Source organism: Sus scrofa, chromosome 1 (assembly GCF_000003025.6).
Source record: "Sus scrofa isolate TJ Tabasco breed Duroc chromosome 1, Sscrofa11.1, whole genome shotgun sequence".
NCBI lineage: Eukaryota > Metazoa > Chordata > Mammalia > Artiodactyla > Suidae > Sus > Sus scrofa.
In genome coordinates, this window is record NC_010443.5 from 168,335,956 (window position 1) to 168,480,134 (window position 144,179).

Here is a 144,179-nt window from a genome sequence, read left to right on the forward strand (position 1 = left end):
TGCTAAACTTCCTGCTGTGCACCATACAGAGCCAACAACAAATAATTATCTGTTCCAACATGTCAGTGGTACCAAGGCTATGAAACCCAATTCTAGGTGGACGACTGGTGAATGAACGGGGAATTACTGAGCATGCACTTTGTGCCCTGGGGATGCGCATATAACTGAGATGCAGTCTCTCCCTTTAAGAGCTCACACTGCAGTATAAGAGAGAGAGGCAGGTGGCTGTATTACAGAATGAAATGTGCTTTACTGAAGGGAATGTGAGAACAGAGATAAAAAAAAATCCCACCAATCCCTCTAAGCAAAGGTGCTGTGTGACCTGGGCTTTGAAAGATGAATGGAAGCTTGGTCAGGACATAAAGTGGGGATGAGTAGTGACCAGAGGCATTACATGTGCCTGGTGTGTTATGGACACCACAAGTCATCCAGTATGACTGCAGTGCAAGTCCTTAAGGAAGAACAGAGGACACTGGGTGGGAGGGACCATGGTGAGGCCCCTGACTCTGCCTTACAGGCATAGGATTAGGAAAGTAACTGTTAGGCAGATGGTAACATGGTCAGATCAATAAGATCAGTTAAGATAAGAATATATTCATTATCTTTTTGGTTTAAAAAAACTTTCTCTCATGTAAAGAATTACTATAACATTAATTTCATTCATAAAGCCACTAGAATGATCTCACCATAATCCCAGCAGAATACATAGGAACCTTTTAGAGGACACCAGATCCCTCTGCCCGTATCCACCCTCATCAATCCCTCCCTTTCTTTCAAGTGTACAATTCAATAGTTTTCAGTAAATTTACAAAGTTGTGTAACCATTATAACAATCCAGTTTTAAGATATTTCTGTCACCTCAGAGTCCCATGTGAGCATTTGTAATCAGTGCCTATTCCTGCTCACAGCCCCAGGCAATCACCAATCTGCTTAAGGTCTCTATACATTTGCCATTTCTAGATATTTCATATAAATGGACTCATACAATATGTGCAATCTTTTGCCTCTGGCTCCGTTAGCTCAGCACCATGTTTCAAGGTTCATCACATGGGGATATGAGTCAGAAGTCTGTTCCTTTTTATTGCTGAATGATACCCCAGTAAGATGTCTACTCCAAAGATGATGTGGTTCTAGAATGAAAAGTGGGTAGGAGGAGGAAGAAATAGAAGCCAGGGGACCATCTAGGAGACCATGGTGGTTGTTCAGGCTGCAAACAAAGGAGGGCTGAACTGGCGGATTGGCAATGGGCATGGAGAAAGGAAGGATGGAGGTTACAGGGCTGAAGACAGTTTGCTCACATGGGGCTAGCTGGGAAAGGTACGAAGCCTGGGAGGAACTGGATTCCCACAGGGCTAAGGAAGGGGCAGATGAGTTGACGGCATCTCTGGGAATATTCACACCTTGCTTATGGGGCAGAGCACTCACAGATCCAGCCAGTCCTGGGACCCTCCTGGTGGCCTGCGGAGAGGCTGGCTCCTTGGGCCATTGGGATGAAGACACTGTGCTGATGACACAAAGCTGTGAGGAACAGCAAATTTGGGATGACACAATTCAAAAAATCTTGGGCAGCTAAAATGATGGGCCGTGGGAGAATCTGCGCAGCTCTATGGTGGTTAGACCTAAAACTGCCAGTGGACTGTGGTTTTCTGGAGACATATTGTTCTTCCTGAGATGCTATGAGCTTTGTAAGAACAAAGACAGTGCCTGGGGGCAATGAGGATCATGTGAAAATGATCTCAGTGGCTGGCTCTGGGTTGTCAGGACCTCCTCTTCTAGATTCCTATGGGACCAGGAGCTCCTTTGCTCCAGCATGAGGGTCTGTCCCGCCTAGAACTCCTACGGGCCCCCAGGTCCCCACAGTGAAAGGCGAGTGCTTTCCTGGACAACTCCTCTAGGGTCCTTCCATGGGACAACGAGCCCAGCATGCCTCTCTATGGGATGCTGAAAAGATGGGGACCTCATATCTCTTCTTGCTGATCTTTAATTTGTGTGTTTCTCCCAATAAATTCTGTTCCTAATTGTGTGTTGTACAAGCATTTATGAGAGTATTATCATAGCAGCAACTAACAGCACAATAAGGGTCTCTTCACCTTTGTATTCATCCTTACCAGCAGAGTGCCTGGCCCATGCTAAGTGTTAGGTAAATAGCTGATGGACAAATGAAAGCACAAATCACTTGGATGATGGATGCCTGCCTTAAAAAGAATCGGTTCAGAAATCTAAGTATTAAGCCAGGATTCTATTGTTTTATTCCTTGTGCTCCAATTCTTGGAAACCGGAAACTCAGATAACTTTTACTATAATTTCTAATTATAAAAGAGACATATGCTCTCTGAGGCAGATTTGGAAACAAGCAGTGTTAACTTTTTGAGTGATTTCTTTCTCAATACAAAGGAAGGTTCAGAATATTCATTCATTCATACGTATACCTGGGGTACATACATATAATCCACAGATCTTTACTACATAATTGGGATCAGTAGGAGGATTTAAGTTTCAATCTAAAAACATCTTTCTGTCATTAAAACTCTTTGGAAACACCTTTTATAAATCAAGGCAGAATATTCCATCACATGGAGGTTACATGATTTATTTGCCCATGCCCCTCTTGATGCCTCTTTAGATTGTTTCTGGGTCTGAGGGCTGACACCTAAGTCTGTATGTTCCATGTGGGGTTCAGGAGTCCTTCCCCAGCCACCCAATTCTGCTCCCCACTCTGGCCCGTCTGTGCTCAGTATCTGCAAATTCTCCTAGTTACCTTGCTCCAGGTTAAATGCAACTTCACCCCTCTCCCTGTCCCTCACCCCAAGGACCAGATCTGCCCCAGTTGCCTGCTTTCCTTCTACCAGCTAGTGTCTAGAACTCCACATCTTCACAGTCCTGGAGGCCATGGTGGTAGTTCCTGGCTCTCTCCTGCCATCTCCTGTCCACTTGTAACATCTCAAGCTTCCTGGCCTAATGCTGGGCATAGTGGGAAAGGACAGGCCTAAACTGACATAACATTTAAAAGGTTTTTGTTTGTTGGTTGGTTTGCTTTTTAGGGCCGTACCAGTGGCATATGGAGATTCCCAGGCTAGGGGTCTAATTGGAGCTACAACTGCCAGCCTACACCACAGCCACAGCAACTTAGGATCCAAGCCATGTCTGCGACCTACACCACAGTCACAGAAATGCCAGATCCTTAACCCACTGAGAGAGGCCAGGGATAAAACCCACAACCTCATGGTTCCTAGTCAGATTTGTTTCTGTTGCACCATGATGGGAACTCCTTAATAGGTTTAATTGTAAAGCGCCATACTTATTTGTTCTCAGTTACCTGCACAGTGACACTATGAGAGACCTGATATAATTGCATCTGAAAACAGTCCTAGAGGCTTTTCTTGGTAATAAGCTCAATAAGAATCAGTAATAGAATGTGGGCTGTCAAAAAAAAAAAAAAAAAAAAAGGTAATGCCATTTCCAGTCACCTTTACTGGTTTTTGGCTCAGGACCAACAGAGGATGTCATAGGAATGCAGATTTCAGATTAAAATAAGGAAAAAGCTTTGTAACAGGAGTTGTCCTCCAATGAAATGGACTGGGGGACTGGTAATATTCAAGAAAAGATGGGATCCCTTATGCTTCCAAAATTTTTTGCTACCCACACAAGCTCATTACACACACTTCTTAAGTGACTGCAGAGAGATTGAACACCCACACCAGCTGTGGGAGGTGTGAGCACTGCGTTTACTTGTGAACCTTCATTATGCAGCTAGTTCCCTGGAGTCATCGAGAGGCCTTCAAATCCCAAGTGAGGTGCGGGGTAGCTCCCTGAGGCAGGTCCTAGCCAAACCTGAGGCTGGCTTTTCACTGCTGCCAGGCCTTGGCACAGTGAAGCAGCATCTGGTCTCATGAACCAGGACAATCCTTGAGGGGGTGAGGGCACAGTGGCGTCCACTGTCCCTGACCTGGGCAGGCAGAGCCCACAGGCCCCACCCCACCTTCCCATCGGCCCCATGATACTCTGTTGCTGTCACTGCACTGTCTGCACTCACATAAGCCACAGCAGCTTCAACACTTACTTGTTATTCATTCAACACACACTTCCTTCCTCCAGGCCAGTTGTAAGGTATGGTCTGCAGGGGTGGTCCACAATCACTTAAGGGAAAGGCTCCATTTTCCTTGGGGAAAAGAAGCAAGAGAGCATTCTTAAAAGGCCAAGACAGAGGACACGTGAAAGTTATGTGTCTGTCAGACAGGAAGAGCAAGTACAAAAGCACGGGAGGTGGCGGGGGTGGGGGTGATTGTGATGGGGGCTGGGGAAAAAAGCATATGCAATGTGGCACATAGCTTAGTCCAGCCAGAGCTGAGGTTCGTCAGAAAAGGGTGTGTGAGACATGAAGCTGGAGAGGTAGGTGGGGCTCCCAATACAAACAACTGTGCTAAGGAACTTGGATTTCAATCTGAAGGCCATGGGAGCCACTGTCAGAGAATAATATGAAAAGCCTAAGAATTCAAGGACTCTAAAGTGGGAGGTTCCTTCTAAAGGTGATGGATGACCAGCTGAAGGAAAGACTGAAAAGCTCTGGTCTCATGGACTTAACCTGCCAACAGGGACCGACCTGAGACTTCATACAGCACCCTAGGGAGAAGGCACCCTAGTGGGTCACATTTAGATCCACTTTCCATGCCCATTATGCCTCTGCCAGCAAAACCATCTGTGGACTCACCTTCTACATAGACTTGGTATCAAAGACAACCTTGCTTCTAAGGAACTCATTTTTCTGCAGAATTAGGAAATTGGTTGATGGACCACATTCAAAGTTTTTACCATGTATCAAACCACTCAGAGGTGGCTGGCCTTATAGAAGTGTGTAGTCACCTATGGAAAACTCAAGTTACAGTGCCATCAGAGAGACCATACCTTTGAGGTTAGGGTGTTGATCTATGTGATCTATGCCTTGAACCAGCAGCCCATGCCCAGGGCCAGGAACCAAGCAGTGGATGTGGAGGTGCTCACTTATCACTTTCAAACCTAATGACTCACAACATTTTTGCTTCCCATCCCTGTAACTCAGGGTTCTTTTTGTTTATAGGTTTCAGTCTTGTGAGAAGAATGCTTCCATCAGGATTGAAAACAATGGCTTCAAATACTTGACCATTTCAAAACCTTGGCCATTTTATTTCCTCATGCTACAGCGGTGTTGTAGCATCGCTACTGAACAGTTCAGGAAGAGAAGCACACAGATGGAACCTGGAAGATCCCCTGGGACTTCTCTTACACTGCAGTGATCAGTGGTAAAAATGAATAAAACTTTAAGTCAGTGACCCTGAATTATAGTCTTTGCCAATTTCCTGAAAGACTCCTACAGTGGCCAATTTCAAGCTATCAATATGACATTACTGAATTATGAAACTGCAGTTGGGATAAGATCAACAGTAGCAGACTGTAGCAGCAGTTTTTCTATCATACACATAAAAGAAACAAATAATCTCAAAAAGATGGATAATGGTAAAATAATTAGGAAGTGATAATTTTGGGGTATTTATTACATTTTAAAATATAATGCATTTAATTGTGAATATATATATATGCTTTTTAGGGCCACACCCACAGCATATGGAAGTTCCCAGCTAGGAGTCGAATCAGAGCTGCAGCTGCTGGCCTACACCACAGCCACGGCAACATGAGACCTGAGTTATATCTACACCAAAGCTCAGGGCAAAGCCAGATCCTTAACCCACTGAGCGAGGCTAGGGGTCGAACCCATGTCCTTATGGATACTACTTGGGTTCATTACCACTGAGCCACAGTGGGAACTCCCTGAGTTTACATAATTTTTAATAATGGCTGTTTTTAACAAATGTCCAAAACATTGTTGAAAGTGTATTAATCTACTCTCACAAGCCAGTACAAGATATATTCAGCACACCACTGAGAAGCATTCCACAGAAAAGGTGTCATCAAGTGTTCAGACCCCTCAGAAATGAAGATTTGGGTCATCCTCCCTGGTTAAATAATCCAGTTGAGGTTCCGGCTAAAGGTGAGGGGATTTTAAAGGTTGAAGGGGCAGGGCCCTTAAGTATTGGTAGGCTCTACCAATTCTGACCTTGGGTCCAGTTGCAAAACCTAAGACTCGAGCATCTACCCATATTTTCGTCTATTCCATTTATACATTTCTTGGTTTTAACTAATTTTTGTCTTTCTGGTTATTACCCCTCACTCTTGGGGTAATTAACTTTACAATATAGTTTCCTGGTTAGATCACAAAATTGTGAGAAAGAATGTGACAGAACTAGAAGACAAGGACATCCCCTGAGACCCTGGCCTTGGACTAAAAACTGATTTCAGTTCTCACGAGACATTGGGTCGACTCCTTATGAGAAATGGATGAGTGCATTTTTCATTATATGAGGATTAGCATGGAGGAAGTTGTATTTTGTTTTTGAAGCAAAAATATGAAAAATAAGGAATATTATTGATATGGTAAAATCCCGCCACAACACACTACCTCTTAATGCAGACTTGAATATAGCACCATCGGTAACTGTCTCAGTCTCTGTCCAACCTCTGTTCTCAGATTGGGGTGGGCTTAATTTATTATCTTCTACTTCTGTAGCAGGAAGGAGGAATATGAAAGGAGGATGAAGCTGCGCAGGAAAACAGCAAGCAATCCCATATGTAAAGTAGAGCAATAGAGGGTATATGGCTGCATCACTGTTTTTCTCTCCAGATCAGGACAATTAGATGGGAACCAACTAAATAGAAGAGTTTTAGAATCACTGTAACAGTTCTGGAACCCCTTTCAGCTGCAGAATCCAGAATCATTCCTTTGATACTTAAACTGGAGCTGACAGATGCCCCAAATGGCACCATATGGCAACTGGGACCTGGCCGCAATTGAATCAAGCACTGAGACTCTCAGAACTGCCATCCAGCTAGCTCTGCTGTCTCACCCAGTTATTTCATTTATTTCACAATAATTCACCCCATGTTTTACAAGACTTGAATTTGGGGGGGAAATTTCCTTATTATGTTGCAATAGGGTTTTAGAGTATCAGAAACCAGAGGGAAGTTGCTGGATATTCATTTGTATTTTGTTGGTTTGATTTTTGGCTTCCCAGAATTTGAAACCATTTCTATAACTGGGAAACTCCCACCGTAGGAGTCTTAGTATGAGGCAGTGCCCAACTCACTTTCCCGGCCTCCCTCACAATTAGCCCTGTTAGGGGCAGCCAGGCTGCAAACTTGCCTGGAATCTGGCACTGAGCAATAATCACAGTAGCACTGCCACTGAACCAATTCTACAACATGGTCTGTCTACACAGCCTTCAAATTTTGTCTTTCCATCTTTCCAGTGACTCCATGAGATTCCTAATTTTTTTAATAAATTACCTTTCTTCTTAAATTAGACAGCTGTTCTTGTAACTAAAACCCTTGGTTGACATTATATAAATAATTCCTAAGGGGAAGTAGCAGAGTCTCATTCTAACTTTTGGACTAATGACCCAGAAAGTAGGGCCATTCGCTAACAGAGTTCTGGGCACATGGTGGGCTGAAGTGAAAGGATTAGCCACTTTTAGCAATTCTGGACCCCTTTTTGAATGAGTCTGCTTCCAGCATCAATTTGTTACTTCCTTGGTGAACCCCTTGAGCTCTCTAACTTTAACCTCTCCTTCTTTCACATGGCTCATCTTCCAGCCACCATTGTAGACACCAGAGGGGAGCTCTTAAATCCACAGTGGCTTGATTTTTCCCTGCATTTTTTCCTCCCATTATTAATATACATAAGCAAGAACTGACTCCTTAACACCAGTGGTGAGGGATTTGTGGACATGCATGGAAGCACACATACATCTCAATTAAACCTAGCATTGAAAAAAGCAAAGCTAAAATTCGTAATTCAGAGAAAGAACATAATTGGTCCAACTGCCAAGACAAAGCAACAATCATGCTAGGAGTAGAACCTCATAAAACTTTTGTACCAAGAAGTGCTTTTGTAGTAATCAAAGCATCTCTCTTTCCATTCAGGTCTAGATATTAAAGTTATTTATATACTGATAATCAAGCACATATCCAGGAGCCAGAACAAAATCTTGCTTACATCTGTACATTTAACAAAATTTTCTAATTTCTCATCATTAATACATCCTGGTAGGGCCCATACATAATATCTAATGTGATTATACACACAAGCAGATTCCAGTAAGACAAAAAGACTTTCTATAGAAGATAAGTCCCAACTTCCAACTGAGCCCACTAATTTATAAAAAAAACACCCCTCATGTGATTTAAAGTTAATTTTTCCTCCCAAGATATTAACCTCTTCTGCTACACAGTGACGTTTTAGAAGAAGCTCAGCAGGCACTGCACTTGGAAAATTCTACCATGCTGGTTTTTCCATCATGGGCCCTGGCTTTTCCTGTTGACCATCATATCCAGGGCATAAATTGGGCAGATCAAGCTCTTGAATATACCCTGACCCAAATGCAGAATAGAAAAGACTGATATGAGCCACTGCTCAGTGTTTTCACTATAAGACAAAATAACAGAAAACTCTCTTTGATTCACTTAGGTTCTAAAGGTGCTATCCTCTGGATTAGAGAAATGGTTCAGGGGGAAAGGAGAAACTCTAACAGAGCCACATTTTTCTTTGGACTTTAGGAAGCTCAGAGTGAACTTTGTAGCTCAAGTTTAGTTATGATTATGAGCACATTACCCTCACCTTTTTCTTAACCCTCAATTTCCCAATATTACTTTTCCTTGCTTTATATATTTCTGTCACTCATTGCTTATTTTTCTGAGAAATGGGGTGACTAGTTTTAAATTTTAAGTAACTACAGAGTTACTGAAAGTTTTAATGACATGAGAGAGGTTCTGCTTCTCCTTTACCTAGTTTCCTCCAATGGTTACAATTCACATAAATATAGTAAAGTATCAAAACCAGGAACTTGGCATGGATACAATGCGTGTGTGTAGTTCTAGGTCATGTTATCACATTCCTGAAACTGTTAACCTCCACTGCAACTGAGATACAGAAGGATTCCATCACCACAAATCGCCTTTGTGCTATCCCTTATAGCCACGCCCACTCCCCTCCCTGGCAACCACTGATTTGTTCTCCAAAGCCATAATTTTGTCATTTTGAAAATATTATGTAAATGGGTTATGTAGTAAGCCAAGGTGAATTCTTGAAGTACATTTATTTGCTCATGCATCTCTTTTTCTCTAGATCATTTCAATTTGCTATTTTATTCATATATTCACTTATTCAAGTGGAAGAGTCTGGGCTGGGCCAGTCATTGTTGGAGAGACACAAAGATTTCTGAGCACCTCTACTGTCTAGCAGCTTATAATTTGGTTTAGGAGCTAAAAGCCAATAAAACTGATTTTGAACTTCTGGCTTCCAGAACTGAGAGTATGAATGTCTATTGTTTTAAGCCACTGCATTTATGGTAACTTGTTATGGCAGCCATAGGAAACTAATACACTCCCCAATAGCCAGGACATTGCCTTTCTGATACACGGCAAGTACTCAGGAAATGTTTTATGAACATCTTTGAGTTTAGAATAAAAGGAAAAACTCTTCTGAAAGGGAATCCCTGGATGTCTTCATGAAAGCAGGATATGAATTATTCCTTGAGAAATTAGGTGAATTACAATAAGAAGAAATGGAGTAAGAGATCATTTTAAGTGGTGGGAATAAGATGGACAAAGCAAGGAGACACGTAAGCCTAGACAGGAAGGCAATGATGTTGGCCAAGTTCAGCTGGCATAGAAGAGGGTCCTTATGCAGAAAAGCGGGGGAAGAATTGCAGTACAAATGCCCTGGTTCCCTCATTTATCAGCTCATGTGTGGGTTTTCATTGGCTCTCCTCCAACACAACCAATCTCACAATGTGGGGAACTTTTATAGATTAAGACCATGCACAAGCAGTGATATTCTGTGATGTGCTGTAAAAATCCAAGTGGGTTCTCTTGGATCCCCTGCCAGAAAGCTATTTGGAGCCTGGGAGGACAGAAAGAACATTTTCCCTCCCCTGGGAAATGGCTCTATGAATTACCAACTAACTCTTTACCACTGTCTTAGTTATCACTCCGCAATAGTTCTAACTCATGACATACCTTCACCAGCTTAGTGTGGATGTGGTAATTTACATAGCAAACTGATGGGCTTCTTGTCATGTCTCCAAGGACCCTAACACTCACTTCACTCCCAGTATTTCAAAAGCAAATATAGTCAACCCTGTTGTATTGCATATTCTCTCAGGCTCTGTTAATGAGCACATCAGCACATCTGGAGCATACTGATAATTAGTGTTTGTAGTGTTGCTGGTGATGCTGAGATACTATAAGGTCTTGACAGGCCCTGTGAGCTCTCAAAGGCAAAGTCAAATTACTTCAATACACTTGCTTCTTTACCAGAATTCTACATTATCCAGAGCTTTCCATTCCCCACCCACATTAAAGAACAGAGTTTTTCATAATGGCAATTTCCAATAATAGGTTCCCCCCAAATCCCTGCCTATTTATCTAACATTATCTTCAATTTTTTCAAGGGTAATTGCAGAAAGATTTGGAACTTAAGAGACTACATAGATTTTGAAGCAGAGTTAGGAGGTAGCTCAATGGAACAAAAGGAAGATTTTTTAAATGGCCCCAATAGGAATTTAATACATTTTTGAGTGGAAATAACAAAGCTTACTACATCGAAGAAAAATGATAATTGAATTAGACAAATTGGATAGTAATATGGATAATAATCAAACTGAATCTGTACCTCATGTGATGCCATAAAACAAATTCTAAATGGATTATTTGGTTACTATAAACAGCAATATCATTAAAGTACTAGATAAAATATAGATCCCTATGTTAGGAAAGAGTATTTGAGGCATGACATCAATGCCAGAAACTGCAAAATACTGACACATTTGAAGACAAAATTTAAACATGTGAATGAGATTTAAAAAAAAAAGTTAAAGGGTAAATAACAAAATAAGAGGGAAAAAATTACAACCTATATGGCAAAGAATTAACATCCTTTTGGAGGTGATTCTTAAATTTAATCTTAAATTAAAGGGGTTATAGTCCAATTCAACTAAGCACTCATAACCTCAGGCTCTGAAAACAAGGGTAGGGAGCCTATTTATTGGATTTTCTGGACAAAGAAGGAAGTAGCCCCCAAATCTTGTACTACTGCTCTTTTACAGGACAGTCTTCCTTGGAATGGATGCCCACACTAGTACTGACAAAGAAACAACAAAACATTAACCGTGGTTACATCCAGGTTTGGGGGGCTGGTGTGAATTATTTTTTTTCTTTTTCTTGTCTGTATTTTCTAAAAGTTTTCAAATTGAATATATCTTGTTTTGGAAATAAAGGAAAAAATTTTGTAACAGCCCTGGTTTTTAATTTCAAGCAATAAAAACAAATTCTGGCTGTTTAAAGAAAATGGGGCATTTACTCAGAATGCACTGGATAGCTCACTGAATTACAGAGAAGGTGGAAAACCAGGCTTGGGCTGGAGTGGACAGAAAAATCTTCCAAATCACATTCCAAAGTCTGTCTGGAGAGAAGTCATCAGTTATTCCATCAAGCATTAGAAGGTAATATTTAGGCCACTTCCATCTCTGCACCAGGAGCTTGATCTTGGAGCAAACCCAACTGTCCCTACAACCAGAGAGACCAGTGCTACCTCTGCCTCTTACTGTCACTAGTCAAAGTCAAGGGGCACAGTTGGCAAAATAATCAGGCCTGGGTTAGGTGCCCGCATCCAGGATGTCAGAGAAAATCAAACATTTGGCATTTTCAGCCTTTATAGTGGGCAGGTGTCTCTTCATCTCATTCAGACCCATAAAGCAGAGAATCCTCTAGACAGAAAAGTGGTTCATATGATAGCGGTCAAGAGAATAGTAAATGGCCACTACACAAAGTATTTTAGACATTTTAACAAAAATACAAAGGGAGGTAGGAATGTAAAAAGCAGCAGTAGTTTAGAGGAAACGGTGATGGGGTGAGCATAATTCAAGCAGGCATGATACCTCCACATGTTGCAAATTATCTTCCTCTCCCCTTAAAAAATCAGATTTTCCCCTTAATTTTATTATGTCTCTAAGATTCTCTGCTAATTAATATATTATTGGGGGTTAAACATACTTTTTAAAAGTGAAAATTCATTTGTAATAGTTGACATGTTAATAACTTACAAATGAATTAATTTGGTCATATTGCTTTTTAAATTCTAGCCTCAGAAAGCACCACCATTTCCTATCTTGGAATAGAGATGAGGAGAGGAAGGAATATTAAGAGCCCATGGTAGGCCCAGATAAGGGGGTACAAAAATGGAGGATTTAGGGTCAGGTGAGAATGTAAGAGGCCTGAAGAGACACAGGTAATGAATGCAAAAAAGGTGCAGAAAAGAAAGCAAAAAATACCAGAGACAGACATATACTTTAGAAATTTGCTTAAAAATCTGTCAACCAATAAGATGAAAGCCACCGTCAGAATGGTCATCATCAAAAAGTCTACAAATTACAAATGCTGGAGTTGGTGTGGTGAAAAGGGAACCATCGTACACAGTTGGTGGGAATGTAAATTGGTGTAGTCCCTATGGAAGACAGTACGGAGGTTCTGTAAAAAGCTAAAAATAGAATTACCATGTGACCCAGCAATCCTAATCTTAGGCATATATCCAGAAAAGATGAAAACTCTAATTCAAAAAGATATATGTACCACCCACCTTCATAATAGCACTATTTATAATAGCTATGATTTGGAAGCAGCTCAAGTGCCCATCAACAGATGACTAGATTAATGAGGTGTGTGTGTGTGTGTGTGATATGTGTTCTGGACTCCAAGCTGCTGCTTGTTTTTCACACACACACACACACACACTCACACACAGGAATATTACTCAGCCATAAAAAAGAATGAAATATCGCTATTTGCAGCAATGTGGATGGACATAGGGAATATTATGCTTAGTGAAATAGGTCAAACAGAGAAAGACAAATACTATATCACTTATGTGTGGCATAAAAAAAAACCACACATGAATCTACATACAAAACAGACTCCCATAGAAAAAAAACTTATGGCTACCAAGGGTCAGGGAGCAGGGGACAAATTAGGGGTATGGGACTAACAGATACAAACTACTATGTATAAAGTAGATAAGCTGCAAGGATGTACTATACAGCACAGGGAGTTATAACTGGTTCTAATCTATAATGGAATATAACCTGCAAAAATACTGACTCGCCATGCTGTACACCTGAAGCTAACACAATATTGTTAATCAACTATACCTCAATTTAAAAAGAAGTGAAGGAAAAAAAAATTCTTCATGGACCCAAAATGTGGACTATTATTGTTCTAATTAAGTCACTTCATAGGCTAATTATTCCAAAATTTAGAAGTTATTTTAACAATAGCTTAAGTTTCTTACCCATGAAGTCCAATAGAAGCACTTAGGTAGGAGCACCGTGTTTATCTCAGGGCATGTGCCCTGAAGGGAATGTTTATCCAGTTTGAAATGATGTGCTGGACACATGAGAGAAGGCTGGCCGGCTTCAGAACCAGGAATAAATGTGTTCTTCCTAAGGGATGCTGTGCCTCACATCTGTGATGTTCACTTCCTTGCACTGGCTGCTAGAAAATTGAGTCAAATTGAGGCCAGTTCCAGAAAAGGAAGCCAAATATTATATTATTTATGACATGTGTTCTGGATTCCAACCTGCTGCTTGTTTTTCCTATCCTTTTAGTATTTACCATCCCTCTTCCCTTCTCCCATATCAAGAAGAAAACTACAAACCACCTTAAAATATTTTTGTAATGAGGTAGGACAAAAACAATTAATATGGATATTGACATTTGCTTGGGAACCTAGAGTGTACATTCAAGGCACTAGCTCTTCATTCTGGTTAGACATCAGATCACAATCAAATCTTCCTCAAATTCTCTGTTGTCCTGGTAACTGCTCTCCATGGAGGGCAAGACTGCCCAAAAGGGTCTGAAAGAAGAGCAAGAGTGTATTAAGGAACTCCTTCTGCTGTTCATAACCACACAACAAGCTGTGCCAGAATGGTAGCACGGAGTTGTAGACAAGCCCTCCTTCAGGTTACTCGGGTAGCTGTGATGTATTCGGGCTTTGCTGCCATTAAGTGGCTATGTACATTATAATAACAAGATTGGCTATGGCACACCAAAAATATTGACAATGAATAGTACGTTGGATAATCACAGATTGCAAATCCTCTTAAATGCATTCGACTCTAACAGATATATTTAGACTTAGATGAACAGTAGCTGGGGGAATTTCTTAAAGTGTCAACTGGTGTGAATGAATAAAGATGGCTTTAAAGGAGCTATACTGCTTAGGGATTAAGGCCAACTGGAACAATTCACTTTTACAAAAACGCCTCCAAGCTCAAGAGAGCAGCCTTTCTTTATTTGATTGAGGCGTATACACTTCAATCCTTAGGACTTATGCTGGCAGCCCCGCAATGGTTCATCCCTCTTCGTTTGTACAAAGAAGAGTTTTTAATTGTGCATAAATGGGAGCGTGCAACTCCTATGAGACAATCTTTGTAGCAACAACAAAGAAGGAAAAAAATTTTAAGTAGCCGTCATTTTTATTTTGGCTTAACAGATTTTAGCAGGAAGACTCTGAATATGAATCGGCTTCAATTTTAAATCCTAAAGAGAATTTCTGAAGCAGCCCATAAGGTGCCACTTTAGTCAGAGGCAATTAAAAAAAGCCTAGAATAGCAAGAAAGAAAATCACAAAGTTTGTTTGGAGATTATAGGGGGAAAAAAAGTTACAAATTATATTTATTCCATTCCTACATCCCCCTTCAGTCTATGTGCTCTTAGACTCTTACGTAAAATTCCTCCTTAATTTTTGGAGGTGGGGATGGGACAGGAGGAGGTCGGGGAAGTTTGTATTATTTAAAATTCCTTGTCATGTTTTAACCATGACAATGTCAAGTATGTTACATGCACTTAATAAAAGGGATGGCACAGACTTCCAGATGGTGTAGAATTTTTCCTGTAGGCAAGTGATACTTCTCAGGAGTCAAATTCCAGTTCTTCTTTGATAATGTGGGCAACACTAGAAAAAAGTAGATACCTATTAGAAGTAACCTCTCTCTGGGTCTTTTTCAGAGTCCTTAAGGACCACTGGAGAATGTATTTTCAAACTTAAATTCTTACAACACAGAGCTAGCTGGAAACTATTACAAATGCAGTTCCTAGAAGTGAAATGTCAACAGAGGGTACCCAGCTACTTGGATTTCCTGCAGGTACGGCTTTTAAAGTGGCCTTTACCATATTCTTCCAGCCTGAAAGAAAGCTACTTAATGAACCATAAAACTAATTATTATAAAATAAGGCTGAATCTGTATGGTAGCTGTTTACAATGTGGAAAATCATACTTTTTCATGGCCTATTTTCTTTTAAAATGTATGCCCTTTTCCCATCTTTAATGTGTTCTGTATATGTAAAATAAATACCCTTCACAGCAGGACCCGGGCTCGGAGGCCTTAAAACCCAATAAAAGAGTCCTGTAGTTTAATGGTCCTTAAATGCTCGACATATTTTTCACTTAATGTAAAATCCATCTGATCTAATAGCCGTGACTGAATTATAGATATATAATTTTTTTCTATTAAATGTTAATCTTCTGACTTGGCAGAGCAATAGAAGCTCTAAATTATTAAGAAGGCAATAACGTCTCTAAACTCTTTCCTGAATTCAGAATATTCTCAGGACTGCTATCTTGAAAAAAAAAAAAATTGCAAACCTGTTAAAATATAAAATAAAATCGGGCCTATTAAGTACAATTTGATGCCAAATAATTATAAGGGGCATTGTTTTTATTGATGTCACTTTTATTATTTTACTTTATACATATTTATGTGTATGCATGTGTACACACACATAGATATCTAGAGAAGCAACCCTCACTAGTCTTGGCTCTTTTTCATTTACATATGACATTTTTGTAACCTTCCCTTTTTGGTTGAATTCATTCATCATCAATGTTTGTGCATGCAGGCATAAATAATGAAAATGCCCTCCAATGCATAAGTGATGCCATATGCCCAATTATGCTAAACACAAGTGCTCTCACTGCCCAGGGAGTCTTACTGGAAAGCCATTCTCTGCTGCAATTTTTTTTTTCTTTAAATCTCTACATTCATGACTCTCATGAGCCAAAGGTCCATATATGCAGTATGAAACAGAAGCCATAATAAGAAGCAAGTTAATATTTACCTGGAGAGGCTAGTCTACACAGTCTCGTTCGAAACAGCTAAGACCAAAACACAGGGAAGAAGAGAATTTCCAACAAAAAGTCTTAAAGTCTTAGATCCAGCTTAGTTGGGGACATCATTGAATGAAATGGGAGTTGAAATATCTATTTTCCATTTTGCACACCATATATTTTATGGTGCCACTTGTTTTTTTCTCTTTCTGAAAATTATTCGTAATTGTGTTTTCCTCTCTGAAATTTATTCACAACATTTAGCAGCCAGGAGTAAGGTCCAGGGTCTCCTTCCCCTGCCAGACATGTGCAATTATATTTTGCACAACCATCATAGGCAACCCTCTTTCAATCTTTATTTTGGTGCCAGAGGTACTGCCATTTACTTTGAAGCACAGAACCTGTAAGAAGAAAAAAGATCACCCCAAGGTTGCAGAATCCAGTGATAAGGAAAAAAGAGGCAGCAAGAAGTAGTTTTCCTCCACCATGGTGAAGCAAATACTAAAAGAAGCTTGTAATCACTACTATTTCCCACTTGGCATTAGTGTAAGCAGGGAAACAAATGTACTGAGAACATGAACCATTCAGGTAGGTAAGAAGCTCGTGTAGATAAGAAGCTTGTGCATGAGAACAATTTTTAGGTCCTCGTTAGAAGAAAGCTGGTAACACTAGGGCAAAAAGGTGCTCATGTTCTAAAGCTGCAAGATTTTTAAAGCAGCAATGATTCCATGCACTTAGAATAACAGAAAAAAATTTAAACAGCACAATGTTGGTTAGGGTTTAAACCAACCAAAAGAAAGCGTTTAAACAGAAAATAAGCTATAAGAAAGATTAAGCTAAATCTGTCTGGAATTTAGAACTGTGAAGGTGTAGCTAGTGACCACAGTTACCATATTATTAAATTTTAAGATGTTCATTGCATTAATATTTGATTTTATTTTAATAGTTCTTTATAACATTGACCTTCTTTCAAAAGGAATGAGCTTTTCTGATGAACCAGGAGTGATAAGAGAAAAACTAAGTGATGAATTGTAATAAAGCTTTCAACAAAGGACTTCAATAAGAATTCAGTGATTCTCTCAGAGAGCATTTACATCTTTGACAACAAATGATCTTCCTCTTGGCCTAAGTTCAGACTTCACAGTCTTTCTGAACACAGAACAGCAAAGAGACCAGCATCACCCATTGCCTATGTTCCACTTGTTAACTATCTAAAAAGCTTCCCGCCTTCAGTGTTATACATACAGTCTCTGCCTCTGACATCCAAAGGTGAGTGAATGAGAAAATAGATTAATTTGAGGAGGTTACTTGATACTGCCCTCTACATAGCTAACTGAAAATGAATGTCATCATCTGTACTTTGCACCTCATTGTTCTCTACCCCAAATTCTCCAAAAATAGCAAGTGAACTAGTTTACCTCGCAAATCTTTTACAAGGATATTCAAAACAATATTCCACTGAAAACATTTTATTGATGGTTGAAGACAAAAGGAAACACATATAAACATATATAGGGGTTCCTTTCCAACCCTAATGAGGAAAATATGCTGAAATGTGAATATTCAGTTAAGAATATTCTCCACTCCAGAGCTTCAATTGGTAACCTAAAACTCATGAATAAAACTCATGCTGAATGACAACATTAAATATAAAAATTAAATAATCCAGGAAGTTCCCATGTGGTACAGTGGCTTAAGGATCTGGTGTTGCCACAGTTGTAGCACAAGTTGCAGTTGCAGCATGGGTTTGATCCCTGGCCGAGGAATTTCCACTTGTTGCCGGTGTGGCCAAAAAAACAAAAATTAAAGGCACTGCTTATGTAAACTGCGTATACCTACCTAAAGAAAAATTAATCCAGTTCTGACTTTTCACTGTTGTTTCCATGCTGAAGAAACAAGATGGCTTATCATTTGGTGGGAGAAGCTATTCTGAAGGTCCTTTGTCCTTGTTATTTCACAAAAATGAGATAAAAAATCTGCTTCAGGATGCTCAAAGATTATTTCTAAGACACACTTTACAATTAAAAAAAACTTGGCTGAAATGGTTCACTTGTTTAGTTTATTTGCTAACAGTCAAATTAGTAATTTTCAATCTGAACCATAAACAAAATATTAATAACAAAACATATAAACTTTCCCTTAATGAGATATAGATATAGTTAATAAAAATGGTTGGTTACAATATTTACTATAAACAAGTCCACTTTTATTATTTTCTTGCTATCTATATTCCTATAGTTTACTATTTTATTGCACTTTTGTACCTTAAAGATCTGTCTTCTAAAATCAATTCTCTAATGCTAATTTTGCAAGAAAACTGCATTTCACATTATTAATCTCATTAGTGCAATTTTCCTATAAATAAGTACAAAACATTTGGAGGATGCATATATAATGAGTGCTTGGTTACTATAGTAGCAAATGTCAGAGTAATTACTAAAAAAAAGTCTAAAACTTTTGACACTTTGAGATATATCTCGTATACCATTTAGGCAAGAAAAGTTACCAGAAGAGAAAATCTGGATACTGTTGTAGAGATTATGAGGCAATTTTATTATAAATTCCTGATATGTTCTACCTTTGCCTGTTCTTAGCCTAAATGTAATTTAGCACTACAAACCATTTGTGAAAAGAAATTTATTTAAAAATGCATAAAAGTTACTAGTATAAAAAAAAAATCTGTACCTCCAAAAGAACTCAAAGGCATTCATTAAGTTACTTCAATAAAAATGCAACTTGGCCAGCCAAGTCACTATGCATTCCTTGAAACTGCATTAAGTCTCATGGATTGACTGAAGATCTGAAGGATCTTTTGATCCATTAATTGAGTTTTGATTCAACTCAGTTAATTTCTCTGAAAGAAACCTTTAAATAATTATTTCGGGGGAGTTCCCGTCATGGCGCAGTGGTTAACGAATCCGACTAGGAACCATGAGGTTGCGGGTTCGATCCCTGGCTTTGCTCAGTGGGTTAAGGATCCGGCATTGCCGTGAGCTGTGGTGTAGGTTGCAGACGCGGCTTGGATTCCGCGTTGCTGTGGCTCTGGCATAGGCTGGTGGCTACAGCTCCGATTCGACCCCTAGCCTGGGAACCTCCATATGCTGCGGGAGCGGCCCAAGAAATGTCAAAAAGACAAAAAAAATTAAAAATAAAAAAAAATAATTATTTCGGTCTAACCCCTCTTTACACGGATTCACTCAGATGGCTTCAGTTTTACTAGGGACACAACCATTTAAAATTAGGTAGCCAACCCAAGGCAAAATGTTACCCTGTTTGTCTAATTGTAAAATTAACATATATAGAATATAAGATTTGAACATATACTGAAAAACTCTGTAACATAACCACCTAATTAAAAAAACCTACTGATGGATCAAAATATACTTTATTTTAATTATACTCGCACAGTGAGGCCTGGAAAGGCCATGGAGTTGCACACAGAATGCTCAGCACCCACAGGGAGAGCTGGTCGGCTGGTGGGTGCTGACGCTAGCACACAAGCCCCTGCCGCATCTGTATGATCTGGAGTAAGGCCGCCTGCACATCTTCATCCATGTGACCCTTGGCAAAAGGAAGAAAGGAGAGAAATGTTTTATGTCATCCTCTTTTACATACAAATCCTAAAGGCAAAGCCTTTGTAATAGGGCCTCACTGGTTGTGATTCACCAAATACTAAATTCTCACCATGGCAGTGATATTCTAAAGAGTTTACTGGAAAACAGAGTAGAGCTCTACATAGAAGTAAAGTCAATTTAAAAACTGCACACCAGGGAGTTCCCGTAGCGGCGCAGCAGAAAGGAAGCAGACTAGTATCCATGAGGACATGGGTTCAATCCCTGGGCCCACTCAATGGGTTAAGGAGCCAGCATTTCCATGAGCTGTGGTGTAGATTGCAGATGTGGCTTAGATTTTGCATTGCTGTGGCTGTGGCTGTGGCTGATTCGACCCCTAGCCTAGGGATGTCCATATGCCACGGGTGAGGTACTAAGAAGGAAAAAAAAAAAAAATCGCACACCAGTTGCTCTTAACATTTATTATCAGAGAACAGAGGGACAAATTTCTCTTTCTCTTTTTACATAATGGTTTGATGATTGAGCAGTGTAAGTTATAGATGAGCAAAGTAAATTACAAGGAAATTTTTTTTTGCTTCAGCTGAGTTTTTTTCTTAATTACCAAAGTAATTATGAAAAATCCCCATATTTATATTTTTAACATAGATATGATCATATATATTATTTTGTAACTTGCCTTTTCACCTAATGTCATAGAAAATTTTCCAAGTTATTTCCTTAAGTATTTTAAATTACTGTATAATATTCCACTGTGTGGATGTGTCATAATTTCTTTATCCATTCTCCCAATGATGGGCATTTATAGTTTCCAATCTTTATGGGCAGACTCCTAGAGAAGAAGTTGCTATGTCAAAAAAACAGGCTCAATTTTTCATTTTGCTAAGTACTACAAAAATTCCCCTCTATAGAGCTATAATAACAATTTACCCTCCAACCAAAAGGATATAAATGTCCATTGTCCACAATGCCCTAGCGAGTGGCATAGACCTACCATCTCATTTAATATTTGCCAATCTCAGATGTGAAAAATGTTACCTCCTTGGTGATTTGCATTTCCCCCATAACTAGTTAGGCTGAGATCTTTTTAATGAATGTTATTCACTTACATTTAGAAAGAGACATTTATAACTTAAAAGATAGCAAGAGGTTGATTAAACGCAAGTCAACATGGTGGGCTTACAAGATCCCCCTTCCATTTTTCTTTGCTTGAGCACTTGAATAGGTTTCAGCATAACACTTCCTATTAATATAAAAAGTTTTGTTTCCAAAATCTGTTTCTATAAGAGCAGGATGTTTAAATTCCAAACATTATCCACAGTTGACTAAACTGAATCTCTTAGTTAACTTTATGATGCCAGAAGGCGAGACTATTTCAGATGCCAATTGCTTTTGTTATGTTTCATTAGGAGTTAGTAGAAAATAATTTGGAATTTCAGAAGCATACATGGTAAGTAGTTGAAAAGCTTGTTAGTTTGTGGTTTTTCAGCAAGAGTATGCTGTTCCTCCCTTGGCCATCATCAGACCCAAGTGAGTTCCTCACTCTCAGTAACAAAGATCTTCTACACTTTTCTACTATTTTCCTTCCCAAGAACTCCCCATCCTGCTGTCCATCAATAGTCTTCTCTAATAACTGCAGTAACAGTATACTTTCAAATCCCAGCTATCTTCTATCTACTCAAAAGAAAGTAGCCAGAGATACTATACCATACCATTCATTCTTTTCCATGGTTCCCCCTTCATCAACTATAGAAAAAGCAGGCTTTTTGATTTTAAGAATTCAGTATCATAAAATCTCTTCCTTTTCATTAATTTTACCTAGTTTTTTTTTTTTATATGACCTCATCTGAAGCTTTCTCTCAACACCTATTTTTTTTTTCCAATGTGGACACTTCAAATCCTAAATGATTTCTATTATATCTCACCTGCCATTCTAACATTGTTTCTACTGTCTTCCCAGAAAATCTATTCTGAGAATTCTGGAGATGCTGATCCATAGGGTATCCTTCATGAGTTAAACATTTTTCTTAGTGTGATTTTTTTTTAATGGCTTTTTCATTATACCTCAAAGAAGGCAACTCGTTGTCTTATGCTTCACGAAAGTTAAGGCTCAATAAATAAATAGTATTGATACTTTAACGGAACCAACATTGTTCTTAAATTATTACAATTCTGTCCACAGTTTACTTGTCATCTTTCGCAATTTTATGGTATTCTCTACATTTCAAAGAAATACTCCTGAGCTACGGAGAAATAATGAAGTCCTTCTACTCCTCTTTTAGCTGACAGCCATGTGTGGATGTCAAGGCATTACTTCCAGCTAGCAATACCATTAATGTGTGCTGCCATCACATGTTGCCAAACTGTCTATAAAATGAGTGACAAGCAGATGGAGACAACACTAAATTTAAGATGCTGTGTTGCCATACAGCTTTGTAAATTTCTCTGAGAGATATGCAAGCCATGATTATAAGAAACAATTATTTTAAAATAAGCATATGGGATACAACTACTTTAAACATCAATGACTTTCACATTTACTGGAAAATAAAAAATTATTTTCTCAGGGAGCCCCCATTGTGGCTCAGTGGGTTAACAACCCCACATAGTCTCCATGAGGCTACAAGTTTAATCTCTGGCCTCACTCAGTGGGTTAAGGATCCGGTGTTGCTGCAAGCTGTGGCACAGGTCACAGATGTGGCTCGGATCTGGTGTTGCCATGGCTGCAGTGTAGGTCTGCAGCTGTAGCTCTGATTTGACCCCTAGCCAAGGAACTTCCATATGTCACAGGTGAGACCCTAAAAAATTAAATAAATAAATAAATATTCTCTCTAAAATGTCATTCTTTTCAAAAGAGTGGTTCTTCTTTACCTGTGCAGCACTAAGAAGGTGTGTCCGATAAATTGCAATTACTTCTTGGTGCTGTCTGTCAGCATCCTAGAAATGTGGAGAGATGAACAGATCAGAATATTAGCATTCGCATTTTTAAACACATGGAGGCTTGTGACAATGCTGTCCTGAGGGTTGGGATGCTTTTTTCTTTTTTTTTTGTCTTTGTCTTTTCAGGGCTGCACCCACGGCATATGGAAGTTGCCAGGCTAGGGGTCAAATCAGAGCTGTAGCTGCCGGCCTACGCCACAGCCACAACAATGCCAGATCGGAGCCGCATCTGCGACATACACCACAGCTCACAGCAATGCCAGATCCTTAACCCACTGAGCAAGGCCAGGGATCAAACCCAAAACCCCATGTTCCTAGTTGGATTCGTTTCCACTGCACCACGATGGGAACTCCTGATTCTCTTAAACAGTAATATTATTACAGTGTTCCTGATACCTCTTACGACAAACCACCTTGGACCTACCGGACAAATAATTCTATAGTGTTAACAACAGCATAAATTTTTCTAATGAATATCTGAGAACATTCACAATGCAAGCAACACCACTTATCTTAGGTAACATGAAATTACTGCCTCAGTTCATATCTAATGCCATGAACTTATCCAGACACTTGTAAACTTATGTTTTGGATTATTGCAAAAACTTCTCATTTCACGTCAATGCCTCTAGATTGTATTCTCTTTCATGCTTCTAGGACTAAAGTAGCTCATTCCTCATATCACTTTTGACTAAAAGACCGTAGATGATATCTCATTAGATGTAAGAGAGAATTCCATTCATCAGTTTGATTCTCCATGGCCTCCACTACAGAGCCTCACATACAGCTCCCATGACTGAGCTGAGAGGCCTTTTACTGCCCCTGGAGATTGCTCGACACTTGATTCTGCCTCCAAGCCTTGCTTCACACTGTTTCCTTTTCCTGGGAGAGTCTCTATTTCCTTCCACCTTCCAGAGAACCATCCATCTATAAGTTCAGGCCAGATACTCTCTTCCTCTTTGAAACTAGCTCCCACCACACCAATCATCTTTCCTTCCTGGGAATTAAATCACTTAGAATCTGAGACTGTATTCTCAATTCTATATTTGATATTTTTTTGTCTTGTTATTTTACTTTCCATGGACCTAGTTTTTGCCTCTCTAACTAGCCAGAATTCCTTGGGGACTGGATTGTATACTCTCATTACCCCTGGTAGTTCTTAGTACAATGTCATGAACATAATAACAAACATTTCCAATTACCAAAGAGACTTCCATATCCTTTAGATAAGATCCAAATCAGCAATACGTCATCACTAATCTCTATCCCAACAACATTATAAAATGAACAATTAAAAAAATTAATTTTCTGGAGTTTCCCTGTGGCACAGCATGTTAAGGATCAGGCACTGTTACTGCAACAGCACGGGTCACTGTTGTGAAGGTTCGATCCCTAGCCTGTGAACTTCCTCATGTGGGTGCAGTCAAAAATAAATTTATAAAATTTAAAGTAACTTTCGGAGTTCCCGTTGTGGCACAGCAGAAATGAATCTGACTAGGAACCCTGAGGTTTCAGGTTCAATCCCTGGCCTCGATCAGTGGGTTAAGGACCCTGCATTGCCATGAGCTGTGGTGTAGGTCATAGATGTGGCTCGGATCTGGCATTGCTGTGGCTGTGGTGTAGTAGGCCAGGAGCTATAGCTCCCCTGGGAACCTCCATATTCCATGGGTGTGGCCCAAAAAGACAAAAAAAAAAAAAAAAGTAACTTTCTTCTATTCAAAAACAACTCATAACAAGTTCCTATACAATAGAAAAATACTATCCTGACAATTTACATTTGGTTGGGCTACATTTTACTTAGTATTTCCAAATATTATATATTAGTTTATTCAACTAAAAAGGCAAATAAAAAACAAACAAGGAATCAGTTCTTATTATCCTATTTTATGGACAATGAAGACAAGAGTTAAGGGAAATGTTCCATGTCACCTACTTTCAAGCGGCAAGGCTTAGAACTGAGCTTCCCACTTCAGCTTCTAACTCCACATGCTTTCTTTTTATATATAAAAGAGATATATATCCATATAGGTATCTACCTATCTATAAATCCAAATGTCTTCCTTTAATATATAAGGATAAAATGTATAAAACCATAGGAATGCTTACCTTTATTCACAAGGATAAAAGATAATAAAAAATTTCCTTTAGTTTAGTAGACTAATATTTTAGGGAATGTGCTACAGTTGGAAAGATAGCAGATTTGGAGTCAGCAAGCCCCAGGATTAAATCTGGGACCAACTATAATTGAAAAAATAAAAATCATTATTAAAAAATTTAAAAAAAAAAGGGAAATACTAAAAAAAAAAAAAAAACCTAGCTGTTTGACCCCAGGTATATTTTCATCTTTGTTTCCCTAAGAATTAAATAGAGGAGATAAAACCTTGATAAAGTTTAAAGATGAAGCACGTAAAATGTTTAGAGTAGTACCTGGTATACAATAAGCACCAAAAAAAATGACCTTATAAATAGGATAAGTAACTGTAGCAAAAGTTATTACATTTCTCAGACCTGAACACAGCCACAAATCAATTTGTTTTTTTAAAGAAGCTTTTACAAACAAACAAACATGATCCTGCACATAGCAGGTCCCAGGTACTCACAGCCAGCTGCTGTTGCAGGGACTTGACCTGGTGCTGCAGACTCTCAATCAGCTGACTCTGCCTCTTGCTGGGACTCCCGCTCGAGTAGGTGAGCTGGGAAAGGCCATTGAGCGCCTGTTTCAGTCTTTCCACATCGTTAAGCAGTTCAGTTATCTTATAAAAAAAAACAGTTGTGGAAGAAACATATATTAGTCACTTATTCATTTATAATGAGCATCTTTACACAAAACTCATTTCTTGAGACACAAAACTTATCTTTATAGACCAGAAAGTTGAGGAATGAATACTGTCAAGATTGTTTTCAATAAATATGTACAATATACAATTTCCCCTCAGTAAGTTTCTTACAAAACATCACCAAATTAAGAACAGAGATGCCATATATCCTAAGATATGAGTGTGACTTCAGTCCTATTTTTTAGAAATATCTGAGTACCTATAAAGGTATGTAGGCTATCTGCTGGGTACTGTGAAACACAGGAAGTTAGAGGGGATTCTCTCCAAAAAGGTTTGAAAAAGTAAACAGTATGGCTCATTTAAGTCTAGAGTTAACCTAGATGCCTTATTCCTTTCAAGAATGCATAATTTTAGGCTACTTTGTATAAAGAGAAAAAAAAAGGGAGGCTGTTTAGAGTAATGGAAAGAACATTGGCTTCCAGGTCAGACAGATCTGATGTTTATTAGCTGTGTAAGCTGAGCTAAACTTCCTTTATTTTTCTGAGCATTAGTCCCCTATTGGTGCAAGGGAATAATCAAATAAAATTATATGTCTGATATGCATATACATATAAAATAAATGGCAACAATTAAGTAGATATTAAATAACTTGCTATTATAATTATATATTATTATTATATTCATAACTAACTTCCAAACAAGCTGAGAGCACTCCTGTTCTGGGTCACATGAGCAGATGTGTCAGAAGTTTAGTACTTGTACCTTTCCACTGAGGAGGGCTGGGGCTGTGTCTGCTCTTACTTGCTGTATCCCCAGCACTGGACACATAGCACCTAGCATGTAGAAGACATTTAATAATAATTTGCTGAATGGGTAAAACTGCACTCAATCTCCCTGATTTCTCATCTTCATAGTACATACTCTATTCAACTACTAGTTTCACAAATATTGTTGATTTATTTATACTATAAATTGTACCATGAGAATGAACAATAGGAAGGAAAGATAAGTTATGAACTTACTCCTAGAAACTGGTTGGAAAGACCAACCACATCATTCTGACATGTGTAAATGGATGGAAAATCAAAACATGACATGCATTTTGGAAGAGGAAGGTTTACTGTAGGCTAGATTGGCCAATGAAGGCTTTAGAAAGGAGGGTGAGTGCTGAAGTGAGCATTAAGGAATGTAGAGGATTTAACTAGGTAGAAAGGAGGGGCAAGACATTCGGTGAGGAGGCAAATCTGTAGGAAGATAGAGGGAAAGAATGTACAGTGAGCTGGAGAGCTTGGTTCACTGGTGTGGGTACGAGTGCCCAGATCAAGTCTGGGAGGCTCCGCAGTGTCCCTACTTTTTTGCAGCCCAGAAACATAGTTTTTCCTCCTCCCCATTTAAGTACCCCAAAACCTGCTGGGTTCTGACCACTAATTTTTGAGGCAAGTGACCCTTGAGTCTCCCCATCTTTCCTCAATTCTTGGCTGTACCAGCTGAGGAAAGAGAAAACTGCCTTTGATTTTTGTTTGTGTTACTTTACTTTTTCAGCTCTAATTTTCTTTGCACACTGGTAAAGTCAAAAGGCGATGTTATAATGGTTGCTTTGTTAAAGCTTTTATACACCCGTCTTGTGGGGTGCGACGATAGAGTCCTAGTCTACTCTAGCAGTTCTGCTCTAGGCTTTCCAATGCTGAGACATGCTTACGCTGTGGCTCTGGCATAGGGGGGTGGCTACAGGTCTGACTGGACCCCTAGCCTGGGAACCTCCATATGCCGCAGGTGCGGCCCTAAAAAGACAAGAGACAAAAAAATTAAAAAAAAAAAAAAACACCTAAGGTGTTATCATTACCTTATTATCTTTCGCTTCAATTTGTTTGGCGGATTCCTGTATTCTTCTCTGTAACTCTGTGATTGTTGTTAAGGACTTATCGCATCGTTCTTGCTGATCCTTGATTTCTTGTTCAATGCTGAAATGGAGCAATTCCTTCTCATCTTTTGCAGACAGCTCCTTCTTTTTGGCATGCAAAACCTCCTCACATACTTCCTCATACTTCCTATTCAGATTGGCCAATTTTTCATTTAAGTTGGAAATCTGTGTCTCCAAATCACTTTTTGTTGCTTTATATTTAGACAGATCAACCACCTCCCTAGTCTCTAGTTTTTTTAATGTTTGCTTAGTATTCTGAATCTCAGACTGGAGTCTGGAGACCTCTTCGGTTTTGTTTTGGCTTTCTTCTTCCTTTTCTCTCAAGCTAGCTTTTATGATTCCAACTTCTTTCTCAAATGCTTCCTTAATTTGCAAATGCTCTGCCAGGGGCACAGACGAGTTCTTCTGATTCTCCAGCATCTGGCGCAGCTGGGTCACTGTCTGCTGCTCTTTCTCATAACACCTTTGCTTAGTCTTCAGTTCTTCCTTGAGCGTCTCAATTGTGCTATTAAGAGACTTTTTCAGGGCCTCAACCTGTTCCAGCGGCATGTGCTGTTTCTGCAAAAGAGTCTGCGCTGCAAGGATCTCAGAAGATTGCTTGGCATTTTCCTCCGCTAGCTTCTCTTTCTCACCCTTTACCTCTGTGTACTTCTGCAGTAGGTCTTTTAACTGTCTGTTCAGCTCTTCTGTTTTTCTGCTGAATGCTCTTTCCATTTCATGAGAATTCTCAACCAGAACATTCTTGTCCTTTAAGTCCTTCTGAAGAGTGAAGATCTCCTTCTTTAACTTGTCATTCTCTTGCTTGCATTTCTTGACCTCTTCTTCAGTGACATTGCACTTTTGTGTCTGCTCAGATAACTGTTCTTTTAATTCTTTCTCGGTGGCTTTAAATTTTCTCTCACACTCTTCAAAGCTGATAATCGGAGCATATTTTAGCTTGATGCATTCTTGTATTGTGTCGAGTTCCCTTTTCTGGGCTTCGATCTCAGCATGCAGAGTCACGATCTCCTCCTGGCCTTTTTTGTAGTTAGCTAATACTTCAGCACTGCTGTCCTGGACCTTCTTCATGCTCTTCCTCACAGCACTCATCTTTTCCTCGTGCTCTCTTAGACTGATGTACTCAGCTTTCACTTGGTTCTGAGTATTCTCCAGGCTTCTCTTTAATGTCTCATTCTCATCTTTCATTTTCACAAATTCCTGATTTATGTTTTCACACTTCTTCTTCACATCTACTAATTCTCTGTTGGCTTTATCCAACGTGCTACTCAATGCAGTTTTAATCTCCTCGTGGGTCTTCACTGGCACATACTGATTACTCATCGCCTTTTTCAAGTTAGTGTTCTCAGACACAAGCGAATATATTTTCTCTTGATCTTCATCACATTTTTTATTAAGTTCAGCTAGCTGTTTCTTAAGTTCAGCAATACTGGATTTCAGAGCCATTATCTCTTTTTCGTGTTTCTCAGGAGGTACAAACACAGTTTCCAGGCGGCTAACATTCTTACTTAAACTGGCATTTTCCATCACCAATTTCTCCATTTCCAACTTCTTTTCTGTATATTTGTGTGTCACATCTGAAAGCTTTTTATTCAAATCATTAACAACTACATCATGTGACTTTTTCATTTCTTCACTTACTTTTAAAGGAACATAATGATTTTTCATTTCGGTTGTTAAGTTATGTACTTGTTGATTGAGGAGTTTATTATCCAGATGGACCTTTTCAATTTCCTTTTGTAACATCTGATTTTTCGATGTTAACTCAGTGATTTTCTTCCCAAGTTCTCCTGATTTTTGCTCTAATCTGCTCTTGAGCTGCTCATGTTCCTCTGGTTTGACATGCTGAGCCAGTTTGGCCTTCGAATTCTCAAGTTCTCTCTTTAATGACCTAATCTCGCTAAGTGATCTCTCATACTCTCCTTCCATCTCTGCTAATTTTCTAGCCTTCTCATTTACTTCACTGGATAACAAGCTCTTCATGCTTTCAAACTTCTCTGCTGAGATGGAAAGGGCCAGCTTGGCTGACAAGTCCTTTAACTGGCCTTCCATCTCAGTGACCTTCCTTACTCTCTGCTCTCGCTCCACATCACACATGCCCAACTCCTTCTGCAGTTGCTTCTTCTCTTCCATCAGCTTGCCCTCATCCCTCTTAAACTCTTCGACTAACATCTCATTTTGTTTGATTTGGTTTCTTAATTTCCCCACTTCCGCAGATGCACCTTCATACTTCACTTTCATGTCTCTGAGCTGATCCTTCAGCTCCTCCATCAGTCTGTGGTTCCCGGTAGATGCTTCGCTTGTTAGGTGTTCTTTCAGGGCAAGAAAGTGTGTCTGCATTTGCTTTACTTTACCTTCTGACTCATACATTCTCTTCTGCACATCTTTCAAGGCGTCTTCCAGTTGCTTTATCTGCTCATCTGAGTCTTCCTTAACCCTTTCACATTCCAATGCTAATGCTTTACACTCAGCTACCTTGTGCGCCAGCTCATTTTGGAGCTTGAGCCTGTCTTGTTTTGCTGACTCACAGAAAGTTCTCATTGCTTCTAACTCTTTTTTCAAAATCTCATTTTCCGAATATGAGGTTTGATTGGGTAAGGATAGCTCCAGGGGTCTTAACATAGATCTGCTCTGCATATGGGCTGGCATGCCTAAGGAAGTACACTGCAAAAATAATTAAAAAAATAATAAAATATCAATCCCAAAAGCCTAAAGAAGACACTTAATATCAAACTTATAAAGTTTCCACATCATCAGTAGTCAAAGGGTTTTCAGATGAGTAGATTAGAAAAATACAGTACTGACTTTTGAAGGAAAACAGTTCTGGGTATGATTTCTTTAATATGCTCTCAAGCAGTGACATTTTGAAAGCCTGTTCACTCAAGGTGTATTTCCCGCAGAAAAAAGAAGGAAAATAGTTGTGGCCTCCAGGGACTATTTTCTCTTTCCTTCCCCATTCACAATACCTACCCACACATCAATATCAACTTTATCAAAAGACACTTACTATTTCTATGTTTTACCACACATAATGTGCTTAGAACTTCAAATTCTGAATAAAGTCATTAGAACCCTTGAGTAAACAGAGTTTTACAATTTTAAATCTGTAAATAATTTCATAGAATTATATATTATTTTCTAATAACATATATTAACTTCTGGGTATCCTCACTGTTAACTACAGTGTACTGTTTAAATTTTTAAAAAATCACCAAAATAAACCTACCTAGTATAAGAATCAAGAGAATAATGTTAATTAACTCACAAAACAGAAACACATTTTCTTCTCTTAAACAGAAAGATAAATTAGAATTTAGCTTGTAATCTTACTACCAAATTTGATTGACACCTTGTTTCCTCTACTAAATGCTGACAAAAAGAAGTATACTTTAACTTCTCATTGAAATACTCCTAGGTGTCAGAATATATAACTATGAAAGATTAAATTTAACTATTTCTATTTTCCCCCATATACCCTATTATAATAGTGGTTCATTAAAAACACTAATTTGTTGATAAAAGCCATGTGCTATGAATATATATCCCACTATTTTAATAGGAAGGTTTTATTGTTGTTCGGTTAAATCTATACTGCCTTGTCCATGGATCAAGAGGAAAATAAGCAACATGGAATAACTTCTCAGCCTCAATCTGCTTCTAATTATCTTTCAACTTACCAATTATCTTTAGACTAAGACTACTATAATTTGCCAGCAAGTTACTTACACAGCTTCACAATTTCCATACATGTTTTATTACAGTCGAATATTTATCTAATCTTCTTAAATATTATTCAGTTGTTTCCCTCAACTTAAAATCTTAGAAGTTTCCAGCTTAGAATAATCTTAGACATAATGTAGACTAATTCACCCTGCCTGCAGATGAAGGTGTGTAAAAAAGCCTTTAGCCCAAATATTTAAAAGTTCTACAGTTCACAGAAGGTACTAGAAATGCAAACCTTATATCTATTGGAAAAAAAAGTGAGGGGCATTAAACAAGTAAGAAAATCAGCCAACACTCCCTATTGGAAGCTTTCTTTATTTTTTGAGGTGAATTTCCAAAATATATAATACATATGTGAATGTAAAGAATAATATATTTCAAAGTCAAAACAAACGCCTTTTGATTTATTCATACCTGTCTTCCCCTTTAAGTGGGCAAACACTGAGCTGACCAATTGCTGTTAAAGAATAGAGGTCTGCTATCAAAGGCAAAAAAATTGTAATTTAAATCTCTTTTTAAAGTCACCGTCACGAAAAATACTCTAGAGGGCACTATACACAGCAACATCTGCTTTTATTAAATAAATTCAAGACCATGAGACTAACATTTCTTTGATAATAAAACATTACTCAATGTATAAATATACAATGATAAATATACAATACCATTTTCCTCTTTTTAAAGAGGCACAGGGAATTCCCGTCCTGGCTCAGCAGAAACAAAACTGACTAGCGTCTATGAGGACATAGGTTCGATCCCTGGCCTTGCTCAGTGGTTTAAGGATCCAGCATTGCCGTGAGCTGTGATGTGGGTCACAGTGCGGCTTGGATTTCGTGTTGCTGTGGCTATGGTGTAGGCTGGCAGCTGCAGCTCCCGATTCAATCCATAGCCTGGCAACTTCCATATGCGGCAGGTGTGGCCCTAAAAAGACTGAAAAATTTTTAAAAATTAAAAAAAAAAAGAGGCTTAAATATTTTTTAAATTAATAAAATATTACCTGTGAGTCTGTCATGTACATCTGACCTTGTGTAAGAAGCATATCTTCTTTTCCTAAATAAACACAAATAAATGATATCTTAAATATCCATACCAAAGGCAGCCAAGTATTAATTTGGTGTTATTATCTCCTTTATTATTCAAATAAAAAAGAAGCATGAGCTACAACACAAAATTATCCTTGTTCTAAAATATACACATTTTTCCTTATTATTTTTATATACATAAGGAAATTATCTACATTCTTTTTTTTTTATTATTTTTATTTTTAGGGCCACATCTATCATATGAAAGTTCCTAGGCTAGGGGTCGAATCAGAGCAGCATCTGCCTGCCTATGCCACAGGCACAGCAACACCAGATCCGAGTTGCATCTGCTACCTAAGACGCAGCTTACAGCAACACCAGATCCTTAACCCACTGAACAAGGCCGGAGATTGAACTTGCATCCTCAGGGACATTGTGTCAAGTTCTCAACCCACTGAGCCACAGTGAGAACTCCTCTATATTCTTTTGAATAGCTAAGTTGACTTTTAGAATTATGTAAAGTTGTTAGACTAAATAAGCTAAATGATTACTATGAAATATATATTATAGTCAAAATAAAAGTGGTATTCTTTGCAACTTATAAGATTAATATTATGATTGTACTTAGCTAGTGGATAATTTAATATTCAATGGGAAGCAAAAAATTAGATTTCCTAGGGAAACGGTTTAAAATTGGAGAATAATCACTTCTTGGCCTTCTGGCTAAAATCAAGTGTAATAAACAAAAGTGAAGATTATGTATAGTTTAAAAATAAGTGATATATAAGTAATTGTTTATGGAACTTCTAATTTTAAAATGCTTAACTACATTGAGACTACATCCCAAAATTTTTCCAAATCAGAAAACTATGTTTACGTCTCTTTCATAAAAAGCAAGCCCCAAATATCACAAGATAGACACCTACCAATTAACAAAGCAAGTTTGGCAATTCATACAACATACAATTTAAAAATCTAGGACCTAAGGAAAATCAGAGCCTCAGTGATGACCAGATTTTATGTCAGAGGCTACCAGAGTCATTTTAATGTCTTCTGAGTTCCACGTTAAGGTATAACACTCAAGCAGTTGGATGAAGTTTGCAGCAGGAGTATCATATACATTAGACAAATGAAAGAAACATAAACATTCTTCTTTGTTTGAACTGGGTGAACTGTAAGGATCATCTATATGTTTATACTTACGGTTACTAAAATGACCTCCTGATCCTAAATGATCACTCTGAAATCAGAAGAATATATTAAACATTTTAGGTGAAATGTGCTTCCTTTTGTTAAACTCTCTATTTTAACTCTAAATCATCCAGTCATTAAAACCACATTTTTGACATTCCTTGCTTCTCCTGAGTTTTATTCTACTCAAACTCACAAAAAGGCAGAGCACTAGCAACAGGAAGAGTTCAGTTGGGAAGAAATTACCTCATTAAACATTTTAATAAATGCAGAAAAGAATTTCAAGGAAAAACTTGACTGCTCAAAAGAAAAAATAACTGAGCTCCAAGTGAAATGAAACAACTTTGAACACATACTCTTCGCTGCTTCTTTACCTCCAAAGGCAGGAAATGCCACACTGGCATCAAATAATCAATTTACTTTACCACCACTGGGGAGAGGAACCATTTTTGAAACATTAGCCTAACCTCCTCTTTTAGAATTTATAAACACCAATTACCTTGGTAAAGGTAAAAAGAGACAGAGAACAGGAAATGAATGAGGCAAATAGCTACATATAGTTCATAAAAAAATCCATCAATGCATCATTTAGGAAAAGGAGAATAATAGAGAAACTTTGGATACTCGGAGCTAAACTTTTTTTTTTTTTTTTTTTTTTTGTCTTTTTGCCATTTCTTGGGCCGCTCCTGTGGCATATGGAGGTTCCCAGGCTAGGGGTCGAATTGGAGCTGTAGCCGCTGGCCTAAAACAGAACCACAGTAACGTGGGATCCAAGCTGCGTCTGCGACCTACACCACAGCTCACAGCAATGCGGGATCCTTAACCCACTGAGCAAGGACAGGGATTGAACCCGCAACCTCATGGTTCCTAGTCGGATTCGTTAACCACTGAGCCACGACAGGAACCCCAGAGTTAAAATATTTTTGGATTTTTCCTTATCCCAGGTAAGCCAGATACAAAGAACCTAACATAAATTAAAATACTACACCTTCAAGAGTAAAGATATACAGATGTACTTCATGTTTGTGTATTTGTATATGTTACTACTAACAAGCCGTTAGCAAACTCTGATAGGTAACCATAATAAAAATGGCCCACTGTTCCATAACTAAATTAAAGTCCCACTAATACTTACTGTCCCAAGGGTTTAGAAAAATATCTGTAAACTTAGGTAAGTTCTTTGTCCCATGCAATATCTAGTAGAGTCTACAGTAGGTAGTAAATGGGTAAATCAGTAAGGGGAGGCCATGGCACAGGAGTTCAAAACACTTAGTCTGGGTTTATTACCATGCCTTGATTACTCAAATGAAAACAAATGCATGAGTTGGAAAATTAGACTCATTCTAAAATATCCATATTTTCCCAAACTTGTTCTACAAAAATAAGGAAAATGCCTACAAATTTAGTATTACATAGCAAAGTATTAACATAGCAATTCTGTGGGCAGCTTATAAAGACTTTTAGGTATGTGAGATTATAAAGTAGTGACTATTCCATATTTATAAATTATGATTTCTTAGTTTTTAATGACTGCCTTCATAAATACTGGGTCATATATAGAGTGGACCTTGTAATTTTCCTTTTGAAGGTTAAAAGTCATTTCTAGCATAAAAATTCATCTGACTGGGGGAAATAACCCTGAGTGCAAAAAGTTACAAAACAGGATGTAAAATAAGATTTCACCTGTTGAATTCATGCATGTAACACAAGTTTTGTACAAAGAAAGGTCTGAAAAGATGTCAGGTGTTAAGAGTGCTGGGCTTATAGGTATGTTTATTTTCTACTTTCGACTGTATTTAAAAATTTTTCTAAAATAGGTATGTATTGTTTTATAAGAAAAAATAAGTAATTTTCCATAGTTTATAATAACCTCATTAAAAGTTATAGACTTGTCTCAGGAGTTCCCATTGTGGCTCAGTGGGTTATGAACCCAACTAGTATCCATGAGGATGCAGGTTCGATCCCTGGCTTTCATCAGTGGGTTAAGGATCCGGCATGGCCATGAGCTGTGGTGTAGGTCGCAGGCGCGGCTCGGATCTGGCATTCCTGTGGCTGTGGCATAGGCCAGCAGCTGCAACTCCAATTCAACCCCTAGCCTGGGAACTTGCATGTGCCAAAGGTGCAGCCCTAAAAAAGAAAAAAAAAATTATTATTATAAGAGAGACTACTCTTAGGAGAAAAATAATACAAAAATAATACCCAGGAGTTCCCATTGTGGCTCAGTGGTTAACGAATCTGACTAGGAACCATAAGGTTGCAGGTTCGATCCCTGGCCTTGCTCAGTGGGTTAAGGATCCGGCATTGCCGTGAGCTGTGGTATAGGTTGCAGACTCGGCTCGGATCTGACATTGCTGTGGCTCTGGTGTAGGCCGGCAGCTACAGCTCCGATTAGACCCCTAGCCTGGGAACCTCCATATGCCGAGGGAGTGGTCCAAGAAATGGCAAAAAGACAAATAATAATAATAATAATACCCAATTGTAGGTGTCAAACTTTGATAAAACTTCAAAGGCCCACCTACACTTCTGTATTTTCTCAAGGTATTCTGAGTGTAAAACTAGTATTATAGTTAAAAGCAGGAACTGCCAGAGTTCAAGTTCTGGCTCTGACGCTATTATTTATAAAACCCCTCATGGGTAAACTGCTCTGTGCCTTAGTCTCCTCATTTATAAAGTGGAGAGATAATAAGAAAATCTACAATGTCAAGCTGATGTTATTAAACACATGTAAAATGCACACAGCAATACCTGGCACATGGTTGGGTCCATTTATGCGTTAGCTGTTACTAGTTTCACTATGAGCCTTAAAATAAAAAGTCTTCGAGTGTGAAAAAAGATAAAAGTCCCTATACAACATCATTCTTTAGCTTATATAAAACTATGTTTCTAAATAATCTCAGAATTCAATCATATAAGCACACTTTTTTGGCTTTTTTATCAAGGCATAACTCACCTGCCATAAACTACAGTGCAATCAATTTTTGTATATGCATACTTTGTGTAAACACAACTCAGATCAAAATACAGAACATGTCCAGCACCTCCAGAAGCTTCTTCATGTCCCATCCTGGTCAGTAACCACTCTGCAAAGGATGGCCTCTATTCTCACCTCTTACCGGCACATATTAGTTTTGTCTGGTTCTGCACTTCATAAAAGGAATCATGAAGCATACACTATTTGTGTCTGGTTTCTTTCATGCAACATTATGACTATGATGTGCATTCATATCTTAACAGCCTTTTTCACAGCTGCACCCATATTTTTTATTTACAAAGCAAATATTTACTTTTGTTATGCATTTTGCAGTTATATTCCCCAGTAACAATAAAATACTCACATTCAATCAGCCACTCTCTTCAATGAAGCCCAGTGATGAACAACATTTATAAAATATGTATTATGGCCTTGCAGAACAAATCTATGCAGGTAAAAGCCAGAAGAGTGGTCACCCTTGGTGAGCAAGTACGAGGAGGCTCTGGGTACTTGTGATATGTTGTTTCCTGATCCAGAGGTGTTTGATTTGTGAAAATTCTTCAACTTATATAATTTATTTATTTACTTACTTACTTACTTATTGTCTTAATAGGGCCGTACCCTCGGCACATGGAGGTTCCCAGGCTAGGAATGGAATTGGATCTGCAGCTGCCGGCCTACACCACAATCACAGCAATGTGGGATCCAAGCTGCATCTGCAACCTACACCACAGCTCACGGCAATGTCGGATCCTTAACCCACTGAGCAAGGCCAGAGATCGAACCCGTGTCCTCATGGATACTAGTCGGGTTTGTTAGCCACTGAGCCACAGTGGGAACTCTGAACCTATGTAATCTAACGTGTACTTTTTTCCTTTGACCAAGCCCATGGCATGTGGGAGTTCCTGGGCCAGAGTCTGAATTTGCGCCATAGCAGCAACTGGAGCCACAGCAGCAACTGGAGCCACAGCAGTGACAACACCAGAGCCTTAACCCACTGAGCCACCGAGGAACTCCCAGCACGTGTACTTTTTAATGCATACTGTATTTTAATAAAAAGTTTTTATTTAAAAAAAACTAAACATTTTATTATTTGTGCCTTAAAATAACTCAAAGTTTCTGATTGTTCATTCTTCAAATACTCTGTTTTGGTTTTTACACATATCCATTCTCTTGCAGATTCTTTTCCCACATAGATTACTACAGAATATTGGTAGAGTTTTATGTGCTACACAGCAGATCTTTGTTGGCCAATCATTCTATATACCTCAGTTCACATATGCCAACCCCAAACCCCAAGTCTGTCCCTCCCACCCCACTCCCTGTCCCCTTTGGTTACCTTAAGTTTTTCAAAGCCTATGAGTCTGTTTCTGTTCTGCAAATTAGTTCATTTGTATCTTATTTTTTTTTTTAGATTCCATACATAAGTAATATATGGTGTTTTACAAAGTTTTTTTAAAACATGACCCTGGAAAAACTAAGAGTTAATTGATCCAACAAAAGATAATTATATGACCTGAGCCTTATTAACATACCACTCTCATCAACAAATCTTGTGTACAAGGTCCTTTCTGAGATAATTCTGGAAATACCTATATTCTTTTATGTGATATTTTTCATTATCACCACTATAATCAATGTTACTTTACAGGTAAGACTATGATGTTACTTTACAGGTAAGACTATGATGTTTTGGAAAGTTAAAGATGGACAAAGAGGAAGGTTCGGGAAGAGAAACTGGAACTAACTAAATGTCAGTTTAGTCAACGTCACTTATTTAACTTTTACAACAATTCTGTGGAGAAAGGGACAATCACCCCAATTTTGCAGAAGCAGCACAAGCTCAGAGACTTTAAATAAATTGCCCGAGGTCACACTATAAAGAAAAGAGTGATAATTCAAATTCAAGTGTGCCTTCAAGCCCTTTACCACTGCCCATTATATAATTTATTAAATAATTTATTTAAGCTTTCTATACCTCAAAATACTTGAATCTATTTTTCAGAGCTTCAATAGTTCTTAGGCTTTCCTCTTGTTGCTTTTCTTTAGTTGCCAAAAGGGACTTCAGCTTTTCTTTCTGAAATGGAAAGGAATAAATACAGAGCAAAATCATCTTGTGCTTGAAATTGGGTTAAAAATGTGATTAGAAAGTGTGAATTAGAATTACTTTGAGGAATGTAGTTAATGGCGGATTTCATTTGTTTTTTCTTTTTTCATTTTATGGTTGCACCTGCAGCATATGGAAGTTACCAGGCTAGGGGTGGAATCGGAGCTGTAACTGTCAGCCTACGCCACAGCTACAGTCACACTAGATCTGAGCTACATCTGAGACCTATGCTGCAGCTTGTGGCAATGTTAGATCCTTAACACACTAAGCCATAATGGGAACTCCAATGGTAGATTTTTAACTATTAGTAGAATTCAAAATCTGTACAAATACACTAATAATATATATGCAAATAACATTATGAGAAATTCAAATTCCTGTTGTTTGTTTTAAATCTTATTAGTTTTCAGACATTCAGAATTTCACATCTTGCCATGAAAAGCTTAACAGAAAATGAGCAGAGGCAGTAACAACAAAATGCCTATGCTAACCCATGCCACTATACTCAAAACATACTTTTACAATCTAAGGTAGCTTTTGTTTTTCCTTTGAGCAATAACTAAAAATAGAATCCTGTCTCAACCTCAACTCAGGACTGCAGTATCATCTTCAATTTACATAACATTTTAAAGATTTAAAGTAAAATTTATCATCCTACCTCACTTTTCAGATCATCAGCAACCATTACCTCCTAAATTCAAAAAGAAAAAAGGTATTTTCACTCTTGAGAGTTTATTTTAAAAAGCACAAGCTTGGTGAATATCTTTTTAAAAAACTAGCACATCTTTAAGATTGGGGGTTAGGATGTGAGAAGAAAATGTCTATGTTCTACCATTTCTATGGTCTGCATTGTCCTTCATTCTTCAAAAAACCAGATTCAGAAGCATTTTCGACTCTTATGGGAACCCATCCATTACAACTCTTCTTTGCTCTCCTCCCTCACTTCTTTTTTCTACTCCTTTCTCTCCAATCCCATAGCCCCAACCATATATAGTCAGTCCTTTGTTATCAACACAGACCAGCAGTGGTCTCTGTTCTTAGATTTGACATTGAAAGTTTCAGGCAAGAGTCCTAGTAAGATGTAACTTTTCTCAAGGGCAATGACCTGTTTTACCTCTTTTACACCATGACTTGATATGACAGTCATTAACAATTTGTTATCAATGATGATGGCTTACAGTAAAATAGCTTTGGGGTTTTTTTGTATTTTGCAGATTATTTACCTCATTCAGCTGTAGTTGTAAGCCATTGACTTTATCCAATAATATTCTTTGTTCTTGCTGAATTTTTCTCAACCTCTCTTTCAGATCCTCATTTTCAATTTCTAGATCCTTAAATAATAAAGATAACAGGTGTCAGACCAATTTTTAAAAGAGAAATTCTTACAGAAGAAATTTCTAAAAGTTTACTTTTATAAACAGATATACATATAAAATAGCTTTAAATATAAGAATATAATAATTTCAATGACATTCAAATAATTTAAAATCTATACCTGAGAATACAGAAAATTACTGTCCTATGATAACTAGTAATTACTACTTTATACAAGACAGCAAACCACCATGATTCTAATAAAATAAGAAACAAAAGCAGCATCTATAAATAGAAAATAGCAGGAGAATATGCCATTTTAACTTTTGCTTAACACCTCTAAAGTTTATGAGACCATTCTTATGCTTTGTTAAACTAATCATCACTTGAGTGCTCTAATTATAGGCTCTAATTTTAGGCTACAGTTCACTTTCTTAACACTACATAGTAAAAACTATGAAAATCTAAATAAAAAGCTTTTGCTTTACTATATGGAAACAGCTATTCAATTTATATTTTAATGATATTTCAATCATAAAATAAACCATTTAATTACGGCTCTTCTTTCAACATGATCCAAATAGTAATTATTTTTTGAACACTTTGATTGAACCTAAAAAGTCAAAAGTGCTGTATGGTTAACAAAATCATTTTTCTTAATCAAAAGAAATACTTTAAGAAAAAGTTCAGGAGTTCCCATAGTGGTGCAGCAGAAACAAATCCTACAAGGAACCATGTGGTTGTGGGTTTGATCCCTAGCCTTACTCAGTGGGTTAAGGACCTGGCGTTGCCATAAGCTGTGGTGTAGGTCACAGACACGTCTTGGATCTAGCATTGCTGTGGTTCTGGCATAGGCCGGTGACTACAGCTCCTGTTCAACCCCTAGCCTGGGAAGCTCCATCTGCTGCGAGTGCAGCACTAAAAAAGACAAAAAGACAAAAAAAAAAAAAAAAAACAGAAAAGAAAAAGTTCAGATTTTGTTTTATTTACACTGATAACTATCAATTTATCATTATAATTTTCTAAAATGAATACAAATTTATAGTTTATGGGCCAAAAAAGATATATTTAAATGAACAAAAAGCTGTAAAAAGTTATTATTTACTTCCTAATGTATATTAAAACAATACCTCCTGTAAGATAATACTGACACATTCATATTAAAAGTTAATTCTTTTAGAAGAGATTGGACAAGAAAATAGAATTACAAAACATAAGCCACCCTTCCTTCCCCTACTCACTTCCCCCACCTTTGTGCTCCCTTTCTTTTCCCCAACACCAGCACAAATAGCACTGGAATTCTTTGCAAAGGAAGATACCAGCTTTTTTCTTTATACCTGAATGTTCTGATGCTCCCTCTGACTTGACTTCATATTTACTTCATCTAACATCTGTGTCAAATTTCGCTTTGGTAAAAATTAAGAAAACATAAGTTAGCAAGGATGAGATTTTTTATTTTTATTTTTTATTTATTTATTTTTCTTTTTGGGTTCACACCTGTGGCACAAGGAAGTTCCCAGGCTAAGGGTCGAATAGGAGCTGAGGCTGCCAGCATATGCCACAGCTCACAGCAACACCAGATCCTTGACCCAATGAGCAAGGCCAGGGATCAAACCCGCATCCTCATGCATACTAGTCGGGTTCTTAACCTACTGAGCCACAAGAGGAATTCCAAGGATGAGAATTTTTAAAAGTACATTTTCTTCAATACACAATACACACAATTAGTGATTTTCAGCTTATTCAAGTTTAAATTTTGCTGTACAAAACACAAGGTGGCAGTGTTTCCACTTAAAACTCCAAATGGAAAGCATCTTTAAGGATATATATTTTAAATAAACCAAATATAACCTATTTTAAAATACTAAAAAATAACAAAATTTAAAATTCTTATTTTTAAGTATTTTTTAACCAAAGCCATCATATTTTAAAAAGGAGAATTTAAACTAGAGGCAAAACTCAAGTTGTACTATAAATCATCAGCTACCATTTCCCCAAAAAAGAATTCAGTGTTTAAAAAAAGGAAGAGGGGGAGTTCCCATCGTGGCGCAGTGGTTAACGAATCCGACTAGGAACCATGAGGTTGCAGGTTCGGTCCCTGGCCTTGCTCAGTGGGTTAACGATCTGGCGTTGCTGTGAGCTGTGGTGTAGGTTGCAGACGTGGCTTGGATCCCGCGTTGCTGTGGCTCTGGCATAGGCCGGTGGCTGCAGCTCCGATTAGACCCCTGGCCTGGGAACCTCCATATGCCTCGGGAGCGGCCCAAAGAAATAGCAAAAAAAAAGACAAAAAAAAAAAAAAAAAGGAAGAGGGGGAGTTACATTAATGATGAAAGAAAATATGGAAATTATTTATTTCTTTAAGCACTGATGAAATAAAATAAGGGGTGTGATAAGAAAGAAACAGACAATCCACTGACTAAAGCTACATAAAAGATTTCTAAGTAATCTGGTTGGATACATGATCTGTTTTTGTACACTTACTGCTTTGAAACTTTATTCCAGTTTAGAGATTTGCTTTAATAAAAACACAACACAATCATTAAACAAGAGAGCAAATAAACTTTTTTTTGCCCCAATTGACCTGAAATCTACACAATAATTTAGAAAGCTATTGCTTTCTTCCTTTTTAAGAACTAAAAAACAAACAAAATAAAGAGTAAATATTTTAATTCTCCAAGGTAATTTATGTTTTGTATTATTTGTTGTGTTTGGCTTAACCAAGTACTTAATATTCTAATGAGCTCAGACTTGGACAAATTCCCATCAAGACTATATTCTGTATCTCTAATTCGGCCCAAACTACATTTCTAGCCTCATTCCTTCTAGCAACTTCCTTCACATGGAATCTGACCTGCCTCATCATACCACTTTCAGGCCCTGTCTTCCCTTCTGGCCCTTGGTTCCTGTCACTCTGGCCCTCTACTGCCCCATGGACATGTTAAACAAGCTCCCTCCTCAGGGGCTTGGAACTTGCCCTTCCCTGTACCCTTGGGGCTTTGCCCAGAGAGCCCCTGGCTCCCTTCTCATTTCCTTTAGACCTCTGCTCGAATGTCACTTCCTGACCACACAATCTAAAATAGCTCTCCGCCCTCTCTCTCTTCATGCCCTAATCCTGTTCCACTTATCTTCAAAGCATCTGCTATTAAATTAGATACCCATTTGCTTATTGTTCATCTCCCTCACTAGGCTGGGAGCTCCATGAGGGCAGGGACCTTGAATGCTGATATCCCCAGTACTTAGTAATGAGCATATAGTAAATAACTGAATACATCTTATTTTTTAAACTATACTATAGGTTAATTGATAAAAAGGATTATAAGCACCTTAATACATAAATAAGTCCTATTTACAGCAGATATTTTTAATGTATTTAATAAACAGCAGAAACAAATGAGTTTTACTGTCCTTAGCAGAATATTAACTCCATGATAACTTCTAGAGCACTAAGCAGGATACCATTCCCATATTAATATTCAATAATTCTTTATTTTAAATACCTGTATATTTCAGAAATCATTTTTCTATGATTCTATGTGAGATGGCTAGGATAGATGTAAGAATGCACATTTTACTTCCCTCCACTCCCACTTAGGTATCTGAGGAATGGAGAGAAGGTTAAGACAGCTACTCCAGTGGAAAAGAAGAGTGACAGCAGACATGACCCATGCACGGACTTATAACTTAATTCTGATGGACTGAAAAGGAGACATGCTTTCACACAGCTTTCAGATTCAGGTGTGAGCTAGAGAAATGATGCAGAATGATGACAGGATCACTCAGAAGGTACCTGATTACTTTCTCTTCAGGGTTTGGAAGTGTTCAGGCCCCTCTCACTAGAGAAAAGCTGAAAGCCTGGAAGGGAAGAGCCAGTAGAAGAGGAGAGCTGTCTACACTCGCTTGGGGCAAGACGGTGAGAGTGACTAAAGCACATCCACTCACTTTAACTCAAAGATATTATGGGAAATGGTTAGACATCTACTGAGAGTTAGATACAAAACCAGGGTTAAAGAGTAAATTTATAATAGTGCAAGGTATGAAACACACATGCACTGTGTTTTTTAAGGTACGATCCTCATTAAACTAAATACACAGAGAAGGTAAAAAGAAGAAAAAGGAAAAGAAATCAAAATGTTAACAGTGACATTGAGATCACATACAATTAGTTTTGAATTCTGTTTTTTCATTTCTTACTGCATTGAAAAATTTTCCAACAGAAGATATTCAGCTTTGTTACTATGGGAGAGTAGAAAGAAACTGTCTATGGCCTGCCAGGCTGAAATTCATCATCTAAGGATCTCAACAAGGTGCAATATTTCATACTTGAAAGAACTGGATGTTCAAGGCCAGCAATCAGGATATTTCCCATTGGATACATTCATTGTAATTAGACCCTCTGTCTCAAGCTGAGTGCCAGGATCTGGTTAAAGCCTCAGGATCTCAATACCTAGGTTCTACATGGGCATGATTAACTGAAGAGAGAGAACAACACGCATTTAAAACTCAAAATAGTTCTATATAACCACTAACCAGGTTTACTAAGCACTTAACTTGTACAATACATATAATTTTTTTAACCTGTTGTAAAGATGGTCCTTTCTTCCAAAGTTCTCTCCCTGAAGATTTAAAGAGAGAGAGAGGAGAGAGAGACAACAGGTTAACTGGGTAGACATGCATTCCCTAATTATATAATTGAGTCAATATTAAAGAAATAAAATTTAAAGTTTATTTTAAAGCTTACTAACTTACAGTTAAAAGACTGAAATATCACCTTTGCCTATCAGATTGGCAAAGTGTTTTTTTTTCTATGACCTCTCAGTAGATAATATTCATGCTAGAGAGGGGAGGCAAGTAAAAAATGCAAAATTTAAAACACTCCTAAATTAGAAGGCAACTTGTTGATATATATTATCAAAAGCTTAATGAAATGTACATAAGTTGAAACCTCCTGATTCAATTTCTAGGAAGTGATCCTAAGGGTACAGTAAAGATATGCTAAAATATTTATGCATAAGGATAGTAGTCACTAAATGATTATTTAAATAACAACTACAGAAAATTGATAATTAAATTAAATAGATAGAATTTTACGCATCAATAACAATCATACTGTAGAAAGAAATATTTATTTATGGGGGAAAGCCTTCAAACTGCATTACACAAAAAGTAATCTACAGCTCACAAATAGGTAACCTCAATTTTATGCATGGAGAAAAGACTGGAAGACTATGTTAATAGAGGTGCCTTGGTGGTAGGATGAGTGGCTAATTTTACTAATATACTTTTCTGTACTTTCCAATTTCTCTTAAGCATAGAAAAATATTTGGCACAAGTAGTATTTAATAAATCTTGGCTGAATATTTTATATACATGTTTAAACAATGATTCTTTCTTTAAAGCCTTGTAAGATAAAAGAGCTTAAGAGCCCCACCCCCCCATCAAAAAATATATATATTAGTAAAACATATGATTTGGCCCATTCTTTTCAGTTTTTAAATTACTCCACAGTAGAGTAGGGTTGACTAGAAAAACTGGACCATAAAACAAGTGAATACAATGTCAGTCTTCATAGCTGAGGCAAAGAGGGAGGTGAACCAATAGTATTTATCATAGGAATGTTTTGCCCCCTACAAACTGTAGTTCTACCATCTAAATCCTTTCAAGTAGCTCTTTATTAACCTGGACTAAATTTTCTAGTGACAGAAACTGCTGATACCTCTGTTGGTATTTTCTGATGCAGTCTTCAGTAAGGTCAGAATATCCAGATTGTCGCCAATTCTTGCATAGTAAAAACAATCATGACCAAGGGCATCCAGCAAGGTTACATCAGCGCCATTTTTCATTAAGACTTCTACTGCGTCTTTGCAGCCATACTCGCAACCTAGCATGAGAGCAGTCCTAGAAGGGAAGATAGAAGAACAAAAGACCTTGAGAAGGACCCAGGAAAATATTTCAGAAATCTCTTTCAGAGGCCCTTTCTTAAAGAACAGATATTACTTTAAAAAGTCATATTTGTTACAGACACATATTTGACTTCATATTTTCATTTTGTATTTTAACTTCATTGCATTTATAAAAACATTTGCTTTGTGTCTCAGTTTGCAGAACTAATAACATCTTACATCAGTTTACATAAGTTTGTAACTTTTACTACCAAATTAACCTCCTTTATTCCAGTCTTTCTATGACCTACAAGTAAAGTGCCATGATAATTTTCCATAACTGTCAGCCTATCTGTGCAAAACCTACAACAATAAACCCAAACTTTTAAATCACTTTGTGAAGTGAAACACACCATGCAAACTTCCCCAATGAATCCCTTCTACTCCAAAACAGAATCAAATTCCTGTTCCTGTTCTCCATTTAGAAGAGCCTTTCTTCTCCATATATCTCCTTCACATTTTCATACTTAATTTTAAAATTTGCCTTCTCAAATAAACCTTCCTCAATTAACTCCTTTATCATGGATCATTGGCTTCTTCTGCCACGATGGAATCATTAGCAATTAAACATTTAATAGTATGTTGACCAATTGTAATAATGTAACAATTAAATTATTATGGAAATTTAGAAGGTCCTAGAAATTCTCTATTTTTACTGCTGAGGAAATAAACACTCAATGGAATGAAGCAACTTATCCTACATATAACTCTGTTTTCAACTGTGAATACTAGATTTCATGAGGAAACTGATTTTTGCCTTTACTCTGTATTTGTTCTATACTCTACGCTCTGTATCTCTTTTATACTTCCCAGTAGTTGCTGGAATGCAATTTTATATACAATAGGCATTAACAAAGTTTTTCTTATTAGGGAAAAATGTTATAGACAAAAACAGGAAGAAAAGAAACAAAGAGTGTCAAAAACTGATATTTTATCTTTAAAACCATGTGCTATGTGTCTAAATATAATACACATTGCCCTACCTCATTGAGTTTTTTGGTGAAGGTCCAATGCAAAACAGAAACAAATGTACTTGGAAAAATGTAAGCTCTACTTAAAAAATAAGGCATTATATATGTGGATCAACCAGATCAACCCTCTCTGATCCTAAAAAATTTATTTTTAAATCAAATTTTCTTAGTCATGCTTGGAGCCAGATTATAGTATCACAAAAACAAAGGAATATAAAAAAGCCACTTTCTTAAAAATCACATTAATGATTTAATTACTTAAGAATTTCCTCCTTCGAGATGGCTGAACAATAGAAAAAATCAGAGCTATAAAATCTGACATCCAAAGACTATTTTATCATACTTTCTACTTCCAGTGAATTACAAACAATAGAATACATGTTTAGAAGAATAAAACTGTCAAATGAAACCAACAATTTTAGCAGTAGTTATCTAAAAAATTTCAGAAACCTGTCATAAATTATTATAAGGCTTCAACTGGTGAAAAGGATGTATTTCAGATACTTTGTTGTCAGAAACTCTGTGACTATACACATCAGAATTATAACACAGCAAGCAGCATGATACACAGACCCAGAAAAGAGGACAGGGGAAAAAATTACAGATAGAAACTGCTAGTGCATACCAACTAAAATAACACCAAATTCAGATGCAGAAAGAAACTAAGGGAATCTGTATTGGGGTACAGAAATGAACTCAGTTTCAGAAAAGGCAGTGGCCTTGAGCTGGGCAGAGAGGAAGCAAACATCTTGAGACCATCTACACGGAAACATATCAACTTCAGGACACCCAGAAACCACTTTACTCTCAAAAGATTCACTAATGAAGAAGTAGGCTATAAATGCAATTTTTAATTTTTCTTCTTTATTCAAGCCCATTTCATTAAGGGTTTTTTTTAAGCTCAAAATAACTAGGATATAGTTCCTCTTTCTTCAGTCCTTTGACCCAAACACAGGCCAATAATCACTGCCTGTATTTTGAGTTTGTCATCATCCCCTATTTCTCTCTTTCTCCCTCAGCTGACTCAGATGAAAAATAAGTGGGTGCTAATTCCCAGGAGGGGGAACCACAGGGGATGAAAAGGCCAAATCACAGCAGCAGAGCTTCAGGATCACTGTGCATCCAGCTGGTGTCTGGGGAGCTGTGATAAAAGAATTACCTGTTTTGTTTGTCTCTGGAATTAATGTCTGCCCCTCTATCTATCAGCAGTTGACATATTGTTGGCCTACACATCTGAGTAGCCAGAACAAGTGGCGTCCGCCCATCCTAAGCAAGAAGAAAAGTAAGACAGAATTAAGACAACAAATCTCCCGAAACACGGAGGTTAGAATACGTGAGTTGAAATGAGAATAAACATAAGCTGACTTACTACATCTTTGGCATTCACTGAGGCCCCATGGTCACAAAGCAGCTGTATGCTAGAAGGACAGTCTGCCATGGCTATGAGGAACAAAGGAAAATGATAAATGGTGAACATCTGTTGGTAACACGTGGTGTTTTGCCAGGTTCATATAAGGCCTAAATTCTTCAGTCCCTAAAGTACCAAGCTTCACATCCTTCACTCTCAGTTTAGCATTATTAGCATCAATTTTCTCTCTGAAAATGGATTAAACAAGATTGTCTTGTAAATTTAGTTTAGTTTAATAGGACCAAGGAATACTGTCATCCCTGCAGAAGATAAGAACATACTTCTGTGTGAAGGTAAACAAACACTGATGATGAAAATCAAACAAATTTTCTATTTATAGTATATTTTAAAATATGGCTATAACTGACTGAATCCTTGAAGTGTCAGCTCAGTTGTTTGTTGTTGTTTTTTTTTAAAGCATCACACTTTTTTTTAAATAGAAAAAAAGTATGACTCATACAATTTATATTTCATTTTCAAAGCAGAGACTGCAATATCTGCCCTTCATGTTGCAAAAAGCAGGGTCATTTTGCTAAAAACTATTATAAAGTCACATGATGCTTTTTCTCTGACCAACAGTAGATTTCATATTAGCATCAGGAAAAAATTGTTAAATTCATGACATAAGATCGTGTTTACACTCTCCCTGAGTTTTCATAAAAGTTTTATGAGTTGATACTAGGTTATATGCACAAAAAGTACTAGGTCGGTGTTCTTCTTTCTTTTTTGGGGAAATTCAATAAAATAAAACCAAACATGCATTAAAAAAAAAATCAAGTAAAGTTTTCATTTCTGCTGTCTTTAAGTCTTTTCTATAAAATATATAATCTATCTTTAAAGAAAGATAAATGAAACAATACATTAATTGTAAAACTGCAATCATTCAGGCCCAATTAAAAATAAGAATGAAAAAAATGTAAAGCATAAAAAATTCCAGAGTTATACTACATTGGAATGTAAAGTCCATACCAAAGGTACTATGATGGAGAGTGCCAACTATTCACCCTTTCTTCCATGGTAATAAAACTGTGCCGGGCACAGGGTGGCTCACTTGGCCCACAGTTCCCAGTCCCCTGTGCACACAGGCATGACCACATGAGTTAGATCATGCCAGTGAAATCTGACAGGAGGGATGCGTGCTACTTTCTGAGAAGAGCTTTAAAAAGTAGTTATACATTCCTCCATAATCTTTCCTCTTCCTATTAGCAGGAAAACAGGTGCCTGATATTAGCTTCAGCCTTAAAGATGAGGACAATACCCCAGGCAATGGTAGAACTGCAAAATAGAAGAAATCTGGGTCCCTGAATGACCATATATAGCAGAGACACAAGCCAAGTGGATCATCCAGGCTATGACATGCAAGAAGGAAATTCTGTGCTTTTTTTTTTTTTTTTTTTTTTGTCTTTTTGCTATTTCTTTGGGCCGCTCCTGCGGCATATGGAGGTTCCTGGGCTAGGGGTCGAATTGGAGCTGTAGCTTCTGGCCTACGCCAGAGCCACAGCAACGCGGGATCCGAGCCGCGTCTGCAACCTAAACCACAGCTCACGGCAACGCCGGATCGTTAACCCACTGAGCAAGGGCAGGGACCGAACCCGCAACCTCATGGTTCCTAGTCAGATTCGTTAATCACTGCGCCACGACGGGAACTCCTTTTTTTTTTTTTTAAGCCAATGTTATTTTGTCACAGCAGTGTAGCCTTATCCCTAACCAAGATAAAAATTGTTATTCAGGAGTAAAAATTGTTACAGTGCTGCTGTAACAAAAACTTAAATTATATGGTACTGGATTAGTGGTTGGAAACTAGGTGGTCAGCAAACATATTTTAGTCTACAAATCTTGTGATTTTTCTCATGCTGTGGCAAAACATTTGATAGATCTATCATCTGTGCTAATTTACAAGGTATATCATGTGACTATGGATCCTTTCTAGGTGAGGCAATAGAAAAGCCAAATTTTAGTGCATATTGACAGCTGCTTACTGCTTTAAGGAAGGTATTATAAGAAGGAGATGAGGTCAAATTAGAATTAGTTATGAACACAGATGGAAGGGAATAGAGAGTATCTAGATATTTGGGACCTCACAGGTTGGAGAAGCCAATTGTTTCTCTAGACCAGCAAGAAATAAAACTATCATTGGTTACAACTTTTCTCAAAGACAGACAAATGAGGGGGAAAAAAAAAAAAGATTCAGTAGATTCAGTACTAGAATAAAGATCAGATTGCGAATACTATATTCCCATTCAAGACTATTATTTCAGATGACTTTGAGATGGCAGTACTAAAACGAGGTAGAAAATCATGAGTATAGTAATAAAGACAAGAAATAAAAGAGGGTTAAGAACTTTATGTCCAGAAAACAACTTTGGAAATGGTTCCTGGCATACGGAAGTGTTGGCAACAAATAGGCCAGAAACCTACCAAGGTTCTGAGGAAATATACTATTCCCAAATCCAAAAGCCTAGTCAATTAAGACTAGTAACTTCCTGCCCTTAAGCTGACTCGATAGAGGGCTTTCCAACATCCAGTCTACCTGTGATCCTAGAGGATAATGAACAAGTAAGAAGCTCTCAGAAGTCAGAGCTAGAATCCACAGTGATAAGGGATTTCTTCCAGAAAAGAGAACCAGGGGGCACCTGGAGGAGTTAACCAAAAAATTTACTCCAAGACCTCAGTCGAAAGCCTTTGCAGTTTCGCTCAGCAGCATTTGATATCTGCCACTGACTAGTAACTGCTGTGTGTTTCCCAGTTCTCCTTTTACTGAAAGCGAGTCTTTATTTTACTTATCTTGCTCTATCACTATACATTGTGAGGAGCAGATCCCTCTTCTTTGACCATGAAGAGCCATTTCAGAGCCAAAAAGAGACAGGAGCACATCACACAGAAATCCCAGTCTTTGAGGAGGCTTTAGTAACTGGATTGGTTATGTATCTTCTCCCTTGGGGAGGGGATAAAAGTTCTATATGTGGGAAGTAGAGGGTGCAGGAATATTTGGAAGGCCAGAGGACTGGACTGTGGCAATTGTTACCGATCTGTCACCAGTTCTTCTCTTAATCTACGGTGTAGCAGCTGTGACATGACTAGTACCTAGAGATTACATTTCTGGGCCTCCCTTGCAGATAAATACCACTAACTGACTTTGTGCCCATAGATCGATTACGAGTTGAGGGCTATTTACCACTTCCAGATCTGGGCCTTAGACTATGGCCATGTGCTCTCCTATTCTCTTTCCTCTTCCTGCTAGCTGGAACACGGATGTGACTATAATTTGATGAGTAGAAGCTCCATGAGCAGATGAGAGGAAGATAACAGAGGAAAGTGGAGCAACAGGATGGAAAGAATTCAGTTTATGAATGAGCCACCTGCCAACCAATTCCTCTCAACATTTTTTTAATAAGGAGCTGATATTGGAGTTCATTTATTACATCAACATAGTGCTCATTCTAACTTCACCTACATTGGTTCAGTTTGTATCAGTTTTAAAAACAGTGATAATAAAATCTATAATATACAAAAAATCATACACATTTAATGTACATATTTTGATGCATTTCAACAAATGCATACACTGTAATATCACCACGGTCAAGGTACTAAACATATGCATCACTTCCACAAATTTCCTTATGTCCTTTTGTCTATATATGTGTGTATTTTGTTTGGGTTTCATTTTTGGTTTTTAGGTGAGAATACCTATCAAAGTATTCTATCTTCTTAATATATTTTAAAGTATGTAAGATCATATTGTTAATTATGTGAAATACATTGTTATATTACATTATGTGATAATTACATACAATTTTATATAATAATTATACCTAAATAAAACATTTAAAAAAGTAAAAACAACTGGAGAAAGTTGAAAATTGACTACATGACATTGAAAACATTTTCAAATGCATTAGATGTGATAATGGTATTACACTTAGGTTACAAAATAGAATCATTATCTTTCAGAGATAAAAACTGAGTTGTTTATGGATAAAATCATAGGATGTCTCAGATTTGATTTAAAATATGCCAGTAGAATAATGGGTGGTGGTATAGATGAATCAAGATTGGCCATATAATGACAACCGCTAGATGAAGGGTATTATGTGTTTTAACACAATATTCTAACTTTATGTTTTACATGTTTGTAACAAAAATATTGTAATAATTTTAAAACATAATTATTAATAGGGTTGATGGATTTAAAAAACAACTGGAAAGGTGGTAGAATAGATATATCACATGACATTCATTCGTACTTCATTAAGCAGAAAGATCATTTTAAAATTTCCATCAAGCACAAAAAATTAGCACTACAAAAATAAATTGTATTTTTTTATGATTTTAAATTTAATTTGTAAATTTGTTCTGATAATTCGATGACTATACAATCTTGGTAATGAATTCTTGGTTTGTATTTTTATTTTTTATAAATCTAGGTTAATGTTTTTATTTTTTAATTAAATAGCAATGCAAATTATCATAAAATATAAAATAACAAATAAAACTATAGGAACTCACAAGAGTCACTGTGAGGCTCAAATGATAATGTATGTAAAAATGCTTTCCAAATAATGCTACTCTATACCAAAATAAAAGAAAAAAACACACTGTGTGAGAGATTATCATAAAAGTACATAAAATGTAAAAAAAAAAAAAAAAGAAAGCAAATCAAGGTACCAATGTTTGAAGGAAATTTAAAGTCTAATATATTTTTAACAGAGACCACTCTAATCTACCACAGATATTCTATATACATGAAAGAGTAGGGTTTTTTTGATTAATTTTTTTTTTAATCCTTTGAACTTCTAGTTAACTAGGAATTTCAGCCTTAGAGGAATCTCATCAGGGGTCAGACTATCCTTACATTCCAAAAATCTTTAAATATCTAACTTTTTTCTAAGCATTTTCTTTAAGATACCTAAAGAATAATGTGTATAAATTTTGATATACCACATGGTTAATAAAATCTATGAAATTACTAGCATAAATCTCTTTTAAAACAGAGCACATCATAGTGATATGAAATTCAGCACTGACACTTCTAAATCAAAAGAAGCACCACCACCATTAATTAAGAAATGACTACATGCCAGGCACTATTCATGATTCAGTTATAACCACTACTGCAGTTGTATTATTAACTTCATTTTGTAGATGAGGAAAATGAGGTTCAAACATGTTAATGAAGTAAATACAGTTTTTAAAAGAAAACTCTTCCCCCTTCCCATTTATCCTACCATTTCCAAACATACACATGGTACTTACAGCTCTGTGAGAATAGGATTATGGTTTATTCATCTTTGGGCTTTTAGTATCCAGCAAACTGGCCTGTAAATATTAGCTGAATGAATCTTTTTAAACTACACAATCTAATAAGTTTCAAGTTTGAATAAATAAAAAATTCAAACATTCTGCCTCCTCATGAATTATACAAATATATGCATGATAAATTTTGAAATTAATTTAAACGCCTAGCCAATTTAACAAACATTTGTGTAAATCCAAGTGAAACTTTTGCTTACCTGCATCATGAAGTGCAGTTCTTCCCTGCAGGTCTACATGTTCAGTGGGACAATTGTACTGTTGAAACATAGAAATTTAGTAATCTATGAAAGTTTTATTTTCAAATTAAATATTGAGACTCAAACAGCTGTTATTTAATCTTAAAATATTCCACTTATCAAAAACTCTAAAGAATACTAGACAAGCCATAAATATTTTGACATGCAACAAATATAATAATATTATACTGTAAATTTAACAGTATCCCACCAAACAGGAAAACACATGGTACATTACAATGCCATGGGCCATAGAAACTTATTGTTTGGGGTTTTTTCAGCAAGAGTTAAAACCTGAACAATTGAATCAGAAAAAACCAATGAGTTCTGCTGTGAAACTTAGCGGCAAACATGTTTAAGGAAATGTGTGCCTAGACCCTTTAACTGAAAACCTAATTTAGCCCATTATTCATAGACTTTTATGTTTGCCTGATTACCAGCTTAACTAATGACATTATTTTGTAGTCCAAGTTATTGATGTTTATAAAGAAATATATAGATCCTATGCTGTATCACTTTATCTCAAGTCATATCCCAGACAACAGAAAATTCCGATCTCCAGCTAATGTCAACAGGAAGGTCAAGTCTTTGTTGTTTATTTTTAATACACTAAGTTATGCAATTCACTTCCCTCAGAGTTTGTGCTCTTTATTGTTCACATTCTTTCACAGACGATGAAAAAAATATTATGCAAGCTGATAGTCAAAGCTAGCCTATTTTCTTTGATCTCAAACTCCAAAACCACACTGAAAAACATATTTATTTGCAGTCAAAGTAAAAAAGTCAAAGTATTAACCAATTTTACTACCTGTAGAAGTTTTTGTAGACACAATGCATGTCCATACTTTGCAGCCAGATGAAGAGCATTCCTCCCTGGAAAAGAAATAATTTTAAATACATGACAAGGGTTACCTTCTTCATATGTGAATTTTCCACAGAAATATGACTAATGTTTCCAAAATCAGTTGAAAGACTACTTCATTTGCAGACATGCTTTAAGTTTCTAAGATGTTTCAGTTTCATATTTTAATTAGAGATAATGCACATACTAACACAGCAAAGGTGGAAAGAAAAATTAAACATAAAAGCTCATTGAAGAGCAAGAATTTTGTCTTATTCACTACTGTTGTCTTCAATACTTGGAATAGTGCCTGAGACAGAATAAGTAATTAAACACTGCCATAAGAGGGAAGGGAGAGAATGAGGAAGAGTGGAAAAGAAGAAATGGGGATAGGATGGAAAGAAAGATAGCTAGATTTCATATAACATTTCCAAATAGGCAGTATGGATACTAACATGGAGAAAGGAAAGAGAAAGGGTAACATCTAACTAATTTTTATGTTAATTTTCAACTAAAATTGAAATTTTAAAATTGAATTTTTTAGTTTTCAATTAAAATTCAAAGTTTACAATGAGATTCTGTTTCTGAAAATCAGACAACTTATTCATATACATGATTAAAATATGTAAATATAAAGGAAAAAACAAGGGGGGGAGGGACAAGCTTTATCAGATAATCAGGAAGGCTAACTCTGAGTACTGAAGAAGGTAATCTGCAGAGAACACTCTGCCTCTAAACACTATTTCTCCTAATAATACTTCTTTACACATACATCTCTCTTGAATTGTGAAAAATATAAGAAATATAAGGGCTCCACCAGACTATTCCAGCTTCCAATCTTTAATGCTCTTAATTTCCCTCTAACTTCACAAACTTCTTTAAACATGACTGGACTTCACAAGTAGACTTTTCTGCGGGAAAAGAAGTAATTTAAATTCTGTTCATCCTAAAGGAATAAATTGAGTTTTAGCTCTCATTCAGTTTTATATGAGTTTAGATATGTCAGTAAGTTTTCCTAGGTCTGATCACTTCTGTGTAGCTAACAGATTCTAAAACAAAAAGCAGTGAGTCCAGACCTTTTAACAGATACAATATATTCAACCACTCCTAAACATCTTCTAGTTACAAATAAATCCCATGTGACAATTTCAAATTTGAACTGGCTATTGTTCACAGACAGATTTTCTAGAACTATTTTATGCTGTGAAAAGTAACTAGAATGACTGGTGCTTGCTTACAAGGGACGTAAGAGAGAACACGGAGTGGATGGTAGGAATACACACAGTGGCAACAGCCCCTTATTTCAACAAAATACCACAGAAACTTGGTCACATAAAAATGTCAGGTCAGGACTAAGGAAATACCAAATCTGGCCACTTGAGATACGGCAGCAAAAATGATGGAACCATCACATCTAGAGCTCACCACCATGAAGTACACCAAAGGCATATGCCTGGCAAAAACTGGGTCACAAATACCTCAAAACAACTAAACTGAACTCTGGTTATTTTCAATCCACTTTTGTACTGCTAGCAAATAAAGGAGTTAAGGCAAAATATGTAAAGATTATTAACCAGGAGTTCCCGTCGTGGCGCAGTGGTTAACGAATCCGACTAGGAACCATGAGGTTGCGGGTTCGATCCCTGCCCTTGCTCAGTGGGTTAGCGATCCGGCGTTGCCGTGAGCTGTGGTGTAGGTTGCAGACGCGGCTCGGATCCCGCGTTGCTGTGGCTCTGGAGTAGGCCGGTGGCTATAGCTCCTATTCAACCCCTAGCTGGGAACCTCCATATGCCGCGGGAGCAGCCCAAGAAATAAGCAACAATAACAACAAACAACAACAACAAAAAAGACAAAAGACAAAAAAAAAAAAAAAAAGATTATTAACGAAATTTTTATCAGATATCCATAACTGGATTAGAGCAGATAATATAACAGTAAATGAGACAAGGTCCTTGTTCTTAGGAAGGGACAACTCTGAAGAAAAACATAATTAAACAAATTAAATAAAAATATAACTAAACAACAGCAAAAACAGAAGACAAAATGGGCAAAGCAGGGTATGTCAGAATGCAACATATGAAATGATTTCTGCTGAGCTTGGAAAAGCATCTGAGCTTCCTCTGCAACAAAGAAGGGAGAGCAAAACTCACTAGACTGGCCACTAGGCAAATATATCAAGAGCAGAAAGAACACAGAGAAAAATAAGACACTGTTTGAACTGGAAACAGAAAGTCTTATGAGTTCTGAAAAGGTATGATTAGTCCAAAATTTCTAAAAATAAACATTCTTCTACATCAATGGAAAACATATATATAATAAATAGGATTTTGTTTAATCAAAGGTGGCAAATAAATGGAGTTTGGTTTTTAATTAAAAATTTGATGTACCTTTAGTTAGTGAGATTTTCCTCCTTCCCCTTTTCTTCCATTTCTAAACACAATGCTGGTTAACATTACTATATTTATCTGTCCATACATGGCGTATAGAATAAAACACTAAAGTTGTTAAGGAAATTCTCTGCTCTAGGTCAATGCCCACATTTAATAGGAAAACAAAGTAGAAGTGCAGAGAAATAAGCTGCCAAAAGTCCCAGAGAATTGAGAATGATTGTCCAGATGAATAGAAAACTAATACAATCACTGAAGAAAAGCAATAGCTATATTCAAATACTTAAAAGTCTCTCTTGTGATGTGCAAAATTATGCTATAAGATTTTAAAAGATAGCCATAGGTGTGACAAAGTTTAAGCAGAGGATCAGGTAAGAGACAGGCTTAAAGTGTCTATAAGAAATAACTTCTTAGGGATACCCGTCGTGGTACAGTGGAAAAGAATCTGACTAGGAACCATCAGATTTAATCCCTGGCCTCCCTCAGTGGGTTAAGGATCTGGCGTTGCCATGAGCTGTGGTATAGGTTGCAGATGTGGCTTGGATACCGCATTGCTATGGCTGTGGCACAGGCCTGCAGCTATAGCTCCAATTAGACCCTTAGCCTGGAAAGCTCCATATGCTGCAGATGTGGCCCTTAAAAGACAAAAAAAAAAAAAAAAAAAAAAAAAGAAGAAGAAGAAGAAGAAGAAGAAAGAAATAACTTCTTAATAAATATAGGTAGTCAACCACAGAACAGCTCCCCTCATGAGGCATAATGGTTAAAAACACAGACTCTGACTGTGACTCATCCACTGAAGGACCCGGGGCAAAATACTTAGCATCTCAGTGCCTCACGGCCTCCCTGGCTTGATGTGAGGTTGAGATAAGTTAATACCGGTGATGCACTCAGCAGGGTAGCTACATCCATGTTACATAAGTGTCAGCTATTCTTGTTATGATCACTGTTGGCGATGTTCTTGTTATGAGGCAGTTAGCCCATCACAAGCAATGTCTAACCAAAAGCCAAAAGACCTCAGGACAGCAAGGATTTGTATACTGAATAGTGTGTGAATGTAAAAAACTAAAAGGCCCCTAAAGGTTCTTTAAAGTCCGAGTTTTTAGGATCCTCTAACACTACCAAGGCCAGCACTAGACCTCAGATCCCCAGCTGCTCATCTGTTCAGTCATCGTTTCTCCTACATCCCTGGTACTTGCCCTCTCCTCCGCATCGATACTTCATCTAGTTAAAAACAGAAAGTGAAGGTCCTTTCTTTGTAAATCACATTTAAGTCTGATTAAGAACATAAGCAGTGGACAATGTTTGTCTTCTCTGCTTTGTAACTAACCATGGAGGCAAACATACCTGCAGTGTCACCGATCGTAATATCAACTCCATGTATGAGGATGGCATTCAGACACTCCAGATTGCCCTTTGAGGCCACAACATGAAAGCTAAACAAAAAGAAAATACCTGTTATGCCATGGTAACCACCCAAGGCCAACTTAAATGTTACATTAATATCACCTTATATTCCACACTCACACACACATACACACGCATTTTAAAGGCTGCATTAGAACACCTATATATTTAACACAAGAAAAAAGAACCTTATCCCGTATTACTGAAAAACTTGCTTTAATCCAAATTTACATAGGGGGCCAATACTTTCTAGAAACACCTACTTAGAACCAATGGAATATTTCAATGTTCAATAGTTTTATAATTATAAAATGAAAATATAATATCATTACCTCTATAGTTTATTATTTCAATAAAAAAGGCACTGGTGTTCAAACCTTAATACATGCATTGAAAATTTTCTATCAGGTTTTTTTGCTTAGTTTCAAATATACTGAAACTACCAAAACAAATGAAATTATGGCAGAATGCTAAGGCCAAAGACAGATCAAAACACTTATCTGTCTCTTTAGAATTATCAAATTAAACCTGGCATAGAAAAGTCTTTGAAACAACAAGCTAAGCTACGCTTGAAAGCCATAAAGGATCTGGCCTCATCTTCTTCCCCCAAAGTACCAAGGACTGCCACATAGATTCTTTCTTTTACCCAGAGCCCTATGTGGCTGGTTGAAATTTCACACACACAGGCAGAACAGAACAAGTTTCTCAATAAGGCAAGCTAAGCCTACTTAAAAATATAAGTTTATGGGAGTTTCCGTCGTGGTGCAGTGGTTAACGAATCCGACTAGGAACCATGAGGTTGTGGGTTCGATCCCCGGCCTTGCTCAGTGGGTTAAGGATCCGGCGTTGCCGTGAGCTGTGGTGTGGGTTGCAGATGCGGCTTGGATCCGGCGTTGCTGTGGCTCTGGCAAAGGGCGGTGGCTACAGCTCCGATTTGACCCCTAGCCTGGGAACCTCCACATGCCGTGGGAGCAGCCCTAGAAAAGGCAAAAAGACAAATAAAAATAAAATAAAATAATAAGTTTAAGCCATGGAGTATTCAAGATACATGATAAGATGTCCCATTGATTCTTTGATCATCTAATACTTTCTTAATCAGCGAACATCTATAGAAATATTTTGTGCACACTAGAACTTACACTTAAGTAAACAGAGTAAGACTCATTGGCAAAGGACACTGAACTCAGACCCTAAACAAGCACAACAACTTGTGAAGATGCCAAGAGATAAAGGCTCAGCAAGGTGCCAGAATTCAGACACAATGGACAGCACACTCCCAGTAGAGGTCTTCACTAACCACACTTTCTAAGAATTTTACACTTCCCCATTCCCTGAAACCTCAGTACTCCTAGCTCCCTTATCCCTGCCTTCATTATTCTAAATAGAACTACACATTTTCTAATATATAAGCTCAAGACTTACTTTCTTTATGGTCTATTAATCTCTTCCCACTTGACTAACTAAATATAAGCAGGGATTTTTGTCTGTTCTGCTTCCTATTATATTCCCAGAACCAATTAAAGGACCAGACAGATGATGGACCCACAAATGTTTGAATAATTGAATACTTAAAGACAAGATCTGGAGATGGCTTGCAAATTCATTCCTAGATATCACAACATTTAGCTATGCCTCTGTTAATATTAGGACGGATATAAACGCAAACTGGAGATCAAGCACTACTAAGAAAACCAGGTTTGCATATCGTTTAAATTAGAGAGAAAGAGTTGTTTCTGATAAAAAGGAATATAGTGGTTCTTAATAGTCAAAAGTTCTCCTTACAGTAGAATTAAATTTCTATAAGGCTGAGGGTATGGATCTCTCTGCAGCATTGAAGTGGGGAATTGCGCTATGGAACATACCATGGGAATCTTTCAAGGAATAGTAATTTCCTTCAAGCAAAGGTTGTTAGTCTTCTAACAATATAGATTTCATTTTTTGTTTGCTTCTCTTCATTTCTTAGTTCACAAAATTTGGAAGACTTCTTTCTTCAAAATAACACTATACTGATGATGTACTAAAAGGGCAGCAATCACAGCAAATCTACAATGATTAATGACGATGTGATATAAATAGTAGATGTGCTTCAGAAAGAAGATACCCAGCATTAAATTGTATGCATAAAGTTGTAAAGGAAATCTGGAAAACTGCTTGATAGAAATACTCTTTTTCAGTTAAAAAAAATCAACTTTAAGTTTTCTTTTTAAAAATAAGACATGTACTTCTGCTTTTATAATAGAAGATTCAGGTAATTTGGACACTACCCACCTCTGAGGACAACTAAAAAATCTGCATAAAAATAGGACATCTGCTCGAAGGTATCGATGAACTAAGGAGATGGTGAAAAACCTAGTTTTTCAGTGCACAGGGAAGGCAGAGGCCCAGAGATGTGAGTCTGGTACTTGGGGCTACTTTTTGTCTAGGAGTACTTGCTGATTCCACAGACAATAGTCGGGAGGCTGAACAGTTCTTTTGATAGCTTGAGGGGATGGGAAGACAAGAATTGGAATCCATTACTAAGTGGCAGTGACGATTCTAGGTGAATCTGCCCAATTTTGCATTAGCAAAGGGCCTACACCCTAGGAAAGGGGTGAACAGGAAGAAAATAGATACTTTCAGTGACTACAGCTAGGCCTCAAATATTTCAATTTTGAAGCTAGATGGAGGTTATGAATGTTATCTTTGACTTACGTTTCAAAATTAAAAATAAAAAAATCATTCAAAATAAAATTATTTTTATAATTACAGAAACTATATTTATGTGTCCTATACTTGACTAAATATAAAATGCTTTAAGAAAGAATTCAATTTGTGTGTAACAAAAAGAAAATATTTTATCCTATAAATCCCAGAAAGAATTCTTCCTACAGTAAAACTTCAAAGACTAATACTACTCAAATGTTTCACAAACTGAAGTTCATAATTCATCAAATTATATCAGATTTTCATAACTCTGACCATTAATACAAATAATATCATTCAAAACTGACCCTTAGATAAAAAATCTAAACAAAAACTTAAGCAACCATTCATTCAAAACATTCAAAGCATGGCTGGATAGAACTGAAGAAATAAGGTTTCACAGAAGATTTTCATCCCAAAGAATCCTTTCATCTTTTAACATCCTGACATTTGGGAAAAAAGAAATAAGAAAAAGTCACTTTTAGATATTACATTTTCACTATTTATACTGTGGGCCTTATAAATGGCTTAAAATTTACCAAAAATAGAAGCAGGACTCAAAATAACAAATTTTCTATAGTTTTCAAACTGTCTACTTGATAAAACTGAAACAGTATAAAAAAACTGGAACCTCTTAAAGTTTACTGCTCTTATAAACAACTTAATTTTTAAGTCATGCTTTGCTTTTACTATAGTATTTAAGTCCTCTAAGGTAGTGATCTACATCAGACATTAACTATTTACTTCCTAATATTCATTTCTATATTTAGTATCTTGTTTCCAGTTATGATAACTTAAAAAAAAAAGAAAAGAAAACTTATGCAAGTATAAGACTGAGAGGAATTTTAGGAAATGAGACTTTTCACCTCTAACTTTGGAAGGTTTCCGAGATAAGGTTATAATTGCTGTATTTATAGAGGATGGTAACAGAATCTAGATCTAACCTTTAACTCAACTGCTCCCCATCCTCAACAGGAAGGGAAATGATGAAGACTGGGGAGGGGTGGGAGAAAAGATACCTGGATTATACACATATAAACAAGCCAGTAGTCCTTAGTAACATAAAAACAAAAGGGTAGGATCACTACCTATGTCTCCTTAAATCATACTGGTTATTCCGCCTCTCTACTGCCCTAAACATTCTGATTTTAATTAGCTACCCAAATATAAAAATGGTTTGAGGTTTAAGAGGAAAAGGCAATGTAATCTACAGAATTCTTCCAAGACAGAAAACTTGGATTCACATTCCAGTTCTGTGACTTTTAATGAGACTAGACCAATTTATTTAACCTCTATAAACTTTTTCCTACTTCTTTTAGAGGGCCACTTCAAGAATCAAATACGATAAGGACTAAAAATACTTACAAGCAAAAAAGGCACCAAATAAAAATGCACCAAATAACCTTGGCTGTGGTTTGTCATTAGACTCAAATGACCACTGGTCAGTGTATTTTAGGATTCTCCCTCTCATTTGACAATGTTTCAAATTAAGAATAATTATTAGACAAAATTATAATGCTTGAAAGTGATATCTGAAAGATTTTATAGTATGAGTTTTGATAAAGACTTTTAAAATCAACTGCTGATAACTATAATTCACAAATTTCATTTATACACCAAGGTATCTACCAAATTCCCTTTATGGAATTATCATCAGTAATACTTACGCAGATCTGCCTTCCACATCTAGTTTGCCGGGATTCACACCTTTTTTTGCAAGGATTGAGGACACTTTTTCCACATCTCCCCTTTCTGCTGCTTTCATCAATCGGTCATCATATTTGTTCCAATCTGCTGCATGCTACAAAAAGGAAAAAAAAAAGTAAATACAGCATACTATATGTATTAGTAAGAATTTCTAAAGAACAAAAGAGAAGAGAAAGTAGAATTGTATAATATATCACTCAGTTCCCAACTGTATCCCAAGTTTCCTTCTCCCTGCTATGCTAACTTCATAAAAAGAAACCTTCAAAAACACGATATACAAGAAATATTTTTAAATTATATTTTTGAGAGAATGGATGTTTCTCATCCTGCCTTTTTTGTTTTGTCTTGTTTTTTTGCCTTCAGAGCAATAAAAGGAAATAAATAACTGTTGAACACCAATCATGTGGCAGGCATGAATTACTCAAATAACTCTTTTAGTTAACTAGAATTATCATCCTCATTTAACAGATGAGAAAAGTCAAGGCTCCAGGAACACTAAATGACTTAAGCAGCTAGCCCAATCATAATTCATAACTTCCAAAATCAGCATGCTTTTTTCCTATTCTCCAGCTCATCCTTTCAGATTTGGCTCTGGTTATCTGTCTCTCACAACCCTTAGATGCAGTGGAATTCCACACACATTTTAAGACACACACACACACCCTTCACTTGTTTAAAAGATATTGTTGGAAATATAATTATGGAGGCAAATTACACACACACCTACACTCAAAAGAAAAAGCAATCATTATGCTTATACATTAGGATAAAGAGACTTCTACACAGAAAAAATGGGGGGGGGAGACTCTAAAGTATTAACTACTTAAAAATTCTAAAATTATAGGATCACAGGTGACTTTCATTTTTTCTTTATATTTAACAATTATTGCTTTTGTTTAAAAAAAAAGATTTTTGATTTCAACCAAAAGTCAGTGCATGCGTATTTAAAAGGAAGATCAAAGGCAATTTTTTAAAAAAAGAATGTATCACATGATATATATTTTAGTTGTATCAAGATTATCTTCAGCTTTGATTGGAGAAAATATATTTAAGACACTCTGAAGCCAATAACATCAACCTCATCTTAGTAAGTAGAAATGTAGAACCCAAAACTAAAATATACATTTAAACAAGATTTTAGTCTTTTAAAATACTATACAGTAAACTTATTGCTAAATTCTGTATTAAATCCAGTATCATTTGCAGAACAAAAAAAAGATGCACATATTTTTCTCCTTACACAGCAATTCCTATGTCTACAAATACCATAAGTCTTGAGGGAAAATGAATCACTTACTTGAAGCATATCCTCTAAATGTTTGATCATTATGATTATTTTATATCCACTATCCCCTCTAAACAAGCAAACAAAAAAGCAACCAATTTTCTAGCTAAATAAGCAACATAGCCATCAAACACTTGACGTGAAAAATAATAAAAACTTAATATGAAAAAAGATAAATACACTAAAATTTTAACCTACCCCTGAAAGCTAACATTTCAATACCTGGTTTAAATACCTATACAGACTTCAGAATTGTCTCTAGTCTAATCTAGAGAAGGACCCACTTCCTTCCAACTAAAAAAGTTCAAACTGCCAACTAGGAGCAGTGACTAGCCGTACTTTTGCCTCAAAGTCTAAACTACATTTTAGGCATCCTCTTTCTTTAATTAAACAAAAAAAAAATCAGTTTACTGACTCTAAATTGAAGAATTGTAGTAGATGTAGGCTTTGTGTTTTCAAATGCCTAAGGGATTAAGTCATGTTTTGCACACAAATATACTTGCTCTAAATTGATTAGTTTATCCTTGCAGTTAGAATTCAACTTTATTTCCAAGCAAACTCACTGGTGGAGCAAGGAGCTATTTAAAACACTAAAACAATTGTAAAATCCCAAAGTTAGGCTCTTTAAAAGATAATTACATGAGATTAAAGTCTCATACTATCCTGTGATTTTCAGTTCTACTCCACCAAGCACCGTTTTCCATTTTGGTCTACCATTGGTTAACAGAAATACTGCTCAATTATTAAGATTCTATTATGTGCTTTTTAAACCCAGAAAAAGAAACAAGAACTTTTGTTTTCTACCACTAACCCCAATCTGCTAATCAAATAAATCAGAGAATATAATAAAACAAAGAAAGCAAAATTATTAAAACAGTGCATTTTAAAGACCACAGTTCAAAACAGCCTCACCAAGACTTTTGTTACACAGGACTACAGGGATACCTACTCTGTTCTTAGGAGCACAAGAAAACCAACAGTTCATCATAGAAAGGATTTAGTTTCTTGTTGCTAATAGCAAACTACTTCGCATTAAGTTACAAATCTCTGTGGCTCACAGAGCAAACCCTCAGAGAAACTCCTGACAAATGACTCCGTCCTTCTCTTTACAACTCTTCCTGTTCTACAATCTTCATGCTGGGCTACACTTAGCTTGGATCTCTAACGATATTTTCTTCATCTTCGGAATCCTTCTCTGCCTTCATAACGCTTGAAAATTATCTTCCTTGCTGCGCAGCACTTGATTATGAGCAGCCCCAAATCAGGTACTGTAACTCCTCCTATTTGTTATTCTTTAGAAGCTGTCTTTCAAAGCTGCTCCTTTGCTGGGACTCCACTGGAAAACCTGAATGGCACTCTGCATCCTGCCGCCTGGATACTGCAACACAGACCAGTGCGTGTGCCTGACAAAGCTGTCCACATCCAAATCATCCTGTGAACAGTGTGCAGACTGTCTCCCATTGGTCAAGAGCTATTTTAGATTCCATAGGACTTGACAGCTGAGTGATAGATAGAGAGGAGCAGCTAAGAATATACTGCAAAAGCATGCTTCTCCTCTGAGTAATAAACTTCAGGTCTACTAGGGAAAAATGACTCAAACATATTGTAAAACATGCTTATTATATCAAAGCAACTCGGTGATATCTTCACCAAGACAAATTTGGTTTTTCCACAAAACGATATTTAAAACCATTTTCAGTCTTAGCATCATCTATCATGAAGTTATAATAACCTTGATAAACAGAATATAAAATTCTATTTTAAGCAAATGTGTCACACTTTAATTTAAGCAAATATACACACACACAGTAACACTTTCAGATTTTCTCCATTTTCTCTGTACCCTCATCCATCTCATTCTGCATACAACTAGGTTTCAGCTTACAACTGTTGCCAGTCTGTCTCCTAACATGTTAAATGAGAAGAGCCAGAGGCACTGCCAAGACATTAAATAGTCTGCATTATGATGAATACTTTTCAACAAATTTTAAATTTAACTCAGTACTCTTAATTTCCAAGTTTAGCACCCTGCCTGATATGACAAGTAAATATTTCATCAGAGGAAAAATCAAATTATCTGGATTCAGGGGTTTAAAAAAAAAAAAACTGATTAAATACCAAAGGAGACAAATGCATATTAATCATCGAGCTAGATTGTAAATAAAACCCTATTTGGGGACAAAGCTGATAACCTTTCCACATACTCTATGATGTTTAATATGTTTATACCAACATTCCTTACATTATCAAGGACGGTGACAAATATCCACAAGCTCCAGGGTATTTTGTACCTTCTAGTTCCCACAGTAGCATGAGAGTAATTTACACTTCCTCCAAAAAGACAGATTTTGGAAAACTGTTTCATGGGAATGCAAAAAATCCCAATACAAGTATTTATGAGAAGGAGGGAACTGCTAGACTATAAACCACGCTGTCAATTAAAAACTCTGTTATGGAGTTGCCACTGTGGCTCAGCAGAAATGAACCCAACTAGTATCCATGAGGACACAGGTTCAATCCCTCGTATCGCTCAGTGGGTTAAGGATCCAGCGTTACCATGAGCTGTGGTGTAGGTCACAGATGCAGCTTGGATCTGATGTTGCTGTGGCTGTGGTACAGGCTGGCAGCTGTAGCTCTAATTCAACCCCTAACCTGGGAACTTCCATATGACACGGGTGTGGCTCTAAAAACAAAAAAAAATTCTGTTATGAATTTCATTTTTTAAAAATCCATTTCCTATTATTTAAATTTAAAACATGAGGCATATATTCTAATTATAAAACATATAAGATTACATCATAATGTATCATTTTTGAAACAAGCATTTTTTTTTTTTTTTTTTCGCCAAATCACATAAGACATCACAATGGATTCTTGGCTGGACCCAGAGACTCCTCCCTTCTTCAGAGGAAATCTGGGAGGGAACCCCCTGTCTTTGGTTAACAAAGCAAACACATTCTTTCTAGAAATAGGACAGCAAATACAAAGGAAATAAAAAGAAAGGAGGAAATCTGTAACAAGTAGTAAAAGCCGTATATGTCACTGTCTGTGCTTAACTAAGGCTCAGGAGATGCGATTTATGTGCCCTCCTATACTGCGGATATCCTAAGCCTCCCCAGCCTCTGTGACTTAATCTTCTGTTCATATTCTCAATCCCTCCTTCCCAGCTATTTCCCAAGAACTCTAAGAAAATTCCTACCTCTGCTGTCCCCTGTGCCTGAAAGGTTCTTCCCTCATCTTTTTCCTGGTTCTTAAGTATCACCTCCTCAGAGAGTTTCTCAAACCTCTGTATCTAAACAGCAGCAGCCTCATCCACTCCTGCCAGTCTTTTTATCTTTCTGCCCTGTTTCACTTTTCTTCATAATACTTATCAAAATCTGCCATTATATTGTTTGTTTATTCGTTTACTAGCTTACTGCTATGTCTGGTATTCCTTTCGAAAATAATCAAAATAACTGGGAGCACAGATAGAATTCAACAGTATATTAAAAGGATTATACACCTTAAGTGGCATTTATTCCTTTTTTTTTTTTTTTTTTGTATTTTCTAGGGCCGCACTCACAGCATATGGAGGTTCCCAGGCCAGGGGTCCAATCTGAGCTATAGCCGCCGGCCTACACCACAGCCACAGCAATGGAGGATCCGAGCCGTGTCCGCAACCTACACCATAGCTCACGGCAACGCTGGATCATTAACCCACTGAGCAAGGCCAGGGATTGAACCCACAACCTCATGGTTCCTAGTCGGATTCGTTAACCACTGCGCCATGACGGGAACTTCATGTGGCATTTATTCTTGGAATGCAAGGATGGTTCATCAAAGGTAAATCAATCAATATAACATACTACATTAACAGAATTCTGGACAAAAATCACATGATTATTTCAATTGATGTAGAAAAATCATAAGATTCAAAATCTTTCATGATAAAAACAATAAACTGGAAATAGGAGGAAATTACCTCAACATAATAATGGTCACATATGAAAAGCAGATAGATGACATCATACCCAATGGTGAAATACTTTTACTCTAAGATCAGGAACAAGATAAGGATGCTCACTCTCACCATATTATTCAGTACAATATTGAAGTCCTAGCCAGAACAATTAGAGAAGAAAAGGAAATAAAAGGCATCAAAATTGGAAAGGAAGAAGTAAAATTACCTCTGTCTGTAGATAACATGATCTTTTATGCAGAAAACTCTAAAAATCCCTCAAGTTAAAAAAAAACAAACAAAACTATTAGAACTAACAAATTCAGCACAGGATACAGGATACAAAATCAACACTCAATAATCAATTGTGTTTCTATATACACTAACAATGTGCAATCCAGAAAGGAAATTTAAAAAACAATTCTACTTACAATACTATCAACAATAATACAATAATTAGGAAAAAATCTAACCAAGGAAGTGAAAGACTTGTATACCAAAAACTATAAAATATTGTTTAAGGAGATTAGAGAAGACACAAATAAATGGAAAGACAGCTTGTGTTCATAGACTGGAAGACTCACTATTGTTAAATGTCAGTACTACTCAAAGCAAGCCATAAATTCAGCACAATCTCTATCAAAATTCCAAAAGCATTTTTTGTATAAATAGAAAAATCATCCTAAAATTGATATTGAATTTCAAGAGATCCCAAATAAACAAATAATCTTGAAAAAGAAAAACAAAGTGTAGGTCTCATACTTCCTGGTTTCAAAATATACTATAAAACTAAAGTAAACAAAAAAGTATGGTACCGGCATAGAGATACATGCATACACACACACACACACACACACACACACACACACACAGAGATCAATGAAATAAGAATCCAGAAATAAACACTCACATATATGTTCAAATCATCTTTGACAAGGATGCTAATAAGTACTCAAAAGGGGAAAGGACAGTCTCCTTAACAAAAGGTGCTGAGGAAACTGGATACCCACATGCAAAAGAATGAAGTTGAATCCTTATGTTACACCATATACAAAAATTAATTGAAAATAATTAAAGACCTAAATTTAACATCCAGCTATAAAACTCCTAAAAGAAAACATAGGGGGAAACTCCATAACAATGATTTCTTAGACATGACATCAAAAGCACAGGCAACAAAAGCAAATCAGACAAATAAGACTGCATCAAACTTAAAAACCTCTGTACATATAAAGACACAAACAAAAGAGTGAAAAGGCAACCTAGAGAATGGGAGAAAATATTTCCAAATAATATATCTGATAAAGGGTTAATATGCAGAATACATTAAGAAATATAACTCAATTGTAAAGAAACAACCCAATTAAAAAATGGGCAAAGGACTTGAATAGACATTTCTCCAAATATGATATATAAATGATCAACAAGCATAAAAAAGATGCTCAAAATCATTAATCATTAGAGAAACACAAATCAAAATCATAATAAATATCACTTCATACCTATTAGGATGGCTGCCATCAAAAAACAAAAAACAAAACAAAAAAAAAACCCAGAAAATAATAAGTGCTAACAAGGATGTAGAGAAATTAGAACCCTTCAGCACTACTGATAGGAAAGAAAAATGGTGTAACTACTACAGAAAACAAGACGGAGATTCCTCAAAAAATTAAAAATAGAACTACCATATGATCCAGCAATCCCTCTTCTGGGTATATATTTCAATGAACTGAAAGTAGGGTCTCAAAGAGGTATTTACACACCATGTTCAATGAAGCATTGGCAATTCACAATAGGCAAGCGGTGAAAGCAACACAATGTCCATTGACAGATAAATGAATAAACAAAATGTGGTATATACATGCAATGAAATATGATTCAGTAATAAAAAGAAAGGAAACTTGTCACATGCTATGCCATGTACAAATCTTGAGGACATTATGCTGAGTGTAACACCCCAGCCTCCCCCAAACAAATACTGTATGATTCCATTTATATGAACTATCTAAAGTAGTCAAATTCAAAGAAACAGAACATAGAATGGTGGTTCTCAGGGGTTGGGGGAAGACAGAAATGGGGAGTTGTTGTTTAATGGATATAGTATTTCAGATTTGCAAGATAAAATACTTCTGATGGAAGTTCCCTTGTGGCCCAGTGTGTAAAAGAAAGAAAGAAGTTAGGAAGGAAGGAAGGAAGTTAGGAAGGAAGGAAGAGAAAGAAGGAAAGAGAAGTTAGGAAGGAAAGAAAGAGAAAAATTCTGGTGATAATTTACAAAACAACGTGAATATACTTAACATTACTGAAAGGTTCACTTAAAAATGATGTTAAACTGCGTTTTTTACCACGGTTTAAAATAAAAATAATAAAAGAAATGTAATCTCTCACCACGTCATTAGCATGAATCATGCTAATAATCTTTAAAAAATAAAAATAAAAAATAAAATCAAGGGGGTGAGGGCATAAATGAAACGAGATTGGCTATAAGTTAATAACTTAAATCTGAGGTATGGGTGTTCACTGTGTTAATTATACTACACTATTCTTCCTACTTCTGCATATTTCATGCACTTTTGATACATGGTCTAATAAATCTGATTAATATATAAATATTTAAACTATATTACATGTTTATTACCAAGGCTCTTCACTGATTCACTGATATGGCAACAAAAGCAGTATATCTTTTCCACCCAATTCTCTCTGAATTAAAATGAAGCTACTGTTTGTTCCCTGATGGCTTAGCAGATTAAGGATCAGGCATTGTCACTGCTGTGGCTCAGGTCACACTGCTGTGGTGTGAGTCACTGCTGCAATGTGGGTTTGATCCCTGGCCTGGGAACTCCTGCATGCTGTGAGTGCAGCCAAAAATAAAATAAAACAAATAAAATGAAAAAATGAAATGAAACAAAATAAAGTAAAACAAAGCCATTAACAGAGTTCCCATTGTGGCTCAGCAGTAACAAACCCGACTAGTATCCTGAAGACACAGGTTCAATCCCTGGCCTCACTCAGTGGGTTAAGGATCCAGCATTGATGTGAGCTGTGGTGTAGGTTGCAGACATGGCTCGGATCTGGCATTGCTGTGGCTGTGGCGTAGGCGAGCAGCTCCAACTCCAATTTGAACTCTGGCCTGGGTACTTCCATATGCCACAGGAGTAGCCCTAAAAAAAAGCAAAAAAACAAACAAACAAAAAAAACAAAAAAACTTGACTCAATATGTACAATCTTTGATATGTGCTATGCCACACATTAAGTGCTAGATATACCATAGGGAACAAAACATACATGAGACCCAGCCTCAGGCAATTCACAATAATAAAACCCAGTCACTTTATTCAAATGACCTCACACTATAAAAGACAGACAGATATGTACATAAACACACACATAATCATAATATACTGCTGAAATACCACAGTAATTACATGTAAGGTATAGAAGTAGTTCAAAAGAGGGAAAAGTCAGAACAGTTCTGTAGAAAAAAAATGACTAAACTATCTACCGAAAGACAGGTAAAAAAAAAAATCACCGGGTTTGAAACAGCACCACAAATTAAGACAATTTGTAGCCCTTTACAGTTTACAGAGCACTTCATACTCATGATCTATTAATTAAAATCTACTCACAAATAACTCCCATACACATCTGCAACCCAGGCTTTTCTAAGTTCCAGGCCCATGCAATCAAATCTTGACAATTCTTGTTCAGTGTCTTAAAAGTACTTATATGTCCCAAACTAAAAACGTGTTCCTCCTCCTGAAATCTGATCCTATCCCAAGGTTCACTAATGACCCATCTAGTTGTGCAAGACAGACCTAGATATGAGTCTGGACATCTGCCTCTCTTTGGTCCGCTATCCCTGAAACCTGGTGACTTTACTTCCCCATTATCTCCATCTCTATCAATATTACCCTGGCACTTCAAGTTAGCGTAACCCCACACCAAGACGACTACATTCATCTCTCAACTGGTCTGTCCATATTCATTCCAATCCCTTCTCTTGTATTTTCCACACTGTGGCCAGAATGATTTTCAAAATGAAAATCTAATCATACCACCACCACTATACCACTCCTTTCCACATACCCTGTCCCACACCTCAACTTAAAATCCGCCAATAGTTTTCTACTCTTATAAGAGAAAGACAAATTCTTTTACAATGTCTACAGAGCTCTGAACAGTGACTCCTACTGGAATTTTTTTTTTTTTTGGCTTTTTAGGTGCACCTGTGACATATGGAAGTTCCCAGGCCAGAGGTCAAATCAGAGCCGCAGCTGCCGGTCTATACCACAGCCACAGCAATGAGGGATCCAAGCCATGTCTGTGACCTACACCACAGCTCACGGCAACACTGGATCCTTAACCCACTGAGCGAGGCCAGGGATTGAACCCACATCCTCAGGGATACTGGTTGGGTTCATTACTGCTGAGCCACAACAGGAACTCCTTATCATATGAAATATTAACACTGCTTTGCATATTACACATGCAGAAATTGAGTCACTAGGAGATTATGGGATTTCATATAAGGCAATTGTAATTAGCTGCATAATGATTAGAGATCTTATTGTTATGACTTGTCCAGTGCTTTCCACTAAGTAAGCTATTTCCATTTCACAAATCATCTGAAAATAAATCTCCGATGTAAAAATGCAATTATCTTTAAAAATTAAACATCATAAACTTAGGTGTCCTTTATAGCAAAGAAAGAAGGATAAGAACTTCCATATTTGCATATGCAAACTTTAATGAAGCACCTACTCTACAGCATGCAAGGCGCTGGGGATATAAAAGTGAGTAAAACAGCCAAAGTTTCTCTCTTTTTTAAACCACTTTACTGAAGTATAATTCACATGCAAAAAGAAGTATTTATTTAATGTATACAACTCAATGAGTTTGAGAATAAGTATATTCCAGTAAAACCATCACTATTATCAAGGTCATAAACATATCAAAGTCTCTCTTCTAATGGAACCCTTTGTTCTAAAGGAAAAAAACAGGGTTAAACAACTAAAGAAAACAAAAACTATCAGGTGAAAAAAAGTAAGGTGATGAAATGCTAGGGGCACACTGTTAGGCTAGGTAACCCAGAAAGCTCTGACCGGGTGATATTGACGACGGGATCTGAATGAAAAGGAAGAACCAGCCTGGGAGAATTTATATTTCCAAAAGAGAACAAGCAGTGAAAGGAGCCTGGCCTGTGTGAAAGGAAGGCCAGTTTAGCTAACAGAATGAGTAAGAGAGATCACGGAATGAGAGGGGAGGAGGGAGCAGGCACCATTAGATCTAAAATGTGACATTCCCCAGTTTTATCATCAAAATTTTTCAAAAGGGACTTATTTGGGAACTAAGGCAACTCTTTTTCATTAGGTTCTTCTGGCTACATTAGAATCAAGTCTAAAAAAATAATTCATCCTATTTATTTTTACTTCCAAGCATTTATAATGAACAATAACCAGCTAAATCTTAACCTGCCTTGAAATGTCTATAAGATTTATGAATTATCTTAACATAATAAATATCATAATCTATCTCACCCACCTCAGACCTAGAAACCTAAACAAACTTTGCAAAGAACTACACTAAAAAACCTATCATAAAAGAAAAATAGGACCCCCAAATCCAGATTTCACAGTCACATCCTCAAAATAAGGCTCTTCAAGAAAAAGAACTTAGAGGCAACTAAAATTTTCTGGGGTTGGGGGGGGCTAAATAAAAACTGAATATGTACATTTAGGCAAATTCCTCTAAATATCTAATTAAAACAAAGTACTACAGGCTTCCACAGTAACCCTACAATTATCACCATTCCGTTACACCCAAGACAGGCTCTGCCACCAGTAAAAACGGAGCAAACAGCAGAAAGCAAAGCTCATGAAGCATAAACATTCCTTGAAGATTAGGCTGCACAATTAAGACTGTTCAGCAGTTCATTGGATTGATGGTAGTTAGAAATATTTCCCCCATTCCATTTAGTCCAAAGGCTATTTATCCCTCTTATGTAACAGCAAATTAGAGCCTACATAATAGAAAAGGGTGGAAAGAATGTTAAAATAAACCAGGAAAACAAAAGCTAAACATCCAGTGTCTTTCTCCCAGACCTCAGACTCTTATCTTTCCAATTTTTCCTTATCTTTATTTAATTAGGTCCCATCCACTTCTCTTATCCTCTCAAGCCTTCCACTGCATGATCTGAAAGTACTATGTAGTCGGGACTCAACAGAAGAAAGGGAAAATTATATCCCATCAATCATTTTTCTGACCAAGACAGTAACATGCTTAATCCTGCTTTATTGGATTTCTCTACATAAAAATGTCAAGGACAAAAAGACAATAATAATTATTATTATATGTTATTTATAAATTTATTAAAATAATAAATCTAACATCTTAAGGACTAAAGGTACTCTGAAATCTAAAAACAACTTTAAACAACTGGAGTCAAAAACACTCAGCACTGCTTTGACAAGATCTCCGAACCACTCAGTTTGATTCTATTCTAGTCTGTTGCATAAATACCAGACTGTCTACCCCTCCCTATTGCAGGTATTTGCTCCTTGATTAGAACTGTCTAGTCACCCCAAAGAGTTTATTTAAAATATAGACGGGAAACTGCCTCTCCAATTTTAACAAGTATCATTCATTTCATAATGTTACTTATCTCACTCTTCCTCATCAGAAGAATCATTAAGTCCTAAAATAAACATACACATAGATCCTAAACATAACAAATTAAAAACACTTATCATATAAGAATAGAGCTCTCAGGCTGCAGAAGTTAACATTTTGCTAAGATCCCCTTCAAAATGTTAAGCAGTTGGTTATTTGGGAGAAATAAACTCTGTCCCCCAAATTTATTCAAATTAATTTTCTACATACTTAAATGTCACGAGTAAAATTTTTTGTTTGTTTTTGTCTTTTGTCTTTTTAGGGCCACAGCCGGGGCATATGGAGATTCCCAGGCTGGGGTCTAATCAGAGCTGTTGCTGCTGGCCTATGCCAGAGCCACAGCAATGCCAGATCCGATCCCAAGTCTGCAAACTACACCACAGCTCATGGCAATGCCGGATCCTTAACCCACTGAGCAAGGCCAGGGATCGAACCTGTAACCTCATGGTTCCTAGTCAGATTCATTTCCGCTGAGCTGCAAGGGGAACTCCCAAAAATCTTAAAACATAAAGGAAAAAACCAAGAAGGGATTATTATGCCCCCTACCCCACCTTACACATACCAGTGAACAGGGTAACAACTCTAGTGAGTTTTAACAAACATTTTTGCTAACGTCTGACATATACATATATATATATATATCTCAAAACAGAACAGATTTAGGAAGCATTCTATTTTTATTCCTAACAAAGTAAAAAGCAAAACAGATACACTTATAAAAGAGCCTTTGATAGTGTTTGACCAAAATGAAAAATAAGAGAGATTTTTGTTTCTTTGGCTATTTTTTTCTTTTTTGGCTTTGTGAAGAGACATTAGCTAAACAAAAATATATTTGCTAAAACCCAAAAGATCCTTCAAGAATTAAACTGATAACAGATCTTATACTACTAGCCAATATTTTTAAAATTAAAAATGGGAACTATAAAGATATATACATACATTAGAGATATAAGAAAATGCATGTTTTTTTGTAAACACATTAGAAGCTAATCGCTTTTCTTTGTATTTCTTAAATGAGTAATTGTTCTACACAATTATTTGTGTATAACTCTTCCCACAGATCTAGTTTACATGGATTTCTTTCCAGTGAGTCCTAATATATTTCTCCCATATTAAAAATACATGACCAATTAATAAAGACAAAGAATGCATATTAGGTCCATAGTAAAAAAAAAACACAGCATTTAAAATAAAGATTAAATTTCAAAAATTTTTAAGAAATACTTCTAAGTGCTTTATATGCATAATTGTTAAACTACAAGAAGCATCCCCTAAGTCATCTTGTTATTTCTACTTTCCAAATGGGGCATAAAGAAACTAAGCATTTTACAGTGTTGGGTTGTGCAGCCACTAATAATTCCTTAGGCTAGATTTGCAACTTATATTGACAAACAGAACCTGGCAGAAGTGATCTTTTTAGAACTTTGAATTTAAGTCTCAAGAGAGCTTGCAGCTTCCCATCTTGGAATGCTGCTGATACAATGTAAACAAGCTAGTCTCCTATAATGCGAGACCTTGAGAAAGAGCCCAGACATCCAGCCATGCAATCCAGCATAAAGTGCCAAACACATCAGCGTGGCCAACCCAGCCCTAGAGGCTCTACCACATGACATGATGGCAGCCACATGAGTAACCCCAGACAAGAACAGTGGAACAACCATGCAGCAGAGCCCAACCTAAATTGCTGACCTGTGGAGTCAGCAGCAAGTAAAATAGCTGTTGTTTTAAGCCACTAAATTTAAACCTACAAATGTCTGAATCCAGGGTCTAGACTCTCTCTACTAACTAAAGTTGCAATTTACTATTTAGTTTGAAGACAAATATATCTTGTGGTCTAATTCAATTTTACAGGTAAAAGAGCAGTCAAACTGAAAAATAAAACAGTTAAATAAATAAAGGGGATGAGCTGGACAAAGAAATATATCCTTTTAGCATTTTATACACACACACACACATATTTTTTTTGCTTTTTAGGGCTGCACTTGTGCCATATGGAAAGAAATATATACTTTTAGCATTTTATACACACACACACACACACACACACACACACACATATATTTATTTTTTTTGCTTTTTAGGGCTGCACTTGTGCCATATGGAAGTTCCCAGGCTAGAGTTACAGCAGCTGGCCTATGCCACAGCCAAAGCAACTCAGAATCCAAGCCACAACTGTGACCTACACCACAGCTCATGGCAATGCTGGATCCTTAATCCACTGAGCAAGGCCAGGGATTGAACCCACATCCTCATGGATCCTAGTCAGATTCATTAACCACTGAGCCATGAAGGGAACTCCCCTTTTACCATTTTAAATGAAGGAAAATAGATACATACAATGAATTTTGCAACTGTAATAATATGAAGCTGATAAAATTTTATAGAAAAAGTACTTTCTCTTCCTTTCCAAAGATACACAAATATTCATTTAAAAACTAATAGCATACATACATATTTTATCCACAAAAACTGAACTCAGCATGTGACCTAAAAGAAAATCTGAAATGATTTGCAATAAAAAAATTAAGAAATTATTAACTTTATGAATTTAATATGTGGATTTTAATAATAAAATATTGCTAGTATAGTGTTTAATAAGTATACATTCATACTAGAATGGAAACACTGAACTAGGAGTGAACCATTACAGGGCAAGAACCACAAGCACCTTTTCTCTGTATTCTTTAAGGGTTGGTAAACACTTTCTGTAAACATCTAGATGGTAAATAATTTAGGATCTATAACATGCAGTCTCTGTTGTAACTCGTCAACTCTGCCATTACAGAATGAAAACAGCCACAGACAATATATAAAAAATAAACATGGCTGTGTTTCAATTAAGCTTTATAAAAACAGGCAGTGGGCCATTGTTTGACAACCCATTTTTATTTTATTTTCTTCTTTTTAGGATCACAACTGTAGCATATGGAAGTTCCCAGGCTAGGAGTTGAATTGGAGCTGCAGCTGCCAGCCTACACCACAGCCACAGCAACACCAAATCTGAGCTACATCTGTGACCTACATGCAGCTTGAAGCAACGAAAGAACATTTAACCTACTGAGCAAGGCCAGGGACCAAACCAGCATCCTGATGGATACTGGTCAGATTTTTAACACACTGAACCACAACAGGAATTCCCAGTTTGCCAACCCATTTCAGATGTTTAAATATCTTCAGCCAAAATACATCTAGTTTATTAGTTGTGATCAAGCTAATTTGTTTGTTGCCTTGCCGTGAGATCTATTAAAAAGAACACTTTGTATTCATATTCTACTCTCTGCAAAATAATACTATGTACATACGATAAGAAATTTTATTTAACAATTTGGCTTGGTTATGATATCCAGTTGTTTGGCCAAACATTATTCTAGATGTTGCTATGAAGGTATTTTTGTAGATTTGATTAACATTTGAAATCAGTTGACCTGATGTAAAGGAGATCACCCTTGATAACGTGAAATAGGCCTCATCCAATGACTTGAAAACCTAAAGAGGAAAAACTGAAAATTCCCAGAGAAGAAGCAATCCTAACTCATAACTGTAAACACAGAAATCCTGCCTGAGTTCCTAGCCTGCCCACCTGCCTTACACACTTTAGATTTTCCAGCCCCCCGTAATCATTTAAGTTAATCCCTTAAAGTATATAAATCTCTCTCAGATATAGAGATATGTACGAGATATAGATATATAGATCTCTCCTATTAGTTCTTTTTCTCTGGAGAACCTTGATTGATACAATATATTAAGATAATACGACCTCAAATTTTAAAAAGAGTATACTCGGATTTTTGTGCATTATTCAAAAGTATGTGAGAAAGTTGTGATAGACAGTAGTATCGAGATTAGTCAATCCCCTCCCTTGCAAGATGATTTTATATATATGTACACACACACATATATGTATATATGTAGAATACACACCCATACACATGCAGATGTGGGATTTATGCATATCTCACAGGGAAAGAATAGACATCCTTAGCTTATTAATTTTGACTGCCCACATCATATGTTTTCGCCAACAGAATGTGAACAGATGTACATCACATCTAAGCAAAAACTTGAAACAGCAACTTGAATTTGGGCCAGTCTTGCTTTAGTACTTTGTCAGGAGGTTGCCATATTTAACATAAGGGTTGCTCCTTCAGCCTTGGTTCTGGAGGGAAGTCACAGGCTAGTTCTCTAGAGCTGACCCACAATCTACAACATAAGCTTAGGAAATATAAGTTTGTTGTTTTGAGAAACCACTGAAATTAGGTAATTACTACAACAAAGCTGAACACTGCAGAAACTAGTGACGTAGGGCACTATCTTCACAATCACCACCATCAAAAATACATTTATTTGTGATGTAGGCATTGAGGCCAGGTAGCAGACAGCAAGAAAACTGTTACTGGAGATTGAAAAAGATGGAAAACCATAAAATGCAGCGGTAAATAAAACTGTTAGGTGTAAAAAATTCTACAACTTGGTGAAAAGACTGAACTTGTGATTGGTGTCTAAAGTAGCAGAGGGGTGGTCTTATGGGATTGAGCCCTTAACCTGTAAAGTCTGAGCTAACTCTGGGTAGTGTCAGAACTGAGTTACACTGTAGGACACCCAGTCAGTGCTCAAGAGGAACTGGAGAATTGCTTAATGTGGAAAAACCCACACACACTTGGGAGTACAAGGGTATTGAGTTGTGAGTAAAGGAAACAAATGTTTTCCTTTCATCCAATAAACCTTTCAGTGAAACAAAGTGGCTTGGAGGGGAACTCCCCACAGGAAGAGACTAAGGATGTGGTCCCACAGAAACCTGATAAGCACAGGATAACTATATTCCTATCTAGAGAAAAAAATGCACATCTCAGGAATTCCCATTATGGCGCAGCAGAAACAAATCCGACTAGTATCCATGAGGATGCAGCTTTGATCCCTGGCCTCGCTCAGTGGGTTAAGGATCTGGTGTTGCCATGAGCTGTGGTGTAGGTTGCAGATTAGCTGGATCCCACGTTGCTGTGGCTGTAGTGCAGGCAGGCAGCTGTAGCTCTGATTCAACCCCTAGCCTGGGAACTTCCACATACCAAGAGTGCAGCCCTAAACAGCAAAAAAAAAAAAAAAAAAAAAAAAAAAAAGGCAAAAAAAAAAAACATAGCACATCTCAAAGAGTTGAGGATACAGTTATTAGCACATTGATCTGACTAAACCTAAATAGGTAAAAAGACAAAAGACAACTTCCAAAACAACCCCGGGCCTGAGTTAAGGGTCTGTCACTATTCAAGATCATCTTTGGGTCCCCAGATTTCTACAGGCTAGAAGCAGGCCAGGAAAGCCACTCAACACATCACCTCATTCCCCAGCCAAAAGGGTATACCTTCCAATACTCTGTTCAAATATGGATGAGGAAAATATTAAAGGAAACACCTCACAGAGGACATAGCCTGATGGCCACACACACACACAACACCATGGACTGGGGAATCTCAAACAGGAGTAAATCCAGGGCCTAATCAAGGAACATCCCTCAGTGCCAAGAAAATATTTATCCAACAATATTCTAAGAATTGCCAGAGACCAGTGACTCCATTCTTCCCCATTCTTAACAGGAGTGTTTACTGTGGATAGCCTACCCCTGTTCCATTACTGTATGTTGGCGAGATGGAGGGCGAAGGATAACTGGTCCCTAACCCTAACCCTAACCCTAACCCTAACCCTCTGGTTTAAGAAAATCTACATACTGAAATGATGCAGAAATTCTAACATGGTTTAAGACTTTAATGTGATTGAAAGAAATTCTTGGGGAATTTTTCTTAAGGAAGGGATAAACAAATCTTGTATGCAGAAGGGAAGAAAGCTAGTATTTGTGGTCAAGAGAACAGACTATTCACTATTTACCATACCCATCCTTGGAAGAGGCTACTATAACCCCTGCATATTGACTTACAACAACTTGCCTATGCCTCCAATGGGAAAAATATTTGTCCCTGTGCCTCACTGACTTTGAGCCCAGCCAGGTGCCATGCTCTGGCAGCCATGAAGCACTCCACACCTGATGGAAGCTTTATGAGGTACTGCAAGTTTGAGCCAGCTCTCTGAGTTCTTAGTACCATTCAAATGGCATATCTAGACAGAGGCTGCTCCTTCAGTCTGAGTCTTAGAATGAAAACAGGAGGAGTAGAGCCACTCTGCACAGGCAGCCCAGAGTGCACATGTAATGTAATATGGGTTCAAGCCATCAAGATCTAGGGGTTATTTGTTTCTGCAGCAAAGATGACTAATACAGAAATCAAATATAACAAATGGTAAAAGGGGGATGAATTCTGTGGTGTAGCTATTATTTTGGTAGCTGAATATAGTGCAAGATGTCTATGGCTACAGATGAGTTCAGTTAATGAAGGAGTTACATTTCTATAGCAGTTAGGGGTATGGGTCAGTATAGATTCTACAAAGGATAAATCAGATCAGTTTACCTTTTGGAAATGAGGTTGTGGCAAAAACAAAACTAAGGTTGCAAACCTGAAAAATTAACTTTTATTGTTAATAATAAATACTTTATACACACTCCACAGTCCTCAATTATAATCAAAAAATAATTTTTTTACCAACCTGATTTTTCATATAAAGAGAAAGGAACTTAGAGAAGTTTAGTTACTTGCCAACATGAATTAGCTACCAATTGACAAAGTAAGAATTCAAATTCAAGATGATGTAATTCTAAACTTCAACTTTTTTCTATACCATGCTGTCAAAAAGAGGTACAGATTAGTAATCACTCCATAAAAGGAATAACTTGGTTTTATACTATTTCTCAATTCTACAAAATAGATGCAGGAGAAAATGGTATCATGAACTTAATTCTAAGACTGAATCTTATTAAATATATTATGCATAAAGAATTTTTCTTTTATACTCTAAAATGTTCTTATTAATATGACAACCAGCAGTCTAATACATTTTTTTTAATTTAGACTACAGTAATTCAGCATTTTAAAGATCCAGATAAGTGCTGGCCTAAATGTGTCAATATGAAAAATATTTCCCAAGCAAATTAATGATGCATTAAACTGACTGGTGATGCATTTTAGATTAAAAAGCAAACATTCTGGAGTTCCTGCTGTTGCTCAGCAGGTTAAGAATCCAACATAAGTTCTTTAAGGATGCAGGTTCAATCCCTGTCAGTGAATTAAGGATCCAGCATTGCTGCAAGTTGCAGCATAGATCGCAGATGTGGCTCAGGTCTAGTGTTGCTGTGGCTTTGGCACAGGCCTGCAACTGTAGCTCTGATTTGACCCCTAGTCTGGGTATTTCCATATGCCACAGGTGAGGCCCTAAAAAGAAAGAAAAAAATTTAAACACTTTATAAACTATTTAATAGTCCTTAAACTACCCATATAAACAATGTTATTTTTTATTACAATACATATTAATAATAGAAAAAATAGACAAGACTAATATATATTTTTTTAAAAGCAGAAAAGAAAACCTATCAAAATCACCATTAAAGGATAAAAAAACTTTATATTTTGTTACATATCCTTTCCAGACTCTTCAATACCTAGAAAGGCAATTTACTTTTATTTTTTTTTTATTTATTTAATTTTTTTTTGTCTTTTGTCTTTTTGTTGTTTTTGTTGTTGTTGTTGTTGCTATTTCTTGGGCCGCTCCCGCGGCATATGGAGGTTCCCAGGCTAGGGGTTGAATCGGAGCTGTAGCCACCGGCCTACACCAGAGCCACAGCAACGCGGGATCCGAGCCGCATCTGCAACCTACACCACAGCTCACGGCAACGCCGGATCGTTAACCCACTGAGCAAGGGCAGGGACCAAACCCACAACCTCATGGTTCCTAGTCGGATTCGTTAACCACTGCGCCACAACGGGAACTCCGGCAATTTACTTTTAAATCAAAATATACATATTACATTTTTTTTTTTTTTTTTTGCTTTTTAGGGTCACATATGCAGCATATGGAGGTTCCCAGGCTAGGGGTCGAATCGGAGCTACAGGTGCCAGCCTACACCACAGCCACAGCAACTCCAGATCCGAGTTGCGTCTGCGATCTACACTACTCCTCACAGCAACGCCAGATCCTTAACCCACTGAGCAAGGCCAGAGATCGAACACGCAACTTCATTGTTACTAGTCAAATTCATTTCTTCTGCGCCATGGCGGGAACTCCTACACATTACATTTAAATGATTATCCTTAGTATGAGTTCAATAGAATTGCTTATGAATGAATATTTCTAACTAGGAGAATTCCAAAGTGTATTGGAATATCAATCTTTCTGGCTCCCTCTGCTGGACACTAAGAAATTAGAATTAAATTCAGTTTGAAAACTGAGAAGCACTAATGTCTCATTACTAAAAATATCTTTAAGAACTTAACTGAATGTATAATTTGGCCAGAAAATGTAAATGGGTCTATATTTGAGTGTGCTCCTATTAGCCAACTGGAATTTGACAGCAGAAAACCCTGGACTGAATGCCCAGTGAGTTTCCCAGCTTGATTACTTAATTTGCTAACAACCTTGGTCAAATTATTTATTCCTTCTGAGGATCAGTTTCCTCATCTTTTAATGAAGCTAATATCAACCACCTCATTAATTATAAGAATCAGAGTTTACAAAATAAGTACAAAATAAATGGCAGTTAAGTATTAATGCTACCATTACCACCAGCAGCAGCAGGAAGGTGCTGACTTGTGGTGGACAGCATAACTATAAAAGAATTACCATACAACTATCAAATTCAAATATACTAACTTTTAAAATGTAAACTTACTGTAATTACACTTTTAATAATGTCCTACTGCTCTCAAAATCAAAATGCTTGGAGTTCCCTGGTGGCTCAGCCAGTTAAGGATCGGGTGTTGTCACGGCAGTTGCTTGGGTCACTGCTGTGGCACAGGTTTGATCCCTGGCCCAGTAATCTCCGCAAGCCATGGGCATGGCCAAAAAAAATAAAATAAAAATCCTTAACACGATCTCTACAATTCTTTAAGGTCTGGTCCCTACTGACCTCTGAAGTGTAATCTTAAAGCTGGATACTCTCTCCCCAGCCCACCAATCTCTTCTCACAGTGAAGTTCTTCAAAAGTAGTGAGCTCCTTGGAATTCCCATAGAGACACAGAAGAAAAGAATCTGACTAGGAACCATGATGTTGCGGGTTCGATCCCTGGCCTCACTCAGTGGTTTAAGGATCTGGTGTTGCCATCTGCAGGTTACAGACACTGCTCGGATCTGGCGTTGTTGTGGCTATGACGTAGGCCAGCATCAACAGCTCCAATTGGACCCCCAGCCTGGGAACCTCGATATGCCAAGGGTACAGCCCTAAAAAAAGACAAAAGACAAAAAAATAAATAAATAAAAGTAGCGAGTTCCCCTACAGAGTACCTGAGAACAGTGTCCCTCCTCTATGCAACTCAATAATAACCCATTATTTTAAGATCTCAGCTCAACTTTTGCAGAGACACTTTCTGTGACTTCCCAGGTCAAGTCAGGCCTTCCTTATTTTTTTTTCTTTATTACTCAATGAATTTATTACATTTATAGTTGTACAATGATCATCACAATCCAATTTTATAGGATTTCCATCCCACACCCCCAGCGCATCCCCCCACCCCTCAACTTGTCTCCTTTGGAAACCATAAGTTTTTCAAAGTCTGTGAGTCAGTATCTGCTCTGCAAAGAAGTTCAGTCTGTCCTTTTTTCAGATTCCACATGTCAGTGACAGCATTTGATGTTGGTGTCTCATTGTCAGACTGACTTGACTTAGCATGATAATTTCTAGGTTCATCCATGTTGCTAAAAATGTGGGTATTTCGTTCCTTTTAATGGCTGAGTAATATTCCATTGTGTATATGTACTTCTTTGACATTTAGGTTGTTTCCATGTCTTGGCTATTGTCAATAGTGCTGTAATGAACAGTGGAGTACATGTGTCTTTTCAACTCATGGTTTTCTCTGGATAGATGCCCAGGAGTGGGATTGCTGGATCAAATGGTAGTTTTATGTTTAGTTTTCTGAGGAATCTCCATACTGTTTCCCACAGTGGTTGCACCAATTTACAATCCCACCAACAGTGTAATAGGGTTCCTTTTTCTCCAGTGTAATGCGGGCCTACACCACAGCCACAAACACACCAGATATCTGAGCTGTGTCTGCAACCTACACCACAACTCATGGCAATATCGGATCCTCAACCCACTGAGCAAGGCCAGGGATCAAACCCGCAATCTCATGGTTCCTAGTTGGGTCCCTTAACCACTGCACCATGACGGAAACTCCCCTGTTTGTAGATTTTTTGATGATGGCCATTCTGGCTGGTGTAAGGTGGTACCTCAGAGTGGTTTTGATTTGCATCTCTCTAATAATGAGTGATGTTGAACATCTTTTCATGTGTTGTTTGGCCATGTGTATGTCTTCTTTGGAGAACTGTCTGTTTAGATCTTCTGCCCATTTTTTGATGGGGTTGTTTGTTTTTTTGGTATGGAGCTGCAGAAGTTGTTTATAAATTTTGGAGATGAATCCCTTGTCATTTGATTCACTTGCAAAGATTTTCTCCCATTCTGTGGGTTGTCTTTTCGTTTTGTTTAGGGTTTCCTTTGCTGTGCATAAATTTTTAAGTCACATTTGTTTATTTTTATTTTTGGGTTTTTTTTTTTTTTTTTTTTTTTTTTTTGTCAATACTCTAAGACGTGGATCTGAGAAGATGTTGCTGTCAGTTATGTCAGAGAGTGTTTGGCCTATGTTTTCCTCTAAGAGTTTTATAGTATCTGGTCTTACATCTAGGTCTTTAATCCATTTGGAGTTTATTTTTGTGTCTGGTGTTAGGGAGTTTTCTAATTTCATTCTTTTTCCATGTGACTGTCCAGTTTTCCCAGCACCACTTATTGAACAAGCTGTCTTTTCTCCATTGTATATTCATGCCTCCTTTGTCATAGATTAGTTGGCTGTAGGTGCGTGGGTTTAATTCTGGACTTTCTAACCTGTTCCACTGATCTATATGTCTGTCTTTGTGCCAGTACCATGCGGTTTTGATGATTGTTGCTTTGTAGTATAGTCTGAAGTGCGGGAGCCTGATTCCTCCATTTCCATTTTTCTTTTTCAGGATGTCTTTGGCTATTCTGGGTCTTTTGTGCTTCGAAACAAACTTTAAAATATTTTGTTTGAGTTCTGTGAAAAATCTCCTTGGTAATTTGATAGGGATTGCATTGAATCTGTAGATTGCCTTAGGTAGTATAGTCATTTTGATAATATTAACTCTTACAATCCACGAGCATGGTATATCTTTCCATCTATTTGTGTCATCTTTTGATTTCTTTCATCAGTGTCTTATAGTTTTCAGGGTACAGGTCTTTTGTCTCTTTAGGTAGGTTTACTCCTAGGTATTTTGGATGTGATGGTAAATGGGATTGCTTGCCTAATTTCTCTTTCTGACCTTTCATTGTTAGTATATAGAAATGCAGTCAATTTCTGTGTATTAATTTTGCATCCTGCGACTTTGCCAAATTCGTGGATGAGCTCTAACAGTTTTCTGGTAGAGCCTTTAGGATTCTCTAGGTATAGTATCACGTCATCTGCAAACAGTGATAGTATTACCTCTTCCACTCCAATTTAGATTCCTTTTTTTTTTCTTTTATTTCTCTGATTGCTGTGGCTAGGACGTCCAAAACTATGTTAACAGTAGTGGCGAAAGCAGACATCCTTATCTTGTTCCTGATCTCAGGGGGAATTCTTTCAGCTTTTCACCACTGAGAATGATGTTCACTGTGGGTTTGTCATATATGGCCTTTATATGTTGAGGCAGGTTCACTTTATGCCCATTTTCAGAAGGTTTTCTATCAGAAGTGGGTATTGGATTTTGTCAAAGGCTTTTTCTGCGTCTATTGAGAGGATCATATGGTTTTTATTCTTCAGTTTGTTAATGTGGGGTATCACACTGATGCATTTGCGGATACTGAAGAACCCTTGCATCCCTGGGATAAATCCCACTTGATCATGATGTACAATCCTTTTAATGTATTGTTGGATTTGGTTTGCTGGTATTTTGTTGAGGATTTCTGCATCTATGTTCAACAGTGAAATTGGCCAGTAGTTTTCCTTTTTTGTGGTATTTTTGTCTGGTTTTGGTATCAGGATGATGGTGGCCTCATAAAATGTGTTTGGGAGTGTCCCTTCCTCTGCAATTTTTTGGAATAGTTTCAGAAGGATAGGTGATAGCTCTTCCCTGAATGTTTGATAGAATTCTCCTGTGAAGCCATCTGGTCCTGGACTTTTGTTTGTTGGAAGTTTTGTAATCACAGTTTCAATTTCAGTACTTGTGATTGGTCTGATCATCTTTTCTATTTCATCTTGGTTTAGTTGTGGAAGATTGTACTTTTCTAAGAATTTCTTCTAGGTTTTCCATTTTATTGGCATATAGTTGCATATTTAGTCTCTTATGATCCTTTGTATTTCTGTGATGTCTGTTGTTACTTCTCCTTTTTCATTTCTAATTTTATTGATTTGAGTCCTATCTCTTTTTTTCTTGATAAGTCTGGCTAAGGGTTTACCAATTTTGTTGATCTTTTCAAAGAACCAGCTTTTCACTTCATGAATCTTTTTTATGGTTTTCTTTGTTTCTATTTCATTGATTTCTACTCTGATCTTTTATGATTTCTGTCCTTCTAACTTTAGGTCTTGTCTATTGATCTCTTTCTAGCTGCTTTAGATGTAAAGTTAGCTTGTTTATTTGAGATTTTTCTTGCTTCCTGAGGTGGACATCTTTGCTATAAACTTTCCTCTTAGAATGGCTTTTGCTGAATCCCATAGGTTTTGGAGTGTCGTATCTTTGTTGTCATTTGCTTCAAGGTATTTTTTAATTTCCTCTTTGATTTCTTCGGTGATCCATTGGTTGTTTAGTAGCATGTTGTTGAGTCTCCATGTGTTTGTGTTTTTTGCAGTTTTTTTTTTCTTGTTGTTGATTTCCAGTCGTATAGCGTTGTGGTCGAAAAACATGCTTGCTATGATTTCAATTTTCTTACAGTTACCAAGGTTGGATTTGTAGCCCAGGATGTGATCAATCTTAGAGAATGGTCCATGTGCACTTGAGAAGAATGTGTATTCTGTTGCTTTTGGATGGAATGTCCCATAAATATCTATTAGGTCCATCTGGTCTAATGCTTCATTAAGGGCCTGTGTTTCCTTATTGATTTTCTGTGTGGATGATCTGTCCATTGCTGTAAGTAGGGTGTTAAAGTCCCCCACTATTATTGTGTTATTGTCGATTTATCCTTTTAAGGTTGTTAGCCACTGCCTTATACATTGTGGTGAACCTATGTTGGGTGTGTAGATATTTAAAATTGCTGTATCTTCTTCTTGGATTGATCCTTTGATCATTAGGTAGGGACCTTCCTTGTCCCTTAAAATATTCTTCATTTTAAAGTCTATTTTGTCTGATATGAGTATTGCCACTCCAGCTTTCTTTTGATTCCCATTTGCATGGAATATTTTCTTCCACCCTCTCACTTTCAATTTGTATGTGTCCTAGAAGTGAAGTGGGTCTCTTGAAGCCAGCATATAGATGGATCTTGTTTTTGTATCCATTCAGCCAGCCTGTGTCTTTTGGTTGGGGCATTTAATCCACTAACATTTAAGGTAATTATTGATATGTATTTTCTTATTGCCATTTTATTAATTACTTTGGATTTTTTGTTGATGTTGCTCTTATTTCTTCCCTTCTTCTTTTGTTCTCTTCTCTTGTGGTTTGATGACTATCTTTAGTGTAATATTTGATTTTTCTTATTTGTTTGTGTATCAATTGAAGATTTTTGGTTTGCAGTTATTCTGAAGGTTTAATATAAGAGTCTATATATATATATACACATATGTGTGTGTGTGTGTGTGTGTGTGTGTATACATGAGATTGTTTTAAGTTGTTGGTCTCTTAATTGCAAGTGCATCTCCAGTGTCCTGCATATGTACCCTCCTCTTCTTACGATTTCTGACTTTGGTGGCATAATTGTGCATGGGTGATTTAGTGTCTTTACTGTATATATACCTTTGCTGGTAAGCCCTGTCATTTGTGGTATTTTTGTTTCTGGTTGAGGCCTTTTCTGTCTAGAGAAATTCCTTTAGTATTTGTTGTAAAGCTGGTTTAGTGTTGCTGAATTCTCTTAGCTTTTGCTTATCTGTGAAGCTTTTGATTTCCCCTTCAAATCTGAATGACAGCCTTGCTGGGTAAAGTAATCTTGGTTGCAGGTTTTTTCCTTTCATCACGTTAAGTATATCATGCCACTCCCTTCTGGCCTGCAGAGTTTCTGCTGAAAAATCTGCTGATAACCTTATCGGGGTTCCCTTGTATGTTATTTATTTCTTTTCTCTGGCTGCTTTCAATATTTTTTCTCTTTGTCTTTAATTTTGGTTAGTTTGATTAATATGTGTCTTGAGGTGTTCCTCCTTGGGTTTACTTTATATGGTACTTGTTGCACTTCCTGGATTTGAATGAGTGGTTCCTTTCCCATGTTAGGGAAGTTTTCAGCTATTATCTCTTCAAATATTTTTTCTGTCCATTTCTCTCTCTCTTCTCCTTCTGGCACCCCCATAATATGGATGTTGGTAAGTTTAACATTGTCCCAGAGTTCTCTGAGACTCTCTTCATTTGTTTTCAATCTTTTTTCTCTTTTCTGTTCCACATCCATGATTTCCACTAATCTGTCCTCTCCACCTCACTTATTCATTCTTCTGCCTCCTGTATTCTGCTGTTGGCTGCTTCTAATGAATTTTTTATTTCAGTTATTGTATTTTGCATCTCTTCTTGCTTAAGTTTTATATCTTGCATCTCTTTGCTCAGCGTTTCCTGCAAATTATCCATCTTTGCCTCCAGTTTATTCCCAATGTCTTGCATCATCTGCAGCATCAACAGTCTAAAGTCTTTTTCCTGGAGGCTGAGAATCTCCTGATCACTGAGCAGTTTTTCTTAGGTTTTTTCTTTCTCCCTTATCTAATTATGACTCTTGCCTTTTCAAGGCCTTCCTTATTATATATTCTGATATACCTCTCCTTCACAGAGCTTATTACACAGAGCTATATAGCTTTATATTTAAGTATGTTAACACTGTAACACTGTCTTCCCCCATTTGTCTGTCTACAAGCTCCTGAAGAGTAGGTAGTACACCATATCCTCAGAACCCAGCCACTTGACTGCAAAGAGTAGCACTTAAGTATCTGTTGAGAGACTGAATAAACTTAAATTAACAAATACTGAAATCAAAAGAATTCTTTCTAAATCTGACTACTTCAGATTAAGAGGTGGTCATATGCATGTAAAATAACATTATGAATATTTTGCTTTGTATTGCTTCTGAGGCAGGCTGTCATTCATAAAGTCTGAGAGATAATAATAATACGGAAATATCCTTAACACACACACTCACAGAAAAATTGTGCCTTTCAAAGAGAAGAATTTTTTAAGAGCACAGAAACCTAAACATATGATAGCACTTTAACACTTCTGATTTAAATTTTTTAAAAAATTTAATATATGTATGGCCTGGTTTGTAACAAATATTCAACTGAAAATCTATCTTGAAATTGAGTCTTTTACGCCATACTACAGAGTTTTACTTTTCAAGGAAATCTGTGTTTAGTGATTTGGTAGAGCTGGTAATAACCAGTTAAAAGGTGTGCTTCATGTGCTTCTTTCAGAAGTGCATATACTACACTATTTTAAACCAAAACATACCTCCAACTGCCTTCAATAGTGTGAACTTTTTACAGATTTAACTCCTTCCTTACATAGTAAGCATTCCCAAGTATATAGTAAATTTGAGCCCCAAACTGATATTCTTCTATTCATTTATACCAAGTCAGAAAACAGATATTGAAAGATCCAATCAAAAAAAGCAACAAGGTGTGAAACACATCCCTCAAATTCAAATCTTATTTGATAGATTTTTGTCATAATTTGATGACTTTAGCAAATCTTCTGGCTCCGAAACTGCAATTGTTTTTTCTCCACAAACTCCATTATGCTGTACACAAAAATCTAAAAATTAACCAAGAGTTGGCAGCTATGGAATGCAGGATTAGAAAAGACTTGAGGAGTTCCCCTCATGGTTCAGTGGCAACAAATCCAACTAGTATCCATGAGGACTCGAGTTCAATCCCTGGCCTCAATCAGTACATTAAGGATCCAGCCTTGCCCCGAGCTGTGTAGTCAGAGTCCTGGCTTAGATCCCACATTGCCGTGGCTGTGGTATAGGCCAACAGCTACAACTCTGATTTGACCCCTAGCCTATGCCTTGAGGGCAGCCCTAAAAAAAAAAAAAAAAAAAGCCAAAAAAAATTAACATTTATGTTTCTAAAACTGGTAAAAATATTATTTAACAAAGCACAATATTGATCATTTTTTTCTCCTTTTATTACATAAACAATTACTGATAACAGTTGGAAAATACACATTATCAGGAGTTCCTACTGTGGCTCAGCAGTTAACGAACCCGACTAGCATCCATGAGGACACAGGTTCAATCCCTGGCCTCGCTCATTGGGTTCAAGACCCAGCATTGCTGTGAGCTGGGTGTAGGTCACAGACATGGCTCAGATCCAGCATTGCTGTGGCTCTCGTGTAGGCTGGTGGCTACAGCTCTGATTTGACCCCTAGCCTGGGAACTTCCATATGCTGTGGGTGCAGCCCTAGAACAACAAAAAATGAAAGAAAGAAAGAGAGAGAGAAAGAAAGAAAGAAAGAAAGAAAGAAAGAAAGAAAGAAAGAAAGAAAGAAGGAAGGAAGGAAGGAAGGAAGGAAGGAAGGAAGGAAGGAAGGAAGGAAGGAGAAGGGAAGGAAAAAAGAAGAAAATACAGGTGATCAAAACAAATAGATTACCTTAAAATTCTGATATCGCAACACATAGAAATACTATGAAGAGGAGTTGCCTTGGCACAGTAGGTTAAGGACCTGGTGCTGTCACTGCAGCAGCTCAGGTTGTTACAATGGCACAGGTTTGATCCCTGGCCCAGGAACTTCCACATGCCAAGGGTGCAGCCATTAAAAAAAAAAGAAAGAGAGAGAGAGAAAGAGAGAAAAAGAAAGAAAGACAGACAGACAGACCAACCTCTGGTCAATTAATCTTTGACAAAGGAGGTAAGAACATAAAATGGGGAAAAGACAGTCTTTTCAGCAAGTATTGCTGGGAAACCTGGACAGCTGCACACAAAGCAATGAAACTAGAACACACCCTCACACCGTGCACAAAAATAAACTCAAAATGGCTGAAAGACTTAAATATAAAATTCCTGGAAGAGAACATAGGCAAAACATTCTCTGACATCAACCTCATGAATATTTTCTCAGGTCATTCTCCCAAGGCCACAGAAATAAGAGCAAAAATAAACCAATGGTACCTAATCAAACAGACAAGCTTTTCACAGCAAAGGAAATCAAAAAGAAAACAAAAAGGCAATTTACAGAATGGGAGAAAATAGTTTCAAATGATGCAACAGACAAGGGCTTAAACTCTAAACTATACAATTTATACAACGCAACAGCAAAAAAGCCAATGACCCAACGGAAAAATGGGCAAAAGACCTGAACAGACATTTCTCCAAGGAAGATATATAGATGGCCAATAAGCACGTGAAAAAATGCTCAACATCCCTGATTATTAAAGAAATGCAAATCAAAACTACCATGGAGATACCACCTCACACCAGTAAGAATGGCCATTATTATTAAGTCCAAAAATAATAAATTCTGGAGGTGGTGTGGAGAAAAGGGAACCCTCCTGCACTGTTGCACTGAATGTAAGCTGGTACAACCACTATGGAGAACAGGATGGAGGTACCTTAGAAAACTATACATAGAACTAACTACCATATGACCCAGCAATCCCACTCTTGGGCATATATCCGGACAAAACTTTCCTTAAAAAAGATTTATGTGTCAAAAAAATATACATAAAATAAAATTGTATCTTTAAAAAAATAAAAAAATAAAAAAAAAGATACATGCACCCATATGTTCATTGCAGTACTATTCATAATTTCCAAGACATGGAAACAAGCCAAATGTCCATCAACAGATGATTGGATTAGGAAGATGTGGTATATATACACAATGGAATACTACTCAGCCATAAAAAAAAACAAAATAATGCCATTTGCAGCAACATGGATGCAACTAGAGACTCTCATACTGAGTGAAGCAAGTCAGACAGAGAAAGACAAATACCATATGATATCACATATCTGGAATCTAATACATGGCACAAATGAACCTTTCCACAGAAAAGAAAATCATGGGCTTAGGGAATAGACTTGCGGTTGCCAAGGGGGAGGGGGAGGGAGTGGGATGGATGGGGTGCTTGGGGTTAACAGATGCAGACTATTGCCTTTGGAATGAATTAGCAACGCGATCCTGCTATGTAGCACTGGGAACTATATCTGGTCACTTATGATGGAGCATGATAATGTGAGAAAAAAGAATGTATACATGTATGTGTAACTGGGTCACCATGCTGTACAATAGAAAATTGACAGAACACCACTGTAAACCAGCTAAAATGGAAAAAAATAAAAATCAGTATATTAAAAAAAAAGAAAGAAAAGGAGAAAGAGTAGAGAGAGGGAGAGAGGGAGAAAGAGAGAGAGAGAGGAAGGAAGGAAAGAAGGAAGGAAGGAGGGAAGGAAGGAAGGAAGGAAAGAAAATGAAGTACTATAAAACTGGTTCCATTTTAAATAGGAATTTTTTTTATGAACTTTAATGCCCACAGAGCAGATAAATTTATATTGGCAACCTATTTATAAATTATTTGAAATACTTCATCATTCTAGAAATATTTTAATTCCTAATACACTTTTCATTTGTCTTGCTCAGATTAAATTGGCTAAAATGTAAATAATTGATTTGCAGCCAATTAAACTGACCGTGCTCTTTTCCCCATGGGAGCCCAGTGTGCAATGGCTGCAAACAGCGGCCTCCTCGGTAGTGTATGCAGCCTGTTGCCTGTATAGGTTGCCCTAAGGGACCTTGGAGACAGCCCTTTTCAGTGGACATTCATGACTGGCATGCTGTCCCCAATCCAGGCTCCAGACAGGTATGCGTGGTGCCTTTGGAAAGCCCCAAGGTATTGTGGCCAGGGTCCACAATGGCCAAGTCAAAATGTCCATCTGCACCAAGCTGCGGAACAAGGAGCATGTGATTGAGGCACTGTGCAGGGCCAAGTTCAAGTTCCCTGGCCACCAGAAGATCCACATCTCTAAGAATTGGGGATTTACTAAGTTCAATGCAGATGAATTTGAAAACTTGGTGGCAGAAAAGCGGCTTATCCTGGATGACTGTGGGGTCAAATACATACCTAATCGCAGCCCCCTGGACAAATGGTGGGCCCTGAATTCATGAGAGCCTTGGTGGTGTTGTCCCTTCCTTAATGCTGAACAATAAGTCATGCTTTCCTGTCAAAATTAATTAATTAATTTAATTTATGTAAATAATTGAGAAAATATTCTCAAAAACTAAAAACTCCATATATACATAAGGTAGTATTGTTTAAGATTTTATAATTGCCTGAAACTGCCTTAGAACTTCCACTTGATAGTGACAGCTCTCTCAGATGGTGGTTTTCAAATCTTTTTAATTTCAGAAATTTTCTTCAAAGAAGCTCTGAAATGAACCAAGAAGAGGAGTTCTCTTTGAAGGTAGGGTTCCTTTACTGGCTGTATTCTTTCTTTTGTCCCCACACCAGCTAAGACACTTCATAGGGCTGCTCAGCAGAAGGCAGTCCACCTGCATCAAAATGACCTGGTGCCTGTGTTTACTCAACATGCAGAATGACACCACTTCAAATCTAAATTCATCCCTTCAAGTGTGGTCCAGGAATATGTTTGAGAACCCTATATTCCTGTACCTCTTAAACACAGGAAACTGTTTTTAAGAGTTTAATGAAGAAGTTGGTGTATATTATTCCAAATAAAAAAAATTATCCACTAGCCAAACTAGAATTATACTAATAGGCTGTTCTCCAGCTTGAATTTTTCACATAACAAATATATTTTAGACATCTTGACATGTCTCATATATGTAAATAGGGAGAATTTTCACAATCAAAATGATCATTTCTAAAGATTTACAATTTTCTATAATCAGAGAAAACAAAGTTTTTAAAAAGGAATAAATAACAAGTGGCCCAGTTTTGTTTTTTTCATTATTTTAAGTACTTTGATTTTAGAATTTAATGTTGGGGACTATAATACTAATATTTGTACTGGAAAATGTCTTTAGAGAAAAAGAGTTTGGGGTTTGGAAGCTAATTGGAAGATTTCAAAATCGGTTAGTTTATTTTTTATTTTTTTTTATTTTTTATATATATATTATTTCTACTGCACAGCATGGTGTCACAGTTACACATACATGTATACATTCTCTTTTCACACATTATGTATCCCATCATATTGACTAGACAGAGTTCCCAGAGCTACACAGCAGGATCCCATTGCTATTACAGTTTTCATGTTTTGGAAATACCTTAAAAGCAATTTTGATTTTTCACATATCTTACATCAGTCAAGTAGCTGTATATGAAGCTGGCATGAATAAATAGTCTTCAAATTAATTAGTATGTTTTAAGTATTGCTTTTATAGTCAAATTCCTATTTATAGCAAAGTATTCTAAAATCATATTTTACTATACAATTGGAATTTGAATATTTTGTATTGATTTTTTTAAAAATGCTCATATTCAAGAGCTTTCAAATAATACTATTTGTACTTGAGAAATGATGGGCCTCAGTTAAAGTTCAATCCCTTTATTATCATCTTAACCGAGGATTGTAGTTATGTGTATTGCAGTGATTATTCTTTTTTTTTTTTTTTTCTCGGCTTTTTAGGGCCACATCTGAGGCATATGGAGGTTCCCAGGCTAGGAGTCCAATTGGAGCTACAACTGCCAGCCTACACCACAACCACGGCAACGTCAGATCCAAGCCGTGTCTGTGACCTACATCACAGCTCTTGGCAATGCCGGATCCTTAACACACTGAGCAAGGCCAGGGATGGAAGCCTCAACCTCATGGTTTCTAGTTGGATTCGTTTCTGCTGCACCATGACAGGAATTCCTGCAGTGATTACTCTAATCAGAGTTAACAAATGCTTATGCACAGACCCTCTTGGCTGACAGTGGCAGCGTTCATGACTTTGCTAATGGCAGGGCAGACACTGTATGTAGTAAGAGTTTCAGTTTACTGGTTTTCAAATATTGCCTAGTGATACTCTCAGGTATTGTTTTCTCCATCTTATTTTTCTGAATTTCAAGGATGTGGAAAATGTTTGATGATGAGTAGATCTGAAATCCAGAAGAGCTGTGGTGCTTTAAAATAATTGCTATTCTGAGTTGACAGACAAATTTTAATAGGTGGCTATCAGGGCTCCGAGTGTGAGTGTCTGGAAGATTTTCTGTCCCTTTTGAGTGTAGCAGGACTGTATTTGGGAAATATTCTGATACTGTGAACAAATTAAAAAGAGTACGATATTTCATTCAGTCTTATAAAAGTATACATTAAAGAGAGAAAAAAAAAACTGCGTTGTTTCTCCTGAAGTCAAAATCTTAAATTTTATGTTGAATTCTTTCTAATAAGTTTATTCGGTTTTAGATTTCCACAGTACTTTTCCTATATTTAAAAACATGTGCTAGAAGTTCCCATTGTGGCTCAGCAGGTTAAGGACCCAACACAGTCTCTGCAAAGAAGAGGATTCCATCCCTGGCCTCACTCAGTAGGTTAAGGATCCAGTGTTGTTGCAAAGCTGCTGCACAGGTCGCAGGTATGGCTCGGAACTGGTGTTGCCGTGGCTGTGGTATAGGCCTCAGCTGCAGTTCCAACTCAACCCCTAGGCTGGGAACTTCCATATGCCACAGGTGCGGCTGTACAAAGAAAAAATAAATAAATAAATAAATACACAAGCTAAATCTACTTACTTATATGTATTTATACAATATAATTACTTTGTTAAATATGAGATGGTTGGCTTTTTTTTTTTTTGAAGGAGTATCTTTTTTTACGTCAACCACAGCTTTCTACTTAAAATGAAAGAATTTTTTTTAAAAAAAGAACAACATCAGGCACAGCACTTACACAGAAGCTAAGCCACTTTCAGAGGTTCATTCCTACAAATAATTTGCTTAGATTTTTCCAATGGTATAGATATGGCACAGCCTCACACATTCTTTAATTTGTTATTCCCTTCTCACCTTTCTCTGGGAATTATCCTTAAGTTTTTGGAGAAAGATGAGTTTTTAAATAGACCCATGAGTATATTATTTTAAATGGCTAATTTTTAAAACATGTCATTATTTCTTAAGTGAGAGTGTATATAAAATGCAAAAGTAAATTTTTTAATTGCTTACAAAAATTAATTTATATTAGTTAATGGCAATAAAAACTATTACAGCTTATTTTTTTTTTCAGTTTCTTCATCATGGACCATTATAAAAATCTACTAATTAGCTTCCTTCCCTCCTACCCTTGTTTCCCCACTACAGTTTATTCTCTATGTATTCTCTATATATTCTCAAAATATTTGTTTAAATATAATTCAGATCATGCCACTCCTTTGCTTAAAAACCTCTAGTAGTTAGTATTTTTGTCATAAATATTTAACCTAAGAATAGTAACTAGGGAGCAATCAAACAAACCCAAATTGTGAGATGTCCTGTAAAAAAAAATAATAATAAAAAATAAAAACAAACAACAAATTAGCCTACTGGACTCAGATTGAGATCTGAACACAATCCAAAACCTTACCCATACATGATCCAAACCCTCAAGAGACCACTAATAAAATTTCCTTCCACTTTCTCCCCTTTGCTTACTTCACTCTAAACTTGATGGCCTACCTATTTTTAAATTATGAAGACAACAAGCCTTAACAAGACTTCTACCTAGAATTATTTATAATTCTAGGATAATTAATAAAAACAATAATTCTGCCTAGAATTCCACTCCCTCCAAAAAGCATTACTCTATCATAATGTTATCAGTTTTCTATTGTTGCAAAACCAAACACAGAAATTTAAAATAGCTACTATTTATTCACATAACCAATAAGGGCTTAATTTTCAACATACACAGAGAGTTCATACAATTCAATTTAAAAAAATGGGAAAATGAGCAGAAGACCTAAACAGACATTTCTCCAATGAAGGCATACCAATGGCCAACAGGTACATGAAAAGATACTCATCATCGCTAATTATTAGAGAAATGCAAATAAAAACTACAATGAGGTACCACCTCACACCAGTCAGAATGACCATCTAATGATGGTCATTTGTAGACTTTATAATTAAAGTCTACAAATAATAAATGCTAAAGAGAGTGTAAAGTCAACCCTCTTACATTGTTGGTGGGAATGTAAACTGGTGCAGTCACTATTGAAAACAGTATAGAGATTCCTCAAAAAATTAAACATAGAGTTGCCATGTGATCAACAATCCCATTTCTGGGCATATACCTAGACAAAACTATAATTCAAAAAGATACATGCACCCCTGTGTTCATTACGGCACTATTCAAAATAGACAAGTTATGGAGAGTTCCCATCGTGGCACAGTGGTTAACGAATCTGACTAGGAACCATGAGGTTGTGGGTTTGATCCCTGGCCTTGCTCAGTGGGATAAGGATCTGGCGTTGCCGTGAGCTGTGGTGTAGGTCGCAGACGTGGCTCGGATCCCACGTTGCTGTGGCTCTGGTGTAGGCCACCGCAGCTCCGATTACACCCCTAGCCTGGGAACCTCTATATGCTGCGGGAGCAGCCCTAGAAAAGGCAAAAAGACCAAACAAACAAATAAACAAAATAGTCAAGTTATGGAAACAACTTAAATGTCCATTCCAGATGAATGGATAAAGAAGATACACACACACATACACACGTATATGTACACACAGTGGAATATTAGCCATTAAAAAGAATGAAATGCCTTTTGTAGCACATAGATAGATCGAGAGATTATTACGTTAATTGAAGTCAGAAAGAGGAAGACAAATACCATGGGATATCACTTACATGTGGAATCGAAAATATGACACAGATCAACATACCTACAAAAAAGAAACAGACTTACAAATATAGAGAACAGACTTGTGGTTGCCAAGGTGTATAGAGGGTGGGGAGGGAAGTATTGGACGTTTGGGATTATTATAGGCAAACTATTATTTAGAGGGTAGATAAACAAGGTCCTACTGACTAGCACAGAGAACTATATTCAATATCCTGAAATAAACCATAATGGAAAAAATACAAAAAAGAAAAAAACAGCTACCCTGTACTATTATTCTTGAGTCTACAGATCAACAGTTCTGCTAGGCGAGACTGAGTAATCTCGCCTCTGCATGTGTCTATAGTCAAATGGCCAGAATGGCTAGAGACTGGTCAGTCTAGGACAGCCTCTTTCATACCTGGTGATTGGCAAGCTGTCAGCTGAGCCAGGAGGCTAGCCAGGCAAGCATGGGCTTGTTCACAAGAAGAGAGCAGAAGCATGAAAGACCATTTGAGACTTGGCTCAACATCATTTCCAATATATTCTATTTTCCAAAGAAAGGCACAAATATAACCTACATTCAAGAAGCAGGGAAATAACAAGTCATATTGGAAAGACTATGGATACAGGGAAGGGTGGAGAATGGGGCCATTTTGTAATCAATGTATCACTGATTACATCATTGATTTGTAACCAATGTATGCATGCCATACATACAACAAGAGCACTATTTTAAAATACTGGTACATCTAAGATGGTGGAGGAGGGGAATGAAAAATACAATGGATGATATAAACTATACTTTTTATGAATCCTATAAAGCACTGATTTACAACCTTGGCACTACTGAAATTTTGTGCCAGGTAAGTCTTTGCTGTGGAAGGTCTGCTGTCCTGTGCACTGTAAGATGTTTAGCAGCATCCCCTTGCATCTACCAACTAGTTGTCGATAGTACACCCCCAAATTGTAATAACCAAAAAATGTCTCCAGACATTGCCAAATAACCCCTAGAGGGAAAAAAAAAAAATCACTCCTAGATGTAAACCACTGCTACAAAGGGATGAATTAAGGTAAAGAGAACTTGGTTTTATTCCTATCAATGTAAACTAATTTTACTTTAAAAGGCCATTCAAATGATTCTAAAATGCAAACTTTACTTATAGATATGTAAGACGTATACCAAATTCTTAGCAGTTTTCAATCGGGTATAAATGTGTGATAGCATTGGCCAAGTAAAGTCATATTTACAACAACCAATCTAAAGATCCTCATTCTGGATTCTCTGGGTAAAAAATAATAGTTTCTCCTTTAGAGAAAATAAAAGAAAATGGGATTACTCAGATATACACCAGTGAGCAAGCTGGGACCAGGTTAGGGGGGTGAAGTACTTAGGGCACCAAATTTAAGGATTTGCTCTCAGGGCCAGGCCATGAGCCAAAATATGAGGCAAGCACCTGCTGATGTAATCTCATCTCCAGTCCAGCAGGAATTGCACTTAACAGCAGGAAACAGCACCCTGATTTCCACATCCCCAAAGTTTCTCCTATGCTAAGCCTTGGCACTTACTCATCACCTCTGTGACCTCTCAAAGAATCAGAGGGCCTGCCTAACAGCTAGTCTGACGGTACCAAACAAGGAACCAGAGAACCCAGCAGAAAGTCACCCACATAAATATAACTGGAACATTTAAGATTTGAAAGTATGAAGGTTGGAAAGAGGGGCATTCCAGGAACTCCAAAACTGTCCTTTATAAAGTTGGCTTTGTGTTTAAAAGTGGTTTATAATTTTTAAGCACGTATATTCACACTTTCAACGGAAATGTTAGCATTTTCAACATCTTTTCCCAATTACTGCTGTTTAACTGAATCAACATTATCACTCGGGAATGCTGAAAAGCAAACACCTTATGATTAGCGATGTTGGTTTTAATAAATCAGTTTCATGCAAAAACTAACTATAGGATAGGGTTTCATCTTCACCATGCAATACTGTTCTTTCCCTCCTCAATGTTAGCAAGAAGCAGACACAGGAAGTTTATCCTATAGGTCAGAATCAACAGGGAGTTCCTGTCGTGGCGCAGTGGTTAACGAATCCAACTAGGAACCATGAGGTTGCGGGTTCGGTCCCTGGCCTTGCTCAGTGGGTTAATGATCCGGCGTTGCCGTGAGCTGTGGTGTAGGTCGCAGATGCGGCTCGGGTCCCGAGTTGCTGTGGCCCTGGCATAGGCTGGTGGTTACAGCTCCGATTCGACCCCAGCCTGGGAACCTTCCATGTGCCGCGGGAGCGGCCCAAGAAATGGCAAAAAGACAAAAAAAAAAAAAAAGAATCAACAACAAAACTCCTACATGACAGCCTCATTGCATTAAATGAGACACTTCATTTGTCTTAGGAGTACACCCAAACACACCACCACACCCAGAAGTGTTTGTCAAGGGTCCTAAGTGTAGTTCCTTCCTCCTTTGTGACTCAACCTTTCCAACGCCATCAAAACAGTTCAAGAGCAGGAATGTAATTAGATCTAAGCAATTAGGAAAACTGCTGTTCCATTTCCTCAACTGTGTATAGAAAGAGCTCTGATAAAGCTTAACTCACATGACCCTTTGCAATATAGCTCTTTATTAAGGCTAAATCACTTCAAGTGGCTTGGAGACAAATAATAATTGGCAAAAAGCCTTTCACATCTTTATTTTAAAGGCCATATATAAGGTGTTTTGTTTTGTTTTGTTTTGCTTTTTAAGGCCACACCCTCAGCTTATGGAGGTTCCCAGGCTAGGGCTCTAATCAGAGCTACAGCTGCTGGCCTACGCCACAGCCACAGCACCTTCAGATCCGAGCCATGACTGTGACCTACACCACAGCTCACAGCAACGCCAGATCCTTAACCCACTGAGCAAAGCCTGGGATCGAACCCACAACCTCATGGTTCCTAGTGGGATTCCTTTCCACTGAGCCATGATGGGAACTCCCACACAAAGCAATTTAAATCTACCTTTCCAATGGCCCATGTCTTGACCTCTACACAGAATCTCAAAACTGTGCAGGCCTGTTCTTCTTCCCCAACACAGGGCAGCAAAAGCTATTTCCTTAGCAAATTAGTGATGTGGTAAATATTAAGGAACACAGGGTTTTAGTTTATTACCTAAAGATTCTTGCTACCAATTATCCTAATTATATATATTCAATAATTAATCAAAGGGAAAACACTCAGAAGTTTTTCACATGTAACATCTGCCAGCAAAAGTCTTCCTGGTCTGTGAACTTGCAAGTTCCCAGCAATAAATTCCCAAATAAAATTAAGTTCTTAGTTTTACATAAATAAGTTTATTAAAATTGTATTAATATAAATCTATTTTAATTATAAAAATTAACATCATACAAATAAATGGAAAATTAAAATTTCATAATCCATTAACTATGACCTTCATAAATCCCCTGCTGTTGTCCTTCCATGTGAATTTTTTTATGACTATTATCAGGTTGTACGTACATTTTTTTTTTTTTTTTTGTCTTTTGTCTTTTTAGGGCCACCCCCGCGGCATGTGGAGGTTCCCAGGCAAGGGGCTAAATCAAAGCTGTAGCTGCTGGCCTATGCCACAGCCACAGCAACACAGTATTCGAGCCATATCTGCGACCTACACCACAACTCACGGCAACACCAGATCCTTAACCCACTGAGTGAGGCCAGGGATCAAACCAGCAATGTCATGGTTCCTAGTCAGATTCATTAACCACTAAGCCACGATGGGACTTCCCTGTACCTACATTTTTTATTCTGATTTTTTTCATTTATAAGAAGAGCTCCACTTCTTCCACAGAATTTGTTCATACGATTGCAAAATAGTCTTGCATTTTCTATTGCTGTATTAAAAATTACCACAAACATAGAGGCTTAAAAAATGATGCATAAATAGATGAGTTCACAGTTTTGCAGGTCAAAAGTCCAGATGGGGTCTACTGAGTTCTTTGTTTTGGGTCTCTTGAGGCCAAAATCAAGGTGACAGCCAGGCTGAGTTCACATCCAGGAAGAATTTGCTTCCAGGCTCATTCAGGTTATTGGTAGAGTTCCATTCCCTTGGAGCTCCCATGGTGGCTCAGTGGTTAATGAATCTGACTAGGAACCATGAGGTTGAGGGTTCGATCCCTGGCCTCGCTCAGTAGGTTAAGGATCCAGTGTTGCCGTGAGCTGTGGTATGGTTTGCAGATGTGGCTCGGATGCCGAGTTGCTGTGGCTTTGATGTAGGCCAGCAGCTACAGCTCCAATTCGACCCCTAGCCTGGGAACCTCCATATGCTGCAGAAGCAGCCCAAGAAATGGCAAAAAGACAAAAAAAAAAAAAAGAATTCCATTCCCTAGAGCTATAGAACTGAGTTCCCTGTTTTGGTGGCTGTCAGTTTAGAGCCTCCACGCTCCTCAAGGCCTCTCGCACTCTTCACGGGGACCTGTCCATCCTCAAGCCATCAACAACGTAGAAAGTCCTTCTTGCCCTTCAAATCTCTCTGCCTTCCCATTCTGCTGAGAGCCAGAGAAAAATCTGTTTTTAAATTCTCATGTGATTAGAGTAGGTCCACTGGACAATCTTTTTTGTTTAACTCAAAGTCCAGTGATTAGTGACCTAAAATTACATCTGCAAAATCTTGCTTGCCATGTAACATAATCATGGGTATATTAGTTCATCAAATTTAAGATCCTGGAGATGGGGGGGCGGGAATAAGGGAAGGTCATTTTTAGAATTCTGCCCACACATCTCTATTCCAACAGAAAATGTATTTTTAACTGCGGATTCCAGTTAAAAAGCTTAAAGGTCATTTAGCTATCGAAATAGAAAACTTTAGGTCCTTTCCAATCCTAAAATGCCAAAACAAACAAACAAACAAAAAAGTAATGTTTAAACATATTAAAACTTGGAAAGAAAATAAAATTATATGAATTTAAAAATCAGTTAAATCAAAAAGGAAGCTGAACTTTCCCATAGTTTAAAAAAAAAAAAAAAAGATATAGAAGCCAAGTTTTTACAAAACTGTTACCTTTTGGGGTCAATTTTCTAGTTACACCAAAAAGGCAAAGCGTGAGTGTGGAAATAAAGGTTAGTGCCAAATCTTAATGCCTAGGAAAACCAGTAAGGAAAGAACTCTGAAACCAATGACAGTTTCTATAGTACAAAGCTGCAGTTTAAAAGAGTAGAGGACGTAAATGGGCCATATATGAAAACCTAGCTCACAGACAGGCTATTTCATGCGAAGTTCATTAAGGAACTAAGACCGAGGACACAACCCAGGGATCAGGCTGGCAGGGCCTCTCAGAGGGATTCTGCCAACTGACTTTGGTATAAGATAGTCCCCATGCCCATCACACAAATCTAGAAATAAATAAATAAATGTAAAGGGAAGGGAAAGAAGAAGGGAGGAAGGAAGGAGAAAGAAGGGAGGGAGAGGGGGAAGAAGGGAGAGAGGAAGGGAAGAAGGAAGGAATCCAAACCAATTTGGCATACAGAAAGTGCTAAATAAATATCTGCTGAATGAAAGCACAATGTGATAGACCATAAATACGTCTGTTAGCCTTCAGGAACTTCACTCCTCTGGAGAGAGAAGAGAACTCTTTTTCTAAATCTCAGCTACTATAGGTTAAACACTACCAACAGTCTGCCAATAGGCTGACAAGGTGGAGTAGTGGAGAGCAAGGGGGCTAGAGAGCAGTTCCAGGAGCAACAGAAGAAAATTAGGGTAGACAATAAAAGTGTTAAGGGAAACAAAAAAAAAAAAGTCTGACAAATACGAGTGGAACTGAAATTTTTAGTCTCAAAGTAACTATAATTTCTACAAGGGCAAATACACAAGTAGATCGTGTCCCTCAATAGAATTCCAAAGCAAAGACTTGTTCCCAGCAAAATAAACCAGATTCTGCCTATTTGTATTAACCAGTGGAAAGAGCACATTGATATCTATGAATGATACTATGGAAAAGAAGCTTATTCACTCATAAATATAAAATACTAAACCACAGCCTCAACTCTCTATCAAACACATGCAGGTAATGTCTTCCACAGCTGACAAAACACTCTAAATTGAGGGTTCTTATTCTCCTATGCTTATAATGATTATACGCAGAGCAAGTTAAGCTTTCAAAAGTATTTTCACATGACATCAACAGAACTTTCAGCTTTTGCCCAAATGACTAGGAATCAGTGCACTTGAAAATGCTAAGTTGCTAGCACCATAAAAGATGGAGACAGCATTCTCCCCTCCAGCCTTTAAAGTGGTATTGCCTCCAGTTTAGGACTGCACCTCCCCCACACTGCATCAGGCCCAGGGCTCTCAGTGGGACTTGCTCAGGGCTAGTAGGCAGGGACTCTGACCACTTGCCTGTTGACTATGTGACTCCAAGTCATAACTTCTCCGAGTCTCAAGTGACCCATGTTTCTCTAATGTGTGCCCTCCTTTCCATCCCTTCCACCATTGCCTATACTACTGTAGCAGACTCAGACAATTTGCCCACCTCCAAGCTAGACCCTCAACTCCATCTGAACACAACTGCCACAGTAATCCATCTAATAAAACAGACTTCGTCACATGATTCGCCACTTCTGGATACAAAGGACAAAGTCCAACACTCTTACAACATGGCACATTTTAAGCTATTCCAAGACTGAGCCCCAGTCTCTCCTCCTGATTCCCCCTCAATCCCCTATTATTCTAGGATCCACCAAAGCTGAGCTGACAATCCAACTGCCCCTTCCCCTAACTCTGATATTTCTCCTCTATTTACTTTTTTTTTTTCCTCTTTTTTTTTCTTGCTGTTCCCTCTGAAAGGAATTTCTTCCCTTCCTGGATCATTCCTACCTACTTTTTGTAAGCTTCAGATTAAGAGGCTCATCCTGCAGACTAGTGGTTGCTAGGGGTGAAAGGGGTGAGGCAAAGGAGAGGTGGGAAACAACTGCTTAATGAGTACAGGGTTTCCTTCTAGGGTGATGAAAAAGTTTTAGATCTAGACAGAGATGTTTACATAATACTGTGACTATACTATATGCCACTAAATTGTTCACTTTAAAATGATTAATTTTATGTTATGTGATTCTCACTCCAATCCAAACAAAAACCAGCAGCAGTACACCCTGCAAAAAAACCTTCACTGACTCCTGAGCCCCATCCTGCATCAGCACCTTGTACATTCCTCTAGCACAGCAGTTATTACTTATACAGAGCTTCCACACAATATTTTGAGCCTCTTTATCTTCCTCATCGTCTCACTCCCCAGTGTTTAGCCTAGGACCTCAAGAAATATTTTTTTAATAAATAAAAAATAGAGACACCACTTATCTCCCTTGGGGTAGAAGCCTTGGGCAGATGATCTTTCGAAGATCTATGTTATATAAAAGCCTATGAGAGCATGGATTAATTGGAAAGAAAAAGTATTAGGAAAACATTGCTGTTCATCTAGTTATAAAGGACAAAACTAGAATGACCTCCGGTGAGATTTTTCAGTGAGAAATAATAAGAACATTTACTGAGTTAGCAATAATTATTAACCCCATTTTCCAAAAAAGGAAACAAATATATTGAAGTAACCTGCCCAAGGTCATACAGCTAGTTACTGGGAGCAGCAAGATCCAAGCCCAAGTCGTCCAGACTGTCGAACCTGAGCCTTCACACTGCCCCTTCACACTGCCCAGATTGCCTTTTCTAAGGCTGAGAAAACACTCCATTTTCCACCTTTATCTATTTACCCGCTGCCATGAATGTTGCCTTACTTTTTTTTTTTGTCTTTTTGCCTTTTCTAGGGCCGCTTCCTGCAGCATATGGAGGTTCCCAGGCTAGAGGTCGAATCGGAGCCATAGCCATCGGCCTACACCACAGCCACAGCAACAGGGGATCCGAGCTGCATCTGCGACTTACACCACCGCTCACGGCAACGCCGGATCCTTAACCCACTGAGCAAGGCCAGGGATCGAACCTGCAACCTCATGGTTCCTAGTCGGATGCGTTAACCACTGAGCCACGACAGGAACTCCAGCTGCTTACATTTTATAAAGTATTTATAAAACACAAAATGTTAATTTTTTAAAAGAATCTAACAGTCAAAAAAAATAGAGATGAATCATAAAAAAAGGCTCTCCCATTAAAAAGACCTCTCACATGTCAATCAGCAAGTGTCTGTGGACTATTTCTCATGTACGCAGCAGAAAATATCAGAGTGCGCCAGCCTCACTAGAACCACATCCACAAGACTTCCTCCACTGGAGGTTTATCTTCATGGTACCCCAACCTCTACACAGGGTAAGTTACCCTGCAGCTGAGAAAACCATGGAACAACCAAAAAAAAGCTAGAAAAAAATTATACACTTACTTTTTTATTAGTTTAGAAAGCATGATTATCCCCCCTTCTTCTCTTTAATAATGCCACAATCTGGTAAGAAAAAAAATTAACCCAAAGTCAATGAGATTTTTAAAAATATGTTTCTGCATCCAAAAGGGAAAACTTTACTACAGCGGTAACGTCAAACCTTGACAACACATCAGTAAGGTCAATATTAAAAAACATATCATTGTCCCTCATCCCAAAAAGTCTATATCCTTTTAGATACACAGGTACACACATGCACCTCTCCAGACAGTAAGGCAACAATTTAATTCTATTAGATTTTTGGGACTTACTTCACCTATATATACCAGCTCTAATGCTAAAACCAAGGATGACAGGATAATATACTGGGTGAACGTACATACACACGATAGCAAAAGGCAAAAGGGATACAATATGACAGTATTAATACCAAACAATATAGAATTTAAGACAAAAGTTATAATGGGACAAATTACAGGTCATTATAACCACTATTTACACTCTACAATGAATATAAAGTAGTCAAGCACCTTAATGGATCAACTACCACAAAATTAAGTGCATAAAGCAAAAACTGTTTGAAATATAATAGGGAGAGGACAGAAACACACCTATAGGGAGAGACACACTACTTTCAAAGCTATAATTGGCAAAAAAAATAGCAAAAATAAAGATACAAAGCTCTTAAAGATCTGCAATAGAAAAAATGGTCAAAGAACATCAATAGACAATTCTTAAAACAAGAGGTGAAAGTGCCAATAAGCATAAAAATATGTTCACATTCCCTAAAAATCAAAAACACAGACTAAAGCAGTAATTTTCTTGGTGGATAAATTTTTTAAGTAACAGCATCCATTACTGGAATGGTGTTGGGAATGTAACAATTTTATACACTGGTGGATGGAACGAACACAAATTGGTTTGGGGACTTAACATAAAAGGCCTTCCTTACAGCTAAACATCTCATCCCACAACATTTTTGGTCTTTGGCTTAAAATACAAATCTCATAGCTTTAAATCTGAAATTGTAATGTTTTCAATATTTAAGGACTTAAGTTCCATAGTCAGGCCACCTGATTCTCCACTTACTAGCGATGGCACCTGGGGCAAGTAAGTATTTAACTTCTATCTATAAAATATGGCAATAGTACCCATTTCTTAGGGTTGCTGCAAGGATTAAGTAAACTATGTAATGAACTTAGAACAATGCCTGGGACATTACATGCTCAATAAATATTGGCTTCTGGCACTTGGACTTTTGTGTGTGTGTGTCTTTTTTTTTTTTGCCTTTTCTAGCGCTGCTCCCGCGGCATATGGAGGTTCCCAGGTTAGGGGTCTAGTCAGAGCTGTATCCGCCAGCCTACCTCAGAGCCACTGCAATGCGGGATCTGAGCCACGTCTGCAACCTACACCACAGCTCATGGCAATGCCGGATCCTTAACCCACTGAGCAAGGTCAGAGATCAAACCCACAATCTTATGGTTCCTAATCGGATTCGTTAACCACTGAACCACGATGGAAACTCCTTGGATTTCTTATAAGTAATTTCTTTTTAAGTAATTCACTACCATTTACTGAATTCTCCTAAGGGGACATTTATCATTTCAAATTACCTATACTTTTAAGTACCAAGTTTAGGAGAATCATGTATGATTCAAAAACATATACATATTATCATTACTGTGGCATTAAGGTAACTAAATGCTGACTAAACAACAAAGAGGTACTATGGAAGTTTTTTAAAAACCTTAGGTTTATAACCTGGTGAAGGGCATTACAACTGATGTGTTTTATTCTTTATCTTCAATTATATTTTTTTTTCTACAATGAGCATGTATGAATCTTATGAGAAAAAAAATTTTTAGCAATAAATATCCATTTATCCTCACTGGTTCAGTTATACACCTACTTTCTCTCAAGGACACTTGCCATCTGATTCAATTATGTCCATGAACTCATCAAATTCCATCCTTGGTCAGAGCTTCAGTCACTCAGCTGTATCAGTTCATCTTTTACACTTCATTTTGGAGACAATTCTATTTGGAAATAAATTAGTCTACATCAATAATATTAAGGATTCCTGAGAATAAAAAAAGTCCAACAGATGAAACTTTTTATGACTACAAACAAGTGAGTTTATTCTTGTGTTTTTGTGCTATATTTTTAAAACCTAAAAGAGCTATTACTTTTTCTAACTACATAAAAGCTATATAAAGCTTTTAATTGTTTTATGATTTAGGAAAAGGTAACATGTGTATATGAGCCTATCATTCTGCCTATGATTTCAGAAAGTACATTTTAACCATCAGCCATTTAATTCCCTACAGAAATCAATTCTACCTCTCTCACATAGTTAAGCTCATGCAGGTGGAAATTTTTAACCATTTGTTATATCTTTAATGCGAGGACAGACAAATGTTTGCATAATCTATAACAGGACAGTAAAGGTTTCCGTATGATAGAAATGAAACAGAGAATATGTGAGTTATAACATTTAAATCTAACATTCCAGTGTCTAGATTTCTTCACCAAGGATACAACCACAGGTTAAACAGGGCTAATGAGAATAAAATTTTGCTAGCTATCAGCTATTACTAGGGGTGAGGAGATAAGAGGGAGGATGAATTTGTTAAGTTATAAACAGGATAATTTCTGAAGATGTACTTTACCGACTCCAGTCAGAGATCTCTCTAAACAATGGTTTAAACTTGTCAAATAATTCAGTTTTAATTCAAATTAAAAAACAAAAAAGAAAACCTTCCTTTGACCCTCTAACTCCTTACTTTCACTGAAATTCTTGTCAATACCTCATCTGTGCCATCCCCTACCTGAACACCAAAGTTTGTTTCCAAGCCTGACGCTCCCACAGTGGGGTATATAATTTCACAGCTTCGCATCATTGTGCTCACTGCTCTTCTTCCTGCAATGAATGCCCTTTGAACTACCCATCTGGCCCACGTTCAAGCTTCACTTTTCTTTTTCCCTGACCCCACCCTACACATCTGTGCTCCCACAGCAATTTATAAACACCCATATTATGGCTCTTAACATGCTATAGTATTGTCATTTTATGTCTAGCACTCTTAACATTCTTGAAGGTTATGACTTGACTTTTCTTATTATAGAAATTTTAGAACATTTACAAAATACAATAGCATCACAAAAGTAAATGCAATAGTATCATGACCCAACCAGCTACAATTATTAACACACAACCAATCTTATTTCAACTATACTCCTCACTTACTTCTCCCACCTTCCCACAGATTTTTTTTTGAAGCAAATCCCAGACTTCACACTTCATCTGTAAATAGTGTATTTTTTAACGTTTCTCTGAAAGACAGAACCTCTTTATAAACATAACCACAGTACTACCACTGTCACACTTAAATCTTTTACAGCAATTCCAGAATATCAGCATGAATCTAGTTGGTATTTACATTTCCTTAATTGTCTTAGAAACTTTTAATTTTTTAAATTATTTAATCAGGGTCTAGGAGTTCTCTTCATGGTGTAGCAGAAATGAATCCGACTAGGAACCATGAGCCCTAGCCTGGCTCAGTGGGTTAAGGATCCAGCGTTGCCATGAGCTGTGGTGTAGGCCACAAATGTGGGTAGGATCCCTCATGGCTGTGGCTGTGGCTGTGGCTGGAAGCCGTAGCTCCAATTCAACCCTTAGCCTGGGAACCTCCATGTGACGTGGGTGTGGCCCTAAAAAGACAAAAGACAAATAATCAGGGTCTAATGAAGTCTACCCCTGTGATTATTTAATATTAATATGTCCCTTAAATCTCTTTTAATCTCTAGATTTCTCCTCCACTTTCTTCTTCTTATAATGTGTTTTTGCAGAAACTAGGCCATTTGTTCTAGAGTTTTCCATGAGAATTTTACTCATTGCATCCAAACATTCCTCTGTCCCCTGTATTTTCTGTAAAATGGTGGTTAGATCTAAAGGCCTATCATATCCAGGTGTTTTTTGTTTTTCATTTTTTTTTTTTTTGGCAAGAATAGTAACTTTTTAAAATTATAGTTGACTTACACTGTTTCTTCAATCTCCATTGTACAGCAAAGTGACCCAAGCACACACAGTACAGGGAACTGGGTGTGGTGAGACTAATAATTAGTGGTAATGAATATTTCTATCAGGAGATAAATTACTTTCCATTGTCCTTTCTGAGATATTAGTAGTCACTAATAAATGACTGTCTGAATTCTACAGCCATCAACTCATAACGAGCTACAGAACTGTGATAGGCTAATTCTATCATCCCTTCTTCATCTCTTAGCTCGGGTAAAACACCTTTTATAAAAAAGAAACTTCCCCTTATTGAGTATTTGGTTACCCTGAGAAAAAGCGCAAATGCTTTACTCTTGCTCCTTATATTTTCTGGATCTTAATTCTTTTAAGAAAACATCAGTTCCCTAGCATCCTCCGAAAAGAGCCAAGTTTCCTTTCTTTTTTTGGTAATCATTATCATGAACTTAAGGATTTAAAGATTTCAGTCCACTGTTATATTATCCTTATTGATTATCAAACTGTCCCCGTCATTGGTCAAGTGGGAGCCCCTTCAAGCTGGTTCCCTCCAGAGCGGTGATCTTTGACAACATTCTTATATCAAAGGACACCATGCTCATTTTGCACATTTTCTGCTCCTAACTTGGAATATCCACTTCTTTTTTTTTCTTTTTTTTTTTTTTTGCTTTTTAGGGCTGCACCTGTGGCATATGGAAGTTCCCAGGCTAGGGGTCTAATCAGAGCTACAGCTGCCGTTCTACACCACAGCCATGGCAACGCTGGATCCTTAACCCACTGAGCAAGGCCAGGGATTGAACCCACAACTTCATGGTTCTTAGTTGGATTTGTCTCCACTGTGCTAGGACAGGAACTCTGGAATATCCATTTTCTTCAAAGAGGATTTAATTATTAATCCAGTCATGAGCCTAGCTTATGTGTTTCATAAATGTTTTCCAAACTAAATAAGGCAACTGCCTTATTATCAAACTAATGATTTTAAATTTGAAAAATGTGTATGACATGCATTAAATAAATATACAATTATTATTCCACTCTTATTAAAACAAGTAATTAAAATGCTTGACTACTTATCTTTTAAGTTCCTGGACTCATTATGTACTAGAAGACATACCAAAGCAACTCAATCCTTCTGCTTTGGTATTATAATAAAATTCAACAATTAAAATCAGAATGATGGGGAGTTGCCTGGTGGCGCAGAGGGTAAAGGATCAGGTCTTGACACTGTTATGGCTTGGGTTTCAATCCCTGGCTCAGAAATTTTTGTATGCAGTGGGTGCAGCCCCAAAAATAAAATAAAATTTAAAAAAAATTAAACGCAGAGTTGTGTTTAAAAAAAAAAAATCAGCATGATGACCTTGGCTGAAATCCAAAAGTATAAAAGGGGGCTTATTTACTGTGACCTTTCTTCAAGAATCACAAGAAATAGTACACAGAGAAAACCCTAGGAAGCTGTCTGAATAAAGCTCTAATTAAAGTAAGCATTTTTAATTTAAGGTTAGCATATTTAATGAAAATTAATAAACAATGCTGAATTAAATATCACGAGCATCATGTTTAAACTAAACATAACAATTTGTTATCTTAATTATTCACATTACCCCCAAATCATCAATGTAATAATATTAACATCTTTTCAAACATACACATATCCCTACATGTAAAACACAAATGCCTCATTCTCAAAATCACAACTAAAACAAAATCATATTTAATCCTTTATGCTCTCTAAATAGCTCAAACACTGGCTGCTGGTGGGAACTAAAAGAAGTTTTTTGAAGACTTTTTTTCAGTTGCTATATTTGAAACTCCAAATTCTTTTAAAATACCAATATTTTTTCAGAGACATTGAGAAGATGCTTTAGAACATTTTTGGTGACTGATGTATAAAATTCACTGCCCCATTTTAAGAGTAGCCTAAAGAAAGGGCAGCAAAAAAATAATCACGTGAAACCTCCCAGGTCAGAGATTACTAATACAAGTACAATTTAAAGTGGAACCCTCTTCCGACCTGTCTGCTTGCAATACTGGTTTGCAGTAATTCTGGAATTATAGTCTCTAAATTTTAATTACTACTCAAATTTCCTAATCTGAACTAGATGGAAATGGAACAAGCCTATTCTCATTGTACATATAATTGTGCACATAACTGACTGTACATATAATTGACTAGATCTGAAATAGCATTTACAGTCATTTAATTATCCCTTTCAGAAATCTGAAGCTCCAATTTAGTAATTAAAAATAAATGTAACAAAAATTGTCTTATTTTATAATTAAAAGGTTCAGTTATCTCCAGATTTAGCTAGTAAAGGACTCGCAAATGTATTTTATGCACAATTTATAATTGGGAACTATATTTATTTACGTGTATAAACACATCCCCACTTAGTGAACTCTAAATTCATTGACATACTTATAACCACTCATTGACATATTTTTTCTGAACATTTCTAATATTCAGAATATCTGAAATGCCTTTTTTCTTCCACATAATCTATATATAAGTATAATTTAGCATATTAAGTTAATAATATGCTATATCCACATATTATATAATAAAATATTTATATCCCTCAGTCCATTTCTAATATGTCTCCCGATAAACTTAAATACATGAAGAAAACTATTTATGAAATACACATTTTAAAATTTTTTCCTCAAAGTTGTGCAAATTGTGATCATTTCCATGATGATGAAATGAATGCTTTAAGATTCAATTAGATAGCCATGCCTGGGTTGGGGGTGTAGGGGAAGTAGGGAGAAAAAAGAAAGAAAGATGTATACCTCTTACCTTAAACCAGAATAAATTCTATATATATTAAAGAATTAAATACAAAAAAAATGAAATAGAAAACTAAAAGAAACTAGGGTTTGTTTTTTTTTTTTTCTTTTTGCTTAATATTGCAGAGTGGAAAGGCCATGATAAAACATAAATCTAAAAGTCACAAAATAAAAGGTTTATAAATTCAATTGTATAACCACTTTTGGCATAACAAAAGTCACCATAAACAAAGTCATAAGACAATCAATTAAGAAAGATATTCATATTAAAAAGGCTAATTTCCCTGATATTAAAGGGCTAATTTCCCCGATACAAAGTACATATAAATGAAGAGGAAAGCAATCAGCAACCCAATAGAAAAATGGAAAGAGTAAACTGTTCACAGAAGAGAACATGCAAGGGGCTCCTAAAAATATGAAAAGATGCTTAACTGCATCATCATAAAGAAATACAATTCAAACTATCCTGAGATATCATATTTTCCTATCACACTGGCAAAAATTAAAAATCTGAAAGACAGTAAATAAAAAAGGAGGGAAAAAATAATTCTCGCAGATGACACACAAGGCCATTTACCAACATTCTAAAAAATTACAAATGCACATATCCTTTAACCTAGCAATTCCACTTTTAGGAACTGATCTTACAAGGGTACATACATACATACACACACACTTGAAATATATACAGGCTTATTCATCGCAGCATTGTATATTATGGCAAGATTTGAGGGAAGATCTTCTGAATGGGCCTAGATACTACAGTTTTTAAAAAACAAGGAATAGAGAGCTGAGTGTGCTACCCTTCTATAAAAGATGAATGAATATTTATATTAATATTTGCTTGTATATGCTAAACTCTAGAGGAACATGCAGGCAACTGATAACACCAGTAACCTCTGAAGAACTGAGGGAAGTGCAAGGTAACACCTGGGAGAGAGGCTTTTTGTTGCAAACATTTTTGTTCATTTTAAATATTAAGCCATGCTATATAATATATTCAAAACCAAATAAATAAAAATTTTAAATATTTCTGAAGGCAAAAAGAAAAAAAAAAAAAAGATGCTCAATCACAGCAATACATACACATATGACCAAATCTGACATTAGGGATTATGGTTTATAGACTGAAAAGCATCAGGAACCTATTTCGCCTGTGCATTTATTACACTCTATCAATGCTTGGTTTGGTTTTATCAGTCATCACACTCATTTATTTTCATTTAAATATTTTACAAAAATTATCTGAATATTTAAAACTGAAAGATGTTCACTTTTTCTAAGCAGGTAGGTTTTATTCTTTCATACCATGTATTTCTCTTTGTTTTTATGCTGTTATCTTAAGAAAAATAACAGAATGCTCAGTGCAGTGTGCTAAAGATTGAAGCTCAGAGAGATGCACTTCACCTTCCAAAGGTATTAAATGCAAACTGGCATGCTGATAATACTAGTAACAACTAAATACTTTGCATTTCTAGAAGAGAAAACGGTATAAAATTAAGGTGTATAAACCTCCAGGTGGAATGTGAATCCTGAGAGAAAACCAAACAGGGTAAAATATAGTCAATAAATCTATAAAAGTATATCTTTAAAGCTGAAAACACAACCTGCACTACAAAGAAGTTGTCTTCAACTTCTAGTTAGTAACATATCAATAAATGACGTTTTGGTCATTTATTATTTTAAAAAATAGTATAGAAGTAATTACTCCTTCTAGGGGCTAATAAAAAAAATTCCTGCTTTATTAAACATCAAATCATCAAATACCATGCCATCTGAAGCTACCTTTTTCTTTCTTTCAATTGAGAATTAAAGGGCCTAGTTTTGCCACAATTTCCTTTAAGCCCAAGTAAAATCATCCTTGAAGTAGTCAGGTGGAAAGGCACAATTCTAAATTGACTCAAAAGCCAAAGCAGATTAATTAGTATTCTTATAAAAACTATATAATTATTTGATAAAACCTATGTAAAACTATTAAGGTCCGTTTTACTCACTCCCAATAGACGACCAGGTAGTTTGAGCATTACATCTCCTTTACGTTTCTGACGCTTCAAGACTTTTAAAATAACGTTTATTCTAACAATGTAGAATGTTGATTATATAGCTATTCTTCTAACCTGCCAAATTATCTAAATTCCAGCATCTTCGGTCAGGCTGTTTTTCAAGACTGCTATTCTACTGCCAACTAATGAGAGGCCCTGAGAACTTAGCGTGCACACCGAGGCCAGGATGCAGATCAACGCCGAATGGAGGTCTACACTGGTCTGTCCCACAGGTGAGACTTACACGGGCCCACAGAACAACCACCTTCCCAATTTCACCACCACTTCCAGGATCACCCCCCCCACTTGGGGCTTGTCTTTACAACTATGCCCGATTCCATCTGCCTCACTCAGAAATCAAACTTTCCTAGTGACCCCACGACAGCAGCCAGCACACGACGTCCACCCAGCCGGGCAGCGTTCACCCACGGAAGGTCCGGAGTCCGGAGGGGCGGCGCCGGGTCTGCTGCCCTGCCCACCTGGACTGCGGGGCGCCCAGCCCCCGCCCGGCCCGCAACCCCAGGGACAGAGGGGCGCCGGCCTCCCTTCCGAGCCCTGCGGGGACAACGCGGGCGTCGGGAGTGGGGGCCAGCACGGGAGAAGCGGGCGGCGTTGGGGGGGGGGGGGCGTCGCTGGAAAGGGGCCGGATGGAGGACAACCCAGAAACACCGGCCGGAGGAGGAGGGGGCAATCCAATCCCCAGGGCCAGGAGCTGAGAGACCTGGGGATGAGCGGCAGGGAAGGGGCCGGTCGAGGCCCGGGGGCAGTGGCGGGGAGTCTCAGGGTCTCCGGGGCGACGCAAAGCTCCGGCCTGAGGAGGGAGGAGTCGTCCTCGAACCGGCCCAGCAGGACGTTCGGAGAGAGAGCAGAGCTGAGGAGGACTTCGCGGCTCGCGGGAGGGCAGTACCGGGAGCCCGGGGAGCGCACGGGCCGCGGGACTCACCGCGCTGGCGGGGGCGACCGCGCCGGACGGCGTGGGGCCGGGCGCATCCTGCCTCTTCAGGCGAGACTTAAGGCTTTTCATGTCCCGTCCTGACAGAGCCGCGCCCGCCGAGCGCGGCGCGCCTGATCCGCGCGCGAACCTTAAAAGTCTGCCGTCTGCGAGCTCGCTGAGGAGGCGGCGACGGCACGGGCTGTCCCAGCCCCACCTGCCACCTGGGGGCTCCTGGCGGCAGTCGGCTCCTGGCCCGCGGCGGGGCACCCCTCCCACAGCCAATCCGCCTGCCACCCTGACGGGGATGGGGCCGACCCCGACCAATGGGAATCCGGGAAGGGGGAGGGACTTCCCTTTCAAATTTAATAACACCCTTCCTCTCCCTGTTGGAGGAAAAGTTTGGAACTTAAGCAAGCGGACCGGCGGAGGTAGGCGGCCAGCGGTGTGGAGAGACGAAAGAGGCACGCTGTAGGCCAACGGCGCCCGCCTACCTAGGTGATGGAGCTTGAGGTTTAGAGAGAGCATGGGTTCTAGCATCCACCAGCTCTCATCTTCCCGGGTTGTCCTCCTCTTCCCACCCACGTGCTCTTCCTCAAGTTAAGTTCCCTTCCTCCTTTCTGGTCCCAGAAAGGACTCCCGGTCACCAGCATATACGCCGGCTTTCAGGAACAACTTAGCTGATATTTTACTACACAAATCCCAATATCGGGAAACAACCACACGCATCAAAAACTCCAGAAAAAAACAAACAAAAAAAACGTTCTCTAAGGAATAAGGTGATGGTTGCACAGAAGGACAAATAGTTAAGAAGAGACTTTGAAAGAACGTTATAGAAAATCAAAGCACATGTCAGGTGCTCAATACTTATTTGTTGAGTCCAGAACCACTGCTTTGGAGGGAAGAAGAAGGGGGGAGGGGAGAGTTCATGAAAAATGGCCCACATAGCCAGCGATATAAAAAGCTGTCAAAGAAAAAAAATTAGTCTTTTCTTCCAAAAAAATTTTTGTGTTGAAAAATATTACGGGTAAAAGCATATGATGAGATTAATTCATCCTACCCTGAAATACGGATTAATGAGAATCATTTAAGGGAAGTATGGGTAAGCAGGCAAGTGAGCAATCCCCAATAATTTGTTGTTATGGTGACGTCAAAAATCTTCCTTGAAGTCAGTTTTTCCCAGCAAAAATGTTTACTCTAGCATTCACCCATTTGAAAAGACAAGCAGTCCACATTTCTGACTAACAAAGGACTCTTTTTGTCTGAAAGGTCAGTTGCTTCTTTGGAGTCTCCTTAGAATAACTCAAGGTTTTATTCAAACAGCTTAAGAAAGGTTTCAGAACTCTCTCAGAGTGACAACATTAAAAGATCATGTTAAATCTTAAAGAAAAAAAATAGTAGCAAGGAACTACCTGAGAAAAGCATTAAATTTTCTCTCTTTTTTTTTTTTTTTTTTTTTGTCTTTTTTTTTTTTTGCTATTTCTTCGGCCGCTCCTGCGGCATATGGAGGTTCCCAGGCCAGGGGTCTAATTGGAGCCGTAACCACCGGCCTACACCAGAGCCACAGCAACACGGGATCCGAGCCTCGTCTGCAACCTACACCACAGCTCACGGCAACATTTTCTCTTGATTAGTTCCATGGAAGGAAATTTTCTTTGACTCCTCCTCCTTCCTCAAGACCACAGCCACTGAGTTTTGTTGACTCTTTATAGTGTCTGTAGATGGCTAGTTACTCTGTCCTCACCTGCCACTGCAGAGCCAAAAATCATCTCATACCTGGATATTATAGAAGTTTTCCAACGTGTCACCTGACCTCTAGTCTCACCTCTCCCATCACCAATAAACTACAACCATTATTTAAAATCTTACAAAAGGAGTTACCGTTTTGGCTCAGTGGAAACAAATATGACTAGGATCCATGAGGACCCAGGTTCGATCCCTGGCCTCGCTCAGTGGGTTAAGGATCTGGCATTGCCATCAGCTGTGGTCTAGGTTGCAGATGCAGCTCGGACCTCACATTGCAGTGGCCGTGGTATAGGCCAGCTGCTACAGCTCTGATTTGACCCCTGGCCTGGGAATCTCCATATGCCACAGGTGCAGCCCTAAAAAGACAAAATAAATAAAAACCAAAAGCAATTCAAATGTGAAATAATATTTAAAAAAAAACTTACAAAATATTCCTCCCCTGTTCAAAAACCTTCAGCAGTTTATGAATAAAATTTAACTCCTTTACTTGGCATTTAAGGCTCTACAACATGAACCCAACCCTGTTCTCCAGCTGGCACTCTGAGCAAATAACTCTTCAGCCCATTCCTCAAACATGGGTCTTGCCTTTCGATCTCCACATGTTTCCTCCAGTAATTTTCTCTCTTTCTACATTTGTCTAACAAAATCTTACTCCAAGACTGATTACCCTTATTCCAAGAATGATTGGAAGAGGAGACAAGTAGCTTCTGGACTATTGTACTATCCTATTTATATAAGTAGTGTGCTAGTTACATAACTAATGTGTTCAGTTTGAGAAAATTCTGTTAGCCTGTAGTCTTTCTGATATATATACTTCTGTGTGTTATACTTCAGTAAAAATTGGTTTTTAAATCACATCCAAGTGGCCTCCTCTCTGATCACTCAACTGAAAGTGATCACTCCATCCTTAGAATGATTAAATTGAACCTCTCAAATGGTATAATACATATGTTTTTTGTTTGTTTGTTTTTTGTCTTTTTTAAGGGCCACACCTGTGGCATATGGAGGTTCCCAGGTTAGGGGTCGAATTGGAGCTGTAGCTGCCAGCCTACGCCACAGCTACAGCAACGCAGGATCCAAACTGAGTCTGCGACCTAAACCATAGCTTATGTCAATGCCAGATCCTTAACCCACTGAGTAAGGCCAGGGATCAAACTTGCATCCTCACGGATTCTAGTCAGATTCATTCCTGCTGAGCCACGACAGGAACTCCTAATACATATGTTCTAAAATTACTTCACTACTAGACTTCAAACTCCATAAAGCCAGGGAATAACTGATATATGTTTGAATTCCCTAGAATGCTCTGCATGTCCTAGGTGCTCAATAAATATGTCTGAATAGCTGGATGTATTCTTTTTAGTTATTAGAGAATTATAGTTGTTTGTTGTGTGCATCCATGTAACACAAGACTGGTACTCCCCCTATCGTGAATATTTGGTGTCTTCTGTAGCATCCAAGTTCTTATAGCCCTCGTAACTGGCCACTTTTCAATTGTTACTGGATAAAGCCAAGGAAGCAGACAGAGCCGCAAGTAGAGCTTGCATCAGTTTCCAAAAATGTTGGGCAAGATATTTTTATGAACTGTCTGCATAATGTCCCCATGGTGTCTATGTCCAGCGGCCTTTATGGATTTTTCCAGGCTAGAAACCTGATAGCTGATGTTGCTTATTCCTATTTGAGAGCAGCCAAGTAAATAGCACTGGTTTGAATGTGCAGTAAGTCTTTTTTATATTGATCTGGAAGCTTCCTACATGAAGTAAAGTCACTATTATTAGCATTCAGCCAGACAGGTTCCGTTTTTTTAACTATTATCACTATTATTTATTTTTATCTTTCCTTCAAAGCAAAAAACACTTATCAAATCTAGATGGAATTTATTTAGTACCACACTGAATCTACTGGAGTTTTTGGTTTTGTTTTGCTTAAGTTTTATCATATATGAAACCCAGAAGGGAAATGCATTTTAAAAATTATTTTAATAAGTTATACATGCACAATGTAAAGATATCTCAAGAATACAGAAGGAGAAAATTGAGTGTCCTTACCACCTCTATCCCTTGGCCCTGCTGTCAAGGAATTTGTGTTCTAGACTGGGGAGCAAAGCTAACATACACAGCTCAACTGGAAAACAAGTAACTGAACTTGGTCAGATCACTGATGTGGGTGGTATTCATTCAGGAAAGCTCAGGAATGAGTTTGCATGAAGGCAGGGTACCCAAGTTGGAGAAGCTTCAGTGAGTGCACTGAAAAGGAACGCCAAGGAGGCAAAGGATTAACAGGGGACCAGCCAGAGTAGATAAGAAAGCACCACTGGGAGATGTTCACTGCTAATGACGTGACGATAATGACAGCAAAATGACAAAGACAATTAAACACACAGAATCAAACATTTACTCTTAAAATGATCCCCCTTCAAACTGGAAGATCTCCTTCCAGACAATCTTCGGAGATGAGATTCATGTCCAACAACTTCCTTCTTTGTTTTCAGAGCCTCCTGCCACTCCTGGTAGCCCCAGGGAACCCAGCCAACAAAGTCAGTCAGTAATTTCATGGAGGAGCCCAAGACATCAGTCATTCTCTCTCAGCTCAGGTACCAAAGCAGATAGGTGGCAGAATCATGTGTGGCCATGGGATCACGATGAAAGGCACCCCCACACACAACTCACAGGGCAGCCCCAGGAATGAAAGACATGAGGCAGAACTCACACCCTCTTCTCTTGCACAGCCAAACTTTAAACACACTGCATAAGAGAGCTTTAAAAAAATAAATAGGTCATCTCTGGCACTAATTTTAAAACCATCTGCATTTCTAGTAAACTCTCCAATGACTACATCCTGGAAAACCAGAATGGGAAGAAGAAAAGTGGGAAGAGGAGATAGCTGCTTCCCCACTTACAGAAACTTCCTTTGTCTCCTCAGCTGAGGGTTTGGTTTGTGCTCTGCTTTAGCAGTCTTGAGCCTACCAATTATCTCCTAAAGAGGGCTGCTTTCTATCTAACTCTCTGTCCTCCTTGGCATTTATAGACTGTCATTCACCTATGACACATCAAGTGTGTCATTAGTTTCAATACTGAAAGAGGGAGCCAAAAAGTAGGGAGGGGCAGGGTCAGGAACAAAACCAGCCTTCCCTGATGTAATTGAGCTTACACCTAAAAGCAGCCAAGACACTCACACTGATTTCTCTAAATTCACGTTTAATGTCAAAAAATCCAACTTGTTTCATTTGGTGAAAATTAACCTTTGTTATCAAGTCTTGATTATACAAAGCACGAAATACCAGTGGCCTCACTTTATGAGATTGATGGCCTTGAGTGCACCTGGCAGAAGCTCTAGATTGCCTCTTTTAAAACAGGCTACTCATACTGGAACCCAGATAAACTCAAGGCATCTGGTCCAGGAATCAGTGACCATCTGACTTCCATAGTAAACTTTCCTAGATTCCAGACCTTGGATTTTTCTTATCTTGGCCAGCACACCAGGATATACACAAACAATGAGCCAAAAGACTTTGAAGACTTGGCATAGAAAAGTTTCTTACTTTTGAAGTGAAAATATGGCAAACAGAGACTATCTCTATAGATTTTAAATGACAGTCTTATGTGTCCTCCTTATGATTTTTTCCCTTTCAGATCTCCAGGGACCTTTTAAAATTCTAGCAAGGTAAATCTCTTGATTGAATAATTACTAGTAAATTTAGTAAATTATGTGCCTGGAATACCATTAATTACTCCATGTCGATCCTTGCTACTCATACTAATGAAAAGACATTCCAGACAGAATAAGCCAATGTAAATCTCATGTTCAAATATGCCTGGTAAATGTCCCAAACTTTATGATACACAGTTAACAATGATCTTACAGTCACTTATATTAAAATTATTATTGACTATTATAATTTAAGTTATGCTGAAAGGAAGGTCATAGGCAAAATTTTGGACAGATGCTCTAGTAAAGTTATATGTAAACACAACTTATTATCCATATCAGATATTATATTTTAAATTATACATGCTTATATATTATATTATTTTTAAGTATTGTTTGGAATTCTTTTATAAGATAACTTTACAAATTAATAAATCTTTATGTAAACCCTAATTTTTATACAAAATAATCAATCCCATATTAGTGTGGGTAAATTTCTATTTCAAAGGTTAATCTTAAAAATCAGTTCCTTTTATAATATCATACAGGATTACGTATGTATGTATATATGTTCGGATTTGGTTACCAAAAGACTCCAACTTTTGCTTCCTAGAAGAATAACTTAGAAAAAAATTTTCAAGCATGTGCCTTCTTCAAGACTGCTTGTACCAATATTTGGAGTTTCCAATGTGGCTCAGTGGTTAACGAACCCGACTAATATCCATGAGGACATGGGTTCGATCCCTGGCCTTGCTCTGAGGGTTAAGGATCAGCATTGCTATGGCTGTAGCATAGCCAGCAGCTGTAGCTCCAATTCGACCCCTAGCCTGGGAACTTCCATATGCCGCAGGTACAGCCCTAAAAAGAAAAAAAAAATTGTATCAAATTTCTAATTAATACTTAATTACAATGGTTATTTGAGAGAAAATTCTAAATTAAGGTACAATTCTTATATCCAGTGGCATTATTCCATACTGCATATATAACCGCAAGGGCTGTCTTAAAAGCATACTTTAACTATTCAAAGAGATTTGTCTACTATCATGCCCTCATAAATTAACCATGTATATATTCTTTACATCATCGATATAGACTTAGTATAAACATCAAGACATTCAATAATAATGGATCAACGTATGCTTTCCCTATTGCTGTTTAATGGATGCTGTTGCTACAATACAAGCAAAATATGTAAAAGAACTAATCAATTAAAATATCAACATATTCTGGACTTCAAAAGAGTTATATTTTAATTTTGTGATGCTAGGGAGAAGCATTATATATTATGCTCCATAAACTTCAAAGCCATCCCTAGACCTAAACAACAATTAAGAACAGCTCCTTTGAACTTTAGGAGGGTGTAGTTCATGAATCTGCCTAAGTTCAAGGCATAGCACATGAAGGCTAAAGTAAAAGAAATATTTTTTTCCACTCCTGAGACATAAAGGCAATAATAAACTCTCAATATGCATCAACTTTTGGGCTCATAACTCTGAAGTGACACTCATTGAGTCAACAAATACAATAAGCCTAACAACCCTAACGCCCAGAGGGCTGGGCTATGATTCGGCAAGTAAACCTAATTAAAGTAACCTTGAGGAATCCCCAAAAATGGATCATAGCAAATCGCTAACAACAGCAAAGGTCACTGACACTACAGAATAAAGCCTTATGACCAGAAAGCTCCCATCCAACATCACGTTGCCCCAAGTCAACACTAGATGTCAACACTTTGAATACTTTAAGTCACACTTCTCTCCAAAAAGAAATTGAGGTAATTTACTATAAATCTCACTACCATAATTCCCATAATAATAGTAGGAAATAGACTAGAGGAAGGAAGAATTTATGTTGACTGTTAGAACAACTATTATTGCTGTCCTGGGTTTGAAATTTAGTTTTTACTTCCTAACAGCCGGGGCAAAATAAAAATGGCAAAAATCAGTGACAGCTTTAATATGGGGAAAGAAAAAGGCACAGCAGGTTCTCAACAGAGGGAAAGTTCTCCTGATGCTGCATTCTAGAATACATTCCTCATATGGACATGGCATTACATACAGAACAGTTAACGGCGTAGTAGATGATTTCCTTACCTACGTTTACTCCTGCAAGATTTAGAAATGTCTTTGTCAGGGGTCCAGAATGTTCATTCATTCATTCAGCAATTGTTGGTTAGACACAGATGATGTGTGAGACAGTGTTGGGGAGGCAAAAGGGAACAAGATAGACAAATGTTCTGCTCTCCTGGAGCTTAATTTTACCAAGAGTGTTAGAAGGGAGGAGAAAATGTAAACACACAGAGGAGTAACCAAGATAAATTCAGGTAGTAGTTAGGTGAAGAAAATAATGTTCTAGACAACAAGAGAGGAGGAGGCTAATATAGATTAGGTAGTCCAATTAGGCAGTCCAGGAAGGTCTCTTGGAGGAGTAACTCTGAACTAAAGTCTGAAGGACTGAAAGGAGCCTGCCAAGTGAAGATGTGGAGGCAGAACACTCCAGGCAGAGGAAATAGCAAATGCAAAGTTTCAAAGGGGAGGTCCAGCTTAGCATGTTGAAGGAACAAACTGAAGGCCAAGGTGGCTGGAGCATAAGGAGAACAGGGGTTGGCATGGGGGGAGTTCCCCTTGTGGCGCAGCGGAAACAAATCTGAGTAGGAACCATGAGGTTGCAGGTTCAATCCCTGACCTCGCTCAGTGAGTTAAGGATACGACTTTGCTCTGAGCTGTGGTGTAGGTGGCAGAAGTGGCTCGGATCCTGCATTGCTGTGGCTCTGGTATAGTTCGGCAGCTACAGCTCTGATTAGACCCCTAGCCTGGGAACCTCCACGTGCTGTGGGTGCAGCCCTAAAAAGGAAAAGAAAAAAAAAAAGAGGAGAGCCAAATATGAGCAAGATGAGTTTGGAGAAGCAGGCTGGGGTCAACACAGGTAGAGGCTTGTGGACCAAAGTAAGGATTTTGGATTGTTTTCTAATAGGAAGCTAGTTAAGGCTCTAATAGGAAGCTAATTTGAGCTAAGGATGATGACATCTTATTTACATACTAAAAAGATTTTTCTGTTTCTGTAGGAAGAACTGATCATGAATGACCAAGAGGGGAAGCAAGAGGGTATGAAGAGGATTGGGATACAGTCTAGAGATAGAACTGACTTGCTTGTAGAGTGGATACAAAGAAGAGATATTAAGCAACTAGGTGGATGGTGGCACCACTGACTGAGTGGGAACAGAAGTTAATGTTCCCAAGGAAAGTTAAGTTTTACATTTTTGGCCATGCTGATTTGAACTTCTCATTGGGCATCCAAGTGGGGATATATTAAGTAAATTGTCTAAACAGCAAGAGTGAAACTCATCAGAGAAGTGGGGCTGGAGATACAGATTTGAGAATCAAAGGCAAAGAAAAGGACTTTAAGGCCATGGGACCAGATGAGCTCTATTAAGGAAGAAGAGGGCCAACGGCTAAGGTGTAGGCACTGTAACATTTCAAAAACAAGCAGAGGGGAAGGCAAGGAGGAGAATGAGAAGGAATGGCTGGAGAGCCAGCAGAAAACCAGAGTGTGATGATGCAGCAGCCAAGGGAGAATGGGTTTTCAAAGGTCGGCCTCGCCAGGTAGTGCTGGAAGATGGGAAAGCCCCAAGACAGATGAGAGACCTTTGGGTCTGGCATCAGGGATGGTGCCAATAGCCCTAACAAAACAAGTTCTAACAGTTTGCGGGAGAGAAGTCTGGCTAGAGTAGGGTCAAGAGAGAATGGAAGGTAATGAGATGGAGACTATAACCAATGTGGTATGAAAGGAATAGTGGCTGAAGGGCGACAAGCTGTCAGTAAAAGTCTTATTTTGAGGTGGGAAATACTAAAAATTTTTTGTAGGCTGGGAGGAGAACGATCCAGTAGAGTAGGGCTGATGTAATAGAGAAAGGGGATATCCATAGGAGTTAAGTCCTTGGGAAGGCAAAAGAGGATCTGATTCCTCAGATAGAGGCTTGAACTCACCATCTGTGGTAACAGGAAGGAAAGCCAAAAACATAGATACATACAGGTTGGTATACTTAGTGGAAAGAAAAGAAGAGGGTCTCAACTGGTTTGCTTCTGTCTTCTCATGAATCATGATCATCAGGTAAAAGGAAGATGGGCAGTGAGGAATCAGGAATTTTGGAAGTTTGAGGAGAAATGAGAAGGTATGGAATAACCAATATCTTTCAGTCTTACAACTACAAAATATCAACTTGCTCTGCCTTTTCTAAACGATCCCCAATGTTATTCTGGGAGTATGAAGACACTTCCAGCTGATATCTTTCTACCAGCAAAGGTAGACAGGGATCGCCAATATGCAAATCGCCAAGCAGCAAATGCTGCTTAATTTGTGTTCCCAAGCTGTACAGGGATGGGCCAAAATACCTGTTCACCAAAGTACCACATCTCACCTTTCTGTGTGTGTGTAGCCCACAACACAAAGTGCTATTACTGCTATTACTACATTATAATCAAAATTTTTTGGGATATTACCATGTACCAAGTTCTGTGTTAAGTACTTTATTTTATTTTATTTTTTTTTTTGGCTTTTTAGGGCCACATTCTCAGCATATGGAAGTTCCCAAGCCTTCCATATTATCTTACTATTATTATCATAGTTTTATAAGGGCTGAATCTGAAGCTTTCAAAGGCTAAATTATATCAACATGAGAGACCATGAAGTTACCTATGAGATGAAAAGGACAAAGAGTCAGAATTTTTTTTGTTTGTTTGTTTGTTTTTGTCTTTTTAGGGCCACACCCGCAGCATATGGAGGTTCTCAGGCCAAGGGTCAATTCTGATCTGTTGCTGCCAGCCTATACCACGGCCACAGCAATACCAGATCTGAGCCACATCTATGACCCACACCACAGGTCATGGCAACACTAGATCCTTAAACCACTGGTCGAGGCCAGGGATCAAACTTGCATCCTCATGGATACTAGTCAGGTTCATTAACCACTGAGCTACAATAGGAACTCCAGAGTCAGCAATTATTAATCACACCATTTAGTCAGGAAAGGAGCTGTATAAATAAATGTAAAACCAAATCCTAATAAGATATTCATGTTTGTTAATAATTTGCACATAGAGGAAAAAAATCTATAAAGCCAAAACTGAAATAAATGACCTGTGCCTGTAAATGTGGAGGGTTCACCATAGAAAGTTGAAATACTTCAGAAAGTCTGACACTGAAAAACTGGAATTTAGACATCCTTATTTATTTATTTATTTAGCTTTTTTTTTTTTTCCCCAGGGCTGCACCCTGGAATTTCCCAGGCTAGGGGTCGAATCAGAGCTGTAGCTCCTGGCCTACACCACAGCCACGGCAACTTGGGATCTGAGCCTTGTTTGTGACCTACGCTACAGCTCATGGCAGTGCTGGATCCTTGACCCACTGAGTGAGACCAGGGATGGAACCTGCATTCTCATGGATCCTAGTCAGATTCATTTCCACTGCACCACAACAGGAATTCCTAGAAGCCCATATTGACTCAACAAAATCTGTTGAAGAAGAGACTCAACCAGTAGCATAGTATTGGTCAAATGTTTAACAGCTGGTTTTTGTTTGTTTGTTTGTTTGTTTGTTTGCTAGGGGAACTTCTGGTTTGCAGTAATTGCCAATTTCTATGGTGTAAATACTCCTACCGTGGAGTTCAAGATGGCAATGTGACATCAACTAAGTCATAAAATTCCTTAGAATTTACCAACCAGCTCTCGTAAATTAGCTCCAGTGAAAAAAGCTAGTATCTTTCTGGCACCACCAGACCTCAAGACTCCTTGGGTATGTCTAGTAAGGATAACTCTGAGATCTCAGAATTTCAGGTGGTCTGAGATTATAGCCCCTGTCCTATGGGCAAGTGAATGAAACTTTAAAAAAGTGAATGAAATAAAAAAAAAAATCAGTATACTGATTCTAATGTATTTTTTTTTGCTAGGATTAGGAATAGGTGTATGAGACCATCTTCTTTCAGTGTTTGTGTTTTGTTCATATTTTCTCCCTTTTCCCCAAAATATTGAAATGATTAAGTGAATAAGGCATGAGCACATATAGATTCAGAGTGGTCACTTCCTGTGTTTCAACATACCTATGTAACTCCAGGCCTGTGTTCTTAAGCAGTAGTTAAACGGCTTCCTCAAGAAAGTGCTTAGAAGTTGGTATTGACTTGGATAATGTGACTGAGTTTTCTGAATGAAAACAATTCACATAGAGATTGAGCTTAATGTCATCTTAAACAAAGGATTCACTGGCCTTCTAGTTTCAGGCTAAAGAATGTGAATACTCACCAAAGCAGTGCATTTGTAAAGTCACGGGTGATTGTTATGTGAACTTTCAAAAGTGTGTCCTCCCAGTTTCATTCCTGATTCATGTCAGAACAAGTACGGTTTAGAGTTCAGGGTTGAAACAAATCTCTAGGGTGGAATCGAGTTTTCTTTCAGACGTGTTCCCTAGATTTTTTTTTTTTTTTCCCCTATGTTCCTGGTATTGTAGGAGAATTGCATTCCTGTGTCCACTTTAAACAAAAATCTAGTCAAGATTGTCTAAAAATGAAATTCTAAATAAATATCTCAAAAAAGAAGTGAAGTAGCAAACAGCATGATTAAAAATAGGATAAATTAAGCAACATGAGAGTTTTTGGTTGAGAAAATTCATTAATTCATTAATTAAATACTTACTGAGTTCCCATTAAGTGCCAGGCACTGTTTAGACTTCTTGAGGTAAATAAATCGTAGTTCCTGAAGGACAAAGATCAGAAGTGAGAACTGCCCTTGTGGCCTGAACAGAATGAAAAAGGGCAAGAGGTATGTTGGTTTAGCAGGTTGAGTATCTGCCATGGTCACTTCTGTGGCTCTGGTTGCTGCTCTGCCGTGGGTTCAATCCCTGCCATGGGCTCAGCCAAAAACAAAAGAAAAGAAAGGAAAGGAAAGGAAAGGAAAGGAAAGGAAAGGAAAGGAAAGGAAAGGAAAGGAAAGGAAAGGAAAGGAAAAGAAAAGAAAAAAGAATTGAAAGAAAAGAAAAGAAAAAGGGGGTAATTCTTATTGTGGTTCAGCAGGTTAAGAACCTGACTAGTATCCATGAGGATATGGGTTCAATCCCTGGCCCTGCTCAGAGGGTTAAGGATCTGGCGTTGCCCCAAGCTGTGGCTTAGGTTGCAGATTTGACTTGGATCTGGTGTTGCTATGCTTGTGGCATAGGCTGGCAGCTACAGCTCTGATTCGATCCCTAGCCTTGGAACTTCCATATGCTGCAGGTGCACCCCTCACCCCCCAAACAAAGGAAAGAAAAGAAAAAAGAAAAAGAGCAAGGGCAAGAGGTGGACATGAACTGGGAGACCTCAAAAGGAGCTACATCATGTAGTGTCAGGTAGGATATTGTAAGGGCTCAAGACTTTTCCCTGAGGGATATGGGAAACCACATGAGGGTTTTCTAGCAAGGTAACATCGTTCACAGGTTCTGGAGATGAAAATGGGGACATCTTTCAAGGTCATTATTCTATCATATCCAGTGACTGGTGGGTAGATAAATATTTGGAATACAAATCTTGAGTATTTTTCCTTTTGACATTTCTCATACTGTGTTACAAAGGCCTGAATTCCTTAAGAGACTGTAATCTCTATGAAAGCAGAAACTGTTTCACTTTTGTTCTTCACTCTATTCCCAGTACTTAACACGGGGCAAGAGATAGATGCTTAGTTAATAGCTGTTGAAGGACTGAATGAGTCAATAAATAAGTGGACCTGCTGTTTCACGTGAGCTGTTCTAGGGCAGATCTCTTCTTTAGGCCCATCTGACCCTTTCAAAGGAAGCAGAGCTCTCCCTTCAGGAGCAGTCAGCTTTTCTTCTTTGTCTTTGTTACTTCTATCCCAATAGGATAATGTGGGTTTTTTTGTTTGTTTGTTTGTTTGTTGCTTTAATAGGGCTGCACCTGCAGCATATGGTGGTTCCCAGGCTAGGGGTCAAATTGGAGCTGTAGCTGCTGGCCTACACTACAGCCACAGCAAAGTGAGATCCGAGCCACACTGTGACCTATATCACAGCTCATGGCAATGCCAGATCCTTAACCCACTGAGCGAGGCCAGGGATTGAACCCACAACCTCATGGTTACTAGTCAGGTTCGTTAACCGCTGAGCCACAATAGGAACTCAGCATATATGACTTTTTATAATAAATTTTATTGAAGTATAGTTGATTTACAATGTTGTGTTAATTTCTGCTATACAGCAAAGTGACTCAGTTATACACATATATACTTTTTCATATTCATTTCTATTATGGTTTATCTAGGATTTGAATATAGTTCCCTGAACTGTACAGTAGGACCTTGTTGTTTATCCACCCTAGGTTTTTTTTTTGTTTGTTTTTTTGTTTTCCTTTTTAGGGCCATACCTGCAGCATATAGAAGTTCCCAGGCTAGGGGTCAAATTGGAGCTGCAGCTGCCAGTCTATGCCACAGCCACAACAACACCAGATCCAAGCCGCATCTGTGACCTACACCACAGTTCAGGGCTACACGGATCCCCAACCCACTGAGCAAGGCCAGGGATCGAACCCTCAACCCCATGGATACTAGTTGGATTCATTTCCACTGAACCACGATGGGAACTCCTCCATCCTATTCATTCTCATTTGCATCTGCGAATCCCAAACTCCCAATCTTTTCTAATACTTTTTTATATAAAATGGAAGCACCTTAAGACAAACTTTTCTACAGCTTGCTTTTTTATTTAACAATGTCAATCTTTCCAACAGCTGCTCAGCATGCCATTAAATAGAGACACCCCTCATAACAAGGGCCCTAAAGTCATGACTTGAATATGGTAGAATTTCAGGCATCTGAGGCAGAGAGAATGTGACATGTCCTGTGTGTGGGAAGGAAATGGAAGGAACCAGAGTATAGGTGGGACGCCTGGAAACTGGTGTGCGTCACAGCGAATCTTCAGGAAATGTAGAGAGGATTACAGCAGTCAGGAAGCAGAGGAAGAAATTCAGATGCCAGAAGAGAGAAACCCAAGGAAGCAGAACAGGTATTCAGGGCTCTTCCCGGCCCATCCCCACTCAACCCATCCAGGTGCACCTTGCTCTGCTCACCCTGCAGCAGGTGCATTTCCTCTCCCAGTTTCCATCCCTCTGCACAGTCCTGGACCCTTTCTCACACCCCTCTGCTCCCTGGGATGCAATGAAAACCACTGCCCACGCCCTCCCTCCTGAGCCCTTACCTGCCCAGGTTTCTCGGTCATCTCAACCTCCTGATACTCCTGCTACCTCTCTGCACTGTCTTCCATCATCGCCTGGATTCCCAACTGCATTAGTTTCCTAGGGCCGCTAAAACAAGTACTGCAAACAACAGAAATGTATCCTCTCACAGTTCTGGAGCCTAGAAATTCAAAATCAAGGTATTGGCAAGGGCCTGCTGCACCTGAAACCTTAGGGGAGAATCCTTCTTTGCCTCCTCTAGCTTGTGCTTGCTGGCAATTCCTATCATTCTTGCCTTATAGATGCATGGCTCCAACCTGCCTCCCTCATCACATGGCCTTCTTCCTTCCAGGTGTGTCTCTACATTTTCATTTTTTCTGACCATATCTTCTCTTCTTATAATGATACCAGTCATATTGGATTAAGGGCCCGCAGTCACCAACATGAACGCATCTTAGCTAATTATACCTACAATCAACTTATTTCCAAACAAGGTCTCATTTACAGGCACCAGGATTTAGGACTTGAACACAGACTTTTGGGGAACATGTAACATCCTCCTATAAAACAGTGGTCTACAAAGTAGGAATGAGACCCTGTCACACTACACAAGATAATCCTTTGAGGAAAGGGGAAGAAAATATTAAAATTTGTATTTCAATTTAGTCTTTTTCTTAAAAAATAAAAAAAGACATTCAGCTTTACTGATATTTAAAATATGGGCTGACACAGGTGATTCCTCTTGTATCCTATTTGTCAGAGCCCCATGTCATGTCCAGTGAGTGCTGGGTCCAGAGGGAAAAGCAGACACTCCCTAGTGCAGAGAAGTCAATGGCAGTGCCCTTGTTCTTTGTTTGACTTCAGTGTTATTTCCACAAATTGCACTTTCTATGACTCAAGATAGCATCAATCTTTTTATAAAAGAATCCTTTTATAAAAGCAAGACCTTCAAATACAATACTTTGCAATACTTTGCACTAAGATACAGCACGACATGGAAGTACTTTAAAATTCAACCAAAAGATGAGGTTGTACTTTATTTTACAAAATTACAAATTTTTCCAATTTTGCTGGCCTTTTCTGTGATGACAAATCACAATAAGCAGGATGCTACCTAGCAAATAAAAGCCTGGGAGCTAGAACTGGAAAAACATCCTAAAACTTGCTCTTCCATGAAAGGATGCACTGGAAAATATCCAACCACTAGCAAAGAGATGCTTGAGGAAGTGTGTCAGGGTCTGTCTGGTCCTCAGGTGAGGAAAAGGAAATCTTCACTCAGGATGTTTAACCACACACCTGGTCCCACATCACTGTGGGGATTTAAACTATACTAACAACAAAGACTAGGTTCCTTGAAACCAAGAAAACGGAGCTGAAAATTTTTTTTTCTATTTTTTTATTACTCAATTAATTTATTACATTTGTAGTTGTACGATGATGAAAATTTTTCTTAAACCACTTACACTCCTGGCAGAAACAAACTAGATCTAACTCAGAAGGACACTCCCTTAAGCTAGGATTCATTTTAATATAGTTTTTTGTTTGTTTGTTTTTGTTTTTGCTTTTTCAGGGCCACACCTGCGGCATATAGAAGTTCCCAGGCTAGGGGTAGAAACAGAGCTGCAGCTGCCGGCCTATGCCACAGCCACTGCAACATGGAATCTGAGCAGTGTCTGCTACCTGCACTGCAGCTCACAGCAAGGCCAGATCCTTAACCCACTAAGCGAGGCCAGGGATCGAACCTGTGACTTCATGGATACTAATTGGGTGTGTAACTTGATGAGCCACAAGGGGAACTCCCTTAGTATAGTTTTGTTGTTGTTGTTGTTGTTGTTGTTGCTATTTCTTGGGCCGCTCCCGCAGCATATGGAGGTTCCCAGGCTAGGGGTCGAATCGGAGCTGTAGCCACCGGCCTACGCCAGAGCCACAGCAACGCGGGATCCGAGCCGCGTCTGCAACCTACACCACAGCTCACGGCAACGCCGGATCCTTAACCCACTGAGCAAGGGCAGGGACAGAACCCGTAACCTCATGGTTCCTAGTCGGATTCGTTAACCACTGCACCACGACGAGAACTCCAGTATGGTTTTTTAATAAGTGAAATATTTGCATGGTTAAAAACCAATTAAGTCTGTCATAGTCTGGGTTAGAGGTTCTGGCATATGGACTAAAGTGGGGTGGAAGCTAGAAGGTGGATTTAAGAGATTTGGGGAAGATAATAATAGGCCTTGATGACCAATGTGGATGTATTAGGTGGAAGAGGAGAAAGTTAAGGATGATTGCCTGGTTTTTAACCTGGATACCTGGGTGAAATAATGTTGCCTTTTACTGAGAGAGCATGGCAAGAGCAGCAACAAGTTTGTGGGGTAAGAAAGCTTGTTCAGCTTGAGTTATGTTGAGCCAGAGTTGCCTTTAATGCTTCCTTATCTAGCAGCAAGAAGGCTATTCCGGTCTGGAGATACAGACAAAATCTCAGATGTTATCAGCACATGTAAATGGTCATCTGAGCCACAGGAATAGATAAGAAGGCCAGGAAGTAAGTAGAGGGATCCAAGCCTAGGACAGAGCCTGTGGAATGGCAGCTTTTTGAGGGTGGGTGGAGAAACAGAGGCCAGAAGACCCTAGGGTCACAGAGGCCAATGTCCGTAAATATTTAGTGTAGGAGATAGAGACATAAGCCAACAGCCACTGTGCTTCTAATTGTCATCCTCACACAGGGCAGGGCTTGTCAAACATTCAGAACACTTCCGAACCACACCTCTGCCTAATCTTCACTTGGGAGAGAGCAAATCAATCTGAGGTGCCTGACACAGCAAGACTGTGTTTGCACAGTTGATCACAATTATTTGGGACATTTATTTGCTCTTCTTTCTTGGTATTTCAATGTTTCAATTAAACAATGTGCAGAGCAGAAGTTGATTATTATTGCAGTAAATCCTCTATACTAGCAAATACTCAACTCATTGATATGAGAACCATGGATGTACCTACATGATGGGGAAGGTCTATTTAAAGATGTTTCCCCAAAGAGGCCACATGGGATTCAGTGACTCTTAGAGGTCCTGCATGCTGATCTCCGAGGCTTCTGTTCTACATGCGTTGCACGTCTGTTGGTGGTGGACTGGCTCCATTCAAACCTGAGGCTAGAAAATTTGGGATCAAGGGACCATTCATCTGTTTCTCATCTGCAGCCATATCTCGACCTTTTCCTTCTGCACTTTATGTACAACCTCTGTCCGCAGCTCAACATTCTTCTCAAGTCTGGCTCCCATCACAACTCTTTCCTTTACCATTTCAGCCTATGGATCTTTTTCCTTCTTATGAACTTGTATCACAGTTTCTGTTGTTCACCTGGTTCATGATAATATCTGGTTTGAGACTAACTTCATTCTTGACTTATCCCTCCTCTGAGGTATTTGCTGTCATTAAGAAGGGTATGGAAGGTCTTGACATCTTTTTTTCACTGCCCTGAGAGCTCAGATCCACCTCTGTCCTTGACATAGATATTACTAATAACTAATTACCAATGATATGTATGATGTAGACATATTTATAATCATATAGAAACATGATTGTGGCATGAGTATAATGTTAAGGTCAAAGGTCATCCTACAAAGGACTGGTTTCAATCTGCAGCAATTCATTAATTATTGAGGAATAGAGGTAAGGAAGGCAGAGAAAAATAAGCTAAGATCAAGTCTAGGCTTGGTACAATACAACTAATTCACTTATTTCTTACATGTTATGCTAAAATTGAACAAACCAAAGAATCTGACATTATCTCCTAACTACCCTTCATGGCCCAGCAAGCCGGACCCTGTACATAAACATTTCTCTTTACCTGATGTTAAGCCAGTCAGTAGAGGTTCTAGAGGGATACTGCGGGAGAGCAGGAGAAAGAGACTTTTCCGGTTTCTGCTGAGCCTTCTTTTCTTTTCTTTCTTTCTCTTTCTTTTTTTTTTTTTTTTTTTTAGGGCCTCACCTGTAGCATATGGAAGTTCCCAGGCTAGGGGCTGAATTGGAGCTACAGTTGTCGGCCTACACCACAGCCATAGCAATGCAGGATCCAAGCTGCCCTGTGACCTACACCACAGCTCACAGCAATGCCGGATCTTTAACCCACTGAGTGAGGCCAGGGATCGAATCTGCATCCTCATGGACCCTAAGTCAGGTTCATTAACCACTGAGCCATGAAGGGAACTCCTGGGCTTTCTTTTCTTCTTACTCCTTTGGCCAAGGATAAGGAGAGGGGTGGGAGGGTGGCGGGGGCGGGGGCATACTCACCTCAATCCCACAGGTACTTCTGTGGAGTTCCACCAGTGCCCTAGCTAGTTTGCACAAGAGAAAAGCATGCTCCAGGGGCAGCTCCTCATTGAATTTTTCTAGTGCCCCTTACCTACCAGCCCCAGCCTGTAATACCTCCATGAATTTCTACGCCATTCATTGGGTTACAGCTATAATGTCTTTATCTCAGCCTTGGGACTTTGCCTCAGCCCTGGGGTAAGCCCTAGGCTGCTCTGTCTCTCTGCTATTCTAGTATTCTTCAATGTTTGCTTTACCTCTGAATTGCTGGTTCTATGTTATTAGTTTATAATTTTTGTATTAAACTTCCCTTGCTCTAGTACCATGTAGTTTTTGTTTTCTACCCTGAATGACAAAGACAGAATGAGAGGGATCATTTCATACAACTTTATAGACCAGAGATTAGACCAGAGGGACCAGAAAAGTAAAATGCTTTGCCCAAGTCACACAGCTAGTGAGCAGCAGAATCAGAGGATGTCACATCAATCAATAGTCCTTAAGTAGTGGCTTCACTTTACTCACCTGGTATAAGAGATGCACTAAGAGAATAGATTAATGAATTAAGGCTCTGAGAGCATGGCTTTGTTGAGGTAGATCAGGAGGAGAAAGTACAAAGGCCCAGCAGTCTTTGATGAAGGTGAAGAAAGTTATCATTGAAACAAGAAAAGTACACAGTTAGGAGAGGTGACGACCTCTTAGCAAAGAATCTGCTAGTTATTTCACAACCAAACAGGTTAACCCAATAGCTTGACTTCAGGCCACAGATGTCTACAGGATTTGGAGGTAGTTTCTTAAGGGTATTTGCCTTCCAGATTCCTGAGCCTGGAGCATCCTTGGCCAAAAGTCATGTCTGTGTATCCCAGTGCCCACTCACCCTGTTTTCAGATCACCCAGGCTGCCTGAATATGGCAACATCCCTGGAAGGGTCCTCATTGGTCTGTGGTGTCTTAGAGGAGGCAGCTCTCTGTTGTGGGTGGAAACTAGTGGCAACAGAAAGGGCCTCTCCAGAACTAGCCAGTCTCCCACCCATGTTCATGAGAGATCCCCACAATCCATAAAGCAATGGTTTGGACTTTGTAATTAACAGTCTTTTACAAGATGGTTTTGATGTGGTGGGTGCCAATACCCAGTCTCTTTGAAGCAGGAAGCCAAAGCCCAGGAGCTGCTTCTAATTTTTAATTAGGGCATGTTTTGATAGCTAGAGAAGAAAGGCCTATCTAGCACTGTAATTGAAATGAGAAGGTGGTGGGAAGTGTTAGCCTCAGGCAGACATATTTTACACAAGTTGTTTGACAAGGCCAGTTGTCAAAGGGACAGAATTCTAGGAGTAGTGTGGAAAGGAACTAGCCTTGAAGTCCAGCTCCTAGATGTCAAGTTCTAGTTCTCTTACTAACTGGTTGTATGATCCTAGGCAAGTCACTTCATCATTGGAGCCTCAATACTTTCACCTATGAAAGTTTGGCCAATATGATTTCTGGACTCCAGCAACTATATTCTATGAGATTATGGGATTCAGAGGCTCTTGGAAGAAAATGGGAAAGTATCCCTCCTCTTCACCCACTGCTCCGTTCAAGAAATTGACTACTGTGTGATGCAGAATAAATGTTACTCTTTGAAAGAACGAGGGTTTTACTTTGTACCTATCCAGGAAAAAATGACCCAAAGTGCTTTTCATGTGCATTCATTCATTCATTCATTCAGTTATTTTCTGAGCACCTTTCAGGGCTGAGAGAAGCAGCCAAGTCCTAATCATCTTTCAGGTTCACACTCAAAGCTCTCCTCGACAAGCTTTCCTCCTCAACTGGCACACCCTCCTTCTCTTCTGTACTCATGACACATGTCTGTTTAACTCATTTCATCATTCTTTCCAAAAGCTGTAGAGTTCAGCAATTAAATTTTTACTTTATATCTCAAGCCTTCCTCTTAGAGTCTTAATTCATTAATTCATTAATCCATTCATAGAGACATTTGCCATGTCTCTATAACTAGACTATGAGATGTCAAGGGTAGGAACTGGATCTTACACTTTGTGTCTCCCAGAGTCAAGTTCAGTGTCCCGAATATGCTTAGTGCCCAATTAATGATCCTTAACTGAATGATCTATAAGTACTGTGGACATACAAAGGCATGTAAGGGAAGGTTCTTGTCCTCAGGAAGAATTCAGTCTAAATGAAGGATATAGTCCAACCTGAAGAGTTAAGTGACAATGTAAGCAATATCCCTTGGCCTGTGATTCACTGTAAATAAATGCAATAGCCCGGTGATTCCCGAACATTGGACTTTGGATCCTTTGTAATTTATGGGTTGTACTAAGCATCAAAAATCTTTACATCTATAAGATGACTCAGGCACATTTCAGAAGATGCATTATTTACTTTTCAAGTATATATTATGATTGGAAACATATATAGTCAATATATAAAGCCTAGCAATATATGAAGCCCAGTATTTCATGCTGTCTTTTGGTCATTGTGAACTTTTAAAATAGGTGCTAAAAGAACAATTATTGACATGTGGGTTATGTGAACATTTCTTGAAATTAAAAAAGAGAGATGATCATACCCAAATAGGATACAACAAAAAAAAATTGTTTGTAAAATTTCTTCTTTCTACAAGAGATGACACTTCATTCTCTCCCTGTCTAACCTTTCCTTTTAGACTAAACTTGGCCAGTGAATCCGATTTCTTTCTTTGAACTTGGTTTCACTCACATCAAAATGCTACCTGTTGGCTCCCCTACACTGCTGGGAGGAGCTCACATAATATGACCCAGCTCTTTGGGAAAACATCGGCATAAAGGATCACAATGCTTGAAAATATTCATTGCCTTTTATCTTATAATCTTACTTCCAGATATCAATCTTAAGGAAGTAATTCTAAATGTCATTAAAGATTCAATCATAAAGATGGTCATCAAGTGGTATAATTTAGAATTGCAAGATATTAGAAGCAACCTCAGAATAGGGGAATGGTTAAGTCATCGTTTATTGAAACAGTGAAACAGTGTGTTGACAAATGATCTTAAAGAGTTTGAAATAAAAGCCTGGAGGAGTTCCCGTCATGGTGCGATGGAAATGAATCCCATTAGGAACCATAAGGTTGTGGGTTTGATCCCTGGCCTCGCTCAGTGAGTGGGGGGATCTAGCATTGTGGTGAGCTGTGGTACAGGTCGCACACTCGGCTGGAATCTGGCATTGCTGTGGCTGTGTTGTAGGTTTGCAACTGTAGCTCCAATTAGACCCTTATCCTGGGAACCTCCATATGCCTCGGGTGCGGCCGTAAAAAGACAAGACAAAAAAAAAAAAAAAAAAAAGCAATAAAAACTTGAAGACCGTTTATTGTGTAAGATGAAAGTGAGAAACAAAATTGTATAGTCTGATTTTAAGTCTGTAAACAAACAAAAGAAAGAGTCAAAATATAATAAAATGTTAGCAGCAGTTATTTCTGGAGACTGGGATTCTCTCTATTGTTTTTATCAATAATCTTTTATTATTAGCAGAATAAGAATATGATTCAAATAGAAAAAAATAGGAGCTCCTGTTGTGGCTCAGTGGTAATGAACCCTACTAGTAGCCAAGAGGATGCGGATTTGACCTCTAGCCTGGAAACTTCCATATACCAAGGGTGAGGCGCTAGAAAGAAAAAAAAAAAAAGACTGAAAGACAGAAAAAGACTGAAAAAAAAAATCTGGACAAAATGCTAACAATGAAACCTCCTAATGAAGGGAATATAAGTGTTATTTACTTCCTTCTTTACATTTTTATGCATTTTCCAAATTATATGTTATTTATACACTCAAAGAAAAAACTTAAGGAAGCCCATGATGCAGAAGACCCTACCAGGATGATTATCAACTCCCTCACCAACTGCCTACCCCCACGGTGGCCATGATGAGATGGGGGAGGACAGCCCTCCAGCAGCTCCATGGCCTGTCAAAGTGACCCAGGCCGGAAGGTGCTCTACTGTGCTTGTCTCTAAATTTAGAACACAGGTGGCAGGAAGGACACAGGAGGAAGGATAAAGGTCCAAGGGGGTGGCTGCTTAGCAAGTCTCAGAAACCTAAATCTGGGTTGTGCTGTTGAATGGAAACAGCACTCCAAACATCTTGGCCAGACTTTGCTGCTTCTTTAGCCTGAGGACTGGGGGTGGACTCACTGGTTCCCACAAATGCCCAGTCTGGGTACACCAGCAAGAGTCAGGCAAGGCCAGTTGCCAGCTGGACAGGTGACACCTCTAGAGACTTTGGGGTGTGCTCTGCCCCTTCCCACTGCTGCTCCAAAGACTGGCAGGCTCTAGGTGCTGGGAGTCAGATTCCCAGCAGACTCCGGGCTGGACAAATCCAGCAAGCACCCAGGAGTTCTGCCTTCATTGCAAACATGTGGCATGGAGGTGAAGAGGGAGAGCTCTGCAGTGGGAACCACATTTCTCTTCCAGCCCTCCCACTAATTATCTGGGTGAACTTGGACAAGCAGCTAGAGCAGCATTCTCCAAATTATACATTTATTTTACACATTTTCCCTATTTAGCTTCAAGATAGGACCTGGCATATACTTGATAAATGATGTTGAATGAATGACCAGGAGTAAGATAGGGTGGGTCTCATCAACAGCGCCTGGGGAAGACTCCCAGGGGCTTCTTCCCTTTGGGAAGAGACATGGTGTTTCCTGCCCTACACACCCATACCTCACTTCAGACCTGTTCTCCTCTGGCCATAAAGGCATTTTTCTGACTTTCCTCTTGGTGGGCAGGCACAAATGAACAGTCCAGCCTACAGTTAGGCATTCCTTACTCTTGTCTCCAGTGTCACCAGCCCAGCTTCATTCAATACCTGTTCAAATACACATTAAAGACATAGGTAATACGTGGAGCAGGGAACACAGACAGAAAAAAGACCCAGGCCTCGCCCGTACCAAGCTGATTTTTCAGCTAGAGGAGAGAGAACTAGTTACGATTCCAAGTGCTGGGTATAAAGCAGAAGCCTGTACCAAGTGCCCCCTGGGAGGCTTCATATTGGGGATTAGGGGGAGGACAGGAAGGATGAAGCAAGCCTTCAACTTTGAACTGGTGCTAGAAGGGAAGCGACTTGACCGACAAATAATAAGTGTTCACAGTTGCATGAGGGCTAGAGGGAGAGGACCAGGTGCCTGGCTGCAGAGGGGTGAGTTGGCCACACTGAGAAAGGGAGAATTTGCCTGTACCAGGGATAGAGTGAAGAGATGTGGAGGCAGGGCCTGGAGACCCTAAATGTCAGCAAGAGGGTGTGCAATCTGGGAGAGGGGCTGGAGCATCCAGGAGGCAGGCACAGGAATTTCGCACTCATGGTGCAGAGATGCTGCTGGGAAAGGCTGAAGGGCTGAGGTGAGCCTCTGAGTTGTCATGAGATTAAACAGACACACATTTCAAGAAAACACTGAAGGTGCAGGGAACAGAAGGAATCCCAGGAAAAAAGTTTCTGGACCCTTAAGAAATCCCAGGGTGAGTTTTGTTGTCCACATTCAGGCACAGGAGTGGTTAAGAGATTAGCTGGTGGGAGCCTGCCCAGTGGTAGGGATGGGGACAGCAGAGGTTCCACCATTGGGGGTAGGGTGGTGGGAGATGCTTTTCTGCATCTGTCTCACGATCTTGCTTTCTCTAACATATTTCCATCCTAGTCTTAAGCATGATGTTATTGTATTATCTTTAAAGATGTGGAAAAGCCCCCCACCCCCATTTCCCACCAGCCCTACCCGACAACACTGCCTCGGGTTACACACAGTGGAGTCCAGGCTTGAGCCAAGTGTAACCAGCCCACAAGAGCCAAGGGGAGCCCAGGGGACCTTATACATAAAAGGAAAAATAACAATACATAAAGGCCAGCCAAGTGAATGCTGAAGCCCACACACATTTCTCAAAGGGCTGAAAGGGATGGGAGAGTTTCCCTGGGGTGGGACTAAGGGGAAAGATAAACAGAAAGGAAAACCAGTGCTCAGAGGAGAGGAGGAGAGAGTGGAGGCCACCCACAAGTTCAGGGAAAATGTCAGGGCGCCATATGAGAAAGCACAGTGCACCCACAGCCCTCAGTAGCTCTGGATCCAGGTCTACAAGTGTCCCTGGTGCCACAGGGGCTTCCTTTAAACCACTGGAGTAGAGACAGGGGCACGTTGGGGAAAGCCCGTGACCAGTCTACCCTGGGAGTTCAAGCAGAGGAGGGCACATGTCATCAATTGATGCCTAGGTGTTGTGGACATAGGGGCGAGTGTGTGTGTGTGTGTGTGTGTGTGTGTGTAAAATGGAATTTGTCTGGCTGCTGATCAGGCCTACCAGCAACAACTGCTCCAGCAGTTGGGGACTTGAGGACTTCCTCTAAGCCCAGAGTAGCTTATTGAAGTCATGTGCCTGCTGGAACCTAGTTGGAATGAAGTTTTAGTAGGATTCTTCATGTGAGCACTGTGGTTTAACAGACATTCCTTTTAAATGAAGTCTGAAAAGTGAGTCAAAATAGGCCAGAAAGCTCGGGATGAGTAACTCCAGGATGGAGCATGAGCTGGGCGGAGAGGCCAAAGTCAAGGACTTGGCTGCTCCCCCAGCCTTCGCCCCAGGGCGTGGCCTTCTACTCTCTTCCCATCCCCCCTCCCTGCCGTAGGGAGTGTGTTTTCCTTACAGACTTCTGAGCATGATTGGATTCAGTAATCATCATCAAGACCCTCTTTTTGTCAAAATAGTTTCTTTCATTGCTTTCTTTTCAAAAGCACCACTGTGCATTAGAGAAAAATGACCAACTATAGACAAGTGAAAAGAAGAAATGGTAAAATATCCATCTCACCTACTTTAAATAATCAGCAGTAACACTGTGTTAGATAACTAAAACATCCCCCTAAGTAAATATGGGTATTTCTTTTTTTACAATTTGTATAAATTTTACACGTTTAATACCATGTTAGATAATTAGAATACCCTTCTCAGTTACATATATATATTTATTTATCTATAGTAACCCCCCCCACACACGTGTACCTTTTCAAGAAAAAATGGACTCATCCTATTAACATTGCTTTTGTGATTTTTTCCCCTTCTTTTTACCTAACATTGTCTGTAGCTATAGATACATTTCTCAACATCATTTTAATGCCTGCGTAGTATCCTGTCTCTGAAGCATTAAGTTTATTTAACCAGTCCCCTGTTGCCGAACATTTAGGTTATTCCAACTTTTTCTCTATTAATAACAGTGTTGTAATGAGCATTCATGCAGCTAAATAAATTCTTAATGCTTTTTTGGGATCCATTCCCAGAAGTCAAATTGCTTGAAGCTTCTTGATTTCCATATGTTAGGAAAATGAAACCCAGAGATTGGCCAAAAGTACCAGAACAAGAAGAAAAGGTTGTGGGGCCACAGAATGGACAACCCAGGACCAGGGCCCAGGGCCACCAGTTTCAGGTGCAGTGTTGCTTGCACGGTTTGGGATGAGGAAGGACTCACCGGATTCCTTTGACATTTGGTGTTATAGGATGGGGCCAGCTGTGAGGATGGGGGACAGGATTTCATGACAACTTCTTGTTAAAGCAAGGGCTTTTAATGCAGTGCAGCCTGTGAGATTGACTCATCTTCTAGAGGCCCAGGTCTGGGGTACTCTCAGGATGAATACTGTATGCCTTAGACCTGTCAGTATGTACCTGCTTGCACGCTGCATGTCTATATTTTTATCAAGAGGCCACTGGCAAGATGAATTGGGATATAAGCATTTTTGGAAGTTCTATAGGCATTTCCTGGCCCATTACGACATGGTGCCTACTTCTCACTTAACATCTCTTTACTTTGAAAGTGTTTGGAGAACAATCCCAAGGCCACAGAACAGAAACACTAATTGCCATATTTGTTAGAAAGCAGGGCGAGTCCCCTAAATATCATCCTCCACTCTCCTTTCTAGTGCAAATTAAATTGAGCCACCCATGGAGTTCCCTCGTAGCTCAGTGTAAACAAATCCGACTAGGAACCATGAGGTTGTGAGTTCAATCCCTGGCCTTGCTCAGTGGGTTAAGGATCCGGTGTTGCTGTGAGCTGTGGTGTAGGTGGCAGAAGCGGCTCAGATCCCGTATTGGACCCCTAGCCAGGGAAACTCCATATGCAGCGGGTGTGGCCCTAGAAAAGACAAAAAGACAAAAAGACAAAAATAAATAAATAAATAAATTGAGCCACCTAGTGGCAGAATCTGTAAACTAACAATCTTCCCCTCTGAGGAGGGAGGTGGCTGGGTAGGGAAGGGTTGCTGAGCAGGCCACAGATTTATAGAGGAATACAGGTGGGTATAAGAAGAAAGGAGAGGGTATGCAGGGAGTCAACAGCATTGGGCTGGGGGTGAGGAGACTTGGTTCCAGCTCTGCCAATGTGCTGTGTGGCTTTGAAAAAGTTGCTTTCCTACTCTGGTCCTGTTTCTTCATCAGTTAACAAGGGGTACCAGACCAGATGAGCTCTACTGTCCCTTTCTGCTTTAGTATCCCTCCCTCATTTGATAAATATGTTTAGTAAAATGGTTTAGAGCATTCCTTTTGTGACTTTTTGATACTCTTTTGTGTCTTCTGAATTTTACAGATGAGTTGTCTGTAACTGATCCTACATTAATGCCATGG

The 144,179-nt window shown here is 38.2% G+C and overlaps 1 protein-coding gene across 8 annotated transcripts; it reads right to left on the reverse strand.

Moving 5' to 3' along the window:
• On the reverse strand, positions 17,700-117,220 carry UACA (uveal autoantigen with coiled-coil domains and ankyrin repeats). Of its 8 annotated transcripts, XM_005659879.3 has the most exons (20): positions 116,690-116,939; positions 106,891-106,950; positions 62,630-62,763; positions 58,221-58,309; positions 54,457-54,521; positions 53,610-53,667; positions 48,058-48,128; positions 47,848-47,954; positions 45,492-45,673; positions 44,354-44,391; positions 41,116-41,184; positions 39,688-39,795; positions 39,123-39,155; positions 38,336-38,434; positions 33,399-33,435; positions 32,171-32,223; positions 27,376-30,114; positions 25,356-25,508; positions 22,687-22,752; positions 17,700-19,807 (listed from the first exon to the last, which is right to left on the reverse strand). In XM_005659879.3, exons 3-20 carry the CDS (start codon positions 62,725-62,727, stop codon positions 19,736-19,738), a joined length of 4,137 nt encoding a protein of 1,378 aa, XP_005659936.1. In that variant the 5' UTR covers positions 62,728-62,763; positions 106,891-106,950; positions 116,690-116,939; the 3' UTR covers positions 17,700-19,735. The 8 variants fall into 8 exon arrangements, with proteins under 8 accessions (XP_005659936.1, XP_003353515.2, XP_020956466.1 ...); XM_003353467.4 differs by lacking the exon at positions 106,891-106,950 and having other exon boundaries at positions 116,690-117,220; XM_021100807.1 differs by lacking the exons at positions 106,891-106,950; positions 116,690-116,939 and adding an exon at positions 115,822-116,540.

Bases quoted from the DNA above. Each gene is read 5' to 3' on its own strand.
- UACA (XM_003353467.4), bottom strand. From the start codon at position 117,217: ATGCTAGAACCCATGCTCTCTCTAAACCTCAAGCTCCATCACCTAGGT. The intron at 44,392-45,491 runs GTATCAGCAGTT...TTAAATCTTCAG, and splicing joins ATCAGAAAATACCAACAGAG to GGAGAGAACTTTGGAAGAAA. The intron at 41,185-44,353 runs GTTAAAAAAATT...TTTTTACCAAAG, and splicing joins AAGGACCATCTTTACAACAG to CGAAATTTGACACAGATGTT.